We start from the raw sequence: 144,179 nt of genomic DNA on the forward strand, positions 1-144,179 counted from the left end.
CAGGGCTCCGGGAGAGGGTCTGTGCGGCACATGCTGGGTGGGGGGATTGTTCTCACGGTGAAGCGTGTGTTCTCCTCCAGCACGGCCTCTCCGTGGGGCGTGCTGTGCTATGCAGCAGAGGCTGTCTGTCACCAGTTCCTGGACAGTGGGAGATGAAGTCCACCTGCAGTGTCCCTATTTACCTTTCAGTTAGAGTTGGGCCAGCTGACTTTTGTGTGCTACAGGGTGGCAGCTTTTAGATACACCCCCAAGTTCTCTGGCACCCCTCCCACGGAGTGGTGAGGTCCATCTCCCTCCCTGGAACCCGGCCCCTCTTCAGGACTGGTGGATATACAGTGTTCAGCAGAAGTGACAGTGCCCGACTCCTAAGGTGATGTAGCTTCCACCTTGTTTGCCGCTTGAAGGCGCTTGCTGGAGCCCTGAGCTAGATGCAGCAAGTCCTACCACCTGCGGCCGCCATGTTGTGGGGAAGCACACACAAGCTGTGGGGAGAGAGCACATAAAGGCCGGGGGCCACATGACTGGATGCCTGGCCGGCCCCCAGCAGCTCCAGCCACTGTTTGATGACACTGCAGAAGGCCCTGAGCCAGAGCCACCCAGATGAGCCTTCTGGAAACTTGAAGTGACCATAAAACGATTGTTTGTTTTAAGACACTAAGTTTTGGGGTGACTTGTTACACAGCAATAGATAATTGGAACACCTGGTGCTCTCCATGTTCCCCTTCCCGCTCCAGACTGGGACACCCCACAAGCCTCTGGATGGCCCACAGCCTCTTAAATAGATGGCTCAGGAGTTGTTATCCTGCCATTTCCAGTTCTTGGCTCTCAACAAGGCCTCTCCAGATCACGGGGCACAAGTGCCAAGCCTGTGCTTGCTTATTTACAAGTGCCTCTTCGCTGATTTACTTTTAATTCCTCCCCTCGTTCCAAAGGGCTGGCAGGTGCCTTGGCATGCTCCCACAAGAAGTTAAATGAAATCAAGGACATTGGCAGACTTTAGCAGAAAAATGGGAAAGAGAAATGAATATATCAGGAACCTGAGATGAAATGGATGCTGGCATGGAGTTAACAGTTAACTCTCATTTCTCAGCAGCCAAGGTTTTTTTAAAAAAAGTGCCAGTTCTTAATTTAAGAAAGAAGGCTGAGCAGTTCTTCAGGAGAGGCAAGTTATTTTCCTGGCATTTTTGTCCAGGAAAATTAAGTATTTGAACATAAGGCATAGGAAATAGCATAACATTTGATGTTTCCAATAACATTTGTTTTTTAAAGATGAAAAGTGTTTTTCACTTGGTAATTTTTAGTGTCATTGCATAATAAAAGCTTCAGGCAAAATGTTTCGGCCTCTGGGTGCAGCATATCTGTTGGCAGCTGGACAGAGCCTGGGAGACCTGGGAGCCAGACCCTGCCTGGGCGGGCAGGTCCCCTGTGGACCTCAGCAGCCCTCGCTGTGCTTTGGCAGGAACAGGGTGGTGTCCGGTGAACGCCAGGGGCAGACTTTCTGGGCTGTTGCTTGAGGCCAGATCCATGTGCTTCTGCGCCCTGCAGACAAGTGAAATGCTGACATTCTGTTCTATCGGTTCTGCCTGGAGCTTGGCTCTGGCAGGGAGCCGGGGCCTGAGGGCTGCTCCGTGCCTGCTTCTCCTTGGGAGGTTTGTGGGGCTGGGGTATCTGGATGCCTCTCAGTGGACCTTTCTGGAGCATAAAACGATCTGAATGGGTGTGGGTGGGCCACGAATCCAAGCTGTGAACCAAGCCACAGGCTGGGGGTCCTCTGAGGGAGCTGGAGATGGCGCTGGCTGCTGTCCCCTGTGGGAGCTGGCCAGGCCTCCCTTTGCAGGCCCTGAGTGACAGCTTTGTGTTCTCATTGGTCACGGCGATAATGCATTCATGCCACACCAAATGCAGGCACACGCCGTGCACACGCTTTTACACCTTATCCCCTGCAGCAAAAATAAATCTTCCTCATCTGACCTCACTTCTGAGGAGGGGAGCAGGCACCGTGTCCGGGTGCATCCCTTGTCCTCTATGGGGCTGCCGTGGAATTGAGTGCATCTGCCTTTGCCTTTGTCTTGTGCCTCCACTCCAGCATGTACCCGCAGAGAGGAATGGCATGGATGACTCAGACTCCGCTGGACATAAGACGTCTCCACAGGCTCTCTGTGTGTCCCTCCAGCAGGACTGTGCCCTGCTACTCAGAGGTGCCTGGGGATCTGGCAGGCATGGGGTCCAGATGCTCCTCTACCTCCTGCCTCCAGCATCCTCAGAGGGGCTGTGCCCATCTGGGCAGAGAATTGAACCTAGGGGCTGGTGCGTGTGCACTGGGATACACAGCTCGCAAGTGGCCCTGAGGAGGTTCTCCAATGGCTGAGCCCTGCATAAAGCCGGACAACTCGGACAAACTCTGGGGCAGGGCAGGGAGAGCCCCAGGAACCACTGAGGTGGAGATCCCTACCTACATGATGTGGTGGATCCAGCGCTTGCTTTGTAGGGAAAAGAAGAATGTGCAATGTTCTGCTCACCCGAGATGCATGCCGGTCACAAGAGCATTGTAGTTTTTGGTGAGATAATCACAGTGCTCCTTCCTCCTGCCTTCTCACACCACGCACTTCAGTTAATTCACACCTGGCCGGCTGCTGACTCAGCCTCTCACAGGACACCCAGACAGACCCTCCAACAGTGACAGTGCCTGGTCTCTCCCGCCTCTAGCTGCAGCCTCCTTGCTGGTTCCCACCCCCAGGGAGTGGACCTGCTGTTCCCACCTTTCTATCATTTGCCATAAATAAATGAGGCGACTGCTGGAGAAGATGCAGAAACTTGTGGTCTTGCCTTCCTTGGCATTGACTGATTTATGCTTGGACTTGCGATTTGGGCCACCTCTGCAGGGCTTCTCGCTGAGGCCATGGCTCTGGTGCCATCTGTGCCAAAGAGTCCCCCAAGCATGCACTCTGCCCTCTCTGGAGGCCCTGGACTCAGTCGCATCCTCAGGGGTTTGAGGTTAGAGCCAGCGGTGTTCTAATGTGGTTCTGAACCGTGTGCCCTGACAGCTCCCAAGGGATTCCACTGAAGTCTTTTCTTCTTAAACCTCTGCTCCATGTCCATGATGTACTGGAAAATGTCTCTCTTCCGGGTGTTAATATAGTGGGCAAATCACTCGGTTTCCTTGTGCCTTAGTTTCTTACTTGGTAAATGAGGTATCAGATGCAGGACACCTGGAAACGATCCAACAAAGGACAGTTATTCCTGTGATGATGATGATAAAGATGACAATGTGCAGCTTCCTAGAAGCTTCGGTGGATCCTGGGATGCGTCCCTAGACCCCCTTCAAGGAAAGACCTGCTGCCCAGCTGCAGGGATGTGGGCAATAGATGGCCCTCAGCCAGCTTCCCTCCCGGACTGAGCTTCCAGAGCCCTGTGCCCACCCCAAGGCCACATCCAGTGCTGCTGGAGGCAGGGGCACAGGGCCGGCAGCTGCCTAACAGGCGCAAGTCTCCAGGGACATTCCAGGCCTGGAGCTCCCTCGGGCCAGTGCGGCTGGCATGGAGCCCTCATCCTGCTGCCCACGGTGCCTCTCCCTGTGCATGGATCCCAGGTGCCCGGCCCCCCACAGGGCCTTCTGTTTCTTGCGTCAGTGTTCCAAGGGCACAGGTGACACCAAGCCCCGTTCCACATTTCCTTCGAGCTTGCCAGGGAGGCTGGAGGGCCCCACCTTCCCGGCCTGTGCGTCTGCAATTTTTGTTCCTGCTTTAGGACTTAACTGACACGATTGCAGTGAACGAGTGTTGGCCGAGTGGCCAGGCTGGCCACGGTGTCCTCCTGCTGAGACCTGCCAGGAGGGGGTTAGAGCCACATGTGTGCTGGAGCACAGGCCCGGGAACCAGATGGCCCCGAACCTCCATGTGACCTCCAGGGCTGTCTCAGTCTGTTTTCCATTGCTTATCACACGATACCCGAAACTGGGTAATTTATAACGAAAAGGAGTTTATTTTTTGCAGTCCTAAAGGCTGGGAAGTCCAAGGTTGAGGGCTGTGTCTACTGAGGGCCTTCCTGCTGGCACACTCGGCAGGGTGTCACATGGCGAGGGGCTGAATGTGCTTTCATTCTTATAAAGCCACCATGATGACCCACTCACCCACTTACCCATTAACCTGTTAATCCACGAGTGGATCAATCCGTTTGTGGAGGCAGAGCCCTCACGACCTGGTCACCTCTCAGTACTGCCACAGCGGGTCTTACGTTTCAACAAGCATTTCAGAGGGACGAACATTCAAACCACAGCAAGGGCACTCACATTGCCGGTCTTCACGTGAAGCCTGGCAGGGTCGCCCCTCGAGGGCAGGGTGGCGGGAGTGTTTCGGGCCCTCCCGGCTCCCACGGGGGCAGCTGCCTTTCCTGGCACTCGGGCTGCACACTGCCCAGGTGAAGCTCAGCTGGACTGTGTGCTGAAGGACCTCAGTGACAAGACCAGGAGAGACATGTCCAGGGGAAAAGGACCCAACAGAAGAGAATTGTGATTCAGGGCCTGGAATGTTTTTGAGACTCTAATCAAGCCGAATGACACACACACAAACAGGTAACTAAAAACAGGATAAAACAATAAGCTCTCCAAGAGAGCTGGGGCACAAATATGAAACAAATTAAAAAGTGTCATGAAATGAAGCCATAAAGAGCTATAAGAAAGGGGAAATTATTTGATGGCAATGTCAAGAATGTTGCCCCTGGCCTGGAGCGCGTGAGGTCGGTTCTGTAGAGAAGGAAGCCCACCACTAAGGCAGCTCCCCTTAGCCCAAACCTGAACAATATTTTATAGTTATAATAATACAAATACTGTTTGTTTTCAGTTATTAGAAATAATTTATGAACAGAGTATACACTGCTTGTTTGTCACTAAAGCGAAAATGGTCAAAAGTAAAAATTAGTGCAAAAGGACATTTAGAAAAAAGTAGGAAAGTTGAGAGTGGGAGCATTGCTATTTTCATCTTATAAAATTAGAGATCAGGAATTATTAATACTTTGAAAAGCTGATGGAAAAATAAACAGGTATTTAACAATATTCTTAAGGTTCCAAAGAAAACCAATAAAATAACTAAAATCACAAATATAAATATGAAACATTGGGAAAAGAGGGTAGGAGAAGTTAGTAAAATTTTCATTTCTCAACTGGAAAGTCAGCTGGTGTAGTCCATTGCTGATAGCTTGTGAGAACAGATGTATAAGTCACAGGCAGGCACAGACGACTGAGTCCGGAAACAGCTCCAGGGTTTCCCCTGGGAGAGGGAGGGGGCAGGTGCAAGACCTTTGCATTTCATCGTAAACTCATCTGGTTTTTTGGTTATCAGGTGATGTAGTACCTGGATACAAGTAAAAATTAAAAAGCAAAAACCCAATAGGTCTTTGTAGAAAACTTAGAAAAGTATAAAGGAAAAAGTAAAAATTATTCACAATTCTACTAACTAGAGATAACCAGTTATGTTGGCATGTTTTCTATTTCATTATGGTCACATTTCTTAAATAATTACTGTGTATATATTTTTGACATTTTCTCTTTTAAGTGATAAATTATACTACAAGCAATTACTGATCACATTGCATTTCTATGAAAATGAGGTTTTAAATAACTGTTATTATACTCCATCACCTTATGTACCATAACTTATATAATAATTTCCCTAACATTGGATATTTGGGTGGTTCCAATATATGCTACTATGACAAATTCTGAGGTGAACTTTTTGTTTTTACAGAGATTTGAAGACCTACTGGTCTACCCTTTGTCATGGTTTGTATCCTTTGGACCTATAGGATGCACTGAAAGTTAATCATATAATTATCTGCGATTTGATATTTAGCTGGTAGAAATCCCATTAGTGTGTGGTGTTGTTAGCACACTGTAAATATTGACCTCTGTAGCTAGGTGTAAAACCACAGGATTTGTGAATGCAAACCGCTGAGTCCTCAAAGCAGCGACGCTAAGAACTGTGTTTAGGGCTGGCCGCCTCGTGCTGATTGCAGGAGGGAAGTACTGCTGACTGCGTGAGGCTGATGAGTCAAAGCGAACCAAGGTCGACCGTGAATTTGATCAGCTTATCTAATTTCCCTCCCCTGCCCTCCTTTCTCTTTCCTCTCCCTCCTGCCATCCCTCCATCCCTGCGTCCTTCCACCCATCTGCCCAACCCAACAAGAGTTTTAAAAGCTTCTTTAAAATACTGTAGCAGCAAATCTCTTTCCATGCCTCAAAGGGTCAGAAATTTTTCACAATCCAGCCCTACGAAACTGAAGGTCTATAGGACATTTCATCATCAAAATCGGCTGCACACAAGGTATCTCAAGTAACTCAGGGGACGGGCGATGTTTGTGGGGAGGCCAAGAAGCACTGCCCCACTTCTGAGAAAATTATTGTTATCTGTAGTGAAGAAAGCAGAAAGTAACAGAAGATAAAATTCAGATCCCGGAAGTTTATGAGGACCATGTAGGCCAAATTCATTTTTTGGTCTTTTGTGGAAAATTCAAAGGCCTCTAGAAGCTTCCTTTCCCTGGGCAGGTCAGAATTTGACAAGCTGCAAACAGCCGAGGGGGACTCGACCTTCACCCGTGGTGGCTTTTCCTGCTTTCCATGGGTGCTCTGGTTTGGCCTGTCCCTTGTGCTGGCGACCGCTGTACTGCGGTGGCCACTTGCGTCCTGTCCAGAGAAGGCAACATCTGTACCTCGGTCGGCTCTTCTGGGTGGTTAATTCCTCTTTGCTTTTGTGACTCTGTCAGCCAAACAGAACATTGCGAGAAGATGCTGCCAGGGCCCGGCTTTACAGCTGATCTGGGAATCCTCTTGGAGTGTCCTCTGAAGCTAGCCTGGTTCATCAGATATTTATAAACGCGGCACCTAATTCCACAGGGCGCCCCGCGGTTTTGCGGAGTGCTTCCTGTGTGCAGGACGCACCCCAGGTGAGGACGTGGGCCTGGACACCAGGGTCTCAGTGAAGTGAAGTGACAGTGAAGTGACAAGCTGCAGTCACAAAAGAGTTCCAAAAAAACACAAACTAATAATAACAGTAGATGATGACTTACTCAGCCTTCACTTTGGGAACAGTGGGTCCCCCTCGGGATGCCCAGTGGACCCGGGCCCCAAGGAGTTTGTAACTGGACAAATGGGCATACTGGGGCTCAGCTGGAGAGTACAGTACAATTTGTGTCTGACACTACACCGATTGTGCCTTCTGGTCTGGACTCCCCGGAGGAAAGACTGAAGTTTAGCACTCACCACAGAATACTGATGGAAGAATAATGAACTTTAATTCCAGGAGACCTATTTATCCATGCTGCCATTTTAATCATTAAAACACGGAAGCCTAAAATGTCCACGTTAGGGTCTGGGGAGCTAATTGGCCAGCTCTGTACATTAAAAACCACACCAGACAAGGTGTCGAAGCTGTCCGTTGGGCCACCTTCAGGGGGACGTGTTCTTTGGTCCGTTTCTTGAGCAGAGATTTGTAGTCAACACAGCTGAAAAAAATAGCGTTGGTACGAGACGGTGCGTCAGAATTAACGGAGGGAGGGCCACATGGGAAGGCTAAGGGGACAAGTAAGTAGAAAACATGCTTGGATTTAAACAAAGGGAAGGATGTAACAACTCGAAAAAAAAAAAAGATGTGAGGCTAAGTAAGACGGAGATGGTAAAATGGAACGGATTTGGGTGGAGAAGGTGTGGCTGGGCTAACGCCGTTGGGATTCTGTCTCAACAGAGGGAAGTTTGGAGATGGGTGGGAGCTCAGAATGGGGCCTGCGTGGAAAGAGAAGTGGGGAGCAGGCTCCATGCCACCGCCACGCCCCTCTCCAGGCGGCCGCGCCCCTCTCCAGGCGGCCGCGCCCCTCTCCAGGCGGCCGCGCCCCTCTCCAGGCGGCCGCGCCCCTCTCCAGGCGGCCGCGCCCCTCTCCAGGCGGCCGCGCCCCTCTCCAGGTGGCCACGCAGTCGCAGGAGCCAGGCTGTCCATGTGCTGTGCGTGGAGGGGTGTGCCAAGCGGCAGCCTGCGGGAAGAACCACCGGAGCCTTCATGTCTGGGGCAAGCGGCCCGTTAATACAGAAACCTGACGGAGGGGAGGGCTCAGAAAGCCCTTTACTGCGGGCCTTGGAGCAGGCGGGGTGCTCTCCCCACAAGGCGCATCCGGCAGGCTGTAGTCTCTTGACCTTCCTCTCGAGGAGTAGCTGGAAATCCTGTGGGGCGAATGAGCAGGGCCTCTCTCGCGGTATGTTTAGGGAGCTATTAACGATCAGTTGGTGTGTGCAGACAGGCGCGCTCGTACCCACAGTCTGGCGTGGCATGTGCTGTGAAAACGCTTTTTCCGTAAAATGGTCTTGATAATGACCGTGGCCACTGAGTGCCAACTGAGACATCATGCTGAGCACTGCACATTGAATCAGCACGACAGCCCTCGGAGGTAGGAGCTGGAAGTCGCCCGTGGCAGTGCTTGGGAAGCTGACGTGCTCCTAGGGGGACTCACAGCCAGCCTGCAGCTGCAGTCCGGGCTCTCAGCCTGGGTGCCCCGCTGTCCGCCCCGGGACAAATCAGCCCTCCGCTCCAGGCTTAAGGCAAACACGGAGAGTGTGCTGGAGTGAAGGGAAAGCACTGTCACAGCCCAGTGGAAGACGAGCACAGGAGGGCGCCGTGGACAGAGCGGCCAGTGCTAGGAGCTCTGGGTGGAGGCTCTGCCCGAGGCACTGAGCCCCCGTCCGTCCCCCGCGCCCGCTTGCTTCCATTGGATCAAGCGCCCTCAGTAAACCCTTCCATGAACACGTTTCGTACGTGTAAGAGAAGAAGAAAGTATAAAGATAAGCTCTAGGATGTTCTCCTGCCCTGTGGCTCTCCTGTGCCTCCCGCCACCAGAGCGCCTGGGAGTCACAGAGAAGCGGAGCACAGGCCTGGCCCGGCCACTGCTCGGCCTGAGCAGTGCAGGGGAAGGTGGGAGGTAGATCTCGTGTGACAAGACTTAAGGGCTTTCTGAATAAGAGGCTTACTGAGGGCTAATATAGAGCAGTCGACGTCTTCTCTTAGTAAAGGTTGATTCTGGTAGTAGATTGATTTTAGTAAAGCTTGGTAAGTGTCTTTGGGAAGTTGGGGTACAGATAGATAGGGTGAAGGATAGCTTTGAAATAAGGCGTTCTTACGTAAATCCCCATGTTCTGGAGCCAGGTCTAAAGGGCGGGCGTGGAGGGGTGGAAGACCCCAGAGGGGGGCTCAGGGGCTGGCTGTGGAGCCAGCTGTGCCCTGGGGGGCCCCTGCTGCAGGATGGCCCCCCTGCGGCGTCCATCAAAGGTCTTGTCTTTGCCTCTCGTCTGCTTTTTTAAGCTGTGATGTGATCAACACCATCAGCCTAAGAACCTGCAGACATGTCATGCAAGGGACACAGCCGGCCACTTAATCTCACCAACCACACTCCTGGTCCTGTGGTGCAGTGGGCGGGAGCTATGGGAGGTGACATGCAAACTTATGTAAATGAGGCAGATCAACACATGGCTCAGCGTTCTGATCCCTTTTCCAATTTGTTAAATCCTCTGCAAGTCTTTTGACCTGGCTGAAGCTAATTTGAATTTATAACCAACTGCAGCAGGGAACTGAAAAATTAAATTGATTAAAAATTAATTAACTTAAAAAAATTCACCAGCTATTAGTTCATTTGGACCTTGAGTCTTAGTAGGCTCCTGCGTGCCCTGCAGTCTCTGTCACTTTTACAGACAGTGTTGGGACTTCAGCAGGCTGCAGCCCTGAGGCAAGCTCACTGCTCTTAGACATCTCCAGGTCTAGATCCTATTGAAAGAAGACCTGAAAACACGGCTACATGTTAAATTCTGGGGAGCCTGGTGTCCACCCCATGAGCCCCTAGATGCTGGCTAGTCAGCCATCTCTCTGGTCTACCCTGTCCCCTGGCCTTAAGGGAGCATTCAGTGCAGAGACCTGGGAGGCAAAGGAGCTCACCTCCACTTCTTGGGTGCCGACGAAAGAGGTCAACACTCCATGTTCCTCTAGCTGCTGCTGGGCAGGCCCATTTTACAGGGGGTAAGACTGAGGCTCACCCAGAACCCGGCACGCTGGATCCTCCCGACAGCTCATGGCAGAGGACTAGACTTCAGGCTCCACTTCTGGCACTGCTCAGGGCCTTTCCACGAAGCTGTGCTTTCCTCACCAGCACAGCCACCTGGTAGAGAGACGCCAGTCTGGGTGAGTTGGTGGTGGTACTGGCCACCACCAGGCCACCAGGCCCAGCTTGCCATCTCCGCTCCCCTGCTGGAGGGCTGCGTGGACTTGGGTGGGCCACGGGGTACCCAGATATTTCATCAAACATTACTCTGGATGTTTTTGTGAGGGTAACATTTAAATCAGGGGACTTTGAGGTAAACAGATTGCCCTCCACAGTATGGAAGACCTGAACAGAACAAAGCTGCAGGACTGACCTGGAGGAGAGAATTCTCCCGCAGATGCCTTTGGACTCCCTCTGTGCCCTCAGCTCTTCCCGGTTCCGTAGCAGGTGGCTTTCGCACTAAACTGGGACGTCAGCCATCGGGGTCTCCAGCCCGCAGCCACCATACAGACTTTGGGCTTGCCAGCACTGTAACTGCATGAGCTGATTCCTTATAAAAAGCGCGTTCTCTCCATGCGCATACCTTATTGGTTCTTTTTCTCTGGAGAGCCCTGACTGACGCAACTGCACAGAGATTCTTGACTTTTCTGATCCCCAGTTTGTGCTCTGTGGTCATCCTACCTGAGTTGCAGAAGGGTATGGAGGACTAAATGGGATGACGGTGGCCGGTGGTCCTTAAACTTCAGCAAAACCCGCAACCGTTAGACAGCTGGTCTCAGTCCAGCGAGTTCTGATTCAGCAGGTCTGGGTGGGCCCCCGAGGATGACTTTCTACTGGTTCCCAGGTGACGCTACTGGTCCGGAGAACGCACTTTGAGAAACACTGATGTCAGTGATGGTCTAGAATAATGTCTGACCTGCTCTAGGCATTCAACAAATAGTGGCTATTGTGTTTATTAATCACATGCCCTGGGAAACGTTTCTGCCACGCAGGGCCAGCAGTATTGTGGGGCTCATTTGGTGTGGGTGGGATGTAGCTCCCCGGCGTCCCTAAGCTCACTTGCAGGATTGGTGACTGGAGTGAGACTACAAGAGAAGAGCCTGGTGTCCACGGACCCACTCTGCTCGGGCTTGTCATGGGCTCTCCTCACACGTGGCACAGCTTTTCATGGACTGCACCCTTGGGACCAGAGGCCACGCAGACACGTAGGCTGGCTGAAGCGTTTGCTCAGGGCAGCTGCGGTTCCAGAACTCAGGTGAGGGCCACTGCGGCATATTCTCACCCCTGTGCACACTGACGGCTCAGATCCTAGACATTAAGGTGAATAAAGTTTAGTTGGACTTTGAAGACATGCAATTTTTACACGGGCACTTTTTAGGATGATGCAGTGTATTTTAAAGCCCTGGTCAGATATCCCGCCAGGTTTACAGGATTCCGCCTATCTGGACTGTGTTACTGAGTGAAGGGAGGCAGTCAGAGGGCCTAGTCTGAGTCCTCGGAATCTTTGGAGATTGAGAACCAGGGTCGAGGGTCCCAAACTTGAAGAAAGTTCTTTCGAGATTACACGTTTTATTTGAAGATGCCTTTGTCAAATTCCACAGGGCATCGGGAGCTGTCTCTCTCCTAAGGCTGGCATGTTGGCCATGCCTGCTGCTCTGCCACTCCTAGCTTGCTGGTCTGGGCCACATGGGATCTGACCAAGGAGCTCCTTCTCTCCTCTTTGCCCAGAGCACATACAGCAACAGCACCACACACGTGTGGGTAACCCACACAGCTGGCTGGGACCATAGACGTGTCATTGTTTTGCATTATTAGTCACTGACACTTCCCCAGGCAAATGCAGAGCTGGAATGCTGGGCTGCATGCCCCCTCTAGTACCGGCCAAGCCCAGGCTGACTCAGAAGCTGGTGAGCCTCGGTGGCCACCAGCCTCCACGAGGAGAGAGCAGGTGTGGGCAGAGAGAGCCCACAGCAATCCACGCACCTCCACCCAGCACAGCCCCCTTGACTCGAGGGTTTTTGATTGAGCTCATTGTTGGGGAAAAGCTCCAGAGCAGTTCTAGAAGGAAAGCCATCCTGTCCTTCTGTGAAGAGCCCTGGAGGACTCAGTGGACACAGCCCAGGTCAGTGGCTGCAGCCCAGCCAGGAGGCTCCTGGGGACAGGCGAGGCCCATGCCTCACTATCAGGGAAGTGGGAAGTGGCCAGACCAGAATTAACACCTACTAGCTCTCTTCCCAGGTCGGGGAGCCTGGATGTCTCCCTGGGTCGTTTATCTTCAGGACTAAACGGGGGGGGGGGGGGGGGGGGGGGGTGTGCCTTAGCCTTTTGGGGAGCTTGCAGGAATGCGGATTCTGGCTCAGCAGGTCTGGGGTGGGGCCCGAGGATTTGCGTTTCCAACTGACTCCTGGTTTACCGGCTGCAGAATAGGAGGGTTCTAGTTTTGATGGATGCTCTTCTTAATAGAGACAAGCACCAAGTTCTGAATCGTGGCTGTCAACTGGAACAGGGAAAGTTCTGCCTTGTTTTCTAACTCCACTGGCACCAATTCTCATCGATTAATAGCAAACTCTTTAATGTTAGAGACCGTACTGTATGTTTGGCCTCAGCAGGGCTTAGCAAAAACATCGGTGTGTCATTAGTTCATGATTGATTGACTGAATAAGGCTGGGGATGTCTCCTGGGAAAGTTTTACGGCAGGTTTTTCAGTTTGGATAACAGGAGGTCAGTGCTCACACGCGGGGCTCATAGGAGGTTTCCAGCTGTTTTCCAGTGTCAGGCTCTGGATTCTTAGGGCGTATTTTGCCTCGTGACTTACCTGCTTGCATTCCTCAGCCTGAGCCCCCCCCCCCCCAGCCGTCCTAATTGGACACTGAGCATGTCACAAGCACACTCTCCATCATCTCCCTGTAGAGGCGTCCTGTGCTCAGAGACTCACTCCCAACGGAAGCTGGGGGTTACAATCTCAAATCCACACTCTCCTGGTCCTTTCCAGTGACAATCCAGTGCCAGCAGGATGGGAACCCCTGGGCCACCACTGGTGCCGTGTCCAGAGTCATCTCTGTTAGCGTTTGACGCCCCCTCCCCTCCCTTCGTGAGCTCGTGGTGGGCCATGCGCTGCCCTTGTTGATCTCACCCTGTTGCTGTCTTCTTTCCCCTGTAGTCGGTGATTTGGGTTCAAGACATCTCGTTACCTTTTGCCTCCAGCCGTGTCCCACTGCTGGGCCCCTTCCAAAGCCTGCTGCCCCTTCTCCCAGCCCCACTCCAGCCCCACCTTCGCCACGACCCTTCCAGGCAGCATCAGTGGCTGCGAGTCTCTGTTTCCTGCGGACACACACATCTGTCTTCTTCAGTTGGAGCCGAAGTATCTCCATGTTCCAACTTTCTCAGGCGTTTGCTCATACGCCTTTTCTTCTGCTTCCTGTATTAGTGGCAGGGGCCTGGTGTGCCCGCATCCCTCTCCAGAGAGTTCCGTCTGGCGATTTGCACACACGGTGCCAGGGGAACTGCCACATTAAGTTCTGAGTGTCCACCTGTTGCTCTTTCTCGTCTCTCTTACAGAGACAAAACACAGGGAGGGGAATGTGTGGCAATCCACCTCGTGGCTCTTCAAGGACAGTGAGGATGTGCCAATTCCTGGCTCTGGAAATAACCCTTGTTTTTGGTCTCCACAGCACAATGTACAATATGGCACAATTATTCTGCAGCATTGCAAATTAAATGGACAAGAGAACTTTTTTAAAAAATTTAATTCATTGAATTTGTCTGGTTAGAAAATAAAGAGATTTGCCTCCTTTGTCAGAAGAGTGACTTTAGACACCAGTGTTGCAGACGATACAAGGTAAACTAAGCAGCAACATTTAGCATCCACAGTTTACACTGGTTCTCCGCATTGGCTAATTTTTTGGACTTTCCAAGGTTGGGAGGCTTTTCATGCCAGCTGGAAGGAAAGACAGAGGCTGAGAATTCTTAAGTTTCACTAGGAGCCCCCAAAGGTGGGGGCTGCTGAGTATTTCTAGCGACCTGATGGCTTTGAGCCCCCGGCTGACGGCCCTGTGATCTCCTGACTGGAGGCCTTTGCGTGCCCGGCCTGCCTCCACACGCTTGCTCTTTTTAAATAGGGAGTTTGGAAACGGAGTGCACGCCAGCTCTGAGAGTGTGGCGGCCACTTGGCCAGTGTCTTGCTCTCTTTCTGAGTTTCTGCTGGAGCCATGGCTGACGCTAGGGAGGCATTTTGTGTGATGCTGAGAAGAGCAGGAAGTGGTGAGAGGCTTGCGGTGAAGTCAGGGGCAGAAAATGCAGAGCTGTTTGGAGGCGGCGCCCCCGCCCCCGCCTCCCCGGCCGTAATTTCCCCAGGCAAGGCTGAAGGAGCATTTCTTCGAAAAACCCTGAGAATGTTGCTGTGCTCAGGCACTGCAGAGGCTGGGAGAGTCCCCAAGGGGCCGTGACGGGCCGTGCCGTGCTGGTAGGGCTGGAGGGAGGCTGGGCCCTGCAGCAGTCCCCATGGCGGGTGGTGGCTGCCCAGTGCCCAGTGTGGGTGAGCATGGGGCACTCGGTCTGGGGGTGACCAGGCCTGGTTGCTGATGTCCTGTGGCAGAGGCCACTCACCTGGATTGGCCAGTTTGGGGGTCCAGCTGGTTCCCCAGGCAGTGGAGGCTAGTGAAGGCGCCTACCCAGGATGGCCACTCAGGTTGTTGGCCCAGGTCTTGAAGGACTAACCATGAGCCAGACTGGCCGCATGTCCTGCTAACCTCCATTCCCTGATTATGCTGCTCGCTGCAGGGATGACTCTGGTTCTGGGCTGACCTGGAAGACTTCTGAGAAACAGGGCTTTGGGTTCAAGTTGTCTTGCTCCTAGTTGCCTCCACCAAGTGTCCGGATCCCAGCCCCCACTCCCCTCCTTCCAATCCCAGGCCAGCCTCACCTTCTTCACCGCCCTTCCCAGGTGGCTCCAGCGCCTGGGCTTTTCTGAGAGTGTGGGGTCAGCGCAAGACACTGTCTGGAGCTTCCTGGAGAGATGAGGTGGTGCGTCCAGGTTGTGTGGGCCTGCCGGGAGCCAACCACAGGAAAGAACACACGGCTCCTCTCACAGCCGCGGGCGGCCTGTGTAGGTGAAGGGTCTTGAGGCTCCGCTGTCACCAAGGCAGCGAGGGTCCACGCCGTAGCTGGCAATGTGGTTCCAGAATGTTTCAGAAGCACCGATACCATGCTCTGGCCATGGTGTTTGTTTTAAAATAGTATCACCGTATATGGTAGCACATAACAATACTAAAGGAAATATGTAACAGAAAAAGTAATAACACATAATTCCATTATTACGGTAAAATAGCTATTCTCTTCTCAGTACAGATGCATGTTTTTAAATAGCTGTAATGATAATCTTGGAGTGAGGAAGGCCTTTCTAAGACAGACACAAAACCTAAAAAAGATTGACACACACAAAAATAAAATAATGTGGGCAACACACAGCATAATCCAAGTCAAAAAGCAAATGAAAAACTGGGAAAATATCTGCAACTTGTATACAAGAAACTCATTTCCTTAATTTATAAAGAACTCCTACGAATCAGTGATGAAAAGGCCAATAGCCCCAAAGAAGGAAAAAACATTAAGAAATAGTTCTCTGACAAGGAACTAGCTTTTAAGGACATGAAATGAGGCTCTACTTCACTGAAAATAAGAGACATATAAATTAGAGCTCTATTGAAATTTTTAAAGAGCAGTGTTTTTTGTTTTTGTTTTTGGTGAGGATTAACAAACTGTTTCTAAAATGTAGGAAATCCAGAGGTCCCCAAAAGAGCCAAGGTGACCTTGAAGAAGAGTAAAACTGGAAGACTCGCACTGCTGGCAGGCCAGATCTGCTAGGAAGGTAGAGAGATTAAGGCAGTGTGGCATTTGCACAAAGACGGGCAGATCCATGCAACAGAAGAAATAGAGTCTTGGAACAGTGTTGTACGGTTGCTTGATTTCTGGCCCAAAAGACAGTGTAGCACAGAGGGAAAATTTTTTCCCTCAATAAATGAGGAAATTTTTTTTATCCATATAGAAAATAAGTTGTCCTGACTCTTACCTCCTTTCAAACTCAGAATGAATTGCCATTCTACATGTGAAAGACAAAAATAATAAGGCTTAAAAAGTAGAATATTTTCATGACTTTGCAGTAGGCAGACATTTCTTAAACAGGACACAAAAGATGCAAAAAGGGGAAATGTTGATAACTAGGACTTTATTAAGATTAAGCACTTTTGTTCCTCAGAAGACAACATTACAAGAGTAAATAGGCAATCTCAGAATGGGAGGAGATATTTGCAATACGGAGATCTGACAAGGGACTTATATCCAAAATATATAAAGAACTCTTACAAATCAATAGGAAGAGACAAAAAACTCAGTAGCAAAATGGGCATTGCCCAGAAAAGAAAACCCAATGTACACACACACACACACACACAACACGGTGCTCGACTTCATTAGCCGTCGGGGAGAAACCACAAGGTGTCTCATCACACACAGCTGCCACATTGGCTAACGTGAGAAAAACAAAAACAAAACTGACAAGGGCCAGTGTTGGTGACAGCCACACTCTCACCCACTGCAGGGGCACGTGTGGTGCAGCCCCTCTGGGGCCCGTTCTGTTCCGCAGCGTCTACTAACACTGAGCATGTGCCTACACCTCGACCCAGGAGAAGTGTCTGGAAGGAAGTAAGAATGCTATAGGAATGAGTTCACTCTGTCCATGCTTTACTATGTAGGATATACTTCAAGAAAAAGTTCAAAGAAAGAGTAACATGAAAAGTTAAGCCATGTGGATGTCCAGGACAGTGCCTTCTTCCACATGTCTGGTGGCAGACGGTGGCTGTCGGGTATCAGCTCGGCCTGGGCTCCAGGACAGAGCCCATGTGAACCTGCTCCACTCGGCCTCTCTGTGTGGCTCGGGCTTCTCCCGGTGTGGCAGCTGGGTCCCACCAGGGAGCATCCCAAGGGCTTGGTCCCAAGAGTTCACTGGGACCTGCAAACCTCTAATAACCTAGCCCTGGAGGAGCCGGAAGTTCTCCTGGCTGAGCTGAGGCCAGCCTAGGTGCGAGTGAGGGAGCTTAGACACCTTGACGGGGCTGGCAAGGCCACGCTGTGGCAGGGGCATGGGGTGTGCGATGTTGCTTAGTTATCTTTGGAAAATACAACCTGCCACTTTAGGCTCACCTGAAATCGTTGTTTCCATTTCTTTATTTTCTCCCCCACCCACCTGAAGTGGCAGTTCCAGGACGGCAAGGACCTTGTCTGAATGACCACGGCTGGGTCCCAGCACCTGGAACATGCATGCTAACATGGAAAAGAAACATGAAAACCTCTCTTGTGGCATTTTGACAGAGGGATAAACTATCTGATTAATTTTGAAGCGATGATGCATTTTAGTGGGGGAACGAGAAACCTAAGTAGCTGGGATTGCTGTTAAATATTTATAGGCACACTGTTCCATTACCTTCGTTTTTTTTTTTTTCATTCAACACATAGTAAAGGACATTCCCACCATGTGCCAGTCTCTCCTGATTAAATCAGCGCTGGCCTCTACTGATTAAAAAAACCACGTGAAAGTGCCCCCTCCCACCCGTAGTTCTCTCTGTGGACGGACATCCGCGTGGCCTCTGGTAGTGACGTTGCTCATCCTTTATGAAGCATGTGCTCCGTGCTGGGCATTGTGCTGAGACAGGTGGCCCTGACTGGTTGGATTCTCCCAACAGCCTTGTCCGTTGGCTGTCGGCATTGGTCCTTGCTAGACGTGGACTCTGACTTTGGAGAGGTTGGTGACATGCCCACGATTCTATAGCTCATGTCCTTCCCCATCACAGCACGTTGCCACCAAGCACCGGCACCTCCATCCAGGGGCTGTCGGTGTTGCTGGGCTGCCCACGTCCCGTGGTCTCTGCTGCTGCCCGGCCTGCATCCCACGTGCACAAGGACAGCGGGTGGGGTCCCCTGGGCAGGTAGGTCCAATGCGAGCTTATCTCATCTCAACAGTCAAGAGTCACCAGAGAAGAGTCTAAAAAAGGGAAATCTGAACCCGTGTGGTGCCAAGTTTGTTTATTCTTGGCTAAAAACGACTTCCTGTTTCTAAGAAACGAGGCCCCGGTGGACATAAAACATTTCTTACTAAACAACTTTTAGCTGAGCCAGGCCCAGTGACTCAATGCCATGTGGATTATATTTCCGATAAAATGCTTCGGGCTGAAAGATCAGGGTAACAGTGTTGGACAGAGGGTTCTGGAAGGGGTTGCTCTCAGTGTAGACGGGGCTATTTCCTTCCTGCGGAGCACGCACCAGGCTGGGGGCGGTGATTTCCCTCTGTGCTCTGGGGCCTGTGGTCGTGTTCAGCTGCTGGGGCCACCGGCAGCACCATAGACAGGGCGGCCTCAGCAACAGCAAGTCGTGTGGATGGGCACGGCAGAGGGGTCGGGCTGAGGCTGGGCTCTTCCTGGACGCCCACCCTGGCCTCTCCCCACTCCCTCCGGTGACTTTCCCCACATTTGGGCTACCCGGGAGTGCACCCTTAAGAAATCATGCGAATCCATGCTTCAGCTCTGCTGCCAGAAGCCTGGCCTGGTGTCTGGGGTGGACGAGAAAGGGGAGGCACCCTTTCTTGGGGCACCTGCCCTCTGTAGGACGCGAGGCAGGCTCCTCCCCGCACAAGAGTGCTCGGATTTCCCACAGGCCCTGCAAGTGAGTGGTTTACCGCCATGTTACAGAAGAGGGACAGAGGAAAGCTGAGCCATGTGGTTGGGCCCCGGGCAGGCCAGGGATCTCAACCCAGGTCTCTGTCACCCCAAAACCCATGTAGCCATCCCCATGGCCTGGGGCGAGGGCCTTCATCTCTCTGTGCCATGGGTTCCTCATGTGTAAACTGGGAGTGTTGCTTGTGAGGATTCCATGCAGGGCACATGGCACAGTGAGTGCCTGCTGGCCCAGCCATTGCTTAGTGTGCTGGGGAGCACTAGACAAAACACACATGTACACACACGCCAATGCACATACACATACCTGAACATACACACATGCCCATATACACACACATGCACACATACCCCATGTACACACCTATATACATATACACAAGCACATATACACATGCATGCACACCCCCATGCACACACCTACACACATATACACATGTATGAATACATACCCCATGCACATACCTGCATATATACACACACAAATATACATACACACACCTACATATACACACATGCATGCATGCACACATACCATGCATATACCTACATATATACACACATGCACACATATATACACATATACTCCCACACCATGCACACACCTACATATACACATACACACATGTATGCACACACAGGCTCATACACTGGTACACATGTACACACATGCAGACATCCTCATATACACATAAACACATCAAATACACATGCATGTATGCACCATGCATGCATGCACACATACTATAGATCAGGAATCTGAGTGAAGCTTAGCTGGATCCTCTGCTTCAGGGTCTGGCACAGGCTACAATCAAGGTGTAGGTCGCAGCTCTGTCATCTCAAGGTGTGACTAGGGAGGGATCAGCTTCCAAATTCACTCAAGTGGCTGCCAGCAGGATTCTATCTTCATAGGCTGTTGTGCTGAGGGCTTCATTTCCTTGCCATGTGAGGCTCTCCAACATGACAGCTCGCTTCACACGATGAGCAAGCCGAGAAGGCAAGAGAGAGTGAAAGAAAGGCCAAGTTTGGTCTTTTACAGGGTGACCATGGAAATGACGTCCTGCCATCTTTGTCATATTCTATTCATTGGAATAGATCACGAGATCTAGCTTGTGTGCCCATGCACACACACACACACACATATGCATACTTGCACATCATACACCCATACACACCCACACACACTCTCACACACATTCACACACATATACACATACACACATACACACATGTGCATATACATACCTGCACACACATACACTCATATACACTCTTACATACCCCATACCCATATATATACATACTTAAACACTTATACAAACATGCATGTATGCATCCTTGTACACCCATATACATACTAGCACGCTCATACACATGTGTACATATGCATACATACCCACATACACATACTCAGATACATACCTACTCACATATATAGATACATGTGTATATATGCACATACACACATTACACACCACATGCATACACACATGTGCACACATATACACACATAGTCACACAAAACATACACACTCATGCACATACATGGGGAAGGGTGTGAATTCCAGGAGGTAGGAATCATTGAGAGCCACTTCAGAAACTGCACAGCATAGGGACCGAGTCATGAGGAGGTCCCTGGCCCCTGTGGAGACCCCTCCCCTGCAGTGGATGGAAGCAGGAAGCCAATGCTTCTTTGGCCCATTTCTTTGGGGATGGAGCCTCCCCCGGACCTGTGGCTGTAGCTGTGGAGGCTCCACAAGGCCTTGCTTCCAAGATAGTGCACACCCATGGCCGGTATGTTGGTGCTGGCTGCAGCTGGGTGGTAGGCCAGAGAGTCCTCCCCAGGTGTCCAGTGGGGCCTGGACTCCCCACAGCATGGCGGCTGGGCTCTCAGCAGAAGCGTCTGCAGACAGTGAGGCAGGTCAATGCTGTGGCAGCGACATATGGCCATGTCTGCTGAACCCCGTTGAAGGAGGCAGGCACAGAGGTCCTCCCAGGTTGGGGGCAGGACAGGGGCTCCTCCTTTAGAAGGGTAACAAGTTCACAGTCAGAAGAGCAGCTGGATGGGGTGCACTGCAAATACCCTGTGGGGAATACACTCTCCCCTACTAGCTGATTGGATAGTTAGCCCACCCAAATTATGAATCATTAATTCATTATTTCCCTCCCAAAGAGCACACGTACAACCCAAGAGTGGGTTGGGACCTGGACTCAGGGAGGCCTCCAAGGACAGGCATCTGGCCCAGGAAAGTGTCATGGGCAATTCCCAGAGAAGCCAGAAAGAATGTGGGCAGCACACGGCTGGGCTCGCCGCCCCCCCCCCCCCCCCCGCTTCAGTGAAGGTGATGGCTCTCCCCCAAGACCTCCCTTCAGCTAAGGACCTCAGGGTGGTGGCTGACAGGTGGAGAGGTGTCCTCGGGAGACACCAGGACCTCGGGTGAGTCACTGGGCAGAGCCTCCAGAGCGATCCCAATCTCCTCTACCCCACTGCCCCAGGGGTGCCAGGCTGCACCCCCACTGAAGGTGGGGGCCCTGAGGCCGCTCTGAGGGCACGTGCCAGGGTATATGGCCCAGGCTGCCATGCTGGGCTTTGTCAGCTGTCCTGTCTCCAGGTGTTTTCTAGAGACATGCTCCTCAAAGGGAGTTGCAAATTCTCACAGGAGGAAAGCTGTGCTCGGTGCTCCCCGCAGGCCTGAGAGGGACAGTGGGCATTGTGGGACCAGCACGGGCACACGGAACCAGCAGGGCCTGAGCTGAAGGGTGGCATGAGGGCTACTTTTGTCCTAGATTTCTCGTCTGTAAGTACAGGGCTGGATTGCACTATCTGGCCCTCCCCAAATTCTCAGGGGACGCGGGGGCCATTGTTTGGTGTGCAAATCATTAATAAAACGTAGTAATACCAGGTTGCAAAATAGGACTCCTCAGCACTTCCCACTGGCTCCTTCATATTTCCCAACCCGCCCAGCTGGTGCCTGCCTTCCACTCAGACCCTCTGCTCCTGGGGGACGCACTCCTGCTGTGACCCTGCTTTGGTCTCCCTCTTAGCAGTAGTTTTCTCCACAAAAAGGACAAAAGCCTCTATCTGCCTTCAGGAAATCCTTCAGCTGGGTTAGGAGGTATTTTCTAGTTTTGTTCCTTTCCTAATGAGCGTGCTGTACTTAAAGAACACTCAACGTCTTGCCGGGCTCCACTTTCCTCTTTTGTGAGACATAATGACAATAATGGTAACCAATCTCGCTATCTGCAGGGTTGCGTGACTAGCACCAAATATCCCCGAGGGATGAGCACTGTGCTGAGAGCCTTGCTGCATCAGCGTGTGAGCCCCATGTTGACCCTGCACTCAGAGAAACTGAGACACACAGAGACTCGCCCAGAAACGAGTAATAGGGCACGAGTGGTGGCTTTAAGACACGTCTGCAGATCCTTGAACACTTGCCGTCCAGAGATAGTCGCCCTCCTCCCTGGACTAGGGCTGGCTTTCGTGGTGGAATGACAGTGTGTGACTTCTGCCTGACTCTCTGTCTGGACCCTTGTTCTTGCATCCCAGCTGCCATGCTGGGAGGAAGCCCAACAGCCACACGGAGAGGCCATGGCAGTGAGGTCCCAGCCCAGCCAGTGTCAACTGCCAGACAGTGAATGACCTTTAGACCCTCCCGCCTCCAAGCCACCCCAGCTGCTGCTGAGAGAGCAGAAACAAGCTGTCCCTACTGGGCACTGCCCAAATTGCAGATTCATGAACAAACTAAAAGCTGTGGTTACCTTAGGACACTACATTTTGGGGTGTTTCGTTACCCAGTAGGCAGCCAGAGCACTAGGGCTGGGATTTAAACTCACGTCCGTGTGCCTTCAGGGTCCCCAGCAAGAAGGAAGGTGAAGTGAGGAGGCTGACCATGTCCCTTGTGCTGTGGATGTCTGCTGCCTAATTTTCATCTGGCCCACACACGTGGAGCGGGTGCTGCCTGGTGCTAGGTGCCGACACTTTCTGTGCTTGTCACGGCTCTGTGCTGCTGCTCCCTGGCAGCTGCCAGAGCTGTCTGGCTCCGTGCTCGACCTGCATCGTTGGAGGAGAGGAAAGCAGGTGACTGAGGGCACCTAGCCACACCACGCGGACACCCAAGCCGATGCCTCGCTTGGAAGGCAGCATCATCTTCCCGCCCTTACCTCCAGCGTCTTACGGGTATTTTCATCTTCATGGGGGAGCAGGAGGAAAACAGAGACTGGGGCTCCGTTGGAACTTAAGGGTCCCCAGTTGCAGCTCTCCCTTTCCTGGCTGCTGAGCCTCAGGCTGATGTGCCTAAGCTCCCATGGCCTGTTAGGGAAAGAGCTGGGGTCCCCGATCCCTGGCCAGAGCTCTTGAATCACTGTCACCTGAAAGTTCAGGGACAGACACTTGGAAATAGCAGCTGAGAGGGCTCTGAGTTGCTGAATTCTACACTGCCAGCGCCTGGACTTAGTAAGGTGGACTTCTTGGTGTGTGCAGTTTTATTTCTAAGAACCAAGGGTCCTCAAGCACGGTTGAAGGCAAGTGTAATGAATGTCATACATTTGCAGGGTGTTGTATTCTTTTTTTATTGTAGTGAAAAACACATAAAATTTACCATCGTGACCTTGTTAAGCATACAGTTCGGTAATGCTAAGTACATTCACATTGCTGTGAAACAGATCTCCAGAGCTTTTTCGTCTTGCAGGTCTGACACTCTGCACCCATTAAACCACTACTCCCCTTCTATTTTCTGTCTCTATGAATCTGACTACCCTGGGTACCTTGTATAAGTAGAATTATATAGTATTTGTCTTTTGTGATCAGCTTATTTCACTTAGCATAATGTCCTCAGGGTTCATCCATGTTACAGCATGTGTCAGAATTTCCTTCCTTTCTGAGGGTGAATAGTATTCCATTGCATGGCTAGGCCACGTTTTGTTTATTCATCCATCCCTTGTTGGACATGGGTTGTTTCCCTCTTTTGGCCACTATGAGTAATACTGCTAGGAACATTAGCATACAGATGCAATGCATTTTTGTGTTCTGTGGGTCTGTGGTGATGGCCCCTTTCCTCCTGGGCAGACTCAGCACCCTGCACCCCTAGCAGTTAGCCCTCCTTGGGAGTCTCCCGCTAGGACGATGTGCTCAAGGCCCCTGGCCTCCCTGGCAGGGCTTGCTGGAGCAAGCTGGGCAGGCACCGGCTCCAGCAGCTGTCAGATTTCCTCATGTTTAGAGGCCCAGGTGCCACCAGATACAGCCCATGAATTACTCCTAACTGGTTTCCTGACAGTCATAGTTGTGATCCCACCTGTTACAAAAAGAGAGTTTCAGGTTTCCTTGGCCAAGTCAAGTCTGAAGGTTTCCAGTGTCAGTGGATGCAAGTGCAATTTGGGGCCTGCTGCCCTGGGCCGCCCACCAGGGCGTCCACGAGACCTGCAGTGTCAGCCCCAGCTGATTTAGAAACCCCAAATGGAGCAACCCAAGACAACGCTCAATCAAGCCAAGTTTACTGCAGGCAGATACGCAGCTGCCGACTTCTGGCCTGGCTGCACAGCTGTGTAAAATTGTTTAGAAACCTGGGCCAACAGGTACTAAGAAGAGTGAAGAACTGGTTGTAAAATTTGATAGGCTGAGGGGGTTTGCAAGACAGATGGGGTGGAGTGGGGTGGGCTGGGGCCTGAAGGTTGTGATCTGGGTGACTTTCAGACCTACAGGGCTGTCTGGGCATTTAGAATCTTAGACTCTCACGATAGCCACCCAGGAGGAGAAATAGAGAAATGGCTGGTGGCAGTGCAGCCGCCACGATAAGCAAGTGAGTTGATGGAGGAAGGGTCATAAATCCCAGGGTTTAGGAGGTGCTAGGATGCAAAGACCGGTTGGGAAGAGAGAGAGTTTGATTGCATTTCCCATAAAATATTGTTTAGCTCCTAAATAATCTCAAATTGTGTTTGTAGTACACTTTTGAATACCGGAGTTTTGGCAGCGCACTGGAGAGGATCTGTAGCCCCAAACAGCTCTAAACAAGTCGCAGATGCTGTCCGTGCCATCTGGACTGGAAGGCCTCTCGCAAGCAGGAGGAGGCCAGGTGTGGTCGCAGCCAGTCCTCTCCAGCGGCCCTCACGCTGTGGGCCCTGCAAGCAGGGGTGGCTGCCTTGCTCTCCCTGCTCTGCTCTTAGCCCGCCCAGCCCTGGGCCTGGCCGACAGGCTCCGATCCTGCTGTGGATGGCGGGCTTTTCCCCACCGGGTGGCTGAGAGCTGCTGTCTAGGGCTCTGGGGCTTTGCCCTGGCTTTGGCTCCGGCTTCCTGCCCAGTGCCTTTGTGGCGGGCACCCTGATCCAACCCTGATGGCTCTCTTTGTATTTCTAATTTCCTCTTCTAGGAGTGTTTGCACTTAACCTGTTTTAAGCAAGAGAAGAAAGCCCAGAGGAGCTGCAGTACTGGCTTAGTTTTACCCCAAAGGATTGGATTTGTGCAAGACTCTAAGTGACTTTTGTATAGGAGAGGAAATCAAAGCCAAAGGTAGTGTGTTTCGACATGGACAGGAAGGGCAGAACGACCTATCAGAGCTGACTATAGAGTCAGGTGGTACTGGGAGTATAACCTAAATGTATAACCTAAAATCATTTAATCGAAACATGTAAGACTGAAAAAAATTGAACCGAGTACTTAACTCATGAAGCTAGAAAAAAGAGCAAAGTTAGCCTAAAGAAAAGGAAAGAAGCAAGAAAAGAAATGCAGTCGTTGCTGAAACATTAAATAAGTGAAAAACCAATCTCGTAGACAAGGTCCATGAAATCACAGTCTGGTTCTTTGAAAACAACCTCCCGCCCCCAGCACTTAGGCGAGGACACAAATGTCTTGCAAACCCGATCAAGTAGGGAAGAGAGGGGATCAGCCTTAGGGCTGGAAAGGGTCCAATTATAGGAGGTTAATATGTCAATTTTATATCAAATTATGAAATCCAGATAGAATTTATTTTCTTATAAAACACAAACTGCCTCAAGAATTGGAACATTATGGAAGTAAGGAAAATGTCGAAGTTCTAGTTCTATAAAAATACGTAGTTTTATGGACTAAAGCAACCTTAAAAAGAGGGTCAATTCCCACGTTATTTAAAAATATTTTTCAGGGGATTAAAAGAAAAAGAAAGTTTTGCATGTAATTCTACAAAGGCAGAAACACACTTGATAGTAAAATTGAATAGAACAAAAAATGATTTTCTAATCATACTCATGGATATGACCATGCAGCCACCCGTGCTACACCCAGCAAGAGTCAGAAATTTATTCTCTGCAGACGCGCAATGCCAAGGCTGAACGTGGAACCCCAGACCCAGCTGGGGAGGGTGAGAGAGGAGAGTGAGCCGGCCCAGGGAGAGACCGCTGGGCTCCCCGTGCTGGGGCAGGCTCACGTGCCCGCCGCCTGGAGAGACTGGGGAGTTCTCTGGAGAATCTCACCCCAGAGATGCTGACATTCCTCAGCGGAATGCCCCGGATCTTGCTGGATTACCTAGAACTCCATCGACTTAGAAGCCAAACGCACACACACAGGTTTCCACTCTCTGTATAGACTTTGAAATGTAAATATTTTTTTAAGCACATAAAATAGACATACAGTAAGTATTACATTAATATTTAATGATGACACTTTGGAAGCACGTCTATTATTGTCAGAAAAAATACCAGTTTACCTCCTGTAAATATAGATATTCAACATTGTTCCTGAGATCCCAACAAGAACGGGAAAAAAAAAGACGTAAATATTTAAAAGAGATAGATACAATTTTAATTTTACTTATTTGCATGTAGAAAATACAAGATAATCAACTAAATTCATTTGAACTAATATAGTATAATTATGTAACTGGATCCAAAATAAATTTACAGTACATAATCAATCATTTTTCTAAATGCCAGCAACAGGGAAATGTAGTTTTTTAAAAAAAGTTCCTATTAACATTATTATTGATAACAATATCTTGGAATAAATGTAAAAAGACACATGTGATCCCAATTGTTATGAATGGAATCGTGCCCCTTCCCCCAATACAGATGTTGAAGTCCTAACCCCCAGGACCTCGGACTGTGACCTTATTGGAACTGGAGTCCTGGCAGCTGCAATTAATTAGTCAAATTAAGATGCGGTCACACTGGAGTAGAGTGGGCCCCTAATCCAACATGACTGGTAACCTAATAAAAAGTGGAACTTCGGACACGCACTCTCACAGAGATAGCTGGAGGCAGAGATAAGGGTGATGCTTCCGCAAGCCAAGGAACACCGTAGATTGCTGCAAACTCCCAGAAGCTAGGAGAGCGGCCTGGACAGACTGTTCCTCACAGCCTCAGAAGGAACCAATGCTCCCGGCACCTTGATCTTGAACTTCCAGCCTCCAGAACTGTGAGACAATGAATTTCTGCTGTGTAAGCCGCCCTGTCTGTGGCACTTTGCTGTGGCAGCCCCCCCAGGTACACGAATGCATCTGTCTATAGAACACTTAGAGCCTCTGCCGAAAGATCGAAAAGAAGCCTTGAACAAAGGCAGAAATGCACTATAATCGTGGGTGGAAAGGCTAAAACTGCTAATACAGCACTATCCCCAAGTTAATATTAATATATAAAGATCCTTGCAATGATGGTATGTTTGGGGAAGTGGTCACTTTCACATACTGTTTGTAGAGGGCAAGGTGGCAAGAGTCAACACAATTGAAACTTTGCCCATCCTGTGTGCCTAGTGATCATGCTTTGAGAATTACGGCCTTTAGAAAGAATTGCATCTGATTGTAAACACTGAAGTTTAGAAATCTTACTGCAGCCTGGTCTATAATGGGACATAACTGGGAAAAAAAACATAGTGTCATAAAAAGTTGGTAAGTAACTTATAGTACGTACAAAGTCTGGTTGGTGTGTTGAGATGTCTGTGTGTGAGGGCGTGGGAAGACAGCGAGGAGACGTTTTCGAGTGAGAATGTCAGGTTTACTGGAATACAAATGCTGCCGTAATTTTTTCACAGCATCAGCTTGAGTCCCCAAATGCTAGACTGGTGGGAGGCCCTGTATCGCTCTCAAGATGTTTCCGGGCTCCCCCAGCTGCCCGTACACCCCAGGGGTTACGCAATCCAAACAGAAGCTCCACTGCCCCCCACTGCCTGCCTGTGAGCTTGGTGTCAGGGACCACCCTGGGCTCACACTTGCCCTGCCCAGCTTCCTGCTCGAATGTTCCAGGAAGGGTGGCTTCTACGCAAGTCCACTCTCTCCTTAACAAGCTCATCTCTAGGCCAGGGACTGGCCCAGGCTATTCCACCCTTGGGGCTTCCAAGTTCCCGCTCCCTGAAGGTCGTGGGCCTGAGTGGCTGCCCCCCAATCTCACCCTCCTCTCTCCACCGACCTAAAGCCAGGGCATGCAGTTCAGGCCCTGTCTGCTCTCCGCCCCCCCACACTGGAGCCCAGGCTCCTGTTCCTCTCCCCGTCTGGGACATGAAGCTTCATTCCCGTCATGGACTGAATCCTGCAGAACATGAAGGCTGTTTCTACACTGTCTTAGGCCAGCCTCGTCCCCTGGCAACTTCTTCCTTTTGGGGACCTTAAGCACAGAAACAGAATGAGTATGTTGCTATATATATATTTTTTGTCTCATACCTCCACCCAAGTGTCACCTTTGCTGGAAAGTGCCAATCACTTGCACTTTTAGCTTTTCTCTTGCTAAAAGCAGGAAAAATGAAAGGGAAAATACAAGTTAAATATTCAGTGGGTCACCTTGCTATAGATTTAAGAACAAAACCCAGAAAGCCACCCTGCCTAACCACACATTTTAAATAAGCCAAAAATGTCCCAAAATGTCCACAGCAGGCAGCTAACAGGAGTGAGCGTGGGGGCGGGAGTGGTAACAGGGAGAGTTCCTTCTTGCTATGTAAATTTAACATTAGATTCTTTTTTGGAGGCAGGGTCTCCCTCTGTTGTCCAGGCTGTGGTGGAGTGGTGCCATCATAGCTCACTGCAGTCTTGAACTCCTGGTCTCAAGTGATCCTCCTGCCTCAGCCTCCTGAGTAGCTGTGGCTACAAGTGCTCACCACTACACCTGGCTAATTTTTAAAAATTTTGTAGAGACAAGGGTCTCACTATGTTGCCCAGGCTGGTCTTAAACTCCTGGCCTCAAGCAGTCCTCCCACCTCGGCCTCCCAAAGTGCTGGGATTATATCTGTGAGCCACCACACCCAACCTAACATTTGATTTTTCACAAGCATGTATTACTTTTGCAGTTTAAAAAGTCAGAAAAATCCACAGATTTATAAGCACTTACTAGTTTTCCCAGTGTTTTTGATTCAATAAGGATGGTGTTTATTAAACACCTACATGTGCGCCGGGCTAGCCTAGGTGCTGGGGATATGGCACCAGTGAGGCAAGTCAGACAGAGCCCCCGCTCCCCAGTGCTCACACCGTAGACGCGGTATTTCTACTGATCTTTGCAAGAGAGAAAACTGGAATTATTAATATTATCCCTTTTTACCTAAAGGTGCAAGTCTATAAGGATTGCTAGACTGTTTAATGTTTTATGACATCTGCAACAATTGTAATGAGCTACTCAAATAACTGTGGCTTTTGTAGTGACGAAATCACAAGTCTCCCCACTCCTACTGTGAGGGCACTCACATCCGTAAGTGAAGGCAAAGCTAAGTTCCAGCTAGAGGTTAGTGAAAATAAAGGTGGATTTTTTCCCCTCATTCAAGTTCACAGACTCCCTGACGTCCACCCACAGACCCCATGGATACATTCTTTAAAGTGCATTTGTGAACTTAATCAGCGAATTACTCCAGAGTGGAGTTTGGCTGAGCTAGTTTTTGTTAGGCAGGAAGGATATGTACACTGAGACGGGTTTTGAAAAGGCACTACTTGCAAAATCAAGGTGAAGAGAAGAGCTACTGTCTAAAAAAGTCATCATCTTCGTGTGCTTCCCAGAGGACATGGTCCATGACTCTTCACATCTTCCAGAATGCGGAGGAGCGGCAGGGCTGAGGGCCAGGAGGAAGTTGCCGTGGAGCTCCGGGCTCTGGGTGCCCCTCCAGAATGCAGGCAGGCGGGGCGCCTCCCGGAACCCTGCAGCCTCTCCCCGCAGGGTTTGGGGAACGGGACACACTGGCTCCCCACAATCCCTGGACCACAGCAAAGAGTGGTCCTTGGGGTCCTCCCTCACCCCACCCTCACCAAGCCTCCTCCCTTTGAGGGAAGAACAGCCTCTTGTCCCTAAGGAAACCTGCAGAGGAGGGGGATGGAGCGGGTGGCCCTTCAGCTATCAGCTCCTCGCTGAGTCTGTTCCCACAGGCTAATTCGGGCCAGGAGGGGAGGAATTTGGTCCATCCCGAGATACTGGTGAGATGAATAGACCTTTTGAAAAGTCGGGTGGAGAGGCTTGTCTTGGGGAGTTTTAATGACATCACCCTCATTATCAGTCTTTGCCTTGACACTGGGATTTTTTGTCCCAGGAGGGGAAGGAGGAGAGCAGCGCCAGGTGGGGCTGCCGGGAGAGGTCGCGGGGCTCAGATAATGCCTGGAGAGCCTGGCTGGTGCTCGGGACTGATGAGCTCACCCCGAGGAGGGCCATGACCTCATTCCTGCAGGACATTTTTCTTGCTTTCTACATTGCCAAGATTAGCACTAATATAGATATAGCTTTATTAGGAAGCACAGGCGTTGCGTGAGGTAGGAGGAGCCTGCAGATCTGCAGTGTGTGGGACTCACAGTGACAGTCCCCCGATCACCAACTAATGGTGCTGTCCTGAGAATGGCATGAGTCCCGGCTCCTCCGAGGTGCTGTGTGTGACACAGGCTGCTGTTGGCGGCGAAAGCCTCCCTGCACCCGGTCAGAGGGGTTTAGGGCTTGAAGCCTGGCTCGGCTAAAAACTGAGACTCTCAGACCTCAGGGGTGCTTGTTAAAGTGTGGGTTCCTATGCCCCACCTCCTGACAACTCTAATACAGGGCGCATGTGTGTGTGCTGTGTGCTGTGTGTGTGTGTGCTGTGTGTGTGCTGTGTGCTGTGTGTGTGTGGTGTGTGCTGTGTGTGCTGTGTGTGTGGTGTGTGCTGTATGTGTGTGCTATGTGTGTGTGGTGTGTGCTGTGTGCTATGTGTGTGGTGTGAGCTGTGTGTGTGTGGTGTGTGCTATGTGTGTGTGCTGTGTGCTATGTGTGTGTGGTGTGTGCTATGTGTGTGGTGTGTGCTATGTGTGTGTGCTATGTGCTATGTGTGCTGTGTGTGGTGTGCTGTGTGTGTGGTATGTGCTATGTGTGTGTGGTGTGTGCTGGGTGTCTGTGCTATGTGTGTGCTGTGTGCTATGTGTGTGTGCTGTGTGTGTGTGGTGTGTGCTATGTGTGTGTGGTATGTGCTGTGTGTGTGCTGTGTGCTATGTGTGAGTGGTGTGTGCTGTGTGTCTGGTGTGTGTGGTATGTGGTGTGTGGTGTGTGGTGTGTGCTGTGTGCTATGTGTGTGTGCTATGTGTGTGTGGTGTGTGCTATGTATGTGGTATGTGCTGTGTGTGTGTGGTGTGTGCTGTGTGTGTGGTGTGTGCTATGTGTGGTGGTGTGTGCTGTGTGTGTGGTGTGTGCTATGTGTGTGTGGTGTGTGCTGTGTGTGGTGTGTGCTGTGTGCTGTGTGTGTGGTGTGTGCTGTGTGCTATGTGTGTGTGGTGTGTCCTATGTGTGTGCTGTGTGTGTGGTGTGTGTGGTGTGTGCTGTGTGTATGGTGTGGTGTGTGTGTGTGGGGGTGTGTGTGGAGAGCAGGGAGGAGGCAGGAATCTTCATTTTTCACCCAGCGATTCTGCTGCAGATGTTCCAGGGATCACACTGCCTCAGACCCTGGATCAGGGTGACCCACACGTCTGTCTGTTCACTGGCTGTGTACTAAATATGGCTAATTATAGTGGGGAGAACAAAAGCAGCCTGGACAGTGTTTAAAAAATAAATCCCACGTGCAGTAGGATGTTAGGTTTGAGTAAACTTCAGCTGCCCTATGTCCCACAATCTCGTGAGAAGGCCGGATCGCAGGGCTCCAGCTCCAGTCTGTTTGCCCAGCGGGGAGGGAGCTTGCAGGGCCTGGCCAAGCGGCGGGCGCTGGTGGTCCTACCCTGTTCTGTGGTCAGGGGCCTGGCAAGGGGCAGCAGGCAGCACGCCATTCACCCTCAACCCCCTCCATCAGCACTGGAGCATTTCTCTTTTTCTGGCTCCGTGGGGGCTGTTCCCACCAGGAAGCCCTGGGAGTTCCCTGGAGAGCTGAGATGCCGACACCAGGGCGGTGGGGCAGCCCCAGGGCTCGGCATCCTTGGCGTGTGCTCTGCTCTCTGGCCGTGTCAGTAACTCCACGTCGGTTTGGCTCCAGGACTATTTCTATAATAGTTACTTTACAAAACGACATGTTCTCCTCTTGACTCTTGGAAGTAGCTGAATTATTTTAGTCTGAGAAAGTTCCAGTATTGGTGCTTTAAATATTTTGGCCTTTAGAAATTCATTGTGTAGTATTTGAATTTGTTGCATTTGTTCAAGATCTTTTGAGAGGATCTCTTTTGTTACAATATATACATATATATTTATAGATCCATCTGTCTGAACATATAAGTGTCACATACACTATGTTACCTGTTTGGATATAAATGGAGTAGCCCGCCCTCCCTCCCCACCAGCTCTCAGTTCATGTCCCACGGAGACGACTTCTTCCAGTGTGACGTGCTTCTCAGTAGTCTCTCCAGCCAAGTGATCAACGCGCAGCCTTGAGCTCCCGTTTCGTCTGCCAACCTGCTCTCTTCCCTAACATTGCCCCTGCTCCATGGCCCCGGCTCAGCCGCCTTACCTGGGGAAGCTGGCCTTCCAGGTGGCTACGTTCTTGCTGCACGGCCCCCCACAGCCGCATTTCCCTCCTCGGGCCCCTTTCTGGGCTGTCCACCCTAGGAGATCACAGCTCTACGGAAGGCACCAGAACTCCCCTCCTTCCCTCCTGCTGCCCACAGGTCTCCCCCTCATGTGCACACCGAGAGTCCTCCCCCAGCGCCTGGGCTGGAGGCTGCTCACCCTGCGGCTCTCTTATTGATGACAACCATGGGGGGCAAAGTCAGAGAACGGGGCCTTCATCTGGGAGCCCAGGGCCCTCTCGGTCTCCCAGTCCTGTCACGTCCACACTTCTGTTTGCCAGCAGAAGCCATCCTTTAAATGCCCGGCGTGCACAACAAATGGAGGCAGAGCGGGTCCGGATACAGCGAGGGCTGTCCCACAGGTCTACCAGACTACCCTGGTGGGCTCCTTTCAGTTCTCACCCCCCCCCCCCAGATGACCTCCAGGCAGTTTGAGAACCCCCCAGGGCCTTGGGGACCACAGGTTGTGGAATGTCAGGACTTTGCCCCTAATCATTCTACAAAGGGGTTCAAGAATTTCTTTCCTTCTGGGGTTTTAGGAAGCAACATTTGGATAGGGTTTTAGTTGTAGAGAAAAGAATCCTTTAGTTAAAATAGCTTTTGTATTCTTCCTTCCTCTTCTCCATGCTTTCAGGTAAAGCTGAAAAGGAAGAAATAATTTTGCTGTTTTTGATGAGTGACTTTTACTGTGCAGGTGAGGAAAGACTTGGCCCGGGAAATAGGCAAGTGTGTAAACAAACTACCCCGGTCTATAAATAATTGCTCTCCATCTCCTTTTTAATCTAGCTTTCAGGAGAGAATGGGCTGTGTTTCCTGTGATGGCGCATCAACACCCACGTCGCTGTGGATCTGAACATCGTTGTGTCAGCCCGTTCCTGGAACACAGATGCGGGGTGGACGGCAGGCCGGCCGTTCCGTGCAGGCTGAGGTCACGGACACACAGGGCCGGCCTTCAGGCTCTGGGTGCTCTGCCCTGACCCCTGCACAGCTCAGTTGTTTATCGGAAGACGTGCCCTACAAGAATGGGAAAAATGACCCTGTCTTCTGGAAACAGTGATTACTTATGGGGAAAGCTTATGTTGCGTGGCTGCTATGTGTACCTGCCTAGGAATTTTAAACTGAAACCTGGATCATAGGAAAATTCTTTTTTCCCCTCCCTGAATCATTTCTTGGGAATTTGTTTTCCAGATAATTCTGCTGTCCTTGGGGCTTTTGGAACAAGGAGAGTGATTTAGTGTCTCCCAAAGGCTTTTCTCTCATTCCCTGGCTCTGGGCCACATTCTGCTGGTGTTCGCTTTCTCTGGCTCTGCACAGACGGACGGGGTGCTGTGGGGCACCCAGTGGGGGCCTGAGCTTCACACCGCAGACGCCCATGAGGCCCCGGGTACAGACGTCAGAGGAGGACGTCGGGCTGGGGTGGGAACTTGTGAGTTTTCCCTCGGTCACTTTGCTGAGGGTCGGGTCCCAGGGGCCCGCAGGGGGACACCTCTGGACCTGGGGTCTGTCTGCCTCTCAGACCCTTGTTCATGAAGAGAAGAGGGGAGGCCCCACACTCTGCTAGCTCTTCCGCGCTCACCCCCTTTCTTCTTTCCTGCCCTTTTCTGCTCTTCATTGCCTTCTTCCTCCACTTCCCCTCCTTTCCCACTGCTCATGCTCAGGTGAGTGCGCACGCTGGGATGTCCAGCCGCCAGTGTCTCCAGGGGACCCAGGACCAGAAGCAAGAGGCTGCAGCACAAGATCATCCTGGCTGGGGACCTGGAAAAAAGCAGCACAGGGCTGGTAGGTCCGTTGATAAAGTCAGGGAGGTAGTGAACATGTGTGAAGAAATTATGTCTTTATTTTCCCTATATATATGTCTAACTGTATTTTAGCATGTCCTTCATCTGTATCGATGGGACCTCTGACCTCTGACCTCTGGTAGAATCACAGCTAAAGTCCTTTCAGGGTGGTTGTCACCAACGTCTTGGCATTTCGTCTATGCTCAGCACTACTTCAGTAAGGTAGTGAATAGACCAAGCACTAATTGTCATTTAGTATCTTAATGAGGAAGAACATTTCCAAATTTTCAAAAGTATCTGTGTAGCTCTAGTTCATTATCCAGGCATACCTCCGTGTCGGTTCCAGAACAATGCAATAAAACGAACATTGCAATAAAGGAAATCATACACATTCTTTGGTTCCCCAGTGAATATAAAAGGTATGTTTACACTATACTGTAGTCTGTTACTTGTGCAATAGCATTATGTCCAAAAAATGTACATACTTCATTAAAAAGTACATTACTGCTAGAAAATGCTAATGATCATCTGAACCTTCAGCAAATTGTAATCTTTTCTCTGGGGAGTGTCTGGCCTCGATGTTGATGGTGCTGACTGATTGGGGTGGTGGCTGCGGAAGGCTGGGGTGGCTGTGGCCATTTCTTAAGATAACAATGAAGTTTGCCACATTGATTGACTTTTCCATTCACTATAGCTTTCTCTGTATCATGAGATGCTGTTTGATAGCATTTTACCACAGTAGAGCTTTCAAAATTGAAGTCAATCCTCTCAAACCCGGCCACTGTTACATCACCTCAGTTTATGGAATAGTCTAAGTCCTTTGTTGTCACTTCAACAGTGTTCACGGCATCTTCACCAGGAGTAGACTCCATCCCAAGAAACCACTTTCTTTGCTCATCCATAAGAAACAACTCATTTTTTCAAGTTTGATCATGACATTGCAGGAATTCAGTCACATCTTCATTACAAAATGTATTTCTTAAATAATAAGACTTGAAAGTCAAAATTACTCCTTGATCCATGGGCTGCAGAATGGATATTTTATTAGCAGGCATGAAAACAGCATTAATCTCCTTTTACGTCTCCACCAGAGCTCTGGGGTGACCAGGTGTACTATCAGTGAGCAGTAGTATTTTGAAAGGAACCTCTTTTTCTGAGCAATAGTTCTCAACAGTAGGCGTAAAATATTTAGTAAATTATGCTGTAAGCAGATGTGCTGTCATCCTTGCTTTGTGGCTACACTTATAGAGCACAGGCAGAGTAGACTTAGCATAGTTCTTAAGAGCCTTAGGATTTTTGATAAATAAGTGTTGGCTTCAACTTAAAGTCACCGGTGCATTAGCCCCTAGCAAGGGAGTCAGCCTGTCCTTTGAAGCTTTGAAGGCAGGCATTGATTTCTCTCTCTCTGCGGAAGTCCTAGTCTTCTCCCAGGAGACGGCTGTTTTACCTGCATTGAGAATCTGTTGTTTAGTGTAGCCTCCTTCATCAATGTATCTGAGCCAGATCTGGGTAACTTGCTGCAGCTTCTCCCTCAGCACTGGCTGCTTCCCCTTGCTTAAACCTCAGGAACCAACCTCTGCTAGATTCCAACTTTTCCTCGGCAGCTTCCTCACCTCTCTCAGCCTTCACAGAATTGAAGAGAGTCAGGGCTTTGGCTTAAGGGAATGTGCTGCCTGGTTTGATCTCCAACCACCCAAACTTTCTCCATATCAGCATTAAGACTGTTTCACTTTCTTATCATTCTTGTGTGTATTGGAGTAGCACTTTTATTGATTTTCTTCAAGGACTTTCCCTTTGCAGTCGCAACTTAACTATTTGGTGCAAGAGGTCTAGCTTTTGGCCTATCTTGCCTTTCGAGATGCTTTCCTCACTAACTGGCTTAATCATTTCCAGCTTTTGATTTAAAGTGAGGGATGTGCGACTCTCCTTTCACTTGAACACTTAGAGGCCGTTGTAGGGTTATTAATTGGCCTAATTTCAATATTTTTGTGTCTCAGGGAACAGGGAGGCCTGAGGAGCACCAGAGAGATGGGGAATGGCTGTCAGTGGGGAGTCGGAACACACACGTTTACTAAGTTTGTAGTCTTACGTGCATGTGGGCTGTGGCACTCCAAACCACTACAACAGTAACATCAAAGACCACTGATCACAGACCGCCATAATAGGTATAATGACAATGTAAAGTTTGAAACATTATGAGAATTACTGAAATGTGACACACAGACGTGAAGTGAGCACGTGCTGTTGGAAAAATGGCACCGGCAGACTGGCTCGAGGCAGAGTTTCCACAAATCTTTAACTTGTAAATAACGAAGTATCTGTGAAGCACAATAAAGCAAAGTGCAACAGAAAGAGATGTGTCTATGACTGTTTTCCTTTGTGTCCTGTGCATTTCATCCATTGGAGACGTTATGCTGTGAAGGGGTCTCTGGGACCTGCCAGACTGCCCCAAGAATCCACAGTGCGGAAGCTGTTGGGAGGGACACGCAGCAGACAGGAAGAGAAGGTGCCAGGCCACGGTGGACAAGGACAAGCCCTCTGGTGTCCTGAACCAGTGGGTGCCGAGAGGGGGGCAGACACGATTAGGACAAATTGTGTGCCTGTATCTTCATGTACAAAAACAATGACATTATTGTTGCTGCCAAAGGTACATGGAATTTTAAGGTAAATTAAATGACCTTTCAGAGTTGTTTTCCTATTACTTACAACTGGAAAGTATCTGTGTTTACCCTCAGGAAGGACAGAGATAATGTCATGGATAGGACAAACTCTAGTTCAAAATGTCCTTTAAAAGTTCTTTTTTTTTTTTGGCTTGGTTTTGGTGGCAGTGAAATGCTTAGCAATTCCTGATGTGGCAACTTTCAGAGCAATGGCTGATGATGTTCACGTCGTATGAACAAGTGCAAGTGCACCGGAGGCATTGGTTCCACATGGACCCCCGTGAGCAGCGTTCCGTGACGAGGGGCCCTGTGGTCGGCAGGCCTGGAGGCAGACGCACATGTGGTCCCTGTCATGAGTGGGGGGTGCACAGTGGGCACCCTGCAGGGTCCGCGGGAAGTCAGCAGCCCCAGGCAGACCCTGTTCCCTCGACGCCCCAATCACAGTTTCCATGAAAAATAACATGCCTAATTTTAGTCACTCTAGATCTAGGTTATTACAGCTTTAAAATGCCGTAATCGGAATGTGAAGTACAGAAACACCAGAAGTCTTTGGGGAAACGGCAAGAGCAGAAGCAGCTTCACCTCCTAACAACCCCCAAGACTGAAGCAAATCCAGCAAAGGGAAGAAATTGGCAAAAGTCACTTTTTGTTAGTTTCCTACTGTCTCTTTAGTTCCTTTTTGTGATTTGCCTCTTCGGGGGCATAGCAAACAGCTATACCCTGTGTGGGAGCCACAGCCCTTCCCCACCTTGTCCTGGCACCGGGATGGGCGTCGGTGCTGCGGGCTCAGTGTCCCCTGTCTTTTTACCTTTCCTTCCGGAGAAGGCCTTGCCTTTGGTGACCTGCTTAGACATCTCTGGGTAACAATCTGGCCCACATTCCGCGGCCCCCTGTGAGCCCAGCAAGGGGCCAGAGGCATTCACAGTTGTCAGTTTTTATGAGGCAGGAAATTAAACGTCCCAAGATCTCACCTTGCCTGTGCACAAACAACAAAACAAAACAAAACTCTTAAAGCCTTACTTTGTTCATCGGAGACATTTTTGACTATAATGAAAGGGACATAAAGATCCCAGCAGATGAGGCAGTTCCTTCCAGACCAGAAGCAGGGAGGGAAGGAAGGAGAGTCTGACTGGGCCCTGGCAACCGTCTCAGATGGGAAGCGCAGGGATGCGGAAGGATGTGGCAGGAACACCCGGCCGGGCTCGGGGGTGCAGGAGTGTCCGTGGTGGTTCTCACTTCCCACTGCACAGCCCAGGGAGCCTGGGAACCACGGGGAGGAGCCTGAGTCCAACATGGGCTGTCTCCAACATGACACTGGGCAGTATGACGGCAGCAGCTGGCCAAGGGGTGGGACGCCCAGGCTGGTCTCAGGTGTCTTCAGAGAGACCTGAAAACTCCCAGTGTCCAACAGGGCCTAGAGGTTTTAGGGGTTACATGAACCAGAAAGAGCCGGTGATAACCTAGCTAAGCTGGCATGACATTTCCCAGAGGGCCCCGGAGATTAGTCTTCTATTTCAGCGACACAAGCTCTATAGGGTGAAACAGCACCTACAGTTTCCATGGGTCAAAAGCCCAGGTACAGCTTAACGGGGTCCTCTGCTCACCAAAGGCTGCGGGCTGTGAGTCCCGACAACCAGCGTGGCTTGTGCTCCCGTCTCAGCAGGAGGCTCAACTGGAGAAGAATCTGCTTCTGAGCTCACGCAGGTTGTCAGCGCAGTCAGCTCCTCTGGCCGCAGGACTGAAGTCCCCATGCTCTTGCTGGCTGTTGGGGGGCTGCTCTCAGTTCTTGAGGTCCCCTCAGGCCCTCACCCCATGTCCCTCCACAGCCCTCTCACATCACGGCAGCTCCTTCTGCAAAGCCAGCTATCGGGAGAGTGTTTCACATCAGGGAGAAAGCCCTAGTCTTTCTCTTGAGGGCTTTCATCTGATTAAGTCAGGCCATTCCAGAATATTCTCCTTCTTGATAAAGCCATAACAAAGGTGAGAATCACTGAGGGTTCCCTAGCGTGTCTGCCACACCAGAGAAGTAGTGGTGAAGCCTGAGCCTTTGCACTTGAGGCCGGTGTGGGTGCCAGGTGCACATTGCCGCCTCCCCGCCAGGTCCCCCAGATCTCCATGGGCTCTCTGAGTCCTGGCCCAGGTGCCCGTGCAAGTTCATGGTACAGGTCACCAGCTCCTCGCATGAACCCCTGCCCTCCCCGACCCCATACTGTCGAGGTTAGAGGCTACAAGAGCTGGATGCAGGTTTCTGTCTGTCCTCGTGCATTGCTCCTGTTGGCCTTTTCAGGTTCTCTTGGGCTTGTTTTCTCCTACCTCACGTCTGGCTGCTTGGCCTATAGGGACTTCAGGCCTACACCAGAGGCGGGGCAAAGCCTTGCACAGATTCTTTCATCAGCTCCCACAACTGTGAAAGCTCTCCTGCTGTGCTCTCATGTGCCCATTCATCTCCCGGCTCTCAGTGGGTCTGCGTCTGAGTGAATCACACCAGATGCGTGGGGCCAGTGTGCTGCAGCCAGGAGCCAGCATGGCCAGGCCAGGGGTTGTGACCTTATCAGACCATGCCACTGCAGGATGTCCTTGCTAGTCTCTGCCTGTTTCAGGAGCTGGGTCTCCACCTTCCTCCTGCTTTCACTGTTTGCAGGGAGAAGCTTGCTCCTGATATTGCATTTCATAGGTGGAGAAGCTGAAGTGTAGGGAGGGTCACGTAGGGGAGGAGCAGCCAGCTGACTTCAAAGCACCTCTGATGACCACGAGCTGTGGCAACCCCCAGAGCACAAAAGGCTCAGGGAGAAGTCTCCCTGCCTGAGTCCTCCATTTATGTCACTTGGCATGCAGAATTCCTGTGCTGTCAACTGGAAGGGAACTTCCAAGCCATCCGTGGGCTACTTTGCTAGATAGCCCAAGGTCTGTCTCCTCACAAACCCTTCCTTCCCCACCCCTGTGTCCCCACAGATTTATGTCCTCTTTCCTGTGTTCCCTGCAACTTTGCATAGATTTTGCACAAACCTCAGTTGTAATTGCTGGTCTGCACGCCTACCTCCTAGCTAGCTAGTGAGCTCCTTGAAGACAGGTAGCCATGGAGTTTCATCTCTGCATCCCCAACACCTGATACATCATGCACAGTTGACAAAGATTTGTTGAGTGACTGAGTGAAGGAAAAGGAATACCCAAGAAATGAAGTGACTGGTTTGCTCAAAGACCCAAAGGTGTAAGTGGCAGAGATGGAATAAAACTTGGGTCTCACTGTTTACCAATCAAGTAAAACGTTTGGCACTCTATTGCTCTTGGCCAGCTCTAAGAGAAGAGAGAGACATTATTGGCACCAAATGATGAGAGCAACTGGCACCCCAGCTCTTTCTGGACCTTCTGGGTCAGACCAGGTTTTTGTCAAAGATACAGGAGGTTGTCTGAGCCAAGGGCATAGACTCTGCCTTCAGATTGAGGTTTAAATCCTATTTTTGTCACTAACCAGATGTTTGGCCCTGGGGAAGTGACGTGACCTCCCTGGGCCACAGTTTACTCATCTGGAAATGTGGAAATGATAATGATGCCCAGAGCCTGTGAGCATTAACTCAGAGAGGACTGACGAGGGCTGCCATTCATCCACTCGCTCAGCAAGTGCTGACTGAGCTGTAACGTGCTCCTTGCTCCAGGCCGGGGCCTCAGATGCAGAGGATGACGGCCCTCGGGAGCGAGGCTGTGTGGGGAAGCCAGATATTGGAACAGAAGCCGGGGATACAAGGTGGCAACACGGTAGGGCCCGAGCAGTGTGGGCCCAGGACTCACAGACCACGGGCGGCAGGAGATACGGGTGTGCAGTGGGGGTGAAAGAAAATCAAGGAGGGCTCAAATAAACCAACAAGCGGCGTTTCAGCTGAGTCTTAAAGATGGGGGTGGGGTAGCTGCTCAATATATTAATACTGGGTTTGCTCCACTCGTCGTCATTTACTTATTTATAATCAAGTACAGCTAATCCCACCCTTACGTAACTGTTCCATCCCAAAAGGTCTTTCTCAACTTGAACTTTGCATGAGAAAAAAAAACCCCTCTACTATTTATTCAAACTGTTGCTTTGTTTTTAAAGGTACAGACCTTTTATGGATGCACACCCCTTTATATCTGCAAACTATTTCAACATCCTTCTCCTTGCTGTAGCACCAAGTTGAGTTTGCATGGAGTGGGAGAGCAGCTTTGGCCTTGTTCACACTTTAGTCTGTCCCTTTTGTCTCTAAGTCGATCTCCGGTTTGTGGGCAGATCCCGCCCTTCCCGGCTTGTGCTTCCAATCGTGTCCAGTGTGCAGCAGAGTGTGTACGTGGGTCATTGTGAGCAGCCAGGACGGGGCTGGTGATGGATAAAGAAGCCCCTGCAAGGGACGGGCCAGCTCCCTCTGCAGCCTCAGGCAGGCCCCGCCCTCGGGTGGCTCCATGGTGTGGTGCTGGGGATCTTGCAGTTGCCCTTCCAGGACATTCTCCACTCTTCTCAACCTGCCTTGTGCCCCAGAGGCTCACCCAGTAGGGCTCTGTCAGACAGCCCCTACGGTGGCCTCCTTTTGGGGTTCTGCAGCACCACCCTGCAGGCCACACGGGGGTCCTGCCTCCCCGCACGCGTGTGCCCGTCCCGTGTTATTCTTCCTGAAATCCCATCATAGGACTACGCTCCTGTTTCCCAGCCCAGAAGCTCCGTGAGAGCAGAGTCCCTTTCTGTCTTGCTCACTGACAATCCCCACGACCTGGAGCAGTGCTCAACCTGCAGCAGACACTCTGGTTATCACATGCATTGTTATGCATGTTGGCTCTTTTTTCAAATAATCTGAGGAAGAATGCAATGAAAAGTCCGAGAAACTGGCCATTCGAGGTTCTAGTAATGAACATTTTCTTTCCTTGGCAGAACTCATGGTTAGTTAAGTCTTTATTACTCTGACTTCTGATGATGTAGTGTCCATCGCTGGCTCCATGAAGCCCAGGAGGGCAAGTGGGGTGCTGGCCTTCGCCTTGGAGATGGGGATCCATGTGCTAGTGTTTGGGTGCAGCTGTGCAGGGGCTCAGCCACTGAGCAACATGGGTACCTGGACTCTGAGGTCACAATTCCCCAATATTTTGGGTGTGTGAATAATTCTATGTGTTGACAAAGGGCTCTGAAGGCACCTGCACATGGGTCACTGCCCGTCCCTAATCAGAATCATGCCATGGGACCTGGGTCATTTTCCATTGCAGGAAAAAGAAGAGGGCTGTGTGGTGGCCTGCAATCTAGAAACAGGATTTTAGGTTCTTTTGGCCAGGAATGTGGGCTAACATGGGTGGGAGGTGAGAACGTAGCACTAAACATATTCACTGAGTTGAGTCTATTTTGTGTTCCAACCCTTGATTTTGGTGCTAACTCCTTCCTCATTTCTGAGAAAATAAATAAATAAATAAATAAAATAAAAAATTGGATCCTAACTGCACTTTAAAAACATCTAGGCTGCTTAGGACTCAGATAGACACGTGCGTGTCAATGCTGATAGCAGCATTATTTGCCATAACCCAAAGGCAGAAGCAGCCCAAGAGCCCACAGAGGGATGAATGGATAAACCAATTCCCCCGTCTCCAAGGCGAAGGCCAGCACCCCAGTTGCCCTCCTGGGCCTGAAGGAGCCAGTGATGGACACCGCATCTCCAGAAGTCAGAGTAATAAAGACATAAATGTGATACACGCTTATGTATTAATCATGTTTCTTATTTTCGGTATTTCCTGATGCTTCAACAGCTGGGGTCTGGCTGACCCTGGAGAGATTGCCCCTCCCAGGGCTGGCCCATTTCCAGCAAAGGCCTCCTCCAAGTGTGCCTTTCATAACGAATCGACCTATCCAGAGCCCACCTCTGTGGGGCTCTCACACTGAGGGCCACTGTCCCCTGTCCTCGTCGCCAGGTGAGGGGTGTAGCTATTCCGAAGGGTAGAAGGGTGGCTGAAGAGGTTGGGGTGGGGAGGGTGTGGATATAAAGGGATAGGACAGGGAAGTTTCTGGGGAGGAGGGAACCTCTCTGCATCCTAACTGTGGTGATGCTTACACAGTCTACACCTGTCTTAAAACTCACAGTCTTGCACCCTCAAATAATTATTTTTACTGTTTAATTTAAAAAATAAAGGCAAAAATGGATAAAATGACTGCACTAATTTCACTGAAATGTCTTGAAAAATACCTTTGTTTTAGTCAGATGCAAAAGGCTACACCCTGTGTGGTTCTACTTGTTCCAGGTGCCGAGAGTAGTCAAATCCATGGAAATGGAAAGTGGGATGCCAGGGCCAGAGGCAGGGGATGGGGAGTTGTCTCATGGGGACAGTTTCAGCTTTGCAAGATGGAAAGTTCTCGACATGGATAGTGGCGATGGTTGCACAACAGGGCAAATGTTCTTAATGCCACTGAACTGTACCCTGAAAAATGGTAAGTTTTATGTTATGTGCATTTTTACCACAATGAAAATATCTAGGCGGCTGGTCGGGGTGTCCTTCAGCCCCATGGGTGGTGGCTCCCAAGGGCAGGGCACAGCCGCCTTTGCGTGCCCACACCTGCAGGCACCTGCCTGGGTGCCCAGCGGTGGATGCCCAGCGGTGGATTCCCCACTCTTGGTCAGGCATGAGCAAGGCTCACCCAGACCCCAGCACCATGTTGTCCTCGGCTCCAGGAGCCTGGGTTCCTGGGACTCCAGGGGTTTGCTGGGCCCCCAAGGGCTGCTGAGACAGTCTCCCTCTTACCGAACCAGAAGAAAGGCAGCCTCATGGGAAATAGCACCACAAGACTGGCTGGTCCTGCCTAGGCTTGGGGGCAGGGGGCTTCTGCCTGAGAAATGGTGTCCAAGTGGTCCTGGCCTCAGGGAGTCCAGGTCCCCTGCTTGTCTGGGGAGGTCGCCTCACTGTGGGTGGGTAGCACTCCTCTGTCTGCTCTCGTTTTGCATTCTCCTTCATCTGGAGGCACCCACCTCACCTGCAGAGGCAGGGAGGTCCCAGGCAGAAGAGAAGGCTCGGGGCAGTGGCGCCCTCCGCACCCCGTCACCTGGGATTCGATGTAGTACTAGAGGAGCTGCCCCCTTGGTGTTTATAATGAGATTTCTAACAGGATCCAAGTGAAACCACAGCCCAAACCCCGAGCTGTGAGCCCAGCAGTTCTCTGAGCAGCCCCCACCGCACACACATCACAGGCAGGGACCGTGGCCTGGAGGCTGGGGGAGATTTTAGACATTCGTTTGCTTCCTTTCAGGGCTTGAGGCGGTTTTTCTTTCCCACCCTCCTCTTGCAGATTCTTTGGAAAACCCCAGACCCTGCTTTCAACTCCTTCCTCTGGTCTCTGATAAAAGGCACCCTAAAGATCACTTCCAACAGCTTCATGGAGGGCTGAGGGGGCTGTCTGCAAAGGCAGGACATCAAAGCCCAGGGCTCAGGTGTGCCGGGCCTGAGACAGGGGTGGGAGGATGGAGTGTCTGCAGCTTCCCGAGGGCCCCAGGGCCCCCAGGGGTCCCAGCCTTCCCTGGGCTGCAGCCCCTGCCTCAGGCCACCTGGCGGCTGCCGCTGGGCTGTGCTGGCCTCCTGGCAGGCCCAGAAGGCTGACGGCAAGCAAAAGCCACAGCAAACCCTGCATATAGCCCAGGTACCTGCAGACGACACCTTAATTGCCCTGTGAAGAGCAGTCTGGCTGGAGAGTCCCTTTCTGTGCGTAGGCACAGTTTGGACTTCATAGAGATCCTCCCCTGCTTCATAATGTTTATAGCAGCTCCGGGAGTGACAGGACAATCTTGATGTCCTTGGAGAGGGAAGCCTGGCAGGGCTCCTACCACTGCTCTGGTCTGAGAGCCCCAGCGGCACCACGTCCTGCCCCGAGAATGCCACCAGTGCTGCTTTCATGGCGACTGGGACTCCGGCTCCCGGATCTGGGTGTCCACCTGGGGCGGGGCCAGGGTGTGGGCTGCTGTGTGGCCCAAGCTTGGTGACCAGCCTGAGGCCTCCCTGACGGCTGCAGGCCTAGGCACTGCCAGGTCGGCCATGGGAGTGTGGGGGACCAGCACCCGAGTATCTCATTCCACAGCTCAGGGCCACGGGCTCTGGGGGGTGATGGGTGATTTGGAGGTTTGTTTCCTTTTCCTCAACTCTGGCCTCTTGAGGGGGTGGCTGGGTGTGGAGACATCGCCTCCCTCCTCATCCTTGCCCACGGCTGTCGCTGACGCCCCTCAGCTGTGGCCGGGCTGCTGGGAGCGGGGGTGGGGCCAGTGCACACTGGGGAGCCCCAGGACTGGATTTCCCCAACGCAGGCAGACACGCACGTCCCCTGACCTGACGCTGAGCCACTCCCCAGCCCGCACTTAGTGGCATAAAACAACGCCCATTTCACTGTGCTCAGGGTTCCGTGGGCGAGGAGACCAGGCAGGGCCCTGGGAAGAGGGGTGACTCCACAGCGGGGGCTGCCAGCTGGGTGCGGCTTCTCCTGCAGATCCAGGCAGGACTCAGACTGGAGCCTGTGGCTTGGGCTTCCTCTCAGCATGGTGGCCTCAGGGGAGCCGTCCTCTGTGGTGGCCTAACACTGTGGGGCGGGTGTTGGTGGACAAGGTAGAAGGTGCGTGGCCCCCCCAGCACAGAAGCCACCAGTGTTGCTTTCACCACATGCCTTGGTTGGAGCAGCTGGCCCACCCAGGTGCAGGGGAGGCCCACAGACCCCATTCTCCCTGGAAGAGGCCAGATACTACATTTACTTGTGTGCACATCCCATTAGCAAAACGGTTTTATTCATTTTATTTTTATTTCCTGAAGCAGACGCTTGAGTTGTGGATAGACAACTTGCTTGACACTCAGGAGACTGGGGACCTGCCGTCAGACCCATGGGAGCTTGCATGAAGTGCGGTGGGCCACAAACACTCCTGCCTCAGTTTCCTTGTCTCAATAGTGAGGGTGACATCTTTTAACGAGCCCCCAGGTGAGAGAGCGCTCAGGGCGGGGCATGCACCTGCCACACTGGCCTGCACCCCCACTGTGGGACGCAGGGCTCTGGGCACCTCAGAAACGCTCCCGGTGTGGGTGTGAGGAACTTGGACGGCCAGGTGGAGCCAGATGTGGCCGTGAAAGCTGTTGCTGGGGACGGCCACCCCGGGCCTCATCCAACTGTGATGGGAATGTCAGCCTTCCGTCTGCCTCTGCTAGCGTTGTTGCGGCTCTGGGCCACCGGCATCGCTCTGGGATTCGCCCGGTGCCCCTGGTGCCTCATGGCCAAGGCAGGCGAGGGGCCGGTGAGACGTCCCCGGACCGCAGAGGAGAGGAGGGTGGGAGGGGAGGCTCCGGCTCCTTGTGGAGGGGGGGACATGCTGTCTGGAGGCCACAGCCAGAGGACCGTCCTGGCTCCCAAGGACGGTGGAAGGACGGTGAACCCTGTGCCCATCCCGCAGGCCTGGTCACCACCTTACAGAAGTGCCAGGGCCTGCTCAGAGAGACTTAGTGCTTCAGGGACGTGGGCCCAGGTCTTGCTGCCGCATGGGGAGGGCTTGCTGTCCCTTACGGCCAGCCCACCTGCCAGCCCTCCCCAGGTCCAGCATGACGGGCACAGTATCTGCAGGCGGCTCCATGAGAGCGCAGGGCAGGGCATCGGCGGGGAGCCTCAGGATGCTTATCCGAGAAGTGAGGAGGGGAAATCACAGCCCCCGCCCAGGGCTGGACTGCCCCAGTGGGCTGGCCTCTGTGTGGGGTCACCTCCTGCCCCAGCCCCCATCAGAGAGCTGACACGTAGGGGCCTGGCCGCTGAGCGCTTGGGCCCTCTCCTGCTGCTGGAGGGAGCAGAGAGCAGGCTGATCACTCACTGGAGCCTGCAGGGCTGCTGTGTTCCCGCTGGGCCTCCACAGTCCTCCTCTGTGCTGCACACAGGTCGCATGGGCCCTGGGACCTGGCCTCCCCCGACATGATTTAACCTTTTGCACCCCCTGGCCTCTGCACCTGCTGAGCTCCCTGGAATCCTTTTCTCTGCTTCCCCACCTCAGCAACCCCCTCCCTGAACCCTGCCCCAGGAGGGCCATTGCTGGAGCAGACACAAGGCAGGGCCCTGCGCCCTTACTGTGGGCCTTGCCCAGCTGATGTGTGTGTGTGTGTGTGTGTGTGTGTATGCGCACATATACGTGTGCAGAGAGAGAGAGAGAGATTTATTATGGGAATTGGCTCATGTGATTATGGGGGCTGCCAAGTCCCACGCTCTGCTGTCTGTAAGCTGGAGACCCAAGAAAGCTAGTGGTGTATTTCCAGTCTGAGTCTGATGGCCTGACAACCAGTGGCCCCAAGATAGATGTCCAAGGGTAAAGAAGATGATGTCCCAGCTTAAGCAGAAAAAGCAAATGCACCCTTCTTCTGCCCTTTTGTTCTCTCTGGGCCCTCAGTGGATGAGGCCCACCTGCACTGGTGAGGGTGTCTTTCTTACTCAGTCTACTGATTCAAATATTAATTGCTTCTGGAAATTCACAGACACACCCAGAAATAATGTTTTACCAGCTATGTGGACACCCCTTAGCCCAGGCAAGTTGACACATTCAGTTAACCATCACACTTGCTTAGTGTGAGCCTGCAGCAGGCTACACAGAGGTAAGCACCGGAATTGAGTGAGCAGAACCTTTTATAGGAATAGGTCATAGCAGTGACATTCAAGCCATAGTTGTCTTTCTAGCAATTCAGTTCACAAAATGCATTTCACAAAAGTGTCAGTCTGTAATGAATTGTTTAGAACAACAGAAGATGTCCAGTTCTTCACCACAAATAGTTTGAGAACAGTTTTCCATTGTGGCCAGAATTCCCCTGCAGGAGTGAGTGTCAAGACACCACTGTGTTTTCGGTGCTCAGGCATTTGCTGTCCTCCCTCTGCTGAGCCACTTCCCACACGGTCCATTGAGGGTGTCCTGTGCAGAGCAAAGCCTTGCAGTGACACATGATGGAAGGATGGCTGCCTCCCACATGTGCTGAATCATCCTGATGATAACAGGGGGTAGTGGCACCAGGCTGCCTTCCCGGGCAGTCCCCAGGGGCTGCTTCTTGCTTTCTGGGTGTATATCAGTGGCTGCAGCAGCCAGCCTGTTTCTGGTGGCCACCTTGGCATTCAGGGACTCTGCTAAACCAGGACAGAGGCCCAACGGGTCCTGGAAGAGCCTGGGGAGGCTAATGTGAGCCGTGAGGGAAGCGAGAGGTAGGAAGATGAATATTGTCAGCTTCGTTTAGGGCACAGGGTTTCTTGTTTCCCAGGGAAGAGTAAAAGGATGGACAGAGAGATAACCAAGGAATGTAAACAGCTCTTGAACTGTGGGCAGAACCTTCTCTAAGGTCACAGCCCCTTTGAGAAAGTGAAGGAAGTGGTGGACTCTGTCCCCAGGAGATGCATGTGGGTGTGCACACAGGTGTGCACACTGACAACTGTATACATGTGCACACATGAACAACTACACATGTGCACATGTGTGCACACACATGCACCCACCTGCACAAATGGGCAACAGCATGCCCAAGCACACAGCAATACATGCATGTGCATGTACATGCACACACAAAGTAACCATACTACACACATGTGCACAAATGCACACAGTACACAGTGCACACACATGCACATGCCATGCATGCATACACACATGCAGATGCACACATGCTGTTGTGCCACCTCCTGGGCGTTGCTGACACTCAAAAGCATCTCCATGGTCTCCAGGGCTCAGAGGTCCTATTTTAAAAGAAAGGGTGGGCCTAAAAAGCTGCAAAAGGAAAAGAAAACCACAGCAAGGACATAAAAACTCGCAGGCCTGTCTAATTAAAGCGACGAAGAGTCATTTCCAGCCGCTCACTGTGCACGGCGCCCTCTGGGATGGAAGGCACCTGCAGTCCTGGGGGCACGGCGCTGTCTCCCCGGGGCTCCCCTCGGCTTGAGCAGAGAACAGACAGGAATTTCAAATGCAGGGAACCCAGAGGCAGATGATGGGGCTTGCTCTTCCCCCCATGAAGAGGCCTCCAAGAAAACCTTGCCGTGCACTCCACCGGGGCTGGCACTCTCCTTCTGGAGGGCCCTGGAGAGTCTGAGATTTGCGGCCACATGGGCTGGGGCCTGAGCTTGTCCCTGGGAGCTTTGGTTGAGCAGGTCTGTTGGCCTCCAGGCCACTGGGAGGTCAGGAGGGACTCAGGAAAGTGCCTTAAATGGGGAGTCATCAAAAGTCCCTGTGAAGCCATGTAGCCCATGGTCCTCTGGGGGTGGGTGGAGAGGAGCAGTGGGCACCCTGGGGCCCAGCAAGGGGCGGCACGGCCTGGAGACACCTGCCTTGCGGAGAGCCACAGTCAGAGTCAGCGCCTGGGCCATGGTGGGACATCCCTCCTGGTGCATGTGTCCCCCCAGCCCCCACGCAACCACAGCCACACACACATGGCAACCAGGAAACGGAGCCTGTTCCGTGTCAGGCCTGCAGGGTACGCCCCCTCAACTGTCTCCTTTAATCTCCCGGCAGCCCCATGGGCAAGTTTGAGCAGCTTCGTCTTACACAAGAATGGATCGGCTGCATTTTACAGGAAAATGAAGTCGGGCCAGGTTGCATTTCCTGAGGTCACACGGTGAGTGGTGGTGTCCAGGACTCCTAACCAAGTGGTCAGGTTTCAAAGCCTGCATCCTCCCCAGGGCCCTGCGTGGCCCTGAGGCCTGCTCCACCCAGTGTGCTGAGGACAAGCAGGACATGGGCCCGGATGGGTGTGGACTGGACAAAGCTGTGTGGTCCAGGACAGCTTATGGCCCCATCTGGTATCTGGAGCCCTGGGGGATGCTCAGCCACAGGGCCGGGCCTGCCCTGGACCAACTCTGGGAAAGAGCCTGCCAGGCGCTGGTACTGTGGCCATCTGCTCTGTGAAGGTGGCCAGGCCGCAGGTGGCAGGCAGCTGTTGTCAAGGGAGGTCCCTGTAAGGAGGGTGGGCCTTTCTGGAGATGTGCTTTACGGAGTCGGGGAGATGAAGGCTCTGCAGCACCCCATTACTGCCCACAGCTGAGGAACAGCTGCTGCTCCCAGTCGGCTGGTCTGCCCGGTCCCCGGGCCACAGTGTGAGTGTGTGGGGAGCCGGCAGTAGAGGGTGGCTAAAGGCACCGGCTGGGCTCTGGGTGGGACGGCCATGCTGACATTGGAGGCTCAGAGGCCTGGGGGGCTGGTGACTGTGGACCAGCCTCCTGGCCACCTGGGCCTCCATCCTCCTCTGTCTGGAGAGTCGTACTTAGCGCCCAGGGTGGCTGTGAGGACTGAGAGCGAAACACTTGTCTATCCTGCTTCAGCGCAGTTCTCAGGAGCCACTAGAAGAGTGAGTGATTTTCAGAGCTACTGCCTGAAATTTGCTTGACTTTCCATAAGATGTTCACAATGCTGCTGGCCAACCGGGCTTGCTGGGGTGGGGGTGGGAGATTCCAGGCCTGTCGAGGTCCAAATCAGGGTTTTCCAAGGTGGCTTGAGGATGCTTCCTCTCTGCTACCTCTCCTCTGGACAAGAGCTGTTGGTCACTGGGCTGTGTTGAGCTACCTGGAAACTTAATGTGAGAAACAACCAGTGGGTAAGCACATGGGTCCTGAGGGTTAGGAATTTGTGGACTTCACAGTGGGGACAGTTCCTCTCTGCTCCACCACGTCTGGGGCCTAGCTGGGACATCTGAGTGAGTGGTCATTCACTTTTAAGTCTGACAGGCAAGTGGGCTGTAGGCTGGGATCTCAGTTCCTCACTGCATGGCTAGTTGGGCTTCCTCACAGCATGGTCGCTGGGTTCTCAGGATGAGTGCCCAGAGAGCCTGGAGCAAGCCATATGACCTCTTCTTGGCCAGCCCACAGTCAGCCTCCCACCAGACTCTCCCTGAGCCTAGACTCAAGGGTGGGGGACAAAGGTCCCACAGTAGGAGGAGTGTCAGTTGCACTGTGGGGGAGACTGTGTGGTGGAATACATAGGTGCAGACATGTACACCCAGGTGCAGCCGTCTCAGAAAAACAACAGTCTGCCCCAGCGTCCTGTGAGGGTTTTCATTAGGAGACCCGAGCTCTGTCCAGACTCTCAATCCCACAGTGCTTTTGCTAAAGGTCCTTCTGACACAGGTCACAGGCTGGGAGAATCTAAGAGAGCAGGGGCCCCTGGAAAAGGGCGTCTCCTGGGATCTGGCCTCAGCATCTCATGAACAAGGTGAGGAGACCAGGTAAGCATAAGCGAATTGATAAAACACCTGCACGACATTTTCAGACAGTGAAAGAGTTGCTCTGATGTAAGATGTGCTCAAGTGTGAAATTGTGCCCTGCCCAGAGCTCTGCCGAGTGGCCCCTTCCTCACCCAGGGGAGAAGTTTTGGGTTCCTTGAATGAAAAGCTGGGATGACCAATTGTTTCTCTGGAGCTGCTTAGGTTGGTTTGTTACCATCGAGTTTTTAAAAATATCCACACTTTGTATACAATTTAAAGTAGTCATTTTTTTCCTCTTTAATTTGGAAAACACAGCAAAAATGTGACAAAAAAGTAAAAACAAAAGTGTCTCTCTCTCTCTCTCTCTCTCGCTCTTTTTTTTAAACGGAAGACGTCAACATTCCTTCCTTATCTCCACCAGTCAGACCCAGTGGACACCACGGTTAATTGCTTGGTGGGTATTGTTTATTTGCTTGTTATTAAAACCCAGATTTTTCTGTTTTTATTTATTCTACAAACATTGTCACCGGCCAGGTGAGCACAGACGATGTCCAGGCACTGAGAGGGCTGGGCCAGGTGTCCTCTTTGTGTTGGGCATCGAAGTGAGGGTAAAAAGGCGCGTTTGGGCTGGTGACCCAGAGACAGGGCCGGGGCCCGGGGCAGGGGCGTGGGAGCAGCAGGGGGGTGTGTGCACGTTTGAATGACATGCACCGCTGTTCCAGCACCAGCCCCTAGAACATTCCCTCTGATTATTCATGTTTGCAGCACACTGTTTTCGCTCTCTGATCCTCCCAGAACAGTCCCCAGGTGACAATGTTTGTATCTCTCCATTTTGGGGGAGCTCTTTTTGTTGATATATAACTTCAGTTCAGAGAAGGGCACACATCACCACTGCACAGCGTGGTGAACTCACATGGGTCGTCAGCCCAGGAAACAACATTACTGGCCCCACAGGCTCCCTTCAGCCGTGAACCCTCCAAGGCTCATCACCATGCTGACCTCCCAGCCCATGGCTGACATTCATCAGCTTTGATTTATGTAATTGCGAGCAAAGAGTCTGCATCGCTTGGGCCTGGCTTCTCTAGTGCAGCATCACGCCTGCGAAATCCCGAGATCGCACCCCTTTCGCCACCTGCATTGCAGCCCTGGATTGTTTAGCCCCTCGCCTAGTTACAGAAGCCATTAGGATTGCAATTAGTAGCGTTTTATTTTTTTCTGCTGCACTCCATGGATGCTCCAGGCCTTCCTTCACGAGAGCAGAGAAAGTGGATGGAAATAGGCCGTCAGGAAGCCTTGACTTGGACATTCCCAAAGACTCCGGCTGGATTCCTGTTGGCCCTGTGATTCTCTGGCTTCTCCTTCTCTGTGGATGATGGTGGCAGTAGTGCCAGCAGCGGTTAGGGGCTCTCTGAGAGCTGGCCCTGTGCCATGCACCTTATGTGTAGGGTCCACTAAGGCTTCACTGCCACCCAAGGGAGGTGCGTTCCTGCCCCTGCACCACAGATGAGCTCACTGAGGTATGCTCGCAGAGCTGGTAAGGCCTGGGCCTGGAATCTGACTCTGGAGGCCAGAAGGCTAAGCTCTGGGCCGCGGGGCTCCCTTGGAGCAGGGAAACGTTCATGCACCTTCCAGGCACAGCCATCTTCAGACAGGGCTGGGCCTTCTGCAGGGCCCTGCAGTGGGTCGCTGTGCTCGGTTTCTGTTGAAGGTGGGATTTCCCTAACCCCTTCTATGTTCAGTCCCCAGGCTCTCCCTGTTCTGTGGGTTGGCCTGATGGCTCCTTCTAGAACATTCTTTTCAGTTAGCTAGGAGTGGGGCCCCACTGTGAGTCAGTGGGGACAGCGGAGTCCAGCAAGCATTTCACCAGAGTACACTTGAGAAGTCGCTGAGGTGCCCTCCACATGGAGAGCCAGAGAAGCATTTCTCTTGAAAGAAATGAATACAGCACTTTGGAAAATACTGCTGGCATGCACGCTCATTGTTTCCTAAGTGGGTCTGAACACGAGTGCCTATTTGGGGCTTGTTTTTCACACTGTAGGATTGATGTACACATTCTCAACTTTGCCAGTGAACGGGAGAAATCACACAGATGACAAAGAGTCCACAACATCCAAAGCCACTCTATGGTCCTTGGCCTCGGTATCCTGGGGACATTGTTATGTGCAAGTGATGGACTGACGTTTCGTTTCCTCTTCCTCTCACTGTTTGCCATAGCACAGAAGTGGCAGAAAAGTCCAGATTCTGGAGCCCACCTGAGCTGGGCTTGGATTCCAGCCTGTCTACCTACTAGTGTGTGCATCTTTGGGCAGGTGGCAGGTTGTCCCACTGGGGTGTCTGACTCCCTGGGGTAGCACCCCGCTGAGGATAGCATTCCTCCCACGTGGATCCCGGCCAGCAGGGGAGGGGAGCACAGAGAGTGGAAACAGCACCAGAAAGCTGTCCTCACCTGAAGCTGGTCTGCAGGAAAAGTGGGTATTGCTGGCAGGAGGCCAGGGGCATCGCAGAGGAGCTCTGGGCAAGGAGAGCTCAGGACGCCAGGTCAGCAAGCAGTTCTGTCTCTCCCCAGCTCCTTTGTACTGGGCTGCTCCTGCGATTTGCAGGGAAAAGATATCTGCTTGGCTCTTGGTGTTGGGTTCTCGAGTGAGCTTCTCTCTTGTCCCCCAGTGGACAGTCACTTCAAGGAGGGTGAAGGCTCAGGAGCAGGCCACCCTGTCCTGTGGATGCCCAAAGCTGTCGCTGCTAAAGCTCAGAAACTTGGTTCACATACATGAGCAACTCAAGCCAGGAGCCAAGCATCACCCTGCCTCCCTGCCCCTCGTCCCCGGGGCCCCCTGCACCCCAGAGGTCTCCTGAAGCCATGCCTATCCTGCTGACCCTCATCCTCGGTGCAGGGCGTGTGTGGACTCTGGCCAGAGCTTGCTAACTATTCTCTTCCCACCCATTCTGCCAATCTGGTTCTTCGTTAGCCTTTCTCAACATCAATGTGAAGGGATGTTGCATCGCAAGGGAGTTGGTGCCATTAGTACATGCCACCCTACACACTTCAGCATGAACATCATTGACTAGATTTCAGTTATTGTTTACAGTTCTTCTCTTTTTGGGGAGAGGTAAAATCTGCAGTCAATGAAATGAACATATATTAACAGAATGACCTGATGAGTTTAGACAAATGCATCCACCTCCGTAATGTAATTAATCCAAACCTCTATCAGGATCTACAGCATCTCCATCACCCTAGAAAGTTCCTCATGCCCCTTACCAGCCAATCCCACCTCCATCTCCCCACAGGCAACCACTGGCTGGACCTTATCAGCACAGTTTAGCTTTGCCTTTTCCGGAAATGACATGAATGGCATCGTGGAGTGAGTCTGTAGTCCCTGGCTTGGCAGTTCACCTGCATGGCTGGTTGCACGTGTCGATGGTTGGTTGCTGTCGTTGCTGAGTAGTGTTCCAGCATGCAGACATAGCACGGTTCTGTTGAGGGACACCTGGAACTCTTTCCAGCTGGGCACAACTGAGTAACAAAGCTGCTCTGTGCCTCCTGGTGCACATCTTCGGACATACGCTTTCACAATTCCCTTGGGTGAAACGGCGGCACGTTCCAACCTCTTTTTGAAGTGCCCCTTGCCTACTTCTGGGCCACACGGCCCCCGCTGTGGAGAAGCCCCGAGCTGTTTCTCACATATCCAATGCTGCGGCACACTCCGGCCACCCACGTCTGACACTCACTCTGCTTTGGGGTGCTCCCTCCTGGGTACCCTGGGTTCCTGCGACAGGGACTTGAGAACAGGGGTTTCCCTTTGGAATTATTCCTAGAGATGCCAGCAGGCGTGGGGAGTAAGACAGGAGTGCGTGCAGTGTGTGCTGAGCCATCACCTCTGGGCACTGGGACTCAGCCCAGCGTGGGTGTGGTCCCCTCTGGAAGCTGAGAAGCTGGGGTGATTACCCTTTCACCTCCTCACTGCCGCCCATCACGGGCTGAGCTCTGCTTCCCGGGCAGGCTGCCGGTCCATTCCCACACTCTCTGGCCCACCCCTAGAACAGGCGGAGTGTGTGCCACAGTGTGCCGGAGCTCCAGGTCCAGGTCGCCAGGCACCACAGCACAGGCCACACTTCCTCCAGAAGCCCCCAACCACCTGCGGGCAGGCTATGGTGAGCGCTTGTCCTCTGCGTGCCTGGCAGTGCTGAGCACATGTTGTGAGGGTCTGTGAGTGAGGCTCCTTTCAGCTGCAAGCTCTTCAGGGGTCTTCTCACCTCTGCAGCCCTAGGACTCAGAACACCCTTTCGACGCACGAATTCTTCTCACACCGCGCTATCCCTGTCCCAGGAGTCACTTTCCACAGTGCCGTGTCACAGGGAACTGGCTGGAACTGCTGGCAGAAGCTGCTGGCTCGCTGCCCTCCCTCCCTGCCAAGCCGGGCCTGCGTGCTGCGTGTGCGACCTCTGACAGAGTGTGTGGTCGGAGGTTACGCTGACGGGCCGGAGGTGAGGCGAGGACAGCGGTGGTGGAGGTTGATGGGGTTTTGCCAGCTAGAGCAAGCTTAGTTGCATACTCTCCCTGACCCGGCTCCCTGAGGAAGGAGCAGGGAGGCCGGAGCTTGGCAGACTGGCAGGCGGGTCTGTGCTCCTGTCTGCGTCCCCCCGGTACAGGTGGGCAGGCTGGGCACAGAGCCACGCTTGTCCTTTCAGGCTCCCAAGTGCTTCGAGGCTGAGAAGGTCCTGCAAGACTCTTGCTCCCGGGATCCGTGGGAGCAGGTGCTACTGGACCCGCTGGGTCTCTTGGTCACTAGATCAGCTCCGGGAAGTGGGCCTGATATTTGAACATCTTAAGTGATGTATTTGCCCATGTGGACCCTCATCCAGGGTGCGGAGCTGTTCATATTTAGCTCTTAACTCTCCTGGCTTGATGACTTTGTCCACCTGACACAAGTTTTTGGAGTCCCTCATAGGTGCACGGCAGATGCTGTGAGGGACGGGCCAGGGGAGGCGGCTTCTGGCCCACGGAGGGGAGGCTGCAGGGTGGCGTGCGGTGCCTCGGCCATTGCCAGGCCCACGGCCTCCCAGGGCATTGGGGTTCTGGTCGGGTTCTCCGAACCCAGGAGGCCCATGAGGAGGGAGAAGGAGCATGGAGGATCCCACGGGAGGTTCAGGGCCAGGCCTGAATGTGACGCAGGTCACTTCTGCTCACAGTCGAGAGCCAGAACTTTCACAGGGCCCCATCTAACTGCCGAAGAGGCTGGGAAATGTAGTCAGCGGTGTGCCCAGATGAAGGGCTGGAGGGACAGGAGGTGTTATCTTGGCCACACGCGAGAAGGGGGCTGCAGTTAGACCAGCCTCTTGGCCTTGGGGCCCCTGCTTTAGCAGGGAAGATGCCTCCACACCCCGCCCACCACGGTGTGTGCCCTCAGGACAACTGCGTCATCGTCCCAAGCCTAAGTCACAATGCAATTTTTTCCAGAATAGAAATTCTCAAATAATTCTAATATCAATTCTCACTTGGTTATGTCTGTAACCCACAGCTGCACCTGGAGAGCTTCCTGGAGACCCGATAGCACAGCTGCCTTGTGCCGAGTCGGGCGGGGACACCTGGGGCTGACCAGCTGGCCAGGGCTCAGTGCCAGGCCACAGGAAGGACCATAGGAAAGCGAGATTCCCAAGGTCAGGGGACTACGGGACGTTTCTATAGCAGAGCTCTTTCTTATGTGCAATGTCCCTCAGTACAGCTTGCAAATGACAGGGTTAAAATTCATTTTTAAGGATAAAATGAAATTGCCTCAAATCAGGACTCTCATTGGAAATCTGAGGCTGGAGGTTTCTGTCTGTGCAACAGGGGACAGGGGAAGGGATGTGGGGCCGTTCACGGGAGGGGGCTCGGGGTCTAGCTCAGGAAGCTGCATCAGATCCGGGGAGGGTGTGGGGGTGGGTGTGCCCAGGGGCTGCTGGCGACGGAAGCAAGTTCTGCTGGCATCACGAGGCAAGGGCAGCAGTGCGGACGCCCTCTGTCCACACCACGGCTCCTTCTGTGAGTGTGAGCTCTGGGCCACTTTCGTACCTCTAGCGCTTACGGCCGAGAGATTCTTCTCTGCTTTATTAAAGTTCCAGGGGAGTTTTTATTAATCCAAAATTAGTCACTTATCCAACATGGGAAATAATGAAAAACATGAGCAGAACGAGGGGCAATGGTAACACAAAAGCATTTTTTGAGTGAATAAAATGCCAACATTTGCAAGGTCAGCTACCTGGCTTCACAGTGAACAGAAATACAGGGGAGTCTTAGATATGTTCATTTACTAGCAACTGTAGGTGCAGAGGGATGGATTCATTTGGAAGACACACAGCTGTCACCTGGAAGTGCAAAGGACTCTTTGGGATGCTTTCTGGCCTCAGGATCTTCTCTGGAACTTGTCGGTCTTGAGATCTGTCCTAAGATCATGCACACTATTTGCAAGATCCTGGTTAGTTTCCATGTGGGGTGGCTGATGTCTGTCCTTAGTCAAAAATCAAACTGTGGACTCTGTACCCTTGAAGCCTTTCCTTGGGTTTCTAGCTCTCAGAGCAAGCTTTGCGTGGGGGACAGTCCTGGTTTTTCCTGTTCGTCACTTCCTCCCTTCCCTTGGGTGGGGCCCAAGTAAGCGAAGATGAAAGAGCAAAATATGGGCCAAGCAAGACAAAATACCGTCCTGTTGACACAGTGGCACTGTATTCCCAGGCTCTGGTGACACATCGAGAGGGACCCAGAGCCCGTCTCGGATTGCCATTTCTGCAGGAGCTGGTTGCGGGACTCATAGACAGGACTGACGTAGCACAGCAGTAGCGGACAGCGGACATCTACAGAGAACCATGAATATTCCTACTGCCGTGGAGTTCCTCGGGAAACCAGGTCTTGTTCACCCCTGAACACATGAGGCTTTGTGGATACACGACCACGTTGCGTTGAGTCTCAAGAGCCTGCATTTCTGGAGAAGCAGCTTTGCAGCTGGAAATGGCCGGGCAGGTCTGCGGAGCTGAGCATGGTGCTGGCGCGGGTTTGAGAGCAGGGGAGCATGTGGGGGCGTGACTCGGGGCCACGGCAATGAGAGGGCTGCTACTGGCAGGGCAGTGGCACCTGCTTTTTGTTGCTCACTCTTATCACTGAGGCAACAAGCGGCCTTGGAAGCTGCCGGGTCGCCCGGAGATGTGTGATAGCGTAGCACGTATTGATTTTAGATCAGCCTAGATCCAGGTCAATGAGTGCTTTGTCTCTTCCCCAAAGCAGCTTTCTCTATGCTTGCAACACAAAAATAACGTGCAGCTCCCGTGTCCGCAGGCCGTGTCTGATGCTGGCTAGAAAGGGGTCCCTGTGAGATTAAGCCCAGAATTCCGTGGACCTCATGGGGCCCCAGCCCCACTTGCTCCACTTTGCTCCATGTCGCCTACAACCACTTAAGTGCCCTGCACGAATGTGTCTGCCCACTGTGCTTGAGGGATGCAGCTGGTCTGCCATCCGCTGGCCTCAGGGCCCATGGCATTCCCACCCCAGGGTGTCCATAGGCCCTGCTCCTGCCCCTGCCCCTGCCCCGTGTCCCTAAGTGGCAAACCTTTCAGGTGCCAGGGCACACTGCACGCCTCTGCCCTGTTGGAGCAATTTCAGCTGGCATGGGGGAGTCCGTACATGGCAGGGGTGACTCTTCCCATCACACTCGTACCCTTTGTCACATCCCCTTTGTCAGGGCTCACAGAAATGTTCATAGAGACGGCGCCTGCCTCTCTGGTCCCCTGTTCATCCTCTCTGCATGGAGCTTGGCAGCTGTCACCCGCCTCCAACGTCTCTCTCCCTCTGATACTTGCCACAAAATCCCTTCAAAATCCCAAAACAGAACCCAGCACAGGGACGCCCCCTCCTTCAGAAGCCAGAGTGGAAATCCCAGTTTGGTTTCAGCCAAGAACCTGTTACAGATACATGCATAACTTCGTAAAGACAGCATTTTACGCATTTATCGCAGTCTGTCACCACAATAACTTGGTGAGGATGGTTTTATTTTTGTTCTTCCCACGCCTCTCTGAGAACCCAGAGCTGTAGGGAAAGACAAGCCCAAGATCACCATGGTCTGTGTACATTTCAGGGGTGAATTGGAGTCCCAGGTATGTGATTGAAGAAATCTCGCACTTGCAATGTTCCATCAGAACCAAGGAGTCAAGGCTGAGCCCCCCTGGCCCTGCATGGGAAGCGTGGAGTCAGGGTCCCCCCATCCTCCCGGGGTGACCCTGGAGTCCAGTCCCGGGAACACTGCCCGTGAGGTCCCCCAGCTCTTACAAGTCAGATCCACCTTTCACTCCCAGCGCCACGTGCCTAGATCAGCACCTTCCTCACAAGGCTGTCTTCCACCCGGCCCTCTGGGCCCAAGGGGAAGCCGCCTTGACGTGGGACCCATCTTGCCCCAAAGGCCCTGCGGCTCCCGCAAGGAGGGTGCAGCCAGGTCCCAGAGGGCCTCCGTCTGCCCAGTGTCTGAATTCCAGCAAACAGCAGCCGTCCAGTCTGCGACGCTTGTCAGGGTGGAGCGGCCAGTCAGCAGGAGGGCAGCCATGGGATGCTCTGGGGAAGAGGCCAGGAACACGGGCTCTGGGTTCAAGTCCTGGCTCTCCTTAACCCTTTCACGCTCTGTCTTGTCACGGGTACAGCAGGAATGACAGTGGCACCTTCCGGTGAGTCCCGAAGCGGCAGCACACTCCCCAGGGCTGCACTGCAGGAGCGTCCGTGCTGGAGCAGCACCGTGATGCCTGCTCCCAGGCCACAGAGAGGGCATCTGCGGGTCAAGCTGCCAGCAGCCCCTTCCCTTCGCTGCCCTTGCTATCCGGGGTGGGAACTCACTTAGAAGTCGACCCCTTACGTGCACGAATTGTCATTCATTTCCATAGTCCTTGTTCGTCTGGGTCTTGTGATTTCATGCAACTCGGGCAGCTCAATGACGCACGAGGCTGACCTGCTTCCCTGTCCCCCTCGGGAGGCCGTGCACTCCAGCTCTTCACAGCTCCCGGAGCTGGCCCTGAGCCCCGGGGACTCACAGCCTGCGTGGGACTCACACCGCCGTGCCAGGCAGCGTGGCACCTCTCGTGGTCACTTGCAGATGATGTCCCCTGATTGCTACAGCTTTAACAGGTTTCTGAAGCTCATCCAGTTGTGCAGCTGCATTCAGGAGCAGAGGAGTGGCAGTCTCTTCAAGCTCTTCAAGGACATACGGTCTACTCCGGGCGGATTCTGTCCCTGGGTGAGTCACAGAGACTAGACTCTTCCTCTGTCCCCAGGACCCAGTCCCGAGGACCGTGAGCCTCTGTATCGGGGTGGGGGGTAGCTGTAAGTTCAGCTTCACTCCCCACTAGACATCTGGCTGGCACCTGCCCCAGAAAGCAGCCCTCACTCAGCCAGCCCACAGTGAAGGGAAGAGCTGGCCTGGTGCCACCTGAGACCCCCGCAGCTCTACCCGGGTGGGAAAAAGGGGGCAGCAGCTTCCCCAGGACACAGACTGTCGCCGAGTCCTGCCTGACTCTGAGCCTCTTAGGAAGCCACTGAGGAGTGAAGTTGGCTCCTCCGTGAATAAGCCAACTCCAAGTGGAGAAGTGAGGCTGTGTGGCCAGCCCATCAGTGACTCTGTGTGAGTGATGGGGCAGAGGGATGGCCCGGAGCCTGCACTCGCACCCACAGTCCCCAGAGCTTATCCGGCAGCAGTGCCTGCATGCAGAGGGGTCTCTGTGGGACACAGTGAGCCAGCGCTCTGCTCACTCTGCTTGCTCTGCAAGCTCCTTGAACGTGCACCAAGCCCTGGAAACCATGGAAAATAGAAATCGGCCCCAATACATGCTGTGATTTTGGGCAACTGATGCCCAGGACGTGGCTTTGACACATGGGGCTTGCAGAGACAGGGATCCAGCCCCGCCAGCACCCTGCCCTGTGGTGCTCAGTCCGTAGGAAGTCCTCGTCATGCCAGCTGCTCTTCTGTTTTCCACGTTACAGCCGAGCCCTGGACAAAGCAGGAAGACTTGCCCTGGTGACAGAGAGGACTGCGATGCTCTCAGTCTCGACAGCACGAGAGACAGAGCAGTGCAGGCAGCAGAGGCCATGGGGGCCCCTTGGGGCCATCTCCTCCTTTCATGGAGTAGGGGGAGGAAGGAAGACCTAGAGAGGGGAATTGAAATGTAGTGTTCATTTTATAAGGAGCAAAAGCATGAAGCCCACCAATACTTAAGAATAAGGGCTGGAGCAAACTCAGGATCATTCGTGGGGTCACACTATCACAGCCGATAAGGTGTGAAAGTGACAACAATGGAGCAGAAGACACGGTATTCAAGGTGTGAAGGGGACACCAGAAGAGCCACTGAGAAGCACAGGGACTCAGAGGCGGGCGTAGGCTCACAACTACAAATAACATGTGAAAGAAACACATGCACGTGTTTCTAAAAATGAATAAAGCAGAAAGGCTTATACTGACAATTTATGATATTTTGATAATTTGGAAATGAAATAAGAGTAGGAATAAAAGTCAACAGTAGGATGAATCAGCAACCTGTGGCAGAGTCCCGCAGCAGGCGCTGCAGGGTGACGAGGATGAACACCGCACATGCTGGGCACAGCGGGGACGCTCGGGAACGCAAGGCTGAGCCCGATAAGCCGTCCTGTACGATGCCACGCACGTAAAGCACAAGGGCAGCCGAGCCACTGTGCCGCTGGCAGTCAGGTGACTGTCACCCTTGGGGGCAGGTTGTCAGGGAGGGGGACGTGGTGTGCGGGTTGTTTGTGCTTGTTCTCATATGTATGCAATAGTCAATGAATAATGAATAAATATCTTCAATAAGCAAACAAAGAATTTAATAATGATCGTCGTAACCACAGTGAACATGTGTGTGCTGCCCACTGTGGGCGGGTGCTAAGTGGTTTTGTGCCCATCGATTGCCGCTGGTCCTCCTGGACACACCTGTGGCCACCGCTGATGGCTGTCCCCGAACCTTCTGTCCTCCTCCAGCGTGGCCGCCTCCTTCCCGCCTTCAGCTCTCAGTTCACTCTGCACCACGGTCGAGTTTCAATGTCTGCTCATCCCCTGTGGCGCCTAAGCGCGTTGCATGTCAGTCGTTTACTAGTTCAAATGTTGACCGTGTGCTGCTGGCCTGGCTCCTCCAGAATGCAGGGACCTTACTGGCTTCCTCGTGTGCCCTCTCCAGAGCTGGGACAGTGCCTGGCTCCTGGTTGGTATAATCCAAACCCTTGCCTACAGCTTCCTCCTGTCCGTCCTCTGCCCGCCTCCCAGCCGCGTCTTCCTCCATGCCCTCCGCAGGCAGCGCAGGCAGTGTCGGCTGTGCTGAAGGCGGCTCCACCACACACCAGCCTGTCTCCCTTTCCGCCTGGGTGTTCTCACCTGGCCAGATCGCTCCTACCTAATGAGCTCCGTCTAGCTTGACCGTCTCAACACAGACATCACCACTTCTGAGGGGCGTCTCTGATCCCGGCAGGGTGGGCTGCCCTCCTGGGTGTGCTTGTGGCACCCTGGAGTGTCATACACAGTGCCGGGGCCCCTGGGACAGATGCCCAGACCCACCCTCCTGGCTCCCGGGCCAGGTGGAGCCGGGTGCTTGGGGTCTGCTCTCCTGCTGCACAGGTGAGGGAGAGGGTAGCTTTGCCAGAGGGCAGGAGGGGCCCAGAAGGAGCACGAGTGTCCGCACCAAATGGCTGCAGTGTGGGTGTCGCCCTGGGGCCGTGGGGGCCTTGAGGGCTCTGAGGTCCCATCTCCAGCTTCTCGGAGAGGGTTCCTGGCATCACCATCAGGCAGCGGACTCATCTGAGCCCTCTTCCAGCACTTGCCATGCTGCATTAAAGTCGGGCACTTGCTGGTCTTTCCACTGGTCTGGGCAGTGTGAGGCTCTGGCCTCTGTTTGGACTGTTTTGTCTCCAGCACCTCAGAAGGCTGTGGATGCCGGAGCCTTTGAATGAGCCCTTGAGTGGATGCGGAGCCTGTGAAATGTCGCGGCAGCAGGAGGGAGCTGCGGCCACCTCGCTCAGCTGGCCCTCCATTTCCGTCTGCTTCCTGTTTACTTTACAGGAATGCCCTGGTGGTCTGAAAACCTCCCTAAGGGCCAAGAGAGAAGATCTCAGAGCTGGCAGAGCTCCTGGGTGCTGTCACAGTGGAGAATCAAGTCCCTTTCACTCCCCAGTTTGCATGCACATGCATGCGTGGGTGCGTGTGCCTGCGTGTGTGCATGTGTGTGCCCATCACTCCCCACTGGCTTTGCTCCTGATCACAGATTAGGGGGAGACACTTGCACTGGAACTTGGCTTGAAACCAGACAGGAGGCTCACTGAGCCCGAGCACAGTCTTGGAAGGAGTGAAGATAATATAACATATCAGCCCATGTAGTGCACCGAAACCTCCCTGTGAATGAGTTTAAAACATTATTTCACATCTCGAGTTTTGGGGACACATGCTGCTGCCTTCCTAGGTGTTTGGTGCCGTGATGGAGCCATGGCAACAAGGAGACTATGTAGAAGGTTCTGAACAGTCTCTTCCTTACTGTTAATTTCCCTGATAATCACCTAAGTGCACATTTGGGAATAACACCGATTGGGTGTCGGGCAGATGTGGGGGGTAGGGGATGGGTGTATACCTACATAAGGAGTGCGATGTGCACTGTCTGGGGAATGGACACGCTTGAAGCTCTGACTAGGGGGTGGGGAGCATGGGCAATATACATAACCTAAACTTTTATACCCCCATAATAAGCTGAAAAAAAAAAAAAAAAAAAAAAAAAGCTCTGGCCAGCCTCCGACAGGCCCTCTGGGCAGAGCAGCGCAGCGCAGCCTCGGAGTCCCGCAGGGAAGGGTTGCTCTGACCCCACAGAGCTTTCTCCCCACCCTGCTTTGGCCCGGGGCTCTCTCCAGGCGGTTAGCAGACTACACTTGGGCTGCTTCTGGCGAGGACTGCGGTAAGCAGTGACCCCAGCCCCCGGTGAGGAGGGTGCCAGGGCCCCCGGCGGGAAGGGCGGGAGGACTTGAAGGCTGCCTGAGAGAGAGGCAGCCAGTTGGCTGGCGGGACCCAGCCTGCTTCCCCGAGATTCAGGACGTGAAAAGGGCTGTTTGATTTTGTTCTCTGCTGAGAAGACATAAATAAGGGATACTTTAAACTCTGTTCAGTGGGAAGAAACACTAAGTTGAAAACAATGACTTAAACTTCAATTGTATTTTGTAAAAAAGCCATGTAATTGTTTCATGAACTCATTTGCTTTTGAACTTAAAACTCAAAGTGTTTTAGAAATGAACTTCATTGTTCCCAAATGTTAGATGAGGCCATTCTCCTCACTCAAGAGAGCATCTGCCTTCGCTGGGCAGGTGGGCTGGTTCCCACAGCGTGGCTCTTGGCCCAAACTTTCCAGAACCACCTTACATCCATCCGCTAACTAGTTAGTCTATATGGGAAAGACGTGTTACTCATTACAAAAGTGTGGATGAGATCGAGTCGCCAAATAATGAGTCCTGCGCACATGGAGGACTCTGATCAGATGGTGCTGAGTCAAGAACTGCCCCTTGTGAACTGTTGTCTACGTATCGAGTACAAAGACACACAAGCGGACCCCGCCGAGGGCATCGCCCGTGCATGAACACACCGCCGCGGCCGCCTGCCCGCATACCCGCATCGCAGGTGCAGAGCTGGGCTCCGCCAGGAAGCTTCTCTCAGTCCTAGATATCTGGAAGCGGAGGTGACCAGGAGTAGCTCAGCTACACAAATTGTCAGACTAGTCACGCTTGGTCTCGGTCTGTGTGAAAGACTGTTCCACGGGAAACTCGCGCAGGGTTTAAGCAGGGCAGGAACGCCAGCTCTGTGCCTCTTCTTTACCTCAAACCCTGGCTGGGGATGATGGAATCTGCAGAGAGAAACGACTGATATTTCAGTCTCACCACTAAGAAACCATGATGACCACCCTTTTCTTTCACCTTCCATGCAGAGCTGTTCTGGAATATTCTAGGCCTTCCTTCTACAGCTTGGCCACATGAAATTGGAGAGACTGAGCAAGACATTTTTCCCAGAGTAGGTCTGCTTATGATTTTTATTTTCAACCATTCAAAAGTCATTGGTGAAATCCTATCTCCCTAAGCATGAGAGACTCCTGGGAGCCAGCCCCACACGCCCCCTCAGGAATTTTCTGGTCCATGTCTTTGATTTATTAGGTTGGTGCAAAAGTAATTGCGGTTTTAGCATTGTGAAAATTTGCCATTTAATGTTGGAATACATCCATAAATAAATGTGGTTATGTTATACATCATTTTAATGCACATCTCTTGCTTTATGTTTTTTTGCTAATGACTTAGTACTTGATGTTTATTTGATATTTATTTTAGACTATGGAAATGATGTTAGACAAAAAGCAAATTCGAGCAATTTTCTTATTCAAGTTCAAAATGGGTGGTAAAGAATCAGAGACAACTCGCAACATTCACAATGCATTTGGCCCACGAACTGCTAACGAACGTGCAGTGCAGTGGTGGGTGGTTCAAGAAGTTTTGCAAAGGAGACAAGAGCCTTGAAGAAGAGGAGCACAGTGGCCGGCCATCGTAAGTTGACAATGCCCAAGTGAGAGCAATCATTGAAGCTGATCCTCTTACAACTACACGAGAAGTTGCTGAAGAACTCAGCATTGACCCTTCTACAGTCGTTCGACATTTGAAGCAAATTGGAAAGGTGAAAAATCTCAATAAGTGGGGGCCTCATGAGCTGACCAAAAATCAAAAACATTATTATTTTGAAGTGTCATCTTATTGTACGTAACAATGAAGCATTTCTTGATCAAATGTGTGACAAAAAGCAGATTTTATATGACAACTGGTGATGACCAGCTCAGTGGTTGGACCAAGAAGTAGCTCCAAAGCACTTCCCAAAGCCAAACTTGCATCAAAAAAGGCCATGGTCACTGTTTGGTGGCCTGCTGCCGGTCTGATCCACTACAGCTTTCTGAATCCTGGCAAAACCGTCACATCTGAGAAGTCTGCCCAGCAAATCAATGCGATGCACTGAAAACTGCAATGTCTGCAGCCAGCATTGGTCAACAGAAAGGGCCCGATTGTCCACAGCAACACCTAACTGCATGTCACACAACCGATACTTCAAAAGTTGAATGAATCGGGCTACGAAGTTTTACCTCATCTGCCATATTCACCTGACCTCTTGCTAACCAACTACCACTTCTTCAAGCATCTTGACAACTTTTTGCAGGGAAAATACTTCCACAACCATCAGGATGCAGAAAATGCTTTCCAAGTGTTTGTTGAAATCCCAAAGCACGGATTTTTACACTACAGGAATAAACAAACTTATTTCTTATTGGCAAAAATGTGTTGATTGTAATGGTTCCTACTTTGATTCATAAAGATGTGTTTGAGCCTAGTTATAATGATCTAAAATTCATGGTCTAAAACCACAATTACTTTTGCACCAACCTATTACCAATGTGGGACACAAACCTGAGAGGTTTGATGTATGCATTTACTGAATTGGGATGGGGAAACAAGAAACTGATCATTTTGGGAGTGGATTGCTTAAATATCATCGCTTTTGGAAAATTCAAGAGTAAGTTTATTTACCCTAAAAGTAGTTTGTAGATGTCAGAGTGTATATTTAGAAGTGCTATGGAATTAAGTAGAAATGTCTATGATAGGATTACTCTTCTTGGAAACTAGCTGATGTTTATGTTCCTGCTCTGGGGTCTCCTTGGTAAGAGAATGGAAAGGGAGCATCTCCCCACTCCTACGCTCGGGGCTCCCTTGCGCGAGGAGCACTAACAGCTTATTGCACTTAGGGGCTGGACAGAAACGGAGGTTGCCAGGCACTTGGGAAAGAACCCCAAGCAGAATGTGTCTGGGGAGCTCTGGGAGGCTGGCCAGCTCCGGCTTGCAAGCTGGCTTGTGGGGACCAGCTGTGCTGCTGCTGTGAAGGGAAAGGAAGTGTGGCTTGTCCTCATGTTCCTGGACAGTATGAACATCAAACAACCCAAGGGATGGGGCATGAGCCATGAGACGTGACTGGTGCTGGTCTTCTCACTTGGTGTGTGGGAGTTTGGAGCCAGATCCGCTTCAATTTAGAAAAGGTAAAGTACAGCTTTCATGCTAACAGGCTCAGTGACTTACCTGGATTTTTCATGCAACGAATGCATGAAATAAATGTATCCTGCAGCCAAACTTCATAGTTGACTGATAAATTTCCTGAATTCCCTGGACGGAGGGCAGGGAGAGGGAGGAGCCGCTGCCGTATGCATCCTTCCCCCCTTCCCTGGGAATACAGCCCGATATTCTTCCATGAGGCCACATGCCCACGAAGGGACGCCATCGCCGAGCTGGCCTGCCACCAGCTGGGCCCCATGAGCAGGGCAGCTCTACGGGGATCACACCCCTTCTCCTTCTGCCCTTCCTTCCATCTTCCTGATGGGAAACAGCTCTGCAGCAGCACACAGCACCCCCGGAGCAGAAGGTGAGAAGGACGCCGGGCTTCAGGAGAGCAGAACAGAGGGGGGACGTCGGGGTCCCTGGTCCTCAGGGAGTCACCACGGCAGCTCCCCATGGGATAGAAATGCACCTCTGTTCTGAGACTGTCTAAAAACCAAGACTGGATGGTGTTGGAATGATCCTGGGGACAGGGGAGCACAGTCACACCCAGTAGGATGTGACTACAAATAGAGCTGGGTCAAAATGAGATAAATGCCCCTTGCCTGGCTCGCAGAGAGGCAACTGATGGCACAAACTCCCTGCTTCCCTCCATCTCCGCACAGCAGCTGCCGGAAAGAGGGAATCACAGCCTGGGGGACAGACAGTGCTCGGGTTCTGGAAGCTGTTGGCCCTGACGATCGGGGGCTCCTTGGCGATAAGCAGGACGCCCCTGCCCCGGTTCCCATTTCCCATGTTAAGTGTGTAGACGCAGTGCAGAGAGACGCGGTTACTTCCTGTGTGATGGCAGCAGTTTCTCTGAGCCAGGCTCGCCCTCCTGCGGAGGACACAATGGAGCCCAGTGCCACGTGTGATTTACAGGGCATCGATTCCTATCCCCGAAGCACGTTGCTGTGCTTCCTGCCTCGCCCTCTCCCTCTCCTCCCCGTCGCTGTCTTCCTTGCACCCTTCCTCTAATCTGTCCACAGTCCGCTGGGTTGTGCTAACACTTTACAGCGAACTTGGCCCCCAGAGTCCTTGCCCTTGGGCCCCCCCTTGGCCGCCTCCCAAGCGCAGGGCAAGTGGCCGTGGTCGTCACACGCCCTGTCTCCTCTCTAGCTCGTTGGCCATGTGTGCAATGCATTGGTGGGTATCATTCACCTTGAAACTGAAACTCCCTTCCGTGAAATTTACAGCCTCTGAGCCTCCCTGAACAGGGCGTTCTTTCAGATCCTTTGAAAGAACAGGTGAGTCTCCTTGATCTGCACGTCTCTATCATCCCAGACCTTCTTTGATCCTCAAAGCTGCTTTCAGGCCGACAGCTGGGGCCCACGGGCAGATGCTGGGGCCCTGACACCTTCCCTGGACAACTTCAAGGCCGGGCCTCTAAGGGAAAAAGGCCACTCTCAAGCTACAGGCTCGTTGTGCCCATGTCGGCAGGGTCCCAGTGCTGATAGAACGTGGGTGCAATAATAACGGCAGCCACCAGCACGGGAGGGGGTTATCCACAGCGCCACCCTTGCTGTGGCTGCAGGCCCCCCGAGGGGTCCCCCAGATGAACACAAGCCCACAAAACTTTAGTACGAGTGGAGTCGCTTTGCTGGTAGGAGGGGGCTGTCCTTCCTCCTCCTCTGGGAGGGTCTCAAGACAAGTAACATATTAACACGTCGCAGGGGGGTTGGCGGGAGGAAACAGGCAGCAATCCCAGCTGGAGGCCTGTCTGCTCTGCAGCTGTTACTTTCAGTGGGTCTGCGGGGGATATGGGGTGGTAGGAGCAGGGTGGAAGTAGAGGGAGGACGCTGGAGGGAGGAGGGACACCCGAGTGCCCATGGAGGACAATGCCACACTGATGGCTGGTGGGAGGGGATGGGCCGGGCTGGTCTCACGGCTGCACCCTGTGTGCAGGGGGGGCTGCCCCTGGGCAACTGACTCCTGGTAGCGGCCCCACCTTCAGCCTTTCCAAGTGCTACTCCAGAGGAGGGTACAGAGTTTTGCCAAAGATTTTTGGAGAGCCAGGGAAAGAGTTTATCTCTCTCATCAACAGCAAAACCTCATAAAGATTGTGATCAAATACTTCTATTTCTCCATATAGAATTCTCTCTCCTGTTAGCAGTCTCCTCTCTGCGCTCCTTCTTCACAGGAACTATTTCTCAAGATTTCCCCTATTGTCCAGTGGATATCCCGCTCTTGTCTTCAGCTTGGCACTCCACTCGGCCAGACAGAAGGTCACAGCACACTTGAAGAAGCTCTGCCCCATGTCCAGGAAGACAGGTCCCTGCCAATTAAATGAAGTTACCTTCCTGGATCTGACACATCATCTCATTGAAAGAGACATTTCATTGAAAGAGACAATGTGCAGCGTCTCATGTAATTGTTGAAGTAGCCCAGCAGGTTGGTGCAGATGGGAAAGCTACGGCTCAGAGACGTTAATTAACGTGTCTGCAGTCACACAGTGGAAACATGGCAGAGGCAGACTCAAAACTCATGTCTGGGTCCAGCGACCTCATTCACCAACTGATCTCGCAGTTGACACCATGGCTTCACTCTGTGATCTGTGTGCAGCGTTTTTTATACGTAGAACCTCGTGGCTACGAGTGTTCTTGGGCCCTATCCAACATTATACCCACTGAAATTAAGAACTCTTTGTGCCATGCATAGAGTGTAAGTCAGTCTAGAGGTACATACTGACACCAGGCTATAGATGGATAAGGATCTCTTGTTGGAAAATGATCTGAAAAAAGGTTGAAATTGCTTTCAAGGGCCACTGTTTCTTTCAGTCCAGATTTAAACCTGATGCTCGGATGCACATGTGCTTGAGAAGCCCAATAGGGCTATGGTCACGGCAATCATTTTCCCCCATTTTTTAGCACTTTAGAGTTAGCTCTAGCGCTGCTTTCACACGCACTATTTCAAGCTGATTTGTGTCTCACAGCAACACTGTGACATGGGAGAGTTCGGCATGGTCACTCCTATTTTGCAGCTGAGACTCGCATACGTTAAGGAACTTGCTTAATGCTCTGACAGCTAAGAAATGTAAGCCAGATCCCAGCCCTCCAGTCGTACGTTCCAGCGCCAATGCGTCTATGTGTTCGTTCTTCTTTTCTCATTTGCCCTGCACTTGGATGTTTCTATTTCCTGCCATTTCCAGAAACTGCCCCGGGCCCTGTGGAAACACGAGTGAGTAAGACGCTGTCTCATCTTCGAAACAGCTGGTGTTCTGGAGAGAAGGACTGGAGACTAGATTGGCATGAAGCTGCCTGCAGGATGCTGGGATGGCGACATGGACACTTGGGTGGGATACGGTGGCCGCTGAGGAAGGAATGAAAGTGCCACAGGGCCTGCACCCTCTCAGCGGTGAGTGGGTGTGTTTGGGGGAATGAGGTGGAAAGACATTAAACAAACAGCATCTACAAAGGGACTGGTGTTTTGTGGCCAGTGAGAAAGGCCTCATGTGTAAGGGGCCACGGAGTACTCAGGAATACGTGAAAGATAAGAAAAATAATGGCTGATTCATCCTGATTTGAGATGGGTCGTGCCCAGCACACTTAGGGGCTTAGAATTTATCCTGCAAGTCTGTGTTCTCAAACTGAGCTTTGCAAAATACTGGAGACCTGTGGATCTATTCTCAGAAATCTGTGAGCTCTTTCCAGTTTTTAATATTGATGATATTTAGAATAAAATATTACAAGTACACCCTGGATCATCTGAAGAGCCAATTCAGACCAAGTGGACTTAGCCCACACTCTCTTGATTTCAGTGCCATGGGCATTTTCCATTGAGGATAGCTTTCGTACCAAATCAGCTGAAACAATGTCATAAAGAGGTTTCACAGTGTGAAAGGCGTGTGAAAATCATGTCACCACCTTGAACAAGGCAATCAAGCTATCAGCATCCAAGGAACATGGACTGTATTTGTCGGGACATGGTCACATTGTGAATGGATGTTCTTGGCATAGACTGTCTTGTTACGTAACATATCATGACGCTTTATTAGTAGTAAGTATTGGAGAAACTATTGCAGAATTCTTCTATTTTTATTTGTAGAAATAATTATATTAGAAATCTAATGTAGATTTAAGTAATGGCACAATGGCTATTGCATGTTTAAATGAACAAGACGATTTGAGTAATTCATCAAGTAACATTTCATTAAAAGAGACTTTTTTTTTTACTTTTTTTTTTTTATTTAATTTTACAGAATCAAAGAGTCTAACAGTATATCTTGTTAGATACAGTATGTCCTCATAATGTATACATTATTTCTTGTACAATGATATGAAATAATATGGGAAATATTCATGATAAATTATTAAGTGAACAGTGCAAGTTAAAAACAATAGTTTCATATTTTTTTCCCCACCTCCCCTTTCCCGAGTCAGCACCTTCAAGTGTTACCACTCCCCAAACGGTGCGCAATGCACTCATTGTGTAGGCATACCCCCATCCCCTCCCCCACCCCCCACCTCAGTCTGATGTCCAATTGGTGTCGTTTCCAGATTTGTATTTAGGTGATGATCAGGGAAACCAATTTTCTGGTGAGTACATGTGATGCTTGTTTTTCCATTCTTGGGATACTTCACTTAATATAATGGGTTCCAACTCTCTCCAGGAGAACCATAGAGATGTTGTATCTTCATCATTCCTTATAGCTGAGTAGTATTCCATGGTATACATATACCACAGTTTACTAATCCAATCATGTATTGATGGGCATTTGGGTTGTTTCCACATCTTTGCTATTGTGAATTGTGCTGCTATAAACATTTGGGTACACGTGCCTTTGTTACAGAATGACCTTTTTTCCTTTGGGTATATGCCCAGTAATGGGATTGCTGGGTCAAATGGCAGGTCTACTTGAATCTGTTTAAGATACCTCCATAATGCTTTCCACAGAGGTTGCACTAGTTTGCAGTCCCACCAGCAGTGTATTAGTGTTCCTGTCTCTCCACACCCACGCCAACATGTGTTGTTTTGGGTTTTTTTGATAAAGGCCATTCTCACTGGGGTTAAGTGATATCTCATTGTGGTTTTGATTTGCATTTCCCTGATGATTAGAGATGTTGAACACTTTTTCATATGTTTGTTAGCCATTTTTATATCTTCTTTTGAAAAATTTCTATTCATGTCCTTTGCCCACTTTTTGATAGGGTTGCTTGATTTTTTCTTGCTGATTTTCCTGAGTTCTAAATAGATTCTTGGCCGGGCGCGGTGGCTCACGCCTGTAATCCTAGCACTCTGGGAGGCCGAGGCGGGTGGATTGCTCAAGGTCAGGAGTTCGAGACCAGCCTGAGCGAGACCCCGTCTCTACTAAAAATAGAAAGACATTATATGGACACCTAAAAATCTATATAGAAAAAATTAGCCGGGCATAGTGGCGCATGCCTGTAGTCCCAGCTACTCGGGAGGCTGAGGCAGTAGGATCGCTTAAGCCCAGGAGTTTGAGGTTGCTGTGAGCTAAGCTGACGCCACGGCACTCACTCTAGCCTGGGCAACAAAGTGAGACTCTGTCTCAACAACAACAAAAAAATAAATAAATAAATAGATTCTTGTTATCAGTCCTTTATCTGATGTGTAGTATGCAAAAATTTTTTCCCATTCTGTAGGTGGTCTGTTTATTCTCTGGACTGTTTCTTTGGCTGTGCAGAAGCTTTTTAATTTAATCATGTCCCATTCATTTATTTTTGTTGCTGCTGTGATTGCCTTGGGGGTCTTCTTCATAAATTCTTTGCCTAGGCCAATGTCTGTAAGAGTCTTTCCTACATTTTCTTCTAGAATTCTGATTGTATCACGCCTAAGGTTTAAGTCTGTTATCCACCGTGATTTGATTTTTGTGAGAGGTGAAAGCTGTGGGTCCTGTTTCAGTCTTCTACAAGTGGCTAACCAATTCTCCCAGCACCATTTGTTGAATAGGGATTCTTGTTCCCAGAGTATATTCTTTCCCGCTTTGTCGAAAATTAGGTGACTATATGAGGATGGTTCTATATTTGGATTTTCTGTTGTGTTCCACTGGTCTGTGTCCCTGCACTTGTGCCAATACCAGGCTGTTTTAAGAACCACGGCCTTGTAGTATAGTTTGAGGTCTGGCAAATTAATACCTCCCATTTTGTTTTTGTTGCTTAAAATTGCTTTTGCTATACGGGGTCTTCTTTGATTCCATACAAAGTGTATAATTATTTTCTCTATGTCTGTAAAGAATGATGTTGGTAATTTAATAGGGATTGCATTGAATCTGTAGATAACTTTGGGTAGTATAGACATTTTAACAATGTTGATTCTTCCGATCCATGAGCATGGTATATTTTTCCATCTATTTGCAAGTTCTGCTATTTCTTTTCTCAGTGTTTCACAGTTTTCCTTATAGAGGTCCTTTACCTAAAAGAGACTTTTGAAGATTGCTGGCTGACTTTTTTTGGTTAACTGTAAGATATGATTATCCTAAACTAATGAAAAAAGCCTTGAAGAGCTTATTGTTGTTTCATTTACAAAGATTTCTTGTTGGTGTTATCATTAACAAAAAAGTTAAATATTAAATATAGAATTGTACCTAAAGCTCATTTGTATTCTCATCAACATTCAGTTAGAATAAAACAACACCATTATTCCCATTAAATAAGTGACTTTAATATGATATTATTGGTTTTATAGTTCTGCTTGTATTCATATGAAATTAGACTTGTTTTTATAGTTAAACAAAAGTATAAGAATAAGGTGCTTATATGTAGTTTTTGCTTGAATGTATTTAAATATAAAATAAGAATAACAATAATAATGGTATGATATAATTTGAGACAACACTAAAGATTCAAGAACATTATTTTTTCTTTTAAAATGGCTATATACATTTTTAATATTTGAAAGCCAGCAAGGGAAACACCAGAGGCTGATAACCAGAAGAGTTTAATACAGGGCCATGTTTTTGTTAGAGATAGGACTTTGATGCCAGTGTGGAAAACACATCAGGAGGGAAGGTGGAGGGTGGGAAGCTCTGAGGCTGGGACAGTGGTGGGTGGGAGGGAGCTGGCATTTCTGCAGCAGGATGGAACACATTTGTGAGTGGGTGGGTGTGGGGTGATGCCGAGATGAAAGAGTTTAGGGTGGTAGAGATTTTTGAGCTTGTGCAACAATCTTGATAATGATACAATTAGCCAGCATGGAGAATCCCAAATCCAGCACATGTTGAATAAAAGTTAACAAGTATAGTTTGTACATCTGCTAACTTTGTTCTTCCAGTAAGATACAGACCACACACACTCACACATACCCCAAACCCCTCCCATCTGAGAAGTCAAAGAGCAAAAAGATCAATCAGGGACAAACTGGGTGAGCTTAAGGTCCCTTTCAGCTCTAACATTCCATATGTGACTCTCCGATGTAGAAATGATAGCATTAGAAACTATTCTTTCCTTTTTATTATTTGCGTGAAGAGCATGATGTATTTTCTCTGAGGTCTTTTTTCTAATTAGTACTTTAAAAACTTTCACAGTCAAAAGGTAGCGATAGGAAAACTGTGATTCTGGTTAAGATGGAGAAGACACAGTCCACTCTTTTTCTCCCACAAAATATTGATACAACCATTAATAAAATCTTGGGCGGACTGCATGGGACAACTACCTGAGGATTCTGGAAAGTAAATGGCGCAGCTATCTAGACAGCATGGTAAGCAATGGTAGTAGGCATATTTGGGAAACAAATCGGTTGCTTCAAACTGTGATTGATCTGGTGGTGAATTTCTTGTTTTTCTTCTGTTTTTTCCTCCTGTATCTACCAGCACGAACCCCAAGGCAGCATGGGTCCTGGAATGCTGCACTGGGCAAGGACGGACGAGCTCCAAAGGGAGGCCAGTCTTTCTGCTCTTCAAGGAACAGAGGAGACTGGAAGAAATCCCCTGTGTCCCAGGAAACCCACACCTGCAGCTGCAGCTCTGTGACAGCAGTGACAGGGGTATCTGGTAGGCACCTGAAACTCCGAGGAAGGAGAATCCTTGTCTCTCATTGGAGGAACATGTCTGAAGAGTGTAAGGGGATTGTGTTGTATTTTTCTCTCTTTCTATCCTCCGGCTGCTTGACTCTACAGATGGACACACTGCGGTAAGTGTCTGGCAGAGCAGGAAATCTAGAGCCCCAGCTTTGTAAGCAGAGGGCCAGGAGAGCAGACCCCTGGGAGCCAGCGAGTAGGGGACAGACTGTAGAGAGGGGAGCTCGCTAAAGTGACCACCAGTTGTGTATGGACTCTGGAGCTCATCCCAAGCTGAGCCTGCATGGAACTGACCCAAAATAGTGGTACAGGTTTGGCAACTACAGAGTAGACCACCTTCTGGGATTCAGACTTGCCAGTGAGTAGCGCATGCATGAAACCTACGTGTATAACACTGCAAAGCTTTGAAAACTAAACTGACATTAGAACCATAGCTTATATAGGCATGTTGAAACACACATCCTGAAACCACATTCATCAATCCACTGCTAAAGCAAAAAGCAAAACCCCAACATTCTTCAAAGCATTTAAACAAGGCCCATAGGCTTATTACAATATTTAAAATGTCCAGCATGCAACCCTAAATTATTCGACATAAGAAAAACCAGGAAAGTCTGAAAAATTCTCAGTGGGAAGGACTGAATGGGAAGGAATTGGTTTGAAGATATTTCAATAGAGATTATGCTTTCTAAACAACAGAAAGAAAAATATTAAAAAAAAGAAGAAGAGCCGCAGAGACCTCTGGAACAAGATTGAAAGGTCCACTGTTTATGTCAGCAGAGTTCCAAAGGAGAAAAAGTGTCTTGTAGACAAAATATTTGATGAAATAATAGGTGAAAACTTCCGAATTTTGGTGAAAGACATACAGATTAAAGAAAACAGGTGAGCTCCAAATAGAATAAAGTAACAAAATCCACTCCCAGCCACATCATAGGCAAACTCCAAAAACTAAAGATGAAGAAAAATCTTGAGAGAAGCCAAAGAAAATCAACACATTATATATGGGGAAAAACTATTAGAAAGATTGCAATTTTTTTTATCAGACCAGAAGGCAGTGGAATAACATTTTTAAAGTACTAAAAGAAAGAAACTAACTCAGAATGTCATGTCCAACAAAACTATTCTTTAGAAATAAAGGCAAAATAAAGACGTTCTCAGATGAAGGAAAACTAAGAGACTTTGTTACTAGCAGACTTGGTCTGAAACAAGCATGGCACCACTGAAATTTTAGACTGGACACTTCCTTGTTGTGGTGGGCTGTTCCCTGCCCTCTATACACAGATGCCAACAGCACCCTGCCCTCAAGTTGTGACAATGAAAAATGTCTGCAGACATTGCCTTTGGGAGGCAAAATTGCACCCCGTTGGGAATCACTTCTCTGAAAGGAATACTGAAGTCACTTCCTCAGCTGGGAGGGAGATGATGACAGAAGGAAGCTTGTAACTTGAGAAATAAGAGGGGAGCAAGAAAATCATACATATCTGAGTCAATGCAATAGACCACGTTTCTCCTTTTAAGTTCTTTAAAATACACATGAAGGCTGATAGCAAAAGCTTCAACGTTGTCCAACGGCAGATCTCAGCATATATGTGAATAGATATATATGACAACCACAGCAGAAAGAGGGGAGAACACAGGCACATATGTGGTGTAAGGTTTCTCATGTCCACTCAAGTGGTAAAGTATTAATTCCAAGTGGACTGTGAGCAATCAATTTGCATGTTGTAATCCCTAGAGCAACCACCGAAGACTACATGAGGAGATGTAGTCCAACCCCCAATAGATGAATTAAGATCGAATTCTTAAAAATATTCAAATAATTCAAAAGAAGGTGGGAAAGGAGAAACAGAGGAATGAAAGCCAAGTGGAACAAGCAGGAAACCATAATAAAGTGGTAGCCCCAAATCCAAGCATATCGGTAACTACACTTACTGTGCGGTTTAAACGCACCAGTGACAGGAGAGCAGCAAACGTGGGCTACAGGAAACCCATTCAAATATCACAGCATCAGGGAATTAAAAGTAAAAGGAAGGAAGAAGCTGTAACATGTAAACACGAATCCATAGAAAGCTGGAATGACAATATTAATAGCAGACAAAGTAGAAATCAGAGTAAGGTAATTAATAAGGATAAAGAGGGACATTGCATAGTAATATTAATAAAAAGATCAATTTGGCAGAAAGCCATGACAATCCTAACCATGTAGTCACATAACAACAGAGTTTCAAAGTACATGAGGCAGCACTGATAGAACTGAAAGGAGAAATGAGCGAATTTACAAGCGTAGGTGGACACTTCAACACTTGTCTCTCAGTAATGGATGGAACAGGTAACAGAAAATCAGCAGGTCTATAAATAGCTGAACATCACCAGTCAACTTGCACTAATGGACGTTTACCAAACACTCCCCTCAACAGCTGCTGAATACATAGTTTTTCAAGGTGCCGTGGAACATTCATCGCGATAGATGATATTCTGTGTTGTAAAACCAAACTGAACGCGTTGAAATGATACAGATTGTGTTCTCTGACTCATTTAACTAAATTAGAACTCAATAAAAAGATAGCAAGAAAATCTCCAAACACGTGGAAACGGAAAATACCTTCTAAATAGCTCATGTGTCTAAGAAGGAAATTAGTCATGAGTCAAAGGAAATTAGAAAATATTTTGAACTGAGTGAAAATACAAATACAACATATCAATATTTGTGGTGCACCTGATATAGGCCTTAGTGGAAAATATATAGCATGAAAAGCAGATGGTAGGACAGTATGACAGGCAAAGAACGACCTCCTCAAAACGTCTGCATCTTGATGCCCAGAGCCTGTGACTACGTTACGTTACAAGGCAAAGGGGAACTGAGGTAGCTGTTCCTCAGTTAAGCCTGCTAATCGGCTGACTTTAAATTTTCTTGTTTTGCTGGAGACAGTGTCTCACTCTTTCACCTGAGCTAGAGTGCAGTGGTGTCATCAGAGCTCACTGCAACCTCAAACTCCTGGGCTCAAGTGATCCTCCTGCCTCAGCCTCCCGAATAGCTGGGACTTCAGGTACACACCACCTCACCCAGCTAGTTTTCCATATTTTGTAGAGACGGGGTCTCGCTCTTGCTCAGGCTGATCTCGAACTCCTGGCCTCAAGTGATCCTCCTGCCTCAGCCTCCTAGAGTGCTAGGATTACAGGCTCAAGCCACCACACCTGGCCATCAGCTAACTTTAAAATGAAGAGATTGTTCTGGATTATCTGTGCAGCCCAATGGAATCACAAGGTCCTTCTAGGTGGAAGGATGAGAAAGAAGAGAGAAAATCACAAAAATGGCAGCATGATATAGACTTGTCCCTACATTGCTGGCTTTGCCGATGGAGGAAGGGGCCAGAAGGCAAGGACCGCGGTGCTCTCTGGAGGTTGGGAAGGTGAAGGAACTGCCTCTCCCCCAGAGTACCCGGAAGGCAGGCAGGCCTGCTGGCACCTTTATTTTAACCCAGTGAGGCACAGTTCAGACTTCTGGACTTCTGGAGCAAATGGAAGGCAGGGTAGGGAGTAGAAAGGAAGACAGACAGGCAAGCAGAGAAATCAACACAACCGAACGCGGGAAAACAATAGAGAAAATCAATGGAAGTATAATTGGGTTTCAAAAAAGTTTAATTACACTGCTACTGAGCGAGCGAACCACTGCTGGATTCCTCCTCGCTGTTCGTGCCACTGTGAATCAGCACGAGTCCAGCCAGACGCACCTGTCGTCAGTGGGCTGTTAGGGTAGTGGCTCATCTTCTGCAGTCGGGACCCTGGGGGTGACTGAGGACGACGCACAATGTTAACAGCTTCACCTGGTTTCGAGCTCAGGGGTATCCTTCCCGGATCAAGGCCCTGGTTCCTCAGGCCTCTCTGGGGCAAAACACAAGATTTTCTTTTTTTTTTTTTATTTTATTTTATTTTTATTTTTATTTATTTTTTTTTAACTGACAAATAAAAAATATATATAATTACCAAGTATAACTTGTTGCTTTCAAATACATTGTGGAATGGCAAAATTGAGCTAATTAACATAGGTATTTCCTCACATACTTATTTTTTTGTGGCGAGAACACAAAATCTACTGTCTTCGTGATTTTAAAGAGTACAATATACAGCTATTAACTATAGTCACAATGTTGTACAATAGATCTCTTGAACTTACTTTTTCTATCAAACTGAAATTTTGTATCCTTTGACCCAAGTCTCCCCAACCCCACCCATGCACCTCCCCAACCCCTGGTGACCACCATTCTACTCTCTAATATGAATTCCACTTTTTTAGATTCCTCATGTGAGATCATACGGCATTTGTCTTTCTGTGCCTGGCTTATTTCACTTACAATAATGTTCTCTATGTTCATCCACGTTGTTGCAAATGACAAGATTTCCTACTTTTTAAAGGCTGAATAGTATTCCATTGTGTATATATACCATATTTTTTCTTTTTGCAAGTTAAAAACAATAGTTTCATATTTTTTCCCCACCCCCCCTTTCCCGAGTCAGCACCTTCAAGTGTTACCACTCCCCAAACGGTGCGCAATGCACTCATTGTGTAGGCATACCCCCATCCCCTCCCCCATCCCCCACCTCAGTCTGATGTCCAATTGGTGTCGTTCCCAGATTTGTATTTAGGTGATGATCAGGGAAACCAATTTTCTGGTGAGTACATGTGATGCTTGTTTTTCCATTCTTGGGATACTTCACTTAATATAATGGGTTCCAACTCTCTCCAGGAGAACCATAGAGATGTCGTATCTTCATCATTCCTTATAGCTGAGTAATATTCCATGGTATACATATACCACAGTTTACTAATCCAATCATGTATTGATGGGCATTTGGGTTGTTTCCACATCTTTGCTATTGTGAATTGTGCTGCTATAAACATTTGGGTACATGTGCCTTTGTTACAGAATGACCTTTTTTCCTTTGGGTATATGCCCAGTAATGGGATTGCTGGGTCAAATGGCAGGTCTACTTGAATCTGTTTAAGATACCTCCATAATGCTTTCCACAGGGGTTGCACTAGTTTGCAGTCCCACCAGCAGTGTATTAGTGTTCCTGTCTCTCCACACCCACGCCAACATGTGTTGTTTTGGGTTTTTTTGATAAAGGCCATTCTCACTGGGGTTAAGTGATATCTCATTGCAAAACACAAGATTTTCTTAATGTCTTTGTAACCGAGCGTCCACGTGCCCCGAGGCACTGTGTCACACACGGCCGTAAGGCTCGGCTTAACCACAGGGGAGAGCTGGATGCCGGTACATCACGCATTAGACATGGCTGTGTGGGGTAGATCGGCACCGCCGTTGCCTCCTCTTCCTCAGTGCCCACAAGACAGGGCGTTTCAAGATATGAACAACAGGACTATGCGCAAATTTTTGGAACATAACTTATTTTTAGCTGGCGGCCACCATATGTTATTAAATGTGAAGTGAGGGTCACTTCATAGGATTATGAAAGGATTCTAGAAAAGTTAGAGACATGAGGGCCTGTGAAGCTGGGCAGGGGTCCTGGAAGAGGCCAAGGCCCTTAAGAATGAGGGAAGAAAGAAGACAATGGGGACGCCTCAGTTCCTACCGTGGTGGCCTGAGGGGAGCGATGCTAGTGCTATTGGTTCACACTGGGACGTCTGGAAATTGATCAGGTTTGGGAGACGCTGGTAAGTTGGGCGTTTTGAAGCTGGTGGTGAGATTGAGTAAACCAGACCGCACTGGGGGTCTTCTGGGTGGCAGACGCACATCCGGAAGTCACGGGAATCAGAGGGATAGAAACGTGAACCAGAGAGAGTGGGGGGGGGGCAAAGGGGAGACACCCTGGGGGACACCAGCCTTTCAGGGGGAAGCAGAGAAGGACGCCAAGGAGGCTAGGGAGGGAGGATGGAGGAGGACGGCTGTGAAAGCCAAGGGGGAGGAGAACTTCAGGAAGGAAGCAGTGGTGCCCCCGTCCACGTCAGGGGGCGGATGCGGATCAGAGCCCCCTGGGCTTGACGGTGCAGACACCACAGGTGGGCTGGCCCTGGTGGACAGTATGTCCTGGGGGCAGAGTAGAGCTTGAGTGGTACCACAGAGAGCGTGGCAGGGAGGGGAGGAAGGCCCAGGAGAAGGGCATCTGCGTGTGCTAGCGACTGAACCCGGGGGGTGCGCAGGCCGGTGCGGCTGGGGTCGGGACCTGTTGACGGGAAGGCAGGAGCCCAGAGCACACAGGGTGAGGTGAGCAGGAGGGGCGTCTGAGTCGAGAGCACAATAGAGTAAACCGTGAGCAGGGGAGGGACCGCTCTTGCCAAAAACAAACAAACAAACAAACAAACAAATATATAAGGCAGGAAATGGGGGATCAGTGATGCGGCACAGTGGCGACTTGGGCACTGGTGGGCGTTCCAGGTTTACTTTCCAACAGAAGTTGTCTGAGAATGGCTCTTGCAGGAGGAACCGGATTTCTGGACATTCTGCTTTAACAGCGTTAACAGGGAAACTGAGACCAGACTTCAAGTGACTTGCTCAAGGTCCCAGCGTCTGGGGGAGCCAGGGCTTGGTCTGAGTCACTGTAGTGCTTCCTGACCTGTGCTCCAGCTCCTCGCCTGTGTGATGTGTCTCCCTGCCTGTGCAGCTGCTGCGGAACTTCTCTCCTGTGTGCGTGCATGTGTGTGCACATGTGCATGTGTGTGTACATGTGCCTCTGTGTACCTGTGTGGTGTGTGTGTCCCTGTGTGTGCGTGTGCATGTGTGTGCATGAGTGTGTGTTTGTAAGGGTTGTCTTTGCCCTCACAAAGTGGGCTGGGCCTCAGCCCCCCGTGTGCTGTCTCTGCAGAACCACCAAGGAGCAGGCCTGGGAGAAAGAGCCAACTGTGCCCAACTGATGAGCAAAGTGGGCTTAAAGATGACGTCCCAGACTTTGGCTTCCCTGGAGGTCCAGGTGATTTCTCAGGTGAGCAGGGTGGGGCTGGGCAGGGTGGGCAGGTGGGCCCACCGCTCTGCTCTGCTTTTGTGCTAATGACAGGTCACGCCATGTCCCCTGTGATCAGAGCCTCTTGTGTAGCAGCGTGTGTGCTTTGAAGCATCCAGATCTCCCTGGGGTTGGGGAGGAAAACGTGGAAAGGTGAGCAGCCCAGGCTGAGGCCCAGACGACTCTACCGCAGGGTCCAGCAGGATCTGAACTTGGGGCCTGGCCCTCCTGGGAACGCAGCATCCTAAGGGCATTTGCTGCTGGGGGAGATGGGGGTTCCCCCCTCCAGGTGTTTTAGGGGCTCAAGACTCCTCTCAGGGAGCCAGGTCTGACTTGTCGCCCAATTAGACACTTGCTTTTCCTGGGGTCATATGCAGGCTTATTCTGTGTGGGTGGCTTGAGGGGTGCGCCCAGCAGGCCGGGCTGAGCCTGAGTGCACAGCCCTCCCAAACACACCAGCCTCCCTCTCCCCTTGTGCACACGTGTAATTTTAAGAGGGGAAATGTGAGAGAGGTGGGCTGGGGGTCGGGTCAGCGGGAGGTCAAGGGCTAAGCAGTGTGTGCAGCTTCGGGGGACCCCAGCAGTGTTGGATGTGGCTGGGGAAGCAGCGCCCCATGCCCCAGCAGGGGAGGGGCAGTCTGAGAAGCCGGGCAGCCCGACACCTGGCACTGGGAGGGTGTGGGTGCGGCTCCAGCTCAGGCTCACACAGCTCCAGGCTTTCGGTCTGCCCCCTCCCAGCGTCCTGGGCTGAACGCCGGCTGGGCGGGCGGCAGGGAAGCCCAGAACTCCCTCTTCTCTGCCACCTGGGGAGCAGTTGCCCGGGCACTGGAGGCTCCCTTTAGGCAGCTGGAGGTGTGGGGGTGCCCCTGGGTTAGGCCCGTGGTTCCCAAGCGTGGGCCCTGGCCCTGCAGCATCGGCCTCCGTGGAGCTGGTTGGAAAAGCAGCATCTGCCACCCCCACCCCGAAACGCCGAGCAGAAAGCCTGGGGGGCACGAGCTTAACTCAGCGGCCCTCCCGGACCTGCGTGGGAGGCAGCTGCGGTGTGAGCATCACCAGGACTGACTTTGGGGTGGGGCTGAGTGGGTGTGGAGACCTCTTCACCCAGCCCAGGGTCCAGCCCAGCCCGACTCTGCCTCCTGCAGGGCTCGGCCTCCTACCCCAAGTGCCAGAACCTGCTTCTTCTCCCTCACCTCCTCCTGCCGCCTCAGGCTTCTCACCCAAGTACTCACGAAATAGAATCTGCGGGGCGTGGGGCATACTCCCAAGAGGTGACCACACCCAGAAACCTCTTCCTTTGAAGTTTTGCTCATGTCAAAATGTGGGCACATTTCCGATGCTCTAGTCCGTGACACGGGCCTATTTGTTTTAATATGAGAAAGAGCTGATTGGCCAGGGAGCACAGCCATTGCTGTGCTGCTTTCCTGGCTCAGCCCTCAGGTGACTCTGGAGGGCAGCACCGCGGTCCACGCTGGCATCAGGTTCCTGGCCACCAAGGGGCCCCCTCTCTGCCTCAGGGGAGCGTCAGCACTGACTGTCCTCACCACGCTACTGACTGGGCGCCTGCGGGGTGCAGATCCCTTCTAGACACTCTTTAATTGAATTCAGTTCTCAAAACCACCTTGGAAGCTTCCGCAGTGTACAAGGACACGGGTGTGCAGGGCCGGTGAAGACACACGTCTGGGATTGCAGTAAATGGCTCGGGATTGGCCAAGGGGCTTGAGGTCAGCGCAGAGGTCACCAAGCTAGGGCCTTTAGCCAACCGTGTCCAGCAGTTCTCGAGGGAAAGTCCCGGGAAGGGCAGCAGCATCACACCAGAATCTGTTAGAAATCCAACCCCCGGTGTGCCTTGCCCCCAACCGAATTGGAAACTCCTGGGTGGGGCCCAGCAGTCGGTGACCAGGGGTTTGGATGCCTGCTCCAGGGTGAGAAGCACCTGTTCACACCAAATTGTAATGTGGATGTCAACCTGCAGGTCCACTGGGAAGGGGAGTGGACACAGCGCAGGTCCCCCACCCCACACCCCGGGGGTAGCTCTGCGGAAACCAGGGAGGGCTTCCGGATCCACCCAGAATGCCTCCTTACAGCAGTGTGGACCCCTCCCCTGCGGGGGATCCTGGTCAGGGCCGTGTTTCCCTCCCAGACACGTCACCAGCACCCAGACTTCTGTCTCAGAGGGTTTGGGGGAACCCAAACTGAGACCTATGTGTCAACTGGAATGTATATATACAGCTATGAATTCCGTGATAGGCTTGTAGCATTTCTATGGTTTCAAAACTAAACACTTCTGCAAATTAGTGGCAAACAGTCTTTAAAACCAGTACAACTCAAAGTGGCAGCGTTAATTGACTGTGACAGCTGAGTTGTTTGTGGGCACTCGGTGGCAGGTGGCCGTGAGGCCCTGGTCCCACTGTGCACTGTGGCTGTCCCAAGCTGATGGGGCTGGACTGCAGCTTTGAACCCTGGGGAGAGGAGTCACACCGTTGACCAAGAGTGTCCTTTGGCCTGGGCATCGGCCTTTGCCTCTGTGTGTTCCTATTGGCTGTGACCATGAGTCATGTTCCCCGGTCACGGACAGTGCCCAGGGCTATTCACCTGCACCACAGGATCAAGAATGGGCCACTTTTTTCCTGATCAACTTTTGCTTATTTAAAAAAGTGTGATAAAATGCACATAACACAAAATTTGCCATTTTAACCATTTTCAAGTGTGCAGGTCGGTGGCACTAAGTACATTCACGTTATCGTACAACCGTCATTGCCATCCATCTGCAGAACTTTCCACCTTCCCAAACAGAAACTCTGTCTCAGACACGTCAGTCTCCCCCAGGCCCTCGCAACCACCGTCCTACGTGCTGTCTCTGTGAACTGACTGCTCTGGGTACCTCGTGTGAGAGGAGTCACGCGGTGTTTGTCCTTTTGTGACTAGTAGTTCACTCGGCATAATGTCCTGAAAGTCCATCCGCCCGGTAGCCTGTGGCAGGGTTTCCTTTCTTTCGAAGGCTGAACACTACTGCACTGCATGTCTGCACCACATTCTGCTTGTCCCCTCGTGCCTCAGTGGACACATGGGTGGTTTCCACGCCTGGGCTACAGTGAACAGTGCTGCTGGGAGCATGGGTGTGCACATATGTGATCGGGTCACTACTTTCAATTCTTTTGCGTGTGTACCCAGGAGTGGAATTGCTGGATCACATGGTAACAGAATGTGCTTTTAATATTTTTTTAAAGATTATCGTAGGAAAGCAAATAAAAATGAAGAGAGCACCCCCTGGTCTTTGTGCATCCCTCTTCAGATCGAAGGCTCCCTGGCCACGGACAGGAGGACACTGCTTGTCCTGGTTTGGGTTTCCCACAGAAGCAGCCCCAACACTGTGATGTGGGTGCAGGGAGGTTACTGGGCTGTGACCCTGAAAAGGCCTGGGAGTGGCGGCTGAGCGAGGCTCCCAGGAAGGCCGTGCAGACCGACCCGGTGTGGCACCGTGGTCCCCATTGCACTGCTGGGCCCGGCCCTGATTCCACTCCCTGCTCGGGTGACGTTGGGCAGTGAGGGTGCTCACTGTCCTTAGAGAATCCCCAAACAGGCCACGAGTCTGGGTGCTGTTTGTTGTCCCCACATGCCAGCGGTTCTGAGTGATGCGGGAGATAAAATACTTCTCCCTAGAAGAACATGTGTGTTCCCAAAAATGGCTCCAATGGTATTGCTGAATTTTAATAATATATATGTAAGATTCAAATGGGCACCTTATTCTTAGTAAGTATCACGTTCTGTGCAGAAGTTAATTTGGAGACTCCCAGTGACACGGTCAGTTGGATACACAAGTTTGTTTCCAGAGGATGGTCAGAAGGGCTCAGGGTCCTTTCAGTCCACCCTGGGTGTGGCGTGTGACCCTCCACGCCCCCAGGGTCATATGTGTCCCCGTGTTTACACCGTGTTTAAAATAAACAATGACAGCAATGGTCGTGAAGATGAGCAGAGCTCAAGTCACCACAGTTCTGTTCCGCTGTGGCCACATGGCTGACGCAGGTGCAAACTCTCAGGGGAATAGTTTTGGGAGGTAATGGCCAATTTTGTGCCCTCATTACATGCATTTGCTCCATTTCATGATAACTTTCAACATTTTTGTCATAGAGGACAGAGCTGCAAACACATTCTGCTTCCATCTTGACCTGTGTCCCGACCAGAGTGAGGGGTGGCAGCCGTGTCTGCCCCCGGGGCTGGGTGCCCAGGACGTCTGTCCATGCTGAGGCTCAACTCAGAGCCCTGGGCAGAGGGAGGCCTGGCGGCTGCAGCCCTGGGGGAGAAGCCTGGCCGCTTTGCTGGGCGCTCGCAGTTGAGCCTGGCGTCTGACTGAGGAGTATAAGCCTGTCCCTGGTGAGGGGCCACGTGGGACAGTGTTTCGCAGCTATGATATCCCCAGAAATGCATACCCTGGAGGCAGTATCTTGTGTATGACCTAACCTAGATATTTCATGTCTAGGAGAATACGCTTGTTCCTTCAAAAATATTTACTGAACTTCAGCCATGAGCAAAGCATTGTCCCTGTTGTCGTGCCCGAGATAAATGTAACTTGCACGTCGAGCAAATTGTAATGGAAATGCAACCTTACGCCCCCTTCAGACTGTCTTCAGGAGGGGAGAGGTGGCTTCCCTGCCGGGCTGAAGACGTGGCCGGCCACTCGACCCATCTGTACCCCTTTAGGTTACAAACTGTCCTCAGCCACTTTGGGCCAGGAGAACAATTAACCTTGAGCTTCAGGGTGGAAGTCGGTGGAGGGATCTGGGCAGGGACCACTTTTCCTACTTTTCCTGGTGGGCTCCTTCTTCACCCTCCCCAGCCCCAGCTCTCTGGAGAGTTCCAGGGTGGCTGGAGGGAGGACATGGTTGGAAACACAAGTCTTCCTAGAACTGGCACTGCTGGAAGGAGGCCACAGGCTCATTGGGGCTTGGGTGGCCGCCTGTCCTCCCCATCCTGGCCTTTCTGGAATCGCTGGGGGCTGCTGCAGCTCTGTTCCTGTTGGTCACTGACGACTCCCTTCACATGCCCTGCGCTTCAGTTGCCCTATGTGATGGCAGGCCCCTCTGTGTGCCAGGGTGGGAGACGGCCCCTCACAGTCATCCTGTGAAAGCCCTGGACGGTGCCACCCTCCCCCATCAGGGCCGGCCAGAGTGTCCTGACCGGATCTTCCCTGCTGCTCAGAGTAACAGCTGGGATCCGGCTTCATCAGTTTCCTTTGAATGTTCCTCACAGGCGGCTGGTGTGTCTCCCCACCTGGGTGTTTCACGCCTGGTGTATCTTCGTATCTGGGCTGGACTTAGGTCTTAACTTCCTACCATTTTTGGAGGGAGAGGTGACTGTATGCAAATAAACATGGAACAGGGTGGACAATGCCCAGTGGCCTGACGAAGGTGGACGAAGAGGAGGGAGACTCTTCCTGCTGGGCAGGGGCCGAGGAACTCCTGGCTGGCCTCACAGATGGGCACTGTGCAGCTGTGCAAGGAGGGATGGCAGGTAGCGACGGGAGAACTGAGAACTGCTGGGAAGAGCAGGTGACCAAGACCTGCCCCCGTGGACTTGTTGGTCCTGCTGGAGTCACTGCAGACGGTGACGGTGCCTCACATGCAATGACCCCACACTGAGTGTGGCTGATCGGGTCGGGCCTGTCTTCCTCTGGGCCATACATTTCCTAGCAGAATGACTGCCCATCACCACACCTTTTTGTCCTTCTAAAGTTTCCAGAATATTCTGAGTTCCTGGAAGTAAAGAGTTTACACAAGCATACAGTGTTCTGCTTTTATTACGGAGCAAAATAGGCTGGCCATTTTCATATGTGGACACCCCAAGGCACATTGGATCTGATTTCTACAATATTAATAAAGTGAAACATTTTGGAAAACAAACAAGAAAAACAACAAAACTTTAGCTGTGCTCTTCTCTGTCACTCTTTATTCCTTTATTTACCTATGTGTTTTAGGAAATGGCTTTGAAGTGTCTTAGAGCCTCGCAGTGGGAGGAGGGTGGTGCTCCTTGTCTGGGAGCAGAGGTGTCTGCGGAGTGCAGACACATAGGCACGGTGAAGGGGCAGCAGATGGCAGAGCCTTTCCCTTTGATGTGCCAAGTTTAACACCACGGCAAGTGGGAGCTGCGAGCTGGACTGAAATGTGCTGATGGGGAAGCCTGATACCTTTGGGGCCAAAGCCCTGTAAAGATCAAAATCAGATTATTAATGACAGTTTCCAGTTTTAAGAAAGGCCTAAGATGCGTGTGCTCAGCAGGCCGCGTGCAGTCGCTCCTGCTGGCAGACAGGTGCGGGCCACATGCTGGCCAGTGGCCGGGCTCAGCCGCTCAGTCTGCAGAGCCAGTGCTGCCAGCGCAGACCGCTGAGCGCCCCACGTCCTGCCCCTTCCCAGAGAGGGGCTCGGTGTGAGACCAGGGCTGGCTCCTCCGCGATTCTTGAGTCTGCATGTACGCTCTGCAGGGCATTTTCCAGGCGGGCGGCAGGAACTGGATGCTGAGGTCCGAGTCAGTTCCAGCCCTGGCCTGGAGGCTGCAGAAGGGGAGGACGTCTGTCTCTCTCTGGGGTAGGGCTGCAGGATCCGCAGCTCACCACCTCGTATCTGGGTGGGAGGCTGGGAAAGGGACGCAACTGTCTGGGTGACAGACTTTTCCATAGGCGGAATGGGGGACTGAGATTCGAGAGGCCCTCCAAGAGGTTCCGCTGGTTCCAGCTGGGCATGTGACTAGGGACAGGATCCTTTGTGTTTGAGCCTCAGTTTCCTTAGCTGTCACTGGGGCAGGGGCTGGGGGCTGACCCACGAGCCAGCTGTGATCCTCTGCACCTCTCACCCCTGGTCTCAGTCATCAACAGCTCAGCGTAAAGTAGCCCATTGGATCGCTTTCCGAGGATGGGCCTCGGTACAGACGCTCACAGATGGCAGAAGAGATAGAAAGGGAAGTTTCCACATGTGGGATCCACCTGGGCTGGGGGCTTCAGGGGAGCCCTGGCCAGGTGGCAGGAGGGTGCTGAGGGCTTGGCTGGAGGGTGGGTGTCAGATGGCAGGGAGAGGTGCTGGGAGGAACACAGGTGTGTGGGGTGGGGAGGGAGGCTCCCGGTACCAGGCTTGTGAGAGGACACCTGACAAGCTATCACCCTCTGGGGTGTTTCCTCCTCTGAGCCTCCTCAGAGACACTAGTTCTGCCTCTATTCATCTTAGACAAAAAGCTGAGAATCACAGAGGCAGGTGTATCCTGAATCAGGGTTTGAACCCAAGCCTCTGACCACAGGCTGGGTCTCATGGCCGCAGGGCATTAATTTCTTATTTTAGTAATCCGACTGAGAAGCCTACCGCCGCTGGTGGCCTTTCTCATGCCCGGCCCTGGGGAGAGGCAGCTCGGCCAAGTAAGGAGTCTGTGGAGCTCTGGACAATCCATGCATCCCATGAGGTGATGCTGGCCCTTGGAGACACTGCCTGGGAGGTCAGGGCCCATGGCACTAGCTGCACGGTGGCTCTGAGGACAGCCGCGTAGAAGGCTGGGGTTAGAGTCAGCAGACCAGACTTAAAATCCAGCTCCCAGCACTCACTGGACTACACTCCTCTGTGTCCCTGATGTCAACGATGGAGGCAAGGGTCCTACCTCCTCTGGAAGTCGCTGGAGGACTGGCAGGTGTGCATGAAACCACCGTGCCCGGTCTCTGGCACAGAAGTGCTCAGTCAGTGGTGCTAGCCCCTCATCATCCCTTTGTTGTGGGGCTTCCGTGTGGGCTCCCGGAAGAGCACAGAGCAGAGGTGTGCATGTTTGATTAAATGCTTCCTGAGCCTGAGGGCCGAGCCTGCTCTCAAGTGGGTCTGATGACATCGGGTCCTCCAGGGAGGCAGATGAGCAGCGGGCCTGGGAGAAGTGATCTCTAGCCCACCCCACGCCCACATGTCACAGGAGGATAGGGCCGCCTGCATCTGTGTCCCCATGGGAAGGCGAGTAGGGAATGAAGTGCCACTTGCTAGGCGATGGTGACTCATCATTTGCAGAGGAAATGTGCCTGGGGGGTGGAGGTCAGGAAATGTCTGTCATTTGCTTCCTCTGGGTTTGACTTTAGCCTGCGGAGAGCTCAGCCTGTTGCACATTTACAGGTTGGGTTCATCCCTGTGAACTGGGTGTGAGGAGTCGGTGGAACCGCCTGGGCCCCTCCAGGTTCCGGTTCAATTGGTCTGGAGCACCTGGGCACAGGGACTTTTCAGAGCTGCCCACGGAACTCTGGTGTGAGCCAAGCATGGGAATCTCTGCTCCAAATCTTGATATTCTAAGATATAAACAAACAAATGTCCATCAGTTTCTGCCAGTCACTGATCCTATGCCATCCCCTCATGCTCCTCTGAAACCACAGCCCCGAGCATTTCAATCCAGCCAGGAGCCAGAGGCCCCAGAGGCCCTATGAAGTGGGCTGAATTCTGGGCTCCTGGACCAGCTTCCGGGCCCTTTCCTCACCCTTGCTTCCCAAGGAAGTTTTGCCTATTTTTGGCCAGCAGTGAAATCACTTATTTCTACTTAGGCAAATGACCTACCTGAATTTCACCTTAAATTCTGAATCCAGCTGTGGAAACTCAAGGCTTCACTACTGCTTTCATCATGCAATGCTAACCTGTAGGGAGAGACCCTCATTTGTCCAAAAGTCCAAAGGTGTTAGACTTTTTCCAAAAGTGTTAGGCTTGTTCCAAAACCCTGCGTAATGTTTATTTACCCAGAAAAAACACACATACACACACAATGAGAAAGTACAATCCCTCCTGCAGCATGGAGATCCTTGACCACATATCAGTGTAGCAAGATGTACCCTGGCCCCTGACACATGCTTTCACAAGGACTGGGCCCCAGACCCCTCCACTTCCCAGAGCAGAATGTGCACCCCCTGGACTGGGGGGGGCATGCTGACCCTGCCAGCCGCTGATGGTTCACTGTAGATCTGCAGCTGGAGCTCTTCGTGTGTCAGAAAAAGTGTCTGCAAAACAACAGAGCCATGTCGTCACCGTACGTGCCTTCTGCAGACGCTGGGCTCTCCGCAGCAGACAGGCGGGGAGGATCACAGCCCAGGGCTGCCTTGTCCGCATTGGTGCTAGGACTGGCTCTTGGTGCCTCACATGGCTGAGACCTGACCTCTCTGCCACCCCACAGCCCGTGGCGATCCCTCTTCCTCCCTTCTCATTGCTACCCACCAAGTTATGTTGATTTGACTTGAGAAAAAAATTGTGCCTGTGAATGTCCTTCAATATCTTCATCTAAAAAAATGGACATCCAAAATACTGGTCTAATGGGGGCCACTTTAGATTTATACACAGTCAAAAAATGTGTAAAGGAATGAACAAAACTCTATGTTCCTAGGCTGAGCATGGTGGCTCGAGCTTGTAATCATAGCTTTTTGGGAGGCTGAGGCAGGAGGATTGCTTGAGGCCAGGAGTCCAAGACCAGCCTGAGAAAAAGCAAGACTCTGTCTCTACAAATAATAGAAAAATTAGCTGAGTGTGTTGATGCATGCCTGTAGTCCCAGCTACTTGGGAGGCTGAGACAGGAGGATTGCTCAAGCCCAAGAGTTTGAGGTTGCAGTGAGCTATGATGATGCATCACACTCTAGCCCAGATGACAGAGCAAGACCTTGTCTCAGAAACAAACAAACCAAAAACCCCTCTATGTTCCTGGATTCTAAATCTACACCCATAGAACGTCCCAAAACAAGACATTGCTTCTTAGAACCAGATCAACTTATAGAGTCTGCAGACATGGGAAAGAAACATTCTGACTTTTCCTTCTCCAGTGTGAGCCTGGTGGGTTAGTGCATGACCAATATTGGTTATAGATTCTGCACTTGCTTTTAACCCACGGTAATACACCTGCCTCTGACTCCAACAGACTGAACACAGCATGGCTTAATTGATACTCCTCTAATTTTGGCTTAAAATCTTCTGACTTCAACATTTAATAGGATTTGATATCAGCTGTGGAACATGACACCAAAGATAGACTATCTCTCAAAAATACCATCCTACATATTTTAAAATAGTAGCCTTTGCCCTGTCAACTCATGTTTCTGGCAAATGTGGAAAGAGAGATCCCCTTTGCCGGGGCTGTGTTGGGCCTTTGAACAAGGTGGCTCTCGGCAACGATCCTGGGTGATAGCATGTCGGCCTGGCAGACCGCGCGCTGCGTTTGACATTGCGAGGCCTTTCATCTCCGTGGCAGTCGAAGCACTCGGCCAGGCTGCTCTCCGTGATGGTGTGAGGTGGGGAGCTCAGGCAGGGTGGGTGTGCTGTGAATGCGAGTCTGGAAATCGGCTCTTTTACAGCCAGAGATACAGATCTGGGGAAGGAGGAAATGGTGGGACTTGCATTAGAAACCAGGTGCCTTCGCTTCCAACCCAGCAGCCATTCTCCTTCTCTGGCTGCCCCGAGTGCGTTTGTGCGTAGCCTGTGTCTTGAGAATTAACGCGACACTGGGTGGGATGAAGGATTAGCGTCCGCGCTTGAGTGCAGAGCCTGCAAGTCCGGGTGGTCACTGTGTTTCTTTCTGCTGGGCGAGCTGTGCTTGCTTTCAAACAGTCATTAGAGACGCCCCCTCCCTTTGAAAGGCACAGAGCTGTTTCATGTGCCGGTTTCGATTTGTCTGTGATGCTGCTCCAAAGAGCTGCTAACCACAGAGGGTGTGCTTGTGAAGCCGGAGGCGGCTCCGCGCCCGCAGTTCTGGGGACAGCATCTCTCTGTGCTGGGGATGAAGGCACCGGCTGGCCCAGATGTCAGGGTGCGGTTCTTCATTCTCAGTCTGGCTCTGGCTCTGAATGTGTGGGGCGTACACCCTCCTTCAGGAAGGTCAGTTTCAGTACTTTGATGCTGCTGTACAAAAGTGGAGGAAATCCAGTACAGACTCCCGAAATATTAGTAATGCCAGAGTTCGTCCTACATTGTTTTCAAGTTTTGGAAAAGATGATCCGGGAAGACGGGGGACATGAATACCCTTCCCCTTAAGCTGGTTAATGTCTCCGCTCTCCCCTTCTGCCTGCTTCTCCACTGGACACCCTGTCCGGCATCCCTGCTGCCCTAAGGTTGGGCTGTCCTTGGAAGGTGTCTGCAGCTGGGGCTGCAAGTTGGGCTGTCTCCGTGTGAGTGACGGAAACTTGGCTCAGGGTTCCTGGCCCGGGGCCCAGCTCCCCTTTCCTCTCCCTGGGGCTCTGATGAAGTGTGGAGTGCATGCACGAGCAAGTTGCCTGTGTGTCTGCCGACCTTGGCATCCTAAACCCTCCACCCCTATCTTCCCTGTGTGAAAACACTCGGGACAAGCTCCTGCCTGTTTCCACTCTTAGTGTGTGCTCTTCTCCGTTCGCCTCTTTTTGGAAAGCAAGATCCTGTGGCTGTATTGACCTCATACAAAGACCTCTGTGCTGGCTGAGTACCGTGGGGACCTTCATGTGACTGGCAAGTGACTTGGTTTCCCATGGGTTGCATCATGCGTTGGGGTCATGAGGTATGCAAGGGAAGCTCCAAGGGGGTCATGTCCCTGGGGAAAGGTGCATAACAGTACATTCTTGGTCAATATTCTTTTAAGCTGATGCCCAGTTTGCATCAGAGAAAAGGCTGTTCCCAAGTGGGGGTAGTCAGTAAACTTGTAGAATGTCACCAACCTGCCCAGGAGGTCGTAACCTCCCAGGTATTCACAAGACTGCTGGGTCTTCAGGCATAGTGGCCCCAGCTGACCAGCCTCAGGTTCTCTCTGGGTTGCAGAGGGGATGAGGCAATCAGGAGTCAGGACATAGGAGCCCGGGGACAGGAAGACCCGGAGCTGGCTATGCAGGAGCACAAGTCCCACACGGGATGGGTGGACGCCAGGCTCTGCCAATGCTATGGCCACAGTTGAGTGATGCCACATGGCTGCAAGGCCTTTCTTAAGTTAAAAACAGGTTTAACTAAGGTAGCTACATCTCTTTTTGAGAAGGGCCAACATGTCCACAGCCCCAGTTGCTATATTTGGGTGCTGCCCAGGAGCTAAGGCACCAGGAGGAGATAGAGCAGCCACACCCCTGAGCTACCAAGACAGCTCCCAAGGTTCCCGCTGGCTGGAGACCTGTCCATCCTGGCCCCTCATGCAGCTGCACTTTTGACTCCAAGCCTGTTGGTTTCATTTCTCTATTCCTGTCTATTTCAACGTCTGCCTTGGGAAATTTGGGGCCAGTCGCCAAAATGACATGAACAGAGAGGCCAGCCATTTTCCCTGGGAAACAAGCTTTAAGGAATAAATATTGTCTTTATCAATAGTTACCACTCATTTATCTTTACCCTGGGGTAAGCATTGTTATAATTACCCCCTTAATCACACACCAGCCCTATGCAGTAGGCATTCTTCTCAAACCCATTTCGTGGATAAGGAAACAGACACAGAGAGGGACACAACTCATCTGAGGTCTGTCTCACCACTGGCTACTGGAAGGGTCCAAATTACAGTCCAGTGCACGTTCCACACATCACGAGCTGAGAGTCAGGAAAGAAATGTAACTCTTCAACACTGGATAGTTCCTATATATGTGTCCTGCAACTGAAAGCTCAAACCTCCTCCTAGTGCAGTTGGTACTTTGATTATACTGCGACTCCTCAGGCACATCCCCTGGTCCCACCGGCTCTGACCTACAGCCACGCAGGCAGCAGAGGACGTCCGTCAGCCACCTAGAACCCCCAGGGAACTGAGGGTAACTGTGTTGTTCCCATTACTTCTGGGAAGAAATGAAAGGCAAAGAGAAAGGTGGTCTGAGAGATCTATCAAGCCCAAAGAAGAACTTTGGGGATGTCCAGGGTCTCACACACCCACCCTGACCCCCTCTGGTGGTGTTAGGATTACGAGATGGGAATTTGTTATTTCAATGAAGATTCCAGAAAGCCCTGCAAGGTCTTTGGTGGCTCGAAGATATGTTTACACTCAGGATACTCCTTCAGTGGCATCTTTTTTAGTTACGTTCAACAAGGGTTGAAATAGAAGGAGTTTCTGCGTGGTTTTCAATTAAAAAGACAATGCACTGATTGGCGTCAGCAATGGTTTGCAATTAATCAGATCAGTTATCAGTTCTCAGGGAATGGACTTTCTGGAGGGAAGCACAGGAGGGAAGTGCAACTAATTGGAGTGTCGTCTTTTCCAAAAAGGTGCTGTGATCCTGTAGCGTTCCCTGTGAGCCTAGACTACAGTACCACGGGGGCTGGCCTTGCAGGGCATGTGGGCGTTCCCTAGGCTTGCTCAGTGTTGGTGACACCTGGTTCACCGCAGGGCTGTGCTGTGGTGGGTGCCTCGGGGGCAGAAGCTGGCTCTGATGAGAAGACTTGATGGAGAATTTATAAAGCAATGTCTCATTCTGGTTGATGGTGACTAGCTTGAGATATTGGGATGAAATAAGTTAAAAAGATGTTGCTAGAGGACACATAAATATAAAAAAAAAAAAAGGAGCTTAAACATCCACCAAAATGAATATTGAGGGAAATCCGCACCCCAGGTATGCGCACCCCTTATGCTGGTCTGGTAGCGAGGTGACACGGGGGCTGCTTAGTGCCATCAGGAGAAAATGCTGCTGAGTTTACAGTCATGTCTTCATTTCTGTGTCATCAGTTGCCCTGACTATGTCATTAACATTTCGGATTCTGTTTCTTTGTCATTTGGAGGCATTTAACTGCAACATATGGCAGAACCACAGGCAATTGAGAGTAGATTAATCAATATCTCTGCCACTGGACATGTGAAGAAGACACATAACTAAAATCTTATGTTGAATCTTAGAGGCAAAACCAAGTTTTTGTTTTATTTTATTTTTTTGGAAGTGACCATAAATTTGATTACTTTGCATTTATTTTTGGGCAGAAATATTAACAGAGTTCAAGAAACACCAAGAGTTTTGTCAAAATAAAAAAAAAAATAGATTATCTACGACATAAAACCAGGTGCAAATTCATTGAGAATCACTCCTGGGCAGCCATCAGTGTGGGAGGTGCTTCCAAAGAACCGAGACTGCCAAGGCACCTGAAAACACAGCTCCGCTCTCACCAGAAGGGCAGTCTGCTTGCAGAAGGTTGTGCGTGGAGCTCAACACTCTGATGTTGACTCCAGATCTCGCAAGAAGACTTGCAAATGAGCAAGGAAGACACCTGCTTCAGTGACAGGGTGAGAGGTCAGGAAATTCACCAAGAGGAGAGAAGCAGTGGAGGAAGTCTTGGGAGAAGGGTGGGACTCAGATGACCAGAGAAAAGCCTTTCCAGAAAGAAACTCTGTGGGAGGGGAGAGTGACAAACACATGGGTGGGCAGGGGCATGGCTGACCAGGGGACCCTTGGGGACTGAGGCAGGGGCTCTGTGAGTCAGCACTGGAGAAGGAGGGCAATGCAGTCGGTGGGGAAGCAGCAGGCCTGGCTCTGGGGGATGACAGAACAGCTCAGGTAGTGACCATGCGGGCAGGATGGGACCCAGAGAAGACCCTGCAGACCAAGGTGTCCAGAGAGCTGGGGATCCCACAGACACCAGCTCCAAGGGGAGCCTGGGAAATGCAGACTGTGGAAGAGTGGAGGGCGTGAGAGGAGACTTTGACATTAGCGATGCTGGGTTTGAGACTTCAACTCTGTTGTACAATAAAGCACTTGGCTGGCCTCTCTCTCTGGTTCCTGAGAAGTACCCTCTAAATCCTTGGAATTTCCTGAGCGATCGAGTGTCTTTGTATTCATGCCAGGACCCTCAGACCACACCAGAACTTATGCTAACAAGGAGACTCAGGATGGGGGCCGGCCACACCAGAAAGATCAACATGGCATTAGGGGGTTAGAGCTTGGAGGCCCTATCGGTCTGACCCTGGGGAGGTGAGGCAGGTGGAGACTGAGTTCCAGCCCATGGCCAATGGTTTAATCAATCATGCCTCCATAATGAGACCCCGATAGAAACTCTGGACACCTAAAGCTCAGGGCAGCCTCCTAGCTGGTCATACATCCATGTACCAGGACAGCGACACATCCTGAGGACAGGGAAGCTTTGCACTTGGGACCCTCCCAAACCTCACCCTCTGTGTCTCTTCATCTGGACGGTCCTGACATCCTTTATAATAAAACTGTAATTGTAAGTATAGCATTTCCTGACTTCTGTGAGTCATTCCAGTAAAGGATCAAACCTGATGGAAACCCTCAAATTTGTAGCCAGCTGGTGATAAGTGTGGGTGGCCTGGGGATGCCTGAGCTTGTGGCAGGTCTGAAGTGGGGGGGGTCTCATGAAGCACTGAGGCTTGGCCTGTGGATTTGCCCTGACTCGGCATGGCCAGTGTCATGGCTGCATGGCAGACCCTTTGGCATCAATGTGGCTGTGTCTACATCCTGACATGGTGTCTCCATTGGGTCAGATTGCAGGGGAAGCCCAAGGGAGGAGACACAGCCTTGGGCAGGCACCTTCTCTGTGCCAAGCAGCCCTGGTGATTAAATGTCCCTTAAAATGCCTTTTGTCAGGTGACTTTAAGTCTTCCAGGTTTAACAAAAAATGATAGTAACAATAAACACTAAGCAAAACACTGTCACCGATAGTCATCTATAAGTTGTTGATGAGCCCAGCAGCCCAGGATCAGGGACCATGTGACATCTGGCACAGAATTTAGTGTGGCCTTGACTGTCCCCAGTGGAATTTATTTTCTTCTCTGCGGAGTTCCCTTTGCACTTTGTTTATCCCGGTGTTAGAATGTGTGTCACACCTACATGCACACCCTTCTTCCCTTATGGACAGTGGAGGGCAGGTCTTGTTTATGTTGACACCCACCTGCAACACTCAGTGAATTGCATCCATAAAGGTGTGGTTTTGTAAAGACCCCACTAACACAGCAGTATGTCCAGAGGAAAAGCATCAGTCCCCCCTGGTAGAAATGGCATTCTGCAATTTACTGACATGGTGTGCACAGAGGCTTCAGTTCACTGTTACCCCTCCATGATCTTAGCACCCCCACTCTGAGAGCACCCGAGGGCCTGAAGCAGGTGGGCCCAGACCCTGACATGCCCCTTCCATAGTCTGCAGCCTCCGATGTCTTTGTTCTGCATCCAGCACTGGTGGGTCACTTCCTGGCAGAGTAGCCATGGGGCATTCTTTGTCTCTTTTAGTTTTTCAAAGTCCTTTAAAGAACAGAGTGTTTTAGCCCATCCTGGACTCCTGGATTCTCCTGCGTATTTCTGTCCCTAGTCAGCATCATGCAGAAACTGACCATTCAGAAGAGAGACAGTTGTCTATAAATGTGTTCTCTGCTACTGCCTCGGGGGGAACATTTCTGAATATCCGCAGCCAGTGGACCTTCCTTCCCCTGCTGTTCACTGTTTCCACTGTCAAAGGTTCCCCCAGCTGTGGCAGCTGGAGTTCAAAGCTGTCCCCTTGCAGCAGAGTGCGTCCCTGGTGGGTTTTCTGCAGAGCTGATTCATGCCGGCAGTGTGCAGGTTCCTCCAGGCAGCGACCCTCCATTGGGTTCTTTAAGGCAAATATGAACCTGCCGGAAAGAAGTGATAAATCCTCCCTGGCGGGGTCTCCAGACTTTCCTCTGCAGAACAGGAGAGTCAAATGATTTGAGTGTTGGTGTCATGCTTCTGTGATCGCCTGGCTGAGTCTCCGGCACAGCGTGCGCTGTGCACGGCGGTGACGTGCCGAGGGCTGCCTGGCTTCCGAGCTGCACCACGTCGTTAAAGACTATAAACAGCCATATCCGTGTGTCTGTGTTACCCGATCCCACAAGCTGATGAGGAGTAAAGAGTGGCTCCTGCATTGGAGTGGGGGCCATGGTGTAGTCTGTCAGATGGAGTTTGGAATTGTGGCCAGACACAGCTTAGCAAAAACTGCAATTAGCAGGTAGACAGAAAAGCCTCCTCACCCAGGGCCTGGTTTTCTTCAGGATTGGCTGGGCCCTGCCCCTCATGTGGGGAGCATCTCTGAGGCATGACGGGGGCCTTAGACCACGTGGCCCACCTGCCTGATGCATGCCCTGCCGGGACCGTGACTGCGGCTTCTCTCTGGCTCAGCCTCCTGGGGGCTGCAGAGGCAGTGGTCCCGGCTGTGCGTCACGTGGCCTGTCAGTGGGCGATGCATCCTGTTGGCCTTGAGCATGGTGAGACACTATGCCAGCAGTTGCTCATGACGGCTCCTGCCATAAACCCAAAGGAACTTCGATTTATTGCCAGCAATCACTAGCCCAGAGATTGCTCCGTCACAATTTGGAGAAGGACTACCTTGAAAGCACTGGCTATTGTTCTTCTGTTTTTCATTCTGGATATGAATCCTAGAGGAAGCACAAAAGTGATCCCAGGAGAGGGCTTAGGTGAAGCACTCTTAACTGAGTAGACTCAGAAAGACTGTTCTTGGCCATGACTGGGCTTTGGAGAGCAATTAGGCAAGGTGGCGGGCACTGCACTGTGTGGTGTTCACTGCGGGGAGGGCGGACAGTCGGTTCTGCTTGCCCATCACTGTGGGAGATGGTATTTTCCAGAGACGGCCACAACTAACTATAAATATCCCATTCTCCACTGGTGGGGGTTGCGTATTCCCTCTTTCGGACCTAGACAGGCCTTTGTAACTGTCTCAACTGACAGAATATGGCAGAGCCAGTGGCGGCATGTGCCTTTGTAACCAGATCATGGAAGTCGTTACACTTTCTGCTTCAGCCTCTCATCTCTCCTACTTTTCAGACCCTTGCTCTTGAAACCCAACTGCCATCTCGTGAGGAAGCTCAGGCCACAAGGAGAGGTCATGTGTGGGTGTCCAGCCAAAGGCCGACAATCAGGATGGACCACCAGACTTATGAGGAAATGTCTTTCAGATGGTCCCTATCTCTGCTTCAAGTCCCCCAGGGAAGGCCAGAGATACTGTGGGGCAGAGACAAGCCACTCTGCTGCTCCCTGTCTGAATTCCTGACCCCCAGGAACTGTGAGAGGCATGAAGGATTATTGTTGTTTTAAGCCACCGGGTGTTGGGTAATGTGTTATGCAGAATAGATAACTGACTCAGTGGTCTAATCTGGTGGATGCTGACGGACCAGGTGCCGGAGCATAACCCCGTCTCATGTGTTTTTAAAGAGCAATGCATAAAACCCAGTGCACGGCAGGAATTCGGAAAGAACTCGATGGTCACCAAAGCAGATGGTAGGAGCTTGGTTCCTGGGCACTACTTTTGCTCTGATTATTTTAGCTCAGTGGATATTTGCCAAGTGTTTAAGGCAGTAGTTAGGTCTGCGCCTGTAGAAATAGCAAAGAAAAGGAAGATGGCAAGGGCAGACGGTCTTTAGGGGGAAACGCAGATATACGAGTTCCACAGTCATTCAAAGAAACAAAGGGATCGACAACACCTCCTGTCCCGCAAGTAGCTATTTCTATCCTTCAGTGTGTCCTGGCTCAGCACACGGTGTGGACGCAGTATCCATCACCATATCCTCAAGGCAGTCTCGTCCTTCCTTCTTCCACGGTTGCGATTGAAAGTGCATCAGCTTCACAAGGCAAGGCCTCGCGGCTTGCATTCTCTGGGTGCCATGTGGCTCTGAGCACGCTGGGGATTTCCGTGGAGTGTGTCCTGGAAGTGTGAGGAAGCATGCGCGGCACCTGACGTCCCAGTACCCACGACGGGACGTGTTTGTGATGCTTGCCCAGCTGTACTTTATATAGACATCGCGCAGGTCCAAGGGATTATGCTCTCTTCCCCGGCCAGCTGCGGGGGACTGACGCCTGGCATATGGATGCCGGATGAATTACCAGCTCTGACATGTGCTGAGAAATCTGACTTTACAAAATATCAATCAGTAGCTCAGATCATCAGCTATGCACGAGGGCAGGGTGGCAGGGGTCTTCTGGGAGGAGGGGGTTTATCTGTCAGCCATAGCTAGCATCTCCAGCCAAGCGGGGGGTGCCCTGCTTGCCAGAACTGGAGATGTGTGTTTGGATCCTACGGGAGACATGCTGCCTTGTAAGAAAGTAACAGAGACGTCTGAACAGAGGAATCTGGAGCCTGGGGCTGCCTGTGCTCTGCACGGTGGTCTTGACACACCACTGCTCTTTTCTGGCTCTCGGCCCTCAGCCGAGGTGCTTGGGGAAGACTGGAACTCGAGTTTGGTTTTCATCTGGAGGGACTGCCACTTAAAACATTTCGAGCAGCTCCCATCTGTCCATCCATCTTCCAGGCAGGATCCGAATTTCTCCTGGGAACTGACCATCCCTTTTTGCTGGGAGGCACCTCCAGAGCTGCAAGGAGAAGTTGGGGGTGGGGGGTGGAGCATTTGGGCCTTGCCTGCAGGGAAGTGGCTGGAGCCCCTGGGAAGATGGCCAGGAGCGAGGAGGGGCTGGCCGGGGATGGATACATGTTACAACACGGATGAACCTTGAAAACATTATGCTAAGAAAAAGAATTCAGTCATTAAAGACCACTTATGGGATAATTCAATTTATATGAAATATCTAGGATGGAAAATATCTCAAGAGACAGAAAATAGAGTAATAGATGTCCAGCACGGGAATGGGGGAATTTGGGAGTAAATTTGGGACTCTGATGGATACGGGGTTTACTCTTGGGGTGATGAAAATGTTCTAAAATTCATTATGATTGTGCTTACACAAGTCTGCAAATATACTAAAAACCAGTAACTGTTCACTTATAATGTGTGAATTATATATCAATAAGCAGCTACACATATATGAATAGTTAATAATAAATTGATATATATTAGCTTCTTTTCTATCTATCTGTCTATCTTACACCACCATTGGCCTCATGGCAAATTGCTGAAATTAGGACTGTTTCATATACATATTCCTTTAGTTTTCAGTTTATATTTACATATGTTAACCCATTTTCCTCCTCTTTCTCTTTTTGTTTTTAATTTAGGGTTTGTTATTGGTGGTTATCATTCTAAGTTAGCCCTTAGGTGATTACAGAACTCCAGTCTTGCATGTTTATGGAACTGGTGAGATGTGAGCACCACTCAGAGACTCATGCAGTGGCTGATGGCACTCGGGTCTTCTCCTCTGGGGAAAAGGCGGGTGTGTTTCCTTTTATACCAGGAGAGGAGGAGAGTTGTGTTCAGCCAGGAGGAGCAGATTGCTGTTGCTGTTGTTAGGAAGTGTGATTGTTGGGGGAATAGGAGACAAGGATTTGGAGAAGCCGAAGGGTAGCTGAGATGGATATAAAAACAGTGCTCTGCACACACTCTCCCCTCCTGTGCGTCAGAGATGGGAAGATAAAACACACGCCTCTGAGACTGTTTTCCAGGCAGGCTTCTGGATTTGATTTAGGTTTGGGAAGTCAGATGCCTTGGCCTGAGACTCGGAAGGCAGAGTGCTGAGAAGGCCGCACTCCTGCTGCCTCTGCTGTTCTTGCTGGCGAGCAAGGTGGCGGAGGCACTGCCTTGCCCGTGGAAGGATGAGCAGAGCAGTGTCCAGTCTCCGGACCCTGAATGCTAACAGGCAGGATGCAGAGCACCCCTTTGACTGGTCACAGCAGGGGATGTGAGCTTGGGGTGGGAGCACGGTGTCTTTCTCATCAGACTGTTTCCTGATCCCAGGGGCCTTCTGATGGAGGCAGCTTCTTGGTGGCAGTTGGTCCATCTTGGCACTGGCAGTGAGGCACCGGAGCCAGAGGCTTTCCGACTGCAGAGGGGCAGGTGCACCCTCGCTGGCCTGGTTCAGAGATGCTGCTCTGGCAGCTGTTCCCAGAAGCTCGTGGTTTCTGTTTCTCCAGTCCTGCCTCTGCTTCTGTGAGCCACTCAGCACCCCTCTTTGACCCCACTGTGCCCTAAGCTGGGTAGAGAGGGTTCTGTCTTTTTGCAGCTGAACCCTGACTGATACCTGCATTACATAAACAGATTTCTTAACACTGAACCATTTTTGTTTCTGGAGTGAACTCAGCTTGGCCACAGTGTATTCTATTTCTTACACACTGCTGAACTATATTTGCTAATACTTTATTAAGATCTCAACATTGCTTTCTTATGTAAGTCTGGTCTGGTTTCTGTTTTACATTAGTTAGATTTTAGTCTCATTGTTTTACTGGCCTTAAAAAAAAAAAAAAAAGAATCTGGAAGCTTTCTTTTTTTGTTGTGTTCTAGAAAAATTTATATGTTGGAATTATTTCTTCCTTGACAATTTTCAAGATTTTCTACATAGAACTATTTAAGTAAGGCATTTTTTAGGTCAGGGTAGCTTTTTAACAGTGTCTTTAATTGTGCTCATGGTTATTGATTTCTTAGGTTTTCTGTTCTTTTGAGGTAAATATTTTAAACATACACGGGGTCTGTCTGGAAAGTGTCTAGCCATGCAATATGAAAAATAGAGACTCACAATGACTGGATACTTTCCAGGCAGACCTCATATTTACCTACATAATACTTTATTCTAGAGTAGCATGATTGATCCATCTCATAAATATTAATTTTTGTTTAGTAATATAAATGTGAATGAGTAATGAATTTTTCTTTGAACATCTTTTTTTTTTGGTTGGAACGTGACATGCTTTGTTCATTTATTCTTATCCATCCGTTGACTGTGCCCCAAGTGCCAGGCACTTTCTTTCTTTTTATTTCGGAATATTATGGGATACAAATGTTCAGGTTACATACATTGCCTGTGCACCACCCGAGTCAGAGTTACAAGCATGCCCATCCCCCAGACAGAGCGCACCGCACCCATTAGGTGTGAATATATCCATCTCCTCCCCCCCTCCCACCTACCCGACACCCGATGAATGTGACTTCCATATGTGCACATAAGGGTTGATTAATTAGTACCAATTTCATGGTGAGTACAGGTGGTGCTTGGTTTTCCATTCTTGTGATACTTCACTTAGGAGAATGGGCTCCAGCTCCTTCCAGGATAATACAAGAGGTGTTAGTTCACCATTGTTTTTGGTGGCTGAGTAGAACTCCATGGCATACATATACCACATTTTATTAATTCATTCAGGTATTGATGGACACTTGGGTTGTTTCCACATCTTTGCAATTGTGAATTGTGCTGCCATAAACATTCGAATGCAGATGTCTTTATTATAGAATGCCTTTTTTTCCTTTGGGTAGATGCCCAGTAATGGGATTGCTGGATCAAATGGTAGTTCTACTTTCAGTGCTTTGAGGTATCTCATTACTTTTCATAGAGGTTATACTAGTTTGCAGTTCCACCAGCAGTGTATGAGTGTTCCTATCTCTCTGCATCCATGCCAACATTTGCTGTTTGGGGATTTTTGATAAAAGCCATTCTCACTGGAGTTAAGTGATACCTCATTGTGGTTTTGATTTGCATTTCCCTGATGATTAGAGATGCTGAACATTTTTTCACAGTTCTTGGCCATTATTCTGTCTTCTTTTGCAAAGTTTCTGCTCTTGTCCTTTGCCTACTTTTTAATGGGGTTGTTTGATTTTTTCTTGCTGACTTTCCTGAGTCCTATATATATTCTAGTTATCAGTTCTTTATCAGATGTATAGCATGCAAATATTTTCTCCCATTCTGTAGGTTGTCTATTTGCTCTAGTGATAGTTTCTTTAGTTGTGCAGAAGCTTTATAATTTGATCAGGTCCCATTTATTTATTTTTGTTGCTGCTGTGATTGCTATGGGTGTCTTCTTCGTAAATTCTTTGCCTAGGCCAATGTCTATAAGAGCTTTTCCAACATTTTCTTCTAGAATTCTTATAGTTTCATGCCTTAGGTTTAAGTCTGTTATCTATCGTGAGTTGATTTTTAAGAGAGGTGACAGGTGCAGATCCTGTTTCAGTCTTCTACATGTGGCTATCCAATTTTCCCAGCACTATTTATTGAATAGGGATTCTTTCCCCCAGTGTATGTTTTTGTCTGCTTTGTCAAAGATCAGATGGCTGTATGAGGATGGTTTTATTTCTGGGTTCTCAGTTCTGTTCCATTGGTCTATGTCTCTGTTCTTGTGCCAGTACCATACTGTTTGGTTACTATAGCCTTCTATGAACATTGTTTTATATGTTTCTTTTTATAACGTGGAGTTGGGTTTTGTTTAGTATTCAAATTTGAGCTTCTTTTTATTCTAAGCAACTGAATTTATCCAACGTTTATTGACTTATCAGATAAATTTGGTCTTAATTTTATCTTATATTCATTATTTATTATAATAATAAAATGAGATTTGTTTTCTGTCTTTTGTTATGTGATCTTTTAAAATTTTTATTTTTATTTTTGTTTACTCTTGGTGATTTAGAGAATTTTTTCTTACTCTGGTTGGCTTTACATAGGTAAATAATATCTAAATGTTTAGTTTTGAATTATCATTGTTAACATTTTTAACAACAGCAGTATTTATTGGTCTCTCACTAGAAAGAATGAGTGAGTTACTTCACCTTTGCTTCCCCTCCTCTTTCCTTGCTCCATTTCCACGTGTTGAGTTTCATCCCTGGCCAGCATGGGTGTGTGCAATGTGGGCACATTTTGAAAGCATGGATATTTTTTATTCCTACTATTAATTATGTTCTCTTGCGGCTCCTAGACATTAAAATTAAGTTACAAGTCTTATTCACTGGGGAAGAAGAGGATAGTGTCATGCAAAGTCACTGAGGAGACAGGGAGGCAATGGCACAAAGAAGATTCCACTCGACAGACAGAAGAAGCAGGCAGACCTGATTCCAGGAGAACAGCTTGAGGAAGAAAGGTGGCCAAGTGATCAGATGTGTGTTTCCCAACTCTGTTCTCCCTGGATAAAAATGCTATAGTTGGAGGGGGAATGCCCAGAAGAGTGGACCCCAATTGCTTTTGGGTTTCTGGGAAGGGACTACCCAAGGAAGGCCTTGCATAAAGCTGGGACAGAGTCAGTGAAGGGGAAATGTCAGTGTGGCATGTTTATGCCTAGAGGGGCAGTGTGGGCTGCACTCTCTCCAACTGTACCCTTGGTCCCAGCTTCATTTGTGAGCTGTGGAAGTTTCCCTGTGCTGTGTGGGAATGGAGAGTGTAGCTTAGAGGTGGAAGATAGCAGGTCTGCGGTGGGCTAACATGGCAGAGGGCAAGGTGACCTGGTAATACAGGTGTTTTTATACACACCACTCATTTCCAGTGTTACTTAGGTCAGTACCTCCCCCCCAATTTAGTGAGGTTATTTCATACATTTTTGATACAGTGAGATTGTTTTGTCACATTTTGCATTCCATCCTGGGATTTCCAACTTACTACATTATTTTTAAAATATTTGCCTACATTAATGTTTACTCATTATGCTGTAAAGTTCTATGGGTTTTCACAAATGCATAATGTCATTTATCCACAATTATTACAGTATCATACAGAATAGTTTCAGCATGCTAAAAAGTCCCTTGTGTTCACCTAGTCAATGCTCCTGCCCTCTTCATAGGCCCCTAGCAACCACTGATCTTTTAATTGTCACTATACTTTGGCCTTTTCCAGAAAGTCATTAATTAGAATTATACATTGTGTAATTTTTTAGACTTTCATCTTTCACTTAATAATATATAGTTAAGATACATCAATTCCTTTTCTTGGCTATGTGAACAAGAGTTCTCTGAAAAGGAATTTTTGGGAAAAAGACTTTATTCTGGTGAACAGTTTGCAAACCAGGGAGACAGGCAGCCTTTAGTGTAAAATGAAAGTGCGGCTCAGAGGCCAAAGGGAGGGTTTGGGCTATAAATGTTTCTGCCTGGATTCCCAATCAGGTCCATTTATGCAAATGAAGGCTTGAAACTTGTGTATTTCCCATTGGTTGATGTAGCTGAGTTCTCATTGGGAGATACTGCTGAGTCCTGATTGATTGGTTCTGAAAGTCCCAAAGTTAAACAGAAGTGGGCGTTTTCAGTAAACTCAGTACATGTGTGACCTCTCGTCAGTGAATGGCCACTTGGCTCTATTTTAATTTAGGCCCAGTTAGCCAGTCAGGATCCATCTTGAAGGATTGGTTCTTTCAGGTTCACATTTGTCCACAGCTTGATAGCATATTCTTTTTGTCACTAAACAGCATTCCATTGTATAAGCGGACCACAGAGTGTTTTGTTGAAGGACATCTTGGTTGCTTCCAGTTTTGATGATTATGAATAAAGCTCCTATAAGTATTCATGTGCAGGGCTTTTGTATTTATGTAAGTAAATACTTAGATGTCTGATTATTGTATTATATTATAAGGCTATTGTTAAAATTAAGTTGTTTTCTCCCTAAACTTATATGTTAAAGCCCTAACCTCCAAGGTGACTGTATTAGAGATAGGACCTTTAAGGAGGTGGTTAAGGTTAAGTGCATATCCTAGTCTGATCAGACTGGTGCCTTTATAAGAAGAGGCAGAGACACCAGAGATCTCTCTCTCTTCATGCACACACAGAGGAAAGGCCATGTGACATGGCCACCTATAATCCAGGAAGAAAGCCCTTACCAGAAACTAAACTTGACCAAACCTTGATCTTTGATTCTTAGACTTTCAACCTCCAGAACTGTGAGAAAATAAACTGTTGCTTAAGCCACCAAGTCTATGGTATTTTGTCATGGCAGCCTGCGTAGACTAATGCATTCCCGGTACCAATGAGTGAGAGTTCCTGTTGCTCCATATCTTCACCAGCGTGTGGTATTGTCAGGTTTTCTTTAAAAATTTTAGCTATTCTAATAGGTATGTGGTATCTAACTGTTGCTTTAATTTGCAATTTCCTGATGACAAGTTATGTTTATCATTTTTTCATATGCTTATTTGCCATTTGTGTATATTCTTTGGTGAAATGTCTCTTCAGACTTTTTACTCATTTTTAATTGGGAAGTTTGTTTCCATATTGCTGAATTTTAAAAGCTTTTCTTGTATATTTTGGATACAAGTCCTTTACCAAAAGTATGTTTTACAAATAGTTTCTTCCAGTTCCTGGCTTATCTGTTATTCTGTTAACAGTGTCTTTTGCAGAGGAGAAGTTTTAAATCTAAATACAATCTATTATTTTTTTCCTTTCATGGACTGTACTTTTGGTATATCTAAAAACTCATTGCCAAACCCAAAGTCGCCTAGAAGTTATATGTTTTCTTCTAGATATTTCATAATCTTAAATTTCAGTCTATAATTTGTCTTGTGTTAATTTTTGTGAAAGGCATAGGGTCTGTGTTACTTTCACCTTTTTGTGTTATCTGTCACTTACGAACACCCAATTATTCCAGCACCATTTGTTCAAAAGACTACCATTTCTCCATTGAGTTACCTTTGTGTCTTTATCAAAGATCAGTTGACTGTATGTGTTTGTGTTGGTCATTGCTGGCTCTCTACTCTGTTCCACTGACCTTGTGTCTACTCTTTTGTCAGCACCAGGCTGTCTTCAGCGTTGTAGCTTTGTAATAGCAAGTCTTCAAATCAGGCCATGTGGCGTCTCAGACTCTGTTGCTGCTACTCTTGTCCTCCCCTTCCTTCTCCTCCTCTTTTTCCTTTTCCTCTTCCTCCTCCTCCTCCTTTTTTCCTTCTTCTCTACAGTATTGTGTTGGCTATTCTAGGTCTTTGCCTTTCTACCTATATGTTAGAATCAGAAAATACAGTTTGCTGAGATTTTATTTGGATTTCATTGAATCTATAAATCAAGTGGAGCAGAATTGATATTTTAACAATATTGATTCTTTCAGCCATTATCTTTGGTTTCCTCCCTACTAGTTTGTAGTGTTCTATGTATAAATCTTGTACATTTTAAAATTAGATTTATACCAAAATGTTTTGGGTTTTGTTGCTATTGTAAATGGTATTGTGCTTTTAATTTTGAATTCCAATTGTTCATTGCTGCTCTGTAGGAAAGCCATCAACTTTTGTATATTAACCTTGAATCCTGCAACTTTATGTTCAATAATAATTATTCAATAATTAATTAGAATTAATATTTTATTATTATTTTAAGAGAATTTTGTGGTTGATTTTTTGGGATTCTCTACATGGACAATCATGTCATCTGAGAATGGTTTTACTTCTTCCTTCCTAATCCGTATACCTTATACTTCCTCTTCTTGTCCTGTTGCACTAGGTAAGACTTCCATTATAATATTAAATAAAAGTGGTGACAGAAGATATCTTTGTCTTTTTCCCAAACTTAGGGGGAAAGGATCCAGTTTCCCACCATTAAAGTTGATGTTAGATTTCATTTTTTTGATATTCTTTATCAAGTTAAGAAAATTTCTCTGTATCCCCTACTTTGCTAAGAGTTGTTTTTAACCATGTATAGATTTTGAGTTTTTAGTGCTTTTCTATATCTATTAATATGATCACATTTTTTTCTTTAGCCTTTTGATATGATGGATTCCATTAATTCATTATTGACTATTGAACCAGTCTTGCATAGCTTGCAAATCCCACTTGTTTGTGGTGTATAATTTTTTTTTTATCAATTGTTTGAATGACTATTCAGATAAGGTCCTCACATTAGGAAAATTTGCTATACATTATAACTTCCTTTTAATCTATAGCTTCCCTCCTTACCTCTGTTTCTTTTGTTCTCTCAAATCCAGTCATCTGCCTTATAGAATTCTCGATAGGCTAGATTTTGCTAATTTCCTTCCATATTTTTATTTAAGTTGTTCCGTTCTCTGTGTTTGCTATAAATTGGTAGTTAGATTCAAAGCTTATTCACATTTAGATTTAACTGAATGATTGATTTGTTTGGGGGCATGGATGGTGTTGGAACTTCCATGGGGCGGTACACAGTGCCTGCCTCTCTGCAGTGAGAGAAACCGTGGATGCTCATTGCCCTCGTACACTAACTTATTAAACGTGGCAAAGTTGTGATGTTCTCCTTCTAGATTCCTTCATCATTTGTCAAATGGAATCTTTCTTTCTCTTTCTTTTTCTTTTCATTTCTTTCTTTTCTGGAGAGGGTGTCTCTCTCTGTCACCCAGGCTGGAGTGCAGTGGTGTGATCATAGCTCACTGCAACCTCAAACGCCTCAAGCGATTCTCCTGCCTCAGCCTCCTGAGTAGCTGGGACTGCAGGCTCATGCCACCATGCCTGGCTGGAATATTTCTATGAATAGGAAACTTTCTCTCATTAGCTATTTGATACCCAGTGGAAGAGTTTATACAGGAAAGGCAGCATAGTGAATGCTTATAATTTTATGTTGCTTCAGCATCCATTTTAAATATAAGTTGGACTTTCTCATACTAAAAGCAGGGCTCAGTCACCCTTGACACAGTTTCCAGTTCTACATCCCCCTTCCCCATGTTCTCAATATGGTCAAGGAACCCAGATATCTGCCTTATACAATTGCTCCCTGGTGACCACTCCCCTGTGGGACAGCTAGATGCAGGATGTGACTGGCCTGCTGACACACCCCACATGGACTGCACAGGTACACAGCGGTGGCCGCCTTGTAGTCACTGCGTGATCTCCTGGAACTCACGCCCACTTGCTTTAAACCCACAAGTTAAAACTCTCTGTGGGAAACCTGTTTGGATAATGTCCTGGACCCAATAAAGGCATCAGCACAGGGGTCCCTTTCTCTGTGTCTCCATGTGCTTTCTGACTTCCCTGTGTTTGGGGCCCCCAGGTGTGCCATGCACCCCAGGACCTGTGAGTAATCAAATCTTTGTTTCTGTCTTGTGTCTCTCCTAATCATTGAAAGGATTCTCTCCATCTTAAAGATCCTAAATTAAACGAGTGGGATAAATGTTTGATTCTTTATTTACCAGTCTTCAAAATAGTGACTTAATTCCTTTAATAAGTTTTTAAATTAAGTACCACTATGTACTCAAATGTCAACATCTCATGTTTTCGCCCATCTCCCTACTGTCTTGGCTGCTGCTCTTACTGTCCCTGCCATGGTCTCTGATTCCTTTTGACATGATCCTCATGGTTTTAGCAGCTTCCGTGCTTCTAGATGAGAAGGTTGTCCCAGTGCATCTTACGCGTTTGCTGCCCAGGCCTGGAGTCAGCCCTTTCCAAGGGGCTCTGGTTCCCTTCCGTGGGAAATGTCCAGATTGAAATTTACATGCCTAGCAGACTTTGGCAGGAAATGGATGTGGCTTGTGGGAGACCAAGCCTGAGCTGTCCGGGAGGCCCCAGGTTACCAAAATGTTCCCACAAAAATGGCTTTGTCTGTCTTTTTCTGGGGCCCTGGGAGCTCACCCACCCAGGACAAGTTTTTGTGTTCATTTCTTGGCTCAAGATTCTGTGAACCACATTAATAGTGCGAATTTGGAACCCTTGCATGAAGGTGGGACAGCTTGAGGTTCTGATTTCTCACGGGAAACCTTTTTCTTCCCATCCAGAGCCCCAGGCAGATAACAATATTTCTTGACACATCCCTGGCCTGGCAGCTGGAATTTCTCTAATCTCCCTTTTCACAAAGCAAGATGGTTATCTGTGGATAGTCCTTCTGTTCTCCCAGCTAGATGCTGGGTCTCGGATCTCTGGGTGGGTCCACAGTCACATCTCTGACCCCAAGTGGCCAGCGTCGTTCACCCAGGGCCAGGCAGCACAGCATAGAAGAGTGTGGTTTTGCTGCTGCTTGAGTCTCTGCTTCATTTCTGGCACCTAAGGCCCTTCCTTTCTCTCTCCTGAGCTTGGCTAGAGGTTTCGAAAATGTAGTCATATCAGCAATTTAAGATCAGTCTCCTTGTCTGCCTTCTAATCAAATAGACAATCACCTGTATATGTCTGGGAAACTTTTTCACCTCTGATGGGGACAGTCTTTGTCCGTGATGAGGGGAGGGTGGGTCATCTTTCTCCTGGGTGGCTCTCTCCCCAGCCGGCCTCCCTCTGCAGGGTGTGTAGGGATGATGTTCCTGACAATTTCACGTATCAGGTGCTCGGGCTTCTCCTGCCTCTGGCAGGGCGGGCGCTGCCTGTGTCCCTTCCTCAGCTGTCTGACTGAGTGGCTGCAGGCTCGTGCTATGCTGGCTACCGCCTGGGCACTCATCGGGCCTCCCTGTTATCGTCCCGTCCATTACTGTATCATTTGTTCTAAAAGACATTTTAGGAAACTTACCATCAAATACCTCATCCTTTCTTATCAGCAAACTCTATTCCTGAGAAGGCAATGCAGACAGATGCAGTCTTCAGAAATGCCAGTGCCAAGTGGCGCTGGGGGCGGGGGATTGGGGATAAGAACGTTTGGCCCGGCGGGGAGCCTGGTGGACGAGGCAATGACGCTGCCCTGGACTCTTTCCAAGGCCATGAACACAAAGCCTGTGTCTTCTCCTTCCAGCGTGTGTTGTTTCTTCTGACACGTCTCATTGCTGATGGAGGACTGTTGGTGCCCCTGGGTTCTTCATTCAAAGTTGCTTTATGTAAATGTTACACACTTCTGTCTTATTTACCCTCCAGAAAACCTAAAAAGGAGTACACCATAGAGGATTCATTCGAAATCTTGGATCAGTTTCTCTACTTCATCTTGGGAGCAAGGCTTGCTTCAGGGAACTCTTTGTTTTAATAGTAGAAAGAATGTCTCCTAAGTAGGTGTAACGTAACAGTGAAGCAGAACCTACAGAGGCCCGATGTTGCCTGTGGCCGCACATGTCTGTCTGTGGTTTCTAAGGGGTCAGCTGACAACAGCTGGTCACGGTACATGTAAATGGCACATTTGCAAGAAAAAGTGAGCCATTTTCTGACTGTTGCTAGTGAATGTTCACAAAGCTTAGGATCCAGAATAGGACATTGATGATATGGAGCAAACACAAGACCTGAAGACAGAAGATGCAGGTGAAAGAGTCAATCCCACTATTGCTGTCCGACCCTGATCAGTTGCTTTAATGTCCCATAACCTGACTGGTCAGCAGGCCACATTGGGACAGCCGTGATGTCTGCTTCATGGATCAGATGGTGCCACGAGAGGGGGGTGTGGTGATGGGGGCAGCAGATGGCACTTCAGGCCTTCCATACGGACCAGCCGGCAGGGCGACGTCCCAGACGGCCTGGAGCGGACATGCTCCCTCAACGGCGGCACCTGGTCACCGAGGGTTGGTGGACGTGTGCCTGGGCTGTCCCCTCCCCTGGGCCCCAAGGTCCCAGTACAGTGGCTCTTTCTGGTTCATCTCCATTTCCCCATGGCCTGGCAACCTGTGTGGCACCTGGTAGGTTCTCACTGAAAGCTTGTCCTCGAGTGGGCGGAGGGTATGATGCAAGATAAGACTGTGACCCGCCCAGATTTGTCTCTTTCTGTTCAATATCAGACCCAGGCTGCATTGACCCTGACGATCTGTCAATGACAGAGAGTGACTAGACAGCTCTCTGAATGGAAATTCCCTTTCCCCCCTTTCCTCAGCACACGTGTGCCTTTCATTTACCACAGAGCGATGCTCCCCAGGGCCATGCCTGTTTGGCTCCTGTTCCAGATGCTGAAGTTTGGGAGTGAGCAATTCCCTGCATGGGCCACTTCCTATTTGCAGGTCACTCTTCCCAGTGCTGAAAATGAGAGGGGAACAAAACAGAGAGGCCCCCCTCTCCTGGGGCTGGAGCCCCAAGTTCCTCATGGACACTGCAGTGGGGCCCTGCAGGAATGTAGGGCAGCGATCCCGTCTGGCAGGGAGAGTGCACGTGGGTTTATTTTGAGGCAAGCTGGGTTTCGACTACTGCAGGAAGGACAGTGGGATTGGACACAGTGACAAAGTGGCAAATTTGAATTGTTGGCCTGAGCAAGCACCTTAGTTCCCCAAGCCTCAGTTTTCTCATCTGTGCATTAGGGAGGGGGATCTGTCCCTGCAAGGCTGCTTCTTGGGTTTAGGGCAGTGAGACTCAGGGGACATGGCTTCCTCTTGGCCTCCCCTCCCCACTCCGATTGACACCAGAGAGATTCACTTTGCCTTGGCTGTCCAGGGTCACTGCCATACCATTTCCTACAGAACAGAAAATTTGGCCTATCTTACATCTTTTCTTCTTACGTCCTGGGACACTTAAAGAAATTTTCTTCAGTTTCCATTTCGTGGGCTTTAATTTTACATTAATGGAAACTTCCATGTGTTTATTGCATTTGACTAGAAAATTTCCAATTCCCAAATCAAAGAGTTTTACTGAAAACTGTCAAGAGATTAGCACTTCAGCTCTAGAAACAGTTAAACCACAAAGGCAACAGCACAGAACTTATTCCCAGAAGGTGCACGGTTTGCAAGCAAATGATGTGCAATTAAGTCAACAGAGACGGAATGAAATGCCCGTTAATGGCTTGAATCTATTTCTCTCTCCTCCTCCTGCGTGTGTTTCAGTTGGCTTCTTACCAGGACATTTTTCCTGTCTAAGAGCTTTGGCTGCCTCCGTGTTCCTGTGAGGCCAGGCTGAGCTTGGTGTGCGGAGCTGCACCTCCCCCACCCCACAGCTTTTCCTTCCAGGGCAGTGCGTGTTAGCTGCCCGCAAACAAGAGGAGTCGGTGCCTTGTGCTTTCCTTGGAAATGTGTCGCCCCAGGCTGGGTGTGGAACTGCTCTGTTTACATGGCCCTCCCCTTCGCTGATTCCTCAGAAGTCGCTATGGCCACTCTGGCATGCACCAGACAGGCCTACGAGGAAGATCTGTTTTAGCACCGCTTTGTAAAGGATGGTCTGATTTAGAAGCTGGTTCTATGCTTACCGGCACGAGCTCAGTGTCTCATACATCCATATGTTTCGTCAACTCCTTTTAGTTCCTTTGACGGCTGGAAGTGGCAGTCTAGCTCCCTGGGCAGGTGCCTTGCCCCCTGTAGGCACCTGCTGGTTGCCAACATCCACTCCCCCCTTCTTTCTTACCAATGCTGCATAAGAGCATGAGTTTTAGCCTCGCTCACTACTGCCAGCGTGGACAGGCCGCCTTTCCCAACTTTCTGTGCAGCTCAGTGTGGCCGTGTGAACACGTGCTCCTCCACGTGGGGCAAAGTGGAACGTGGTGCAGACTTTGGGGATGTCCCAGGCTCCACCCAGAATCCCTAGGAAAGAGGCCCGGGCAAGGCCCAAGAACCATGGCTTTATTGGGAAGGGTAATCCCAGGGCAGCAGAGTGAGAAAAAGGAACCATGAGGCAGGAGCCACAGAGCACAAGAAGGCACTTTGCAGAGCTGTCCCCAGTGTAGCACGGAAGTGTGGCAGGGTGCTTGGTCACATGGGACTTCTCCCAGATAGAACAGTCCCCCTGGGAGAGGGAGAGAGAGCAGTTTATGTGCCTGTCCTGTCTTAAGCCACTTATTGGTCAAAGTTTGACCCGTAGGGTGTTAAATCCACCTCCCCTTCCTAGTTGTATCACTCAACCCCCTGGGGTGGCCTTAGTGAAGGCCAGCTCCTACACCTGCCCCGTGGTGCAGATTTCTTTGAGCCCAGAAGTGTAGAGAGGTATCAGAGCCTGCGTGGACACCAGAATTGCTACTGGCCTCTGCAGTAGGAGCAATAGAGGCTATGATAAAGCCTGTCCTCACCTTGGAGACAGCTGAGGCAGCCAGTCTGTTAAGAGAAGTGGTGACAGTGCAGTGGCTGAGAGTCTTCACTGAGCATGCAGCTAAGCCCTAGCAAACCCGGGGACGTGCAAAAGCTGGGTTTGGTACACCTTCTTAAAAGAAGGGTTGTGCCCTGGAATGCAGATGTGGTGGCTGGAGCTCTGACAGCCATTTCGAAGCCCAGGGAAGAGGGCAAAAGACTAAGAATGTGGAATGGAATCTAGAACAAAGCCTGTGTTCCTGATGGCATGTTGAAATTGCCATCCTAATTAACTAAACTGCTAACCTCCAGACTTCTTTTAGTAGTGCTTCTTTTAAACGAAAGAGAAACAAACTTCTATTTTGTTTAAGCCCATGTTATATTTCTTTGTATATAAAGCCAAAACTAATTTTAACCACTACAACACAGAATAATTATTTGTTGGATGGATGAATAAATACCCTGGCTCACTAACATTTGTTTTAGATACAAACAGTAGATTTAATGAGACATAACTTAACACCAGGCTCTGTCCTCTGGACTGGTGTGAACCCAACCTACCCTACAGAGACTGGGGAGGTTCCTGCCCCTGTGTGCTCCAGCCACTGCACACACTGACCTTGCCAGCCCCTGCATCATGGCGCTTTCATTTCTTCTTGTTTCTCCCTGTTCTCCACGTGCTCTTCTCTGACACTTTCTCCCCAAACTTGCATCCATTTAGCAAGTTCCTCCTCTTCTTTTAGGATCCCCTGTAAATGTCACCTCCTCTGTGAAGCCCTCCTGCATTTTCCTGGGCAGAATGTCCTTGGCTCACCTGTGTTCCTATAACATCTTGTGCTCGGCACACTGCACTGTAACTGAAGTGTCTGTTTTGTGGGATGGTCCCTGCTCCATGCTGCCTTCTGCCCCCACAGGCTCCAGCACACAAGACACAGTCCTCCTGGACATGCAACGCTGCCTTCAATTCCTCCACCATCCTGTCTCGCACTCTGAGCTTGCATACTATCCATTCTCTCTCCTCAAACCTTCTACTCCTGCTTTCCCCCTCCTCATCCTCTTCAGAAGGCCTGGCATGTTTCCATGGAGACAATACAAGCATCCAAATGGGAACCTGCACAAGCTCCCCTGCCACTGCCTCTGGTCTGTAGCCGTGGACTCTGCCCTCTCTCCTGGGGTGGGCTCTCAGCCTCCTCTGGGGGAGGACAGGCCTCACCATTAGCGATGAGCCACTGGTGTTCCTGCAGAGCCTCTGCCATTTTCCATAGTATTTTGCTCATTCTAGAATTTTCCTGTAGCAATTTCCCTTTCTCTCTTGCACCGTTGATGTTTTCATCTCTGCTGAATCCTTCCCATCAGCATGGAAGCATACCATAATAGTTCCCTGTCTTAAAAGCAAAAGCCTTCTTTGCACCCTCTCCAGCTGCTGCCTCATTCCTCATTTGCCCCTTTGACAGCAAAACTCCCTGACTGATTCCCTGTCTGTATATTTCCTCCCATTCTCCCTTGGATCCGTTCGAGTCAGGTTGTCTTCCCCCTCCAAGGTCATCAGTGGCCTTACATGGCTAAATGCAGTGATCAACCATTGGCCCTGGCTCCAGCTACCCATTGCTGCATAGCAAGGCACCCCCCAAATTACCAACAATGTGCTGTTATGTATCATGACTTCGTTGGTTAACTGGGCTCAGCTGGGCGGTTCTAGACTGGTTTCTCATGTGGTTGCAGTTGATGGCATCTGGCCTGGAGGCTCCACTGGGCTGCACATCCAAGGTGGCACACATGTGGCCAGCCACTGGTGCTGCCTGTTGGCTGTGAGCTCACAGGATCCTTACCCAGAGAACCCACATGTGGCCTCTCCATGCAGCTTGGACCTCTCAGAGCGTGACAGTTGGGTTCCACGAGGGAGTATGCCAAGGGTGAGTGTTCCAAGAGACAAGAAGCAGAAGCTGCCAGGCCACTCAGAGGCTCTGCTGGGAGCAGGTGCAGGCTCATTCTGCATATGCTGTTGGTCAAAGGAGTCCCTGGACCCATCTGGGTTCAAAGGGTGGGGGCCGGTGGGGGAGAAATAAAGTCCAGCTCTTGATGGGGGAGTGGCAAGGTCACATCTTGGAGGAGCGACTGGCACGTGGGTCACTCCCTCCTTTTGAAACATCTTCGGCTCCTCCCTGGTGAGTGCTGTCCTCAGTGCTCTTTCCTGGACAGTCCCCTTCCCAGCGTCTGCGCGCTCCAGCTCTTCGGCTGTTCTCGGGCCCGTCTGCAGCTTCTCCCCAGAGCATCTGATGCAGCCAGGGCTGTGAGGGGTCTGTGGCTGTCCAGGCCTGGGGGGGGTCGGACGGGGGTCAGTACGCCACGAGACACTGCCATGGCTGTCACGCATCTCCAGGTAACTGTTCTGGCATTTGGAACAGTGGGGCTCCCTCTCCAGAGGAGGTTGGGGGCCTGCAGCCAGGGTGGTCTCTCTAAAGTGGGACTGACCCATGGCCAAATGACTGCTGCTCACCTGCATGGCCCCATGTTGTACTTGCCTGGGAGCGTGGTACTGCCTGGATCCTGGAATTGACCAGGAAGTGCTTTGGCCAGGGGAGTGTGAGTGGAAGTGACGTGTCCCTTCCGGGCCTGGAAGTATTTAACTATGTGCTCACCTCTCTCTTCCTTCCCCTGCCTCCCTGATGAAGGCAGTGTATATGGATATAGAAATACCAGGGGGCACAGAATGCCGGTCCCACATGCAGAGAATGCCTGGGCTCGGGGCAAGCCAGTTATTCGTGAAAAACAGACTCTGCTGTGCTAAGTCACTGAGGTCTGGGGCTGCTTGTTACCGCACTGTGACCATCTGCCAGGCCCGAGGTAACACTTAACGGGGCTTTTCAGAAAAACAGGGCAAATTGCTTTATTCAAATGTAACAAGAGAGAAACCCTCTGACCCACCCACCCCCGGCCCCCACACGAAAGTGTGGAAAAACAAAGATAGAAAACAAAGATTTTGAGTTCCTGAACATTCTGGATGGATCTGCTAAAGCGCCAAAGATTGACCAACATTTGCTGCTTGTCTACAAGGGTTCATTGTGTATCCACCAAGTGCCTCCCCTGAGGGCTGACTCCAGAGGGCTCAGGCAGAGTCCAGACCTGCCTGTAGCTGAGGAGGGAGCAGCCCCCAAGGCAGGGCCGTGCACAGCCGAGCCCGCTGGCTCTGAGTGCCGACAGGGGACAGACAGCCTGAATAGCAGCAAGACAGAGCCGGCCTTCCGGGGGTTCATGACGTGGCAGAGTGTGTGATGTAGTCATTGGTTCATTGACTCACTCATTCAACCAGCATTCGGGGAGCACCCGCAGGCACCCTTGGGGGCCCCTGGCGCACAGCAGGGGGGTCCTGTGGGATCTGATTTCGGGGTGGGAAGGGAATCCAAGTGTGACCAGGGAAGCTTGGTCGTGGATGAGCCAACCTCTCACGTAGGGAGATCTTTGGGCGGGGGCTGCAGGCAGTGACTGAGACAGCCGTGTCGGTTTCTGGGGAAAGAGCCTCCCAAGCGGGGCCAACGGCCGAGGCAACAGCTGTGAGGTGAGGACTCACTTGGAATGTTGGAGCAACAGCACTTCTCAGGGGCTCTCGAGTGTGGTCAGTGGGGCGGATGGAGTCTGGTGGCCCCTGTGCCGACTCTGGGTAGCTGTCGGGCCTGGTGACACAGCATGCAGGATGCTGTCAGGGGTGGTTCGTACCAGACACGAGTGTCGTGATGTATTGTCTGAGTCTATAAACTTAAGGGCCTGCCTGTGGCATGTGTTCTGATGGGAAAAGTATTTAGCAGTACTTTAAAAATGTTTATATTGCAAACATCGATAGATTCCTGGGTAAAAACTGAGGAACAGCCTTATCCTGTGTAAGAGTCTCAGAGTCACACAGCGTTATTTCATATCCTCAAATATTTAAACAGAGTTTAAGAGATTTAAATGCATTTTTATCCTTTTTAGAGCATCCAGGATCTGCTAGTTCCTGCTCTGTGCAGGTGGAGCTGTTCTGTTGAAATGTTTTTCTTCTCTCAGTTCCTGGAATGGGTTTGCTTAGGGAAATGGGCTTAGAGAGAGATGTGTGACCCCGAACACTCGTGGGAGCCCTAATTAGGGAGGCAGCGTCCCCTGTTGGCGTCGTCCGCACGGCAGCGCTATTATCCTGACCCAGTGGCCCGTTCCGTGACGCTGGCTCTGGGAAGGCTTCCTCTTCTGCGTGGGGGGACCGGCATCGCAGGGCATGTGCAGCCCAGGCTCGGAGGTGTGGGTTTCAGAGCAAAATAATACCTTGAAAAAGATATATCCCCAGAGATCAATTCCCAGTTCTGATTCCAGGGCTGTGTGCTGCTCTCCACTGTAAATTGGGTTTTTCTTTGAGGATGTGGTATTTAAGAACAAATCATCATCTAGCTTGCTTTCTATGGAAGCTCCCTGGATCATTGCAGTGAAATTAGACCAGACAAAGAAATGAAGGAAGGAGCAGATGGGCCCATTTTTCAATTTGGGTTCAAGTGGGTCTCAAGGAAAAGTATAAGGATAGTCAAAAAAAAGAAAAAACCCTAAAATGCCATCTCCAGGAACGTGCTGATTGGTTTCTGTGGAAAGTGCTCTTTCCTGTTACCACATTCCGGGGGTGGGGTGGGGGAATGGAGCCCTTGGCGGCCAGGTGGCCCCTGGCTCGGGGGCAGGGAAGGCTGTGAGCGTCTCGCACGGTGCTCTGGACTGCTCTGTGCCCCCAAAGTCCCACACTGAAACCCACGCCTGCCCAGGGCAGTCAGGATATCAGCACTGTGCGTGATTAGTCCGAGCCACACCTGGGGCAAGAGCCGGCAGCACGGGACACCCAGGAGCGTGGGCGCCCCGCAACCGCCGTCCCCGCCATGCTGATGCAGGGGTCAGAGTAGACCCCAGCCCTCTGCAGACGGCAGACTGCTGGCGAGAAGCACACCTGCTCCCCTCCCCAAAAAGTCCCTCACGCTCCCCGGGGAGGGTGGCCTGGCATGTGAACCCAGAGGACATGGAAGGAAACTTCCTGTGGAGGGAGACGGCATCCCCTCTCCTGCACAGTCCAATTCAGGGAGAGAAGTGAAACCAGTAAAGAGCAAACAAACAGTGGAGGTGACTCCAGAGTGTGAACACAGCCTGCAGGAAACACGGTGTGGTGCAGGAGGACGGTGGAGTTGGAGGCCCTGTGCTTCCCGCAGGACAAGGAGCTGGGCCACCGGCAGGGCTCAGAGCAAGGGAAGGTGTTCAGGAGGACGGAACAGCATGGGCCAGGGCCTCCCGGTGTGAAAGAAGGCAGCTGGGCCAGGAGACAGAAAGGAAGCGGGAGACCGTGGCCGGCCGAGGGCGGCAGGGACGTGGGGCTTGGAGGAGGCTTTGGCAGGCTCTTCAGCTGTGCGTATGGAAAAGGAAAAGGTAAGCGCCCAGGAGGACTCTGGCATTGGAGGGTCACACATTTCTGTGTTGAGCCTTGGGGACTCTGGGTAGACTCCAGATGTCTCCAGGTTTGAAGTCATTTGAGTCTGAATTACAAGGGCTCCCTCTGCCTTTCAGGGGTCTGAAATGGGGTGACTTTCCGGTTCTCAGGGTGGAGGCAGCGGGGAGGGAAGGCAAAGGCAGGCGGAAAACACCACAGCGGCGTCTCCTGTCCTGACCCCCCTTTCTGTTGCCACTTCTTGTTGCTCTGCAGGGATTCAGTCAACAGTGGCTTAGATCCGAGTCCATCAGAAAATATTAATAGATCCATACTTTTTCCATTTTTCCTTTCTGGAAACATCTATTTTAAGCAAGACTTGAGAAGCATCCAAGTCCAGAAAATCTAGTCATTTCTTCATCCCCTGGGCAGGTACAACTTCAGCCGCTGCGGAGAGAGAGAGAAAGTGTTTCCAGGAGCGTGGCCAGCAGCTCAGCTAGGATCCCGCTGACGAGAGCTCCGTGGACCTGCTCTGAGCCTCCCCCACCCCCTTGTGCTCTCACTCCCTGCGCGGAACCTGACGTCGCCAGGAGAGTAAAACACTTACTTGTAACTCCATCAGAAGTCCCTCAGGGGTTCAGGAAAATGGTGATTTCTATTAAATACACCCATTAATCCAGCCCACCTTCCTTCCATTTGATATTTTCCTGGTGTGGTCAGCAGAACAGTGGTCTCCCAAGCCTCAGAGATGTCCACTCCTGACACCCGGGGCCCGTGAACATGTGACCTCACGGAGCAGAGGTTCCTTTGCAGGTGGAACAGCTGTAAGGGTCTGGAGGTGGGGAGACCCTCCGGGACTCTCTGGGGCACTAATGTATCACCGGGGTGCTCCTGAGAGGGAGGCTGTGGAGGTAGAGATGGAGTTGGGAGGAAAAGTTGCAAGGAATGATGCAGAGGTGGGGACGATGATGCACTTTGGAGACTTAGGAAGGGGCCACGAGCCAGGGAAGGTGGGCAGCCTCGAGAAGCTGGAAAAGGCCCAGAACGGATCTTCCACAGGCTGCCAACACCGTGACTTTAGCCTGGGGAAAGTGACTTACAGCTCTGGCCTCTAGAGCTGTAAGACAATAGATTCACGTCGCTTAAGCCAATAAGTTGGGGGTAATTTGTTGCTGCAGCCACAGGAAACTGAGATGTCCAGCAGGTTGTGTCTTCAGGGATCTCATCACGACGGCCTACATGGAACTGCGCGTTCTCACTGAAGTTGTTCTAAGTCATTCTATATCCCCTCCTTCGTTCACCCAGGTTGACCTGACACTCAGTTGGATTATTAGTGTTCTCCTCAACAGAGCAAGAGGATCTTAGCTGATTTCTCTGTTTGGAATGGGCCTGGAATCAGCGTCTGAAGTTCCCTTTGTGACGGGCTGTCTGCAGGGGTCAGAAAGTCTGGGAATAAGGATGACATTGTTTCATCTCGTAATAGAACAGAATCACACACTGAGCACACAGTCGCCTCTGTTCTTAGAGCTGGTGACCACCTTGTAGCATTTTCTGTGACCGTTGTCTGAGGGGCTGCTGAGCCGCAGCTGTGGAAGGGGCTCTGAAGACTGCCGAGGGGTTTGATCACCTGATGAGCCAGTAAGTTACATGTATCAGTCATAGGGCATTGATCAGACCTTAGTGGCTTCCACCACTTTTGTTAACTGATTTGGTAAATTTACATGACATGTATTTATTCCTCCCACAGCTGTTCACCAAATGCACATTACGTGTCAAGCACGGTACTAGGCCCTGGGAAGTCAAGGATGAGCAAAATAGACACAGCTCCTGACCGTGAGCTGCCAGTCTGATGGAGAGTGAGTCACATGCACATGCGCGGTGGCCGAGGTGGGTGGTGCCCGGGGGAGGGGACATGAGGAGGGGGCCTGAAGGGCCTCCAGGAGGTGGGAGTTGAGCTGGGGTCTGGGGCATGAGGAGTTAGCCAGGCAAGGTGAGGGCCCTGCTGCAGCAGAGGGGAGGCCCCAGCGATGGGGACAGGGCCAGCCCAGGCAGTGACACCAGACTGGTCCCGCTGGGGTGGGGTGGGGGTGGTGCGATGCACTCGTCATCCCAGGAGCCAAGAGAGGGTCTCAGGCTGCATGCCCAGGAGCAGAGCCGGGCTGGCGCCTCACTGAGGGGGGCTCCTGAGGGAGCAGGGGAGGCCAGGGAGTAAGGGCGTGGTCTCAGCCTCAGCTCGACCCCATGGAGAGGCGAGCTGGGGGTGAGCGGTATGAGGGGTACTCACGGCTCTGTCTTCCGCCTGCTTCAGGTCTTTGCCGTGGTCACCACTGCCTGGGCACCGTGTGCAATGGTGTGCGCGGGGGTGCGTGTGAGCACGTGGACGTGCATGTGTGTGTGTGAGCACATGCGGGCCTGTGAGAGGGTATGAGTGTGTGGGTGCACGTGAGCCTGCGGCTGTGTGTCAGGGAGCGTGTGTGTGGGCGTGTTGTGTGTGTCTGAACGTGTGAGTGTGGCTCTGCCTATGTGGACAGTGTGTGCATGTGTGTGTGCGAGTGCTTGTGAACATGCGTGCATGTGCAGGGGTGTCCGTGTATGAGTATGTGAGTGTGCTGAGGTGTGCATATGAGTGTGTGCGTGAGTGTGCATGTACCGAAACATGCTTACCTGTTGTCTGCTTCGCCCCAGCAGAGTCGCCCCTCCGTGACGGCTGGGACTCGTGTCTCCTGGCCACTGCTGGCCTCAGCCCCGGACGCTGGTGCACAGCAGTCACTTCCTCAGGACTTACCCTGGGCCCGGGTGATGCGTGGACGGGGCGGGGGTGCTGCCCAGTCAGCAGTGTGAGCAGTTGGCTGTCTCTGTTTTCCGTTTTGTTCCGACACCTTCTCACGGGTCACTGGGAGCTGGAGGAGGAGCAGGAGGGTCTCACTGCTCATGCAGCACTTCTGTGGCTCCTGCTGGGGACCCTGGACAGTCGCCTCTGGGCTGTGCACGTGTGGCCTCTGCCCCCCCTCTGCTTCTCCCACCGGTCTCACCCTCAGGAGGTCGCTAAGCCTGTTCTGGGCTCCACACCTGTCCTGGGCGTTTTCACGGCAAGGGGCACTTGGCCTCTGGGAGGACGGCCACCGTGCAGCAGTGTCATCGTTTACTGGTAGCCAGCAGTTGTGCTTTCCCACCAGCCCATATGCTTCTCAGGGCTGGAGACAACGTGACTTTTATTCGCTGTGTTATCCTGAGCGCGTAGCCTGACTTCTGGCCATACACCATCTATCCTTGATCAATAAATACTTCAGCGGGTCCCTCAGAATGAATTCTGTTTCTGAGAAGGTGGCAAAGTGAGCAGGCAGAGGCCTGCCCCCTAGGCCTGGAGCCACGGGGTGGGGTGGGGTGGGCGGAGCTATGATAGGGTCTTTGAGCTGGTGCCACCAGCGTCTCTAGGCCTGCTGGCCAGGGCTCTCTCATGTCACCTCTCTGTGGGAGCAGGTGTTAACTTCCCAGTCCTTGCACCTGAACCCTCTGCTCCTCCGCTCTCTGTTCCTTGGAGGCCGGGGGTCCCCTCAGAGCATCACACCACTCTGTGGACCCTTCAGTCTTGGTCCCCCGCTTATACACAGTAGGCAGCTAGCAAGTGTCTGTGGGTCAGACAACGAACCAATCCAGGGTCTCATTTTTTTTCTTTTCTTTTTCTGGGCAATAGAGAACCGCTGCTTTGCTTTCCATTCTTCCAAGTCAGCCTTGTTACTGTGGGTGCTGCTGACCCTTACAGAGGACGGTGGGGACAACTGGCCATTGCTGGAGAATCCTACAGCTGGTGCTCAGGCCGACCTTCCCCTTCCTAACTACGGGCTTGGGTTGATTCCGGTGCCCCTTAAAACAGAACCTGGGACAGGGATTTGTCTGCAAGGAGTTTGCAGGCACACCTTAGAGGTATGGCAGGTTTGGTTCCTGACCACCACAGTACAGCAAATATCTCAATGAAGTGAGTCACACAAGATTTTTGATTTCCCAGTGCATAGAAAAGTTACGTTTACACTATATTGTAGTCTATTAAGTGTGTGATGGCATTATGTCTAAAAAATGTACATACCTCAAGTAAAAAACATTTTATTGCTAAAAAGCGCTAATAATCATCTGAGCCTTCGGGGAGTCGTAATCGGTTTGCTGGTGGAGGTCTTGCCTCCGTGTGGATGGTGCTGACTGAGCAGGGTGGTGGCTGCTAAAGGCTGGGAACGGCTGTGACAATTTCTTAAAATAAGACAACAGTGAAGTTTGCTGCATTGATTGACTCTTCCTTGCACAAAAAATTTTTCTGCAGCTTGCAATGCTATTGGGTCCACTTACCCACAGTAGAACTTCTTTCCTAATAGGAGTCAGTCATCTCAAACCCTGCTACTGCTTTAGCAACTAAACTTATGTAATATTCTGAATCATTTGTTGTCATTTCAACAGTGTTCACAGAATCTTTACCAGGAGTAGATTGCATCTTAAGAAATCATTTTCTTTGCTCATCCATAAGAAACAACTCCTCATCCATTCAGGTTTTATCATGAAATTGCAGCAATTCAGTCACCTCTTTGGGCTCCACTTCTAATTCCAGTTCTCTGGCTATTTCTACCACATCTGCAGTGACTTCCTCCACTGAAGCCTTGAACCCCTCAAAGTCATCCATCAGGGTTGGAATCAACTTCTTCCACACTCCTGTTAACGTTGATATTTTGACCTCCTCCCATGAAGGCATCTAGAATGCCTCCTTCATGGCATTTAGAATGGTAAATTCTCTGCAGAGTGTTTAAATTTACTTTGCCCAGATCCATCAGAGGAATAACTATCTATAGCAGCTGTAGTCTTACAAAATGTATTTCTTAAATAATAAGAATTGAAAGTCAAAATTACTCCCTGATTTATGGGCTGCAGAAGTGATGTTGTCCTAGCAGGCAAGAAAACAGCATTCATCTCCTTGTACGTCTCCACCAGAGCTCTTGGGCAACTAGGTGCATTGTCAGTGAGCAGTAATATTTTGAAAAGAACCTCTTTTTCTGAGCAGTAGGTCTCAACAGTAAGCTTAAACTATTTAGTAAACTATGCTGTAAACAGATGTATTGTCATCCAGGCTTTCTTGTTCCATTTATAGAGCACAGGCAGAGTAGACTTAGCGTAATTCCTAAAGGTCCTAGGATTTTTGAAATGGTAAATGAGCATTGCCCTCAGCTTAAAGTCACCAGCTGCATTAGCCCCTAACAAGAGAGTCAGCCTGTTCTTTGAAGCTTTAAAGCTTTTCCTCTCCAGCTATGAAAGTCCTAGATGGCATCTTCTTCCAGCAGAAGGCTGCTTTGTTTACATTGGAAATCTGTTGTTTAGCGTAACCACCTTGCTCCATGCTCTGAGCTAGACCTTCTGGGTAACTCACTGCGGCATCTCCATCAGCACTTGCTGCTTCTCCCTGCACTTTTATGTTATAGGGGCGGCTTCATTCCTTAAACCTCACGAGCCAGCCTCTGCCAGCTTCAGACGTTTCTTCTGCAGCTTCCTCACCTCTCTCGGCCTTCATAGAATGGAATAGAGTCAGGGCCCTGCTCTGGAGTAGGTGTTGGCTTCAAGGGATTGCTGTGGCTGGTTTGATCTTCTATCCGGATAACTAGAGCTTTCCCTGTATCAGCTGTAGGCCGTGTTGCTTTCTCTTCACGGCATGTTCACTGGAGCAGCACTTTAATTTCCTTCAAGGACTTTCCCTTTGCATGCACAACTTGGCTAATTGTTTGGTGCAAGAGGCCCAGCTTGTGGCCTCGCTCAGCTTTCAATGTGCCTTCCTCACCAAGCTTAATCATTTCTAGCTTTTGATTAAAAGTGAGAGACGTGTGACTTTTCCTGTCACTTGAACACTTAGAGGCCATTGTAGGGTTATTAACTGGCCTAATTTCAATTTTGTTGTGTGTCAGGGAACAGGGAGGCCTGAGGAGAAGGGGAGAGATGGGGGCCGGCGGTGGGTGGAGCAGGCAGAACACACACAGCGTCTGTTCAAGTTCACTGTTTCATACGGGCACGGTTTGGAGCACCCCCAAACAATCGCAGTAGTAACATCGAAGATCACTGATCACACATCACCATAGCAGATACAATAATTATGGAGAAGTCTGAAATATTTTGAGCACTGCCTACATGTGACACAAAGACTGGAGTGAACAAACCCCTGCTGTTGGGAACATGGCTCCAACAGACTTCCTCAGTGCAGGGCCACCACGGCCTTCAATTTGTAGATAGCACAGTGTCTGGGAATGCACTAAAGCGAGGCGCACCTGTGTTTTGGAAGCGCTTGCAGGAGTGAGGGTGTGGAGTAGAGTGATCTGGAGGGAGGCACACTGTGCAGGGACCGCACGGCAGCAGGGGAGACTCCACCCTGCCCAGTGCCTCGTGGTCGCACTCTCCCGTGGGGCGGGAGCGGAGGTTTCTCTCTGCTCCATCGGCCGTTAGCCCCGCGCTCCTTGGCTGTGCTCACAGAGGCCTGGTCGGCCTCCCTGGCCTCAGGGTGCCCCGGGGCAGGAGGCTGACAGGCATGCAAAGCTTGGGTCGGGCCACCCTGCACGAAGAGGCTCTGAGCTTTCCCAAATGGCCACAGCAGCTGCAGCTGAAGTCGGACGTGGACTGAGGGAAAGTGGCTTAGGGCACCTGGGGGGTGGCCACAGCGATTTGGGGAAGGTTTCTTCATATCTCACGTCCTCCCTTTCCGCATCTATCACATGGGGGATGGAACAGATCGTCCTTGGAGCAGGGGCTCTCATGGAGGCGTGTCAGGGCAGTGGTGTCTGGCCCCACTCGGACCTACCGAATTGGAAATCTGAGTTTAAACAAAGTCTCCTGGGGGTTTTGATGCACTAAAGCTTAAGAACCACTGACCTAGAATTTCTTCCATTTTTGTCTTTCCGTTGTCTACGTTTAATCTCTCAGCACATATTTATTGAATGTCCACCGTGACAGCGGCTCTCTGCTGGGCTGCCGAGACACAGGGGCAGGACACAAAGGCCTCACCCTCTCAGCCCCACGGTCTCGGGAGGGCAGGGAGCACAGTGACTGTCACTGTGTCAGGGACAGGGCTGTGAGCAGGGAGCGCTGGTACCAGTGGAGCCACTGGAGGTGGCCTGCCGGTTCTGAGCCTTGGCCACACACCTGCATCCTGACGGGGTGTGCAGCTTCCTACCAGCTCTGCAAAGTGGCCCTGGGCCCCAGCCCACAGTCACCGTTGTGACGTACGGGCCGCGCAGCCGTCTCTGGACAAGAGGAAGTCTGAGCAGAGCTCATAGGCTCTCCCCACGGACAACAGTGTGGCAGTTCCTCAAACATGAAAACTAAAATTAGTATATGATCCAGCAATTTCACTCCTGGGTATATACCCAAAAGAATTAAAAGCAGAGTATCAAAGAGATATTTGTACAGACAAGTTCATGGGAGCATTACTTACAACAGCCAAAAGGTGGAAGCCACTCAAGTGCCCACTGACAGATGAATGGATAAACAAAATGTGATGTATACATATGGTGAAGCAGCATGCAGTTTTAGAGGAAATTCTGACACAGGCTACAGCATGGGCGAATCTGGAGGGCCATCATGCTAATAAAACAAGCCAGTCACAAAAGGACAGATACCATAAGAGCCTGGTGATGTGAAGTCCCCAGAGCGGTTAAATTCATAGACACAGAGAATAGGATGGAGGTTGCTGGGGCTGGGCAAGGGGCAAGTGGGGAGTTGGTGTTTAACGGGGACAGAATTTCAGTTTTTCAAGACAAAAGTGTTCCCGAGCTAGATGGTGGCGCTGGCTGCACAACAGTGTGAAGGCACTTAATTCCACCGAACTGCGCACTGAAAATGGGTCAGACAGTAGCTTCATGTGTGTGTTTTACCACAATTAAAAGAAAAGCGAAGGGCCACAGAGATCGAGAGAATTTATAAAGGAAGAATTTCTCCAGAACGTCAGGGGGAGGGGACGTGGCCTTGGGGTGGGCGGCAGTGCTGCGTGTGTGCGAAGCCTGGGCTGGGCAGCAGCCTCGGGAGCAGGGCCGCAGCGGGGCTGCCCGGCAGTCAGCGGTTCTCACATGCTCCTCTGCACCGCAGCGCCGAGCGCTCGTCAGAGCCAGGCGTCGCCTCCCCCGGGGACCTGAATGCAGTGGGTCCAGGGAGCCCACGCTAGGAACCACTGGCCCGGGGAACAGACCCCTTTGGGGGTCATTAAGAGGTGCTGGAGGCAGGGAGGGCAGCCAGCCCACGGTCAGCAGGGTCATGCCCCTCACCATTCCCGGGGACCTGGCCCGCTGGTCTGGTCTGTTGACACCAGTGAGCCTCAAAGTTGACAAGAAGCCACATGAGGGATATACTTACTGCCCACTCACAAGAGCCACGTCACGACATAAACAACCCCAAATGATCCATTTCCTGGATGCCCCCGTCTGCTGTGGTCCCTGCCAGCCCCAGGGTCATCAAAACTGCCACCACCTGGCCTCTCTAAATGGGTTCCTCAAGCGTCATTACTCTCTTTTATGGGCCTGGCGGGAGTGGCTCTGACCCCAGGGAGTGCTTTGCTGTCCCTGCTCTGACCCGACAGAACAGCAGTCTGCAGTCTGTGGGCTTCGTGCCCTTGACGCTTTGCTGAAGGCGAGCGGCTGCCTGTAAAACCTGGAGTCAGCCCTTCTCCCAGGCAGAAGCCAGACTGCACCCGGGCAGGCCCGACTCCGGTGGATCACTCCGCACAGCGGTGGGAAGCCTGCACAGCACCGGGCCTTCTCAGGGTTTCTGGGAGATGCAGGCAACTGCTGCTTCCTTCTTTCTTATCCTGACAGAATGTTACGGTTCCAACAACCTCTGCAGCTGCTGGGAGGAGCAGACTGCGCTCTGTGTCTTCCACCCACAGGACACACACTGGACAGAACATTGGATGCTGGGGTTCTAGGGCCAGTCCCGCCCCACCTGGGTTCTGGCACCTGGGACACAACTGTTCCCTCTGAGCACCCGTAAGGGAGGGCTTTTCGGCTCATGACCACCTGTCTGCCACTTGTTTCCTGGGACCCTCAGTTCCCTGGAAGCTTGTGCAGAGACAGTCCACCCTGCAGACAGGAACTCTGGCCAGTGGTGGTGGTGGACCGGCAGACGTCCAGATAGCAGAGCTGGGGCCTCTGGACTCCGGCCAGCACAGGCCTCTTGATCCTTGTGGGCCCAGCCTGGAGCTTCCGGGAGCCCAAGAGCCCCTCGGCCCTGGTTCCTTCTTGCTCTCCCCTCTCCGTCCACTCCCCATGGCTGCTGCCCCTTGTGCCACGGCTCGGGGGAACACCCTTCCTATTCCTGATGGCCACCTTCTCATCCTGATGGACGTGCTTCCACATGGTCCCTGTTGGGTGCGGGCTCCAGGGAGGCCTCTGAGCTCTGGGTGCGGTGGCCAGTGAGTGGCGTCCGGCTCTGGGGAGCATCTTGGGCACAGATCGCAAGAGCTGGAAGCTTCACTTTCCTCATCTGAACAGCATCTGCCCTCTAGGCGTGTAGGGGCTCTTTGTTGTGCTAAGGGGCGATGGTGTGGTCTGTGAGGACAAGTGGCCTTGTTTGCTCTCAGGAGAGCCCAGAGGTGCACCTTGGGCTGGACAATGACAGGAGCCGAAATGAAGAGGGAAGAGGAGGAGGGTGGCTTCGCTTCCCTGGGAGGGTGTCCACTGGCTGATGGCCCCTGGAAGCCAGCATTCATGCTTTTTGGCAAGAAACAAATAACTTTTAGCTTTGGGAAAGTTTGGATAGCGAGTGCCTGCAGCCGCTGTTGGATTTGAAGGGAATAGGGCCTTCTTGGCTGACACTGGATCAACCACGCTGAGATGTGGCCACAAAGCTCTGCTGCTTTGTAGAGATGGAAAGTGCATGACAAAGCCATGAAGAGAAATCTAGGGTGGCCTTAATTCCAGAATCTGTCCCCAAATGCACAGACCTCCACATGGAAAAGGAGGAAGGGACATAGACTCGCATCAGCGGGTGTGTGTGTCAAGGACCTGCGGCTGCCTCTTATCCCTCGTGTTGCAGCTCATCCCAGGGTGGATGTGCAGCGTGCTGGGGTCAGTGAAGCCCAGGGACTGAGACAAATGGGCTCCCCACTCCCAGAGTGGCCACATGAGGTAGAGCGTGGTGCGGGGCATCGGAACTTCACAGGGACCCTGGAGAGGGGATCAAGGCACGTGCAAGGAGCTCAGCTCAGCAGAAGGTGCTCTTGCACGGCCAGGGTATCCCCATTCTGTTGTTTCCTGGTGGTCCCCCAATGCTCCCCCCGGCCAGTGCACCCCGCCCCTCACCCCACATTAATGTAAGGATCATCTGACTCTGCAGAGCAGCCAGCAAGGACAGAGCAGCCCACACCCCACCCAGCAGCGTCGCTCTCTGGCCGCGCTGAGCCCGTGGCCGGCGCAGGGAGAAGCTGTCAAGGGCAGAGCAGCCCCGCATGTTCGCCTCCTGCTCCGCCAGTGCTCTCCTCGGCATTTCACGGCCAGTAGGACTGTTTGGGAAACTCATGGGGACTTGGGAATATGCCAAAGGGGAGCCAGTGGTGATGGAGAGGGGCTCAGAGAGCGGGGCTGGCACTGTCGGTCTGTCTGGGTGTAAACGTGGGCGGGAAGCCGCAGCTATTATTTAACCCCGGGCTGTTAAATGTGTGTGACAGAGTGTGGTGTGTGTGGACAGTGGCCTCCTCTTCCGGAGGAGCATGCTGCCCTGCAGCTTCCCCTGGGACTGTCCCCGGGGCCCTACAGACTGCAGGGGACTCGGGGCTCTGCCCTCAGGGCTCCTCTTCCTCCCCACCCCTCCCCGTGCAGGCCTTGCTCAGGCTCCTGAGGGGCACTCTCCATACAGACCCCTGTAGCTATAAACACATTTCTGGTCATCTGAGTCACTAGCGATTTGTGCCAATGAACAGCTGCTGGCACGGAGACCGCAGGCAAAGGGAAACAGCATGAACACAAAGTTGCCTCCAGGACTCGTCGTAGCTCCCAGAGTCCTGAAGAGAAATTCAGGAGACGCCAGGCTGTGTGGGGAGGGTGGGACGAAAGGTGTCCTTTCAGAAAAGTTGTCATGTCACAATGTGATGACAGTAAAGTGCCTGCATGTAGAAAGTAGTTGATAAAGTTTAGCTATTGAAAAAAGCGCTTTCACAATTCTTTGATTTCAGAATAACTTTCTCCACCAGCAGGGTAACGTTCAGTCCTGCCTGTGTCACTGGGTCTAAAGATGCCTGCAGTGCACATGTGAGCTGTTAAAACTCGGCCCCTTCCCTGCCTCTCCTGCCCCTGCCCTGCAGGGAGGTGACTGTCACACACTGTCTATGGCGGGTAGAGAGTACTGCAGGAAGGGGAGGTGACGCTAAGTCAGCAAGCACGTTTTTTGATACAAACCTCGTGCGATCCTTTAGATGATTAGAGAGTAATAAATAAATTGCTTTATCTTTGGCTTTAATTCACTTTGGAGGGGTGGAGAGCATGGGTTGTGACACCCTGAACGCCACAGCCCCTGCTATGTCCCACCGCTGCTCAGCGCTGCTGGCACGATACCTTCTCTTCAGGCGGATCCACCTGCTTCTCCTGCGGACACGGGGGCTGGTGGTGGGAGAGGCCGTGTCATCCCCCCTGCTGCCTACATCATCCGTGGGGTCCACCCTCTGCCTCTGTGGGTGAGCTTCGCTGCCTTCGCGTTGTTTCCTGTGTGTGTGAAAACACCAAGGCACAGGTGAAAACAGCTCTAAAGACGCCCTCGAACCCACACCACGTCCTCTCGACTTCACACGCAGGCCTCCGCCCACTTTGTTTTCTCAGAGCTGGAGCCTTCTTGGGTGTCGGTGACAAATGGCTGTGGCTTGGCAGACAACTCTGCCCAGGGACACGCCTGCCTTATTCCTGTACCTGTGTCCTCATGGCAGATGCTGTATGGACTCAGCTGCTTTCTCCCCCTGTGGAAAGTACACCATGGGCTGCTAATTTACGTACTTAAGGCTACCAAGGAGATAGTGTCAAGAACCTCTCGTGTGGTGTGACTGTGTGTTCAGTATCTATGTCCCTGGGACGTGTATTCTACTGACAAGGAAGTCGGTGCGTCGGGCCCTGAGGGACCGGGGGGACGGGGTGTGCACCGCACTGCACGCTGGGTGGGCTTGCGTGCCGCCCCTTCACCTGACCACGTGCTTGTGAAAGTCCCCAGAGTAGCATTGTGTGGGTGCTCGACGTGGGACTCTACCACCCGGCTCAGGGCCCCCCAGAAAGCTGTGCATGAGGGAACTACAACAGGAAATGAAGAGTCCGTCCAGCCCTTGAGGGGCGGCCGAGGGGCCTTGCAATGACCTTTTCCCTGTGAGGGTCTCCTCCTCCAAGTCGCTGTGGTAAAGGTTGTAGCCAAGGAAAGGGCCCCTCAGTGGACACACAGGGCCTGGGGAAGGCGTGGGGGTGGACCCCGAGCTGATGTTGGGGGATTAAGTGTTGACATTTCAGGCAGCCGCGAGGCTGGTGACGGCTCTTCTGTTACCAGGTGGAGGGACCGGCTGTCTGTGAACGGATCCATGAAAGGCTGCGTTTGTGACCGTGTCTGCCCAGGGGCTTGCAGGAGATGCGGGCAGGTGAGGTGAGACAGCGACTGGGATTCTAAGCCCTGACCACATGTTAATTTCAAGGTCTGGGCTGGGGCCCGGGTGTCACTTTGTTTAATTTTCAGGTGGTTCCCAAGTGTCTTCAGGCTTGCGGACCTCCAGTCGCTGCTTCCAGTGGATGGCGGCAATGCACATCACCCCTCTGGTTGAAGACCCCCAGGCCAGCCTTGTGGAGGTCCCTTCTTGTTCTTCGTGGGGCCAGGTGAGTCCAGTTCTGACTGGCCACTAAGGGAATCCAAGGGGTGACAATGTGCCAGGAAGGTTTGTGGGTGTGTTCCTACTATTTTGAATTTTGTTCCCAATGTCCCTTCCTATTAAAAATACAGCATGACACAATACAATACAGCACAAGACAGTGCAACACAACACAATACAATGCAGCACAAGACAGTACAACACAATACAATATGATACAATATAGTATGATACAACACAATGCAGTACAATGCAGCACAAGACAGTACAACACAACACAACACAACACAACATAACACAACGCAGTGCAATACATTATAGCCCAACACAGCACAACACAGCACAACATGACACGGCAGCCAGGCCTTTGCATTCCTAGGTTTCCCCAAGGTTGACATTATCAAGCCCAGCAGTAGCCATGTTCTGTTTTATATGGAAAGTTCTAAACTCATAGAGGAGGGGCTGTGTGACTCACCCTGAGGGAGCAGGCGGAGAACAGGGAGAAGACAGCCTCTGGTTGGGGACAGACTGGGGAGGGCCGAGGGCACATGGAGAGAGCCCAGGAGGGGCTTCCTTTAGGGTCTCCTGGGTTACAGGGACTGGTACCCCAAGGCCTCCAGGTGGCCCGGAAGGAGGCAAGACTTCAGAGAGTGATGGTCTCCTGGGGATTCAGGAGGCTGGTCCAGGCTTACCAGCAGGAGTGGACCACAGAGGACAATGTCTATACTGCCCGCTAGGGCTGAGGCCATCTCGGGACCTGCCCATAACCTTTCCAACTGGTTAGGGCCCCAGGGACTGTGCACTCCAGAGGACAAAGCTGTCCGGTAGTATTACTAAGGCTAAAACACACCTACCACAAATGCCCCATGACCCAGAAATCCCACTCCTTGTATATGCTCCAGAGAAATGAGCACATATATCTATCAAAAATATGCACCGAAATGCCTGCAGCACAAAAAAATTGCAGTTTTTCTGTGCAATGGAATAGTACTCAGCCCTGAAAAGGAACGCAGCCCTGACGGATGACAGAACGTGGATGAACCTTGAAAATACTGTGCTAAGTAGCAGAAGTGAGACACAAAAGGTCCCACATGGTTTTATTCCATTCATACGAAATATCTAGAAGAGGTCAATTCAAAGAGACCGAAAGCAGATTGGTGGTTGCCAGGGGTTTGGGAGTCAGGGAATGGGGACATACTGCTTATAAGGCTTTGTTTTGGAGGGTAGAAATGTTTTGGAACTAGATAAAAGTTGGTGATTTCACAACATTGTCAATGTTCTAAATACTATTGAATTGTTCATTTTAAAATAGTAGATTTTGTGTTATATGAGTTTCACCTTGATAATTTTTTAAAAAATTAAAAAAGGATAAAAGATCCATAGCAGTTTTGTTCATAATAATCCAAAACTGGAATGACCCAAATGTCCCCCAGTCACACAATGGATAGGCGAAGCGTGGCTTATCCACAGGCCAGGACTCTGCACGGCAGGAAAGCAGACAGGCCTGGCGCCTCCTGTGTGGCGTGTGCGATCATGAGTAACCCCAGACGCCTCAAACCGGCAAACGCAGTCAGATGCAGAGCGCCACGCACCGCGCTAAGGCCGTCTCCGTGAGTGTCGACAGCGTGAGGCGGCCTACGGGAGGGAGGTGTTCGGGTGGCGAATGTCCTGTGTGTCGGTGTGAGGCAGCGACATGGAACATACAGTTGCCAAGACTAGTCAGACTGTATCCGGAAGATTGACGCTCTGTGCTGGATGTCAATTATACTTCAGTGACAATAATAATTCCAAAAAAAGCGAAAGATGAATTTAGAGAAGGTAAGGAAAATCACAAACCACTGTAAGGAGTCACTGGCCCCGGGCTGGCCAGATCCGACCCCAGAGCAACACCAGATCCACAGCTCAGTCCCTCAGCATCTTCACCGGCTTTGTGCCTCTGTCCCCCATCAGGTCTGGGAGCTTTGAAGGCAGGAACCTGCCAGTCTCACTTCCTGTGGAGTCCTTGTCCTGTTGCATAGCAGGGCTTTGTTAAGTGCTTTGCAGGGGCCTGTGTGGCTGGGACTCTCTCCTGGTGCAGGATGTCCTGGCACAGGGACACCCTTGTGCATCACGGCAACCGCAGGGGTCACAGCCAGCCATGGCAGGCACCCACCGTGCTGCTCAGCACCAGCCCAGGTGCCAGCAGGTGCCCTGAACCGGAGCCTGGGCCAGGCTCTCGGCACCTTCTGTCCAGGGATGATCGCCCTCCAGGCCTCGCTCTGTCAGCAGCCGCAGCTCTTGGCTCCCTCCTGGCCCCGGGAAGCCCCTGGCCTACAGCAGCCCCTGTGAGCTGGGGCCTAGACCCCAGGGGCTCCCACGGGACCCTCAGCCCATGGGATGCCTGTGGTTTCGGGCGCACCTCCAAAAGCCTGGAGCACAGTGGCTCCTCACACTTTCCTGGGCACTGAGTCACCATGGGACCTGTGGACATGCAGGTTCTGACTGAGAGGGTCCCGGTGAGCTGGAGACCACGTGTTGAATCAGTTCTCACGTGCTGCTGACACTCTGGTCACGGCTGTGCCTTGAGTAGGGAGTGTCTGGAAGGCCTGGCCAGCCATCAGGTTTCTGCTAGAAAATAATAAATGCACACGTTCATACGTGCAGCAAGCTGGCCCATGCACACAGGAACGTACATACACCCCAAATGCAGCATTTAAAGATCTGTCAAACCGTGAGCATCACAGGAGAGCCCCCCACAATAAATGTCCAGGGTCGCACCAAAGTCCTCAGCACTTCCCTTGTCACAATCGCCTGCACACACCCTGACGTTTGGGCTCTCGCTGCTTCTGGAGGTCTGCTGCGGTCGGGGAGGCTTCCCCTGTGTTTGGAGGCCAGTAGGAAATTTCCAGCCACACCTCCAGCTCCCCTCACCGTTTCCCGGGGTTATTTTTAGGATCCTATTTTTGCCGTGTTTAAGTTCATGCTGACCTCAGCGCCTAATTAGAAAGGGCACCTCCCTGGAATTATCTGCCCCGAGTTCCACTGTGTGTACTGTACAGAGCAGAGGTCATCCAATGTCCCCCAGCCGGGGCCAAGTGCCCTGGCGTCTGTCCCTCCAGGGCCCTGCGGGGGTGTCTCAGAGCCTGTCCCTGCTGCCAGGCCTGAGGCCGGCCCCAGTCCTCAGTCTCACCCGTACCAGGCTGGCCTGCGCCTGCTCCGGGCCTGTGGGCCCTGCAGGGGGTCCTGCCCCACCAGGCCCTCTCCACAGCCCAGAGCGAGGTTGGGGTGGGGGTGGCTTTTGTGGGGCCTGCGATGGCTGGATCAACCTGTCCAGGAATGCTCTGCACTCCCCAGTGGATGGACTGTCCCTCGGGGCTCCCGGCTGGACTGTCTCTCTCAACCCTTCTCACCTAGAGGGCAGTGACCACACAGACCCCTGGGCTCAGTGGGATTCACAACGATGGCCTGACACTGCAGGTGTGGGGGCTGCGCCCCAGCATCTCAGGGTCCCCTGTGTGAACACCAGGCCTCCTTCCTGCGTCCTCTGAGCCCTGCCAGGTAAGGTGAGGGCAGAGCGTGGGCTGTGGGCCAGGGAGGTCTGCGTTCTGGTCTCCTAACCATCATTTTCCTGTGAGAACGGGAGGTTACTGACTCTGGGAAGCCTCTGTTTCCCGAGGTTGGCAGTGTCTGTCTCACGGAGGTGGTGGATCGCTGAGCAAGTTAATGCACACAAAGCAGACACATGACAAGGTCATTTCCTCCCTGGCCCACACCACCAGCAGGTCAACTGTGTCATGGGAGTGGTGCCACCAGGTCAGACCTGAGGATCTGCCAGTGTGTTCTCAGAAGTCCTGTGGCCTCCTGCTTCTCAGGGCAGTGCTGAGCTGGGCGTGGGCACAGACCGCGGGCCTCTGGGGTCCTGTTTCTCTCTGCCTGCCTGTGCCCTGAGCCACATCTGGGTGGCCCTGAGCCTCGGCTTCTGTGACGTGGGAGAGCTCGCCGTCAGTGCTCACGGGCTGCTCAGAGGCCTGTTGAGGTGGTACATTAAGCAAGGGCCCTGGGGAGCCTTTGGTGACCCCCTACCCCATGACAATGCAGGAGGTCCAGTCCCCCTTGCAAGTGTGGACACAGCTCAGCCCCAAACCAGGGAGATTCCGCCCAAATCAGGTGACCTGTGGCCTGAGGGCCCTCCAGACCTCTGGGAACAAGCTCTGCAGATGGGCAGGAGAACCTCTTGTTTGCCTTGGCACTCAGGATGGCGCAGTTCAGTATGGCCTCCCTGGATTCTCCATGGTGCGGTCACCCCCATTTCTCTGGAATGTAGCATTCCCGCCTGGCACTGGGCTCTGCTCCGCCCAACCTGCTGTAACATCAGGAGAGCAGGACTAGGGCCCCTTCAGGCACATCCCCAGCAGTCCTGGACCCTTGGCAGATGCCTGTTAATAAACAGAGTGCAGGAGGGACACACAGGCCATGGCTGATCCGCCTCCTGCTGACCGGGTTTCTCAGGAGCACTGTGGTCCCTTCTGGGGAGTCCCTGGAAGAGCAGCTCTCCGGCCTCCTCTCTGGCAGAGAGTGCGCCTCCCGGTGCGAAGCTGCTCACCCGCTGGGGGAGGAGAAGGGCAAGCCCCAGGAAGGTACCCGTGTCTGCTCCACAGAGTGAGCTGGCTGGGCTGGGCCGTGGTCAGGGTGTCCCAGGGGAGGCTTGAGTCCTGCAATTGAAAATTAAATGGAAGAACTATCCAACCAACCAGGTCTGGGCAGGTCCTGCTTGCTGTGTAAATTCCCGAGTCTGCGTGTGTGCGGCCGAGAGCTCCCGGACTCTGACTGCCAAGTTTGCTAGGACTTGGACATGACCTCCCTCGACCCCAGGCTTGTTGGAGTTTACAGAGATGCGGTGACCTCAGAGACAGGTAGCCACGTTGTCCTCAAATTGCAGTTTGGGATAGTGTTAAGGGCTTAACTGTGTCCCCCAATTCATATATTGGAGTCCAAACCCCAGTGCCTCAGAATGTGACTGTATTTGGAGGCAGGGCCTTTAAAGAGTGACCAAGGTAAAATGAGGTCCTGTGGGTGACCCAATGCAGCACGATCCATGTCCTCATAAAAAGAGGAGACGAGGGCACAGACAAACAGACAGATGACCATGTGGGGACACAGAGAGGATGCCATGGAGAGAGGCCTCAGAAGGAACCAACCCTGCCCACACCATGGTCTTGGACTTCCAGCCTCCAGAACTGTGAGACTACACATTTCCGTTGTTTAAGCCGCCCAGTCTGTGGCTCTCTGTTATGGTGGCCTGAGCTGACTAACACAGATTGTTCCCTCGTTTGCAGAAACCTTCTCCCTGTTTGGCGTTGCCGTGTGCTGGGAGGTGAGCCAGTGAGCAGAAGCTCCCCCTCAGGCCTGAGCAGGAAGCCGCTGCTTTGCGTGGGGACCTGGTGCTCTGGTCACTGGCTCCCGGCTCTGAGGCTGGCCTTGTTGCATTTGCATGCACGATTGCTCGGGGAGACACCCCCTCCATGGACTCCTGGGCCCCCAACTCAGGACCCAACTCAGCATCCGGCCTGGATTGTTGATCTGCCTGTTCCTTCCTCAAAAATCACTTATTTTGGAAGGAGTCAAAGAAAGTTTCAAATGGGCGTGCATGGAAAAGGCGGGTGAAGGAAAACCGCCCTCTCTGGGCCAGTTACTGCCAGGTCACGGCTCTGCAGAAGGAGCTGCAGTCGCCCTGCTCTGGGACCTCATCATAGACCTGTGTCCAGTCCCCCAGAGGCCAGTGTGTGTCTCGCCACACAGGACCCAGGGAACAGAAGGAAGCCGGTTCTACACCCAGCTTGAGGTGGACCTGGCTTCAGGACTGTCAGGGACCAGGGACGTAAGCCTTGTGTTCAAAAGTTACCAAATCCATGACCCAAACGAGATCTTTGCCTTCTATGTTTCTGCTAAGTGGTGGTTAAAATAAAAATTTATTGAGAAGAATGTCCTCTCCAGAGCATTGTGTCTACACAGCAGGGAAGGACTTAGGAATTGTTCAGAGATTTTTATCACTGTGGAAAGGCAAGCCCAGAGTTCTCAAAGTGAAATTCAGCTTTCCCCTGTGCTGCACATACACACCTGTCCTGAGGACCAACGATTAGCAAGGTATCGAGCAGACGCTGGGACTGCGGGAGGCCCAGGGCTACGAGGAGGACAAGGCAGGTGGGGATGGGTGGGTGGCAGCCTGGGGAAGGAGGCAGGTGTGTGTGTGCAGTGCTGAGGGCCTCGTCTGGACACTGTCGCGGGATGAGGAGTAAAGGTAGTGGGCACAGGAACAGAGTGCACTGGGGGGCTGGGCTGGGAGCTCGGCTCTGCAGGTGAGTCTGTGGGGACAGGATGGAATAATCCCAAGTATGGAGACACCATGTGCAGAGCCAAGGGGGGTGGCACACCAGGGAGCCAGCTGGGGCCATGCCTGCCACATTGGGCCATCAGAGCTGCAGAAACTCTGGAGATGTGTCCTCTAGGAGCCATCTGGGAAGGTTATGGCCATCCATGGCTGGACAGCATTGTCTGGCACCACTTCTGCCATCCCTGCAATGCGGGCATGGGCTGCAATTGTTCTCCTAAGGCTCATGACACAGAGCATGTGGAATCCTGCAGAACCACACATGCGGCCACACAGGTGTGATGGTGCAATGTTGAGGTTCTCAAGCTTTTGGACTTGATGACACCTTGTGGGATATGCACACACCCTGTGCAAGCCCGGCCTCCTTGCATTCTGCCCAAGGCCCCAGCACAGCTGTCCAGGGATGCCGCCGCGAGTGTTGCGGGTGCACTGCAGGTGCATCGTCTGGTCCCTGTCCTTGACATCCCTCCCCCTTCCCAGTGGCGCTCAGACTGGAGCAGCCTCAGAATCCCCTGGAGGGCTTGTTACAGCACAAATGGCTGGGCCCACCCCCCAGTTTTCTGATTTAATAGCACCGGGTGGGGCTGGCATTTGTTTTGCCAACACAATCCCAGGTGCCGTTGATGGTACTGGTCTGGGGACCACACTTTTGACAACCATCACTTACAGCAGGACAAATCATGGCAGAATAGCAAAACAGACCCCTGCTTTCATTCCCTAGGTTGCTGTGACAAAGCACCACAGCAGACATGTACCTCTCCCAGTTCTGGAGGTCAGACATCCGAAATCAAGGTGCCCGGAGGGCCAAGCTCCCTCGTCCCGTAGTGGAGAAGTGAAGAGTCATGACCACATGGACAGCTCGGCCTGGGCACAGACTGGGACCTGCAAGTAAACCAGGGAAATTCTCTGCCGTGCAGCACCTTGACCAGGTGCCACTCACATGCCTGCTCTGTCCCTATCCCTGGAAACAGCTGGCTGCTGACCACCCACGAGCCCACAACTGAGCACACGCAGGCAGGTCTGACTGGAAAAGGCCCGGCCAGGCCGAGGAAGTGGCCAAAGGGCATTCACGCAGAGACCTGAGGGGCCCTTGCCTGGAAGGACGGGGCTGCTCCTATGCTGCAGGCCCGCGGGGGCTCTTGCTGTGGTTAAGGAGAACAGCCCTGCCCCACTCTGCGAGTTGCTGGGCTGCCAGGCGGTGCCGCTGCTCGCCTCTGCCTGCGTGGGGGACCGCGAGCCTGAGCAGCCGTTGTCGGAACCTGTGAAAGCTCCTTAAAGCTCGGATCTGTCTGGTCCACGGAGAGTCTGCTTTGGAGGGTGTAGCCGGGGCTGGGGCAGCGTCATGTGGGCAAGGCCCCTGGTGTGGCTGTGGGCAGCGGCCCCCAGAGTGTCCTGGTGGGCAGAGGACCTGGAAGCTCTGACTTCTCTTGGTCACACTGAGAACCAGAGACGTGTCTTCCTAGGAGGGCTCTGAAGCTCGTAGCCAGGCTCACGTGGCGCCTGTCAGCCCAGGTGCGGGGGGCCCTCTGCACCCTGAGGGGTGTGTGAGTGAGTTGCACACAGGTGCTGCACGGATAGGAATACACACTTTACTCCAACAGAATGTCCATACCGCGGTTGGAGAAGAGGGAGGTTGAGGTGTGACCCAGGGTGTCATCTCTAAATGAAGAAACCTGCTTTGTATCAGGGCATTGTTTTTGTGCCACGACCGACGTTCACTCCAGGATCACAGAGCTGAGGGCTGCGGCCGTGACTGGACAGGGCCGGAGGCTGGAAGCACAGCTCCGGGCTTCCAGGGCGGGCTCAGCCGCGGCTGCCAGGGAAGGCGCCACCTTGGGCAGGTGAGGAGATCAGGGGAGGAGGGGAAAGGAAGCTGCAGCGCACCCCCAGCCCCGACCCGGGGACTAGCGGTCGTCCCGGTGTTCCGAGCACAGGCCTAGTGATTTACTCACACTTACACACACCACGCCACACCCATACACCACACACACCGCACACACACCACACCACACACACCTCACACACCTCACACACCTAACACACACTCCCCCACAAATCCACACACCACGCCACACCCATACACCACACACACCACACACACACCACACACACCACCACACACCACATACACCTCACACACCACACACACACCACACACACCACCGCACACACCTCACACACCTCACCACACACACCTCACACCATACCACACACACCTCACACACCTCACACACACTCCCCCACAAATCCACACACCACACCACACCCATACACCACACACACCACACACACACCACACACACCACCACACACCACATATACCTCACACACCTCACACACCACACACCACACCACACCACACACACCTCATATACCTCACCACACATACCTCACACCACACCACACACACCTCACAAACCTCGTACACCACACCACACACACCTCACATACCTCATACACAACACACACACCGCACACACACCACACACACCGTCGCACACACCTCACACACCACACCTCACACACCTCACAGACCTCACACACACTCCCCCACAAATCCACACACCACACACAGCATATACACCACACCACACGCACCACACACACCTCACACATACACACACTCACAAACTCCACACACCACACACACACCATACACACCACACACTGAACGTACCTAACACACACTCCCCCACAAACTCTACACACCACACCCTCCCACACCCCCACAGCCATCACACACATCTACCACATACACCACACACCACATATACCACACACATCCCATATACACAACACACACACATACACACACCCCTTCCCACAGGCTCACAGGGCAGCTTTCTAAGAACTCGGTGATGGAGAGACAGGGATCCCGCACACACATCCTCCCGCATCTTGTCTGCGCATGTGCGTGCAGCTTTGCTAAGTGCAGGCACGAGCCCATGTGTTTGGGACCCTCGGAAATGCAGTTCACACCGTCCACGGTACATGCTAATTTGTGATCCGGTCGAGAAACTCCTCACGGCTCAGTCATTTCAATGAATCAGCTTACTAAATTAGTGGGAAAAAACAAGCAAACAGAAGAGTTCTCACAAAAGAACTTTGTAGGCCCTGAGCAACATTACAAGAGCTACTCGGAGCAGAGCCCGCAGACGTGGGCACCGCCCTACCCATGGGCCTGCTATCTGTGGGCCTGGTGGCTCCCCAGGGCTCACGCTTCAGAGCAGGACCCCGCAGCCCCCCAACCCCCGCACCCTGCACCCCACGCTCCCTCTGCAGACTCCCTCCCCTGTAACAGGTGGCAATGTGGGCTTGTGCTTCTTACTCTGCTCTGTTGTCCCTGTGTCCTTGTATGTAAAGTTGATCAGAAACACGCTGTGGGCTGCAGGGAGGCTAGGACCTGGGGGGACCAGTCCCAGCCCCCTGCTGACAAGCCTGGACAGCTCCGCAGGTCTTCCTGGCAGCCATTTGAGGTCAAGGGACTCTTGGGGGTCTGAAGTCACCCACTGCTGAGTGACACTCATAGGGCTGTGACTACAGAGGACACAGTCTCTCATAGGGACACAGGAGGGTGTTTCCCAGGTGCAGCTGAAGGAAGGTGTTGGAGGAAGTGGGCCTAAATCCACAGAGGGCCTAAATCCACAGATTACTGGAGCTGCTGGGTCATGGCTGGGCTCTGAATTCAGTTCCCAGTGGAAAGCCTGTCCCCCAGCACCAGAGTGGAGAACGTGTTCCAAGGTCGGCACGGAGACCAGCTCCTCTCCTGCCAGCAGCTGCTCCCTGGCCTTTCCCAGTCACTGGCTGGAAGCTGATGCCTCAGGTCTTAGCTCTGGAGGCCCTGGCCTTGTGACCTCCAGCTGGATCCGCAAGTCTTTGTGCCCAAACTCAGTCCCGCATGTTGCTGACC

The sequence above is a fragment of the Eulemur rufifrons genome, chromosome 7, assembly GCF_041146395.1.
Source record: "Eulemur rufifrons isolate Redbay chromosome 7, OSU_ERuf_1, whole genome shotgun sequence".
Classification (NCBI taxonomy): Eukaryota; Metazoa; Chordata; class Mammalia; order Primates; family Lemuridae; genus Eulemur; species Eulemur rufifrons.